At 52.1% G+C, this 122,576-nt stretch overlaps 2 protein-coding genes and 1 pseudogene across 2 annotated transcripts; all 3 read right to left on the bottom strand.

The window, feature by feature from the left end:
* Positions 1-6,219: 6,219 nt before the first annotated feature.
* Positions 6,220-9,694, bottom strand: LOC140384786 (uncharacterized). Its single transcript, XM_072466778.1, has 3 exons — positions 9,659-9,694; positions 7,684-8,259; positions 6,220-7,587 (listed from the first exon to the last, which is right to left on the bottom strand). The coding sequence occupies exons 1-3, from the start codon at positions 9,692-9,694 to the stop codon at positions 6,658-6,660; spliced, it is 1,542 nt and encodes a 513-aa protein (XP_072322879.1). The 3' UTR covers positions 6,220-6,657.
* gpatch1 (G patch domain containing 1) lies at positions 9,044-98,669 on the bottom strand. The gene is made up of 21 exons (XM_072517753.1): positions 98,585-98,669; positions 85,654-85,788; positions 80,594-80,679; positions 73,002-73,162; positions 68,794-68,891; positions 65,604-65,662; positions 64,401-64,646; positions 60,529-60,679; positions 60,189-60,268; positions 57,471-57,675; positions 56,018-56,284; positions 50,912-51,090; positions 46,386-46,513; positions 45,030-45,154; positions 41,997-42,166; positions 37,178-37,469; positions 35,256-35,357; positions 22,838-22,989; positions 21,799-21,800; positions 20,950-21,109; positions 9,044-9,777 (listed from the first exon to the last, which is right to left on the bottom strand). The coding sequence occupies exons 1-21, from the start codon at positions 98,646-98,648 to the stop codon at positions 9,748-9,750; spliced, it is 2,892 nt and encodes a 963-aa protein (XP_072373854.1). The 5' UTR covers positions 98,649-98,669; the 3' UTR covers positions 9,044-9,747.
* On the bottom strand, positions 78,433-79,145 carry LOC140430312 (malignant T-cell-amplified sequence 1 pseudogene; annotated as a pseudogene).
* Positions 98,670-122,576: the final 23,907 nt, after the last annotated feature.

Below are 122,576 nucleotides of genomic sequence, written 5' to 3'. Positions count from 1 at the left end.
GTAGGTACACCCAGTGTGCGGTTAGATAGTGCCAGGAGTTTCCCCCAGCGACAGTGAAGGAACGGCGACATATTTCCAAGTCAGGGTGGTGAGTGACTCGGTGGGGAACCTCCAGGTGGTGGGGTTCCTAGGTATCTGCTGCTCTTGTCCTTCCAGATGGTAGTGGCCGTGGGTTTGGAAGGTGCTGGCAAAAGACTCAAAACTCTGACTAAATTTGCTGAAATTATGTTGGGACTCCAAAGGTGAAATTACGAGGAGTGATTACACTAACTAGGGCTGTATTCCCTGGAATGTCGATGGTTAAGGACCAATTTGATCAAAGATTTCAAGATTTAAGGTGGACAGGATTTGCAGATAGAAGCTACCCCCTGACTGGGATGCCGAGGACTAATGGGGGCATGTACCAAAAATTAGAGTCAGACCTTTCAAGAATGAAATTAATAATTATTATTTTTAATATCATAGAATTTTCAGTGCAGAAGGAGGCCATTCGGCCCATCGAGTCTGCACCGGCTCTTGGAAAGAGCACCCTACCCAAGGTCAACACCGCCACCCTATCCCCACAACCCAGTAACCCCACCCAACACTAAGGGCAATTTTGGACACTAAGGGCAATTTAGCATGGCCAATCCACCTAACCTGCACATCTTTGGACTATGGGAGGAAACCGGAGCACCCGGAGGAAACCCACGCACACACGGGGAGGACGTGCAGACTCCGCACAGACAGTGAGCCAAGCCGGAATCGAACCTGGGACCCTGGAGCTGTGAAGCAATTGTGCTATCCACATGGCTACCGTGCTGCCCCTATACTATATTGTCACAAGTAGGCTTACATTAGCACTGCAATGAAGTTACTGTGAAAATCCCCTAGTCGCCACATTCCGGCGCCTGTACGGGTACACTGAGGGAGAATTCAGAATGTCCAATTCACCTAACAGCACGTCTTTCGAGACTTGTGGGAGGAAACCGGAGCACCCGGAGGAAACTCACGCAGACACGGGGAGAACGTGCAGACTCTGCACAGACAGCGACCCAAGACGGGAATCGAACCTGGGACACTGGCGCTATGACGCAACAGTGCTAACCACTGTGCGACCGTGCTGCCCATTACGAGACACTCCTTCATACAAAGGCTGGTAGAAGTTTGAAACCCTCATTCACAAAGAGCAAAATGCTCATTTTAATTTTAAGATTGGTGCATCTTTCTTAACCAAAGGTATTACGGGATATGAATGAAGGTGAATACATACTGCAGAGTTAGGTCACAGATCAGCCATAATTTCACTGAATGGGGTTATGAGGTTAGATGGCCTCCCCCTGCTCCATTGCATTGGCGGCACAGTGGCACAGTGGTTAGCACTGCTGCCTCACAGCACCAGAGACTCGGGTTCGATTCCCGGCTTGGGTCACTGTCTGTGCGGAGTCTGCACGTTCTCCCCGTGTCTGCGTGGGTTTCCTCCGGATGCTCCGGTTTCCTCCCACAGTCCAAAGATGTGCAGGTTAGGTGGATTGATAAATTACCCCTTTAGTGTCCAGGGATGTGGTTAGGGGGTTGCAGGGGATAGGGCGGGGAAGTGAGCCTGGGTAGGGTGCTCCTTCATAGGGTCGATGGGCCAAATGGCCTCCTTCTGCACTGCAGGGATTCTGTTATCTTGAAGATGGTTGAAGAAGGAGTGAATGTTTAAACAGGTGAATTGAGTTGTCGATCAATCCGGCTGCTTTGTCTTGGATAGAACAAAGTACAGCACAGGAACAGGCCCTTCGGCCCTCCAAGCCCGTGCCGACCATGCTGCCCGACTAAACTACAATCTTCTACACTTCCTGGGTCCGTATCCCTCTATTCCCATCCTATTCATATATTTGTCAAGATGCCCCTTAAATGTCACTATCGTCCCTGCTTCCACCACCTCCTCCGGTAGTGAGTTCCAGGCACCCACTACCCTCTGTGTAAAAAACTTGCCTCGTACATCTCCTCCAAACCTTGCCCGTCTCACCTTAAACCTATGCCCCCTAGTAATTGACCCCTCTGCCCTGGGGAAAAGCCTGGGATAGTGTTGAGCTTGAGTGTTGTTGGAGTTGTGCTCATCCAGGCAAGTGAAGAGTATTCCATCGCACTCCTGACTTGTGACTTATCGATTGTGGACAGGCTTTGAGGAGTCAGGTTTGTAACTCACCACAGAACCCCCAGCCCCTCAATGCTCCTGGTGCCACAATGTGGCTGGGTCCGGTTCAGTTTCTGATCAATGGTAAAAGGATTAAGGGTTATGGTGTTCGGGCCGGAAAGTGGAGCTGAGTCCACAAAAGATCAGCCATGATCTCATTGAATGGTGGAGCAGGCTCGAGGGGCCAGATGGCCGACTCCTGCTCCTAGTTCTTATGTTCTTATGTAAACCCCAGGATGTTGATTTCATAGAATTTACAGTGCAGAAGGAGGCCATTCAGCCCATCAAGTCTGCACCGGCTCTTGGAAAGAGTACCCTACCCAAGGTCCACACCTCCACCCTATCCCCATAACCCAGTAACCCCACCCAACACTAAGGGCAATTTTGGACACTAAGGGCAATTTATCATGGCCAATCCACCTACCCTGCACATCTTTGGACTGTGGGAGGAAACCGGAGCACCCGGAGGAAACCCACACACACACGGGGAGAACATGCAGACTCCGCACAGACAGTGACCCAAGCCGGAATCGAACCTGGGACCCTGGAGCTGTGAAGCAATTGTGCTATCCACAATGCTACCGTGCTGCCCTCGTGTGGAGGATTCAGCGATGGTAATGCCATTGAATGTCAAGGGGCGGTGGTTAGATTATTTCTGGTTGGAGATGATCATTGCCAGGCGCCTGTGTGGTGTGAATGTTATTTGTCGCTTATCAGTCCAAACCTGAATGTCTCCTGTAGGTGTTGCTGAATACAGGCATCATCGGAGAATTTGCCAATGTTGATCAGCACATCAGCAAACATCCCCTCTTTTGACCTTCTGATGAACAGTAAGTATATAGCACTTTTAACACTGGAAAAAAATCCAAGGATGCTTCACAGTGGCATAATCAGTCAAAATGTTTACACCACATTACATAGAAATAATAAGAGCAAGAGTGAAAATATCACTGCTCTGGAGCTGGAGATGGTTCAACAACGGGGCATCGATCTGGAGGTTCGAAAGCATGAGAATTTTAAAATTGAGATGTCAGACTGGCTGTTAAAGCTGGTGAGCATGGGGGTGATGGGTGAGAGGTACTTGGTCAGAGTTAGGGCAAGGGCACCGGTTACAACTGCCATGTTTGTTGAACATGGGAACAGGAGATAGGTTTTTAGCTGCTTGAGCCTCTGATCAGTCTCCTCGCTGAAGACCGAGAATCTGGAACACGCTCTGTGCAGATGGAACTCTAGTCACAGCTGCCTGGTATATTTCTCTCAAATCCTTTTCACAGTCCAGAATAGGAACAGGATCGGGCCTTTTGGCCCCTGGAGCTTGCTCTGCCATTCAATAGGATCACGGCTGATCCGACATTCCTCACTTACTCCTGCCCTTTTCCTGTAATTCTCTCAGCATTTACCCTTTTAAGCCCCTTAAGAATCCTATAACCACTGTTTACAGGCCGTCAGCCTGAAAGAGAACCCCTTTACCCCATCCACGTTTCCTGCCCATTTCCAATTCTCTATCCATGCCAAACTTCCAACATCTTATGACTTAACCTTTTGTGAGGTACCTTGTCAAACGCGTTCTGGAAGTCCAAATATAACACATCTACTGGTTCCCCTCTATCCACTCTGGTTGAGACGTCCTCAAAAAACTCTAATAAATTAGTCAGACGCGATTTCCCTTTCACGAACCCACGCTGACTCTGCTCGATTAGATTATGATTTTCCAAATGTGCTATTACTTCCTTAATAATTGATTCCAACATTTTCCAACAACAGACGTTAGGCTAATCGGGCAATAGTTACCCGCTTTTTGTCTCCCTCGCTTTTTGAACAGGGTGTCACATTGGCAGTTTTCCAATTCTCCGGCACTTTTCCAGAGTCCAAGGATTTTTGGAAAATTGCAACCAATGCATCCACTACCTCTGCAGCTACTTCTTTTAGAATCCTAGGATGCAAACCATCAGGGCCAGGGACGTATCTGCCTTTAGCCCCATTAATGTTTCTAATCCTGGTATTTAATTACTCCCCAGTATTCTATAATAATATAATCTTTATTGTCACAAGTAGACACTGCAATGAAGTTACTGTGAAAAGCCCCTAGTCGCCACATTTTGGCGCCTGTTCGGGTACACAGAGGGAGAATTCAGAATGTCCAATCCACCTAACCTGCACGTCTTTGGACTGTGGGAGGAAACCGGAGCACCCGGAGGAAACCCACGCAGACACGGGGAGAACGTGCAGGCAGACAGTGACCCAAGCCGGGAATCAAACCTGGGTCCCTGGCGCTGTGAAGTAACCGTACTAACCACTGTGCTACCGTGCTGCCCATATTCTTCAGCATTAATGGGATGTTTGAAGTATCTTCCACCATAAAGACTGATGCAAAGTATCTGTTTAACTCCTCTGCCATTTCCTCGTTCCCCAGAACTATCTGCCCAGGGTCACTTTCTAAGGGGCTTCTGTTCACTCGGACCTCACTTTTCCTTTTTATATATTTAAAGAAACTCAGTTATTATATTCCTCACTAGTTTATTTTCTCTCTCTTTATTATCTTTTTAGTCCTCCTTTGCTGGATTTTGAATTTATCCCATTCATCAGGGCTATCACTAACTTTTGCCTCCTTATTTGCTTTTTCTTTCAGCTTAATACTTTCCTTAACTTCCCTGGTTAGCCATAGTTGGTTTGTCCTCTCAAAATCTTTCCTCCTTACTAGGAGTCATTAATTACCTCCTTCAATGTCTGCCACTGCTTGTTTACTGTCTTTTCTGCTAATCTATCCGCCCAGTTAACTCTATCCTCATTTAATTATAATTCCCTTTATTAACATTAAAGTTATTTCCGATCCAAGTTTCTCACTCTCAAACTGAATATTAAATTCTCTTATGTTATGATCACTACTTCCCAGGGGATCTTTTACTCTGAGGTCATTATTTAAACCTGCCTCATTACCCATTGCCAGATCCAAGATAGCGTGTTCCCTGGTTAACTCCATTAGGGATAGTTTACCAGTGCTCTATGAATTCAGTTAATGAAAAACAACATCGGTTTAATTAAAGACTTTATTTGAGGCAGTAAGAAAACTGTACAAAGTTCAAGTATTTATATCCAAATTAATTCAAGTATTGATTTACTGTACATGAGACAAACTGTCCCTGCTAGACCTTAACAACGGAATATTTATCGAGAACAGTATGGCAGATTCTCAGCATCCATCCAAAAGGAACCTCACCCCAGGAGAAAATTCATTCCTTTTGCACTTAAAAAAAATCTTTCAGAATTATATCTCAAGTTTATATTGTCTTCAATAGTTTAAACATCTTCAATTGTAGTGACATTTTTTTTAGTGACAATTACAGAAAGACTTCCATTTCTCCCCGACATTTCACAACCTCACAATATCAGAAAGTGCTCCACATCAATGAAGTCATTTTTGAAGTGATATAGAAAAGGCAGCAGCAAGCTCCACAGGCTCACCAGCATGTTCTCCTCTCTGAACCCCCATTCTAGCACCCTCTCCTCTCCGAACCCCCACTCCAGCACGTTTTCCTCTCTGAACCCCCATTCTAGCACCCTCTCCTCTCCGAACCCCCACTCCAGCACGTTCTCCTCTCTGAACCCCCATTCTAGCACCCTCTCCTCTCCGAACCCCCACTCCAGCACGTTCTCCTCTCCGACCCCCACTCCGAACCCCCACTCCAGCACGTTCTCCTCTCAGACCCCCATTCTAGCACCCTCTCCTCTCCGAACCCCCACTCTAGCACGTTCTCCTCTCTGAACCCCCATTCTAGCACCCTCTCCTCTCCGAACCCCCACTCCAGCACGTTCTCCTCTCCGACCCCCACTCCGAACCCCCACTCCAGCACGTTCTCCTCTCAGACCCCCACTCCAGCACGTTCTCCTCTCAGACCCCCACTCCGAACCCCCCCTCCAGCACGTTCTCTTCTCCGAACCCCCATTCTAGCACCCTCTCCTCTCCGAACCCCCACTCCAGCACGTTCTCCTCTCCGACCCCCACTCCGAACCCCCACTCCAGCACGTTCTCCTCTCAGACCCCCACTCCGAACCCCCACTCCAACACGTTCTCTTCTCCGAACCCCCATTCCAGCACCCTCTCCTCTCCGAACCCCCACTCCACGTTCTCCTCTCCGACCCCCACTACTGCACGTTCACTTCTCCGAACCCGACTCTAGCAAAAGAGTGGAACTGTTCTGCCAGTTGTTCTGAGGTTGTTTCCTGGGAGTTGGGAATGAGTGCAACTCGGGGCAATAACCACATCGGGCAGTACCCAAGTCTCTTCTCAGGAACCGGGAGCTAAGTCTGTGGGACAATGCGCTGTCACTCCATCCCATTGCAGTACCAATACGTTTACTTTGGGGCAGATGTCCACAAATGCAGCATCACACAGTGAGTTACCTGTACTGGCCGGGATCCACACAGTGAGTTACCTGTACTGGCCGAGATCCACGCAGTGAGGTACCTGTACTGGCCAGGATCCACGCAGTGAGTTACCTGTACTGGCCAGGATCCACGCAGTGAGGTACCTGTACTGGCCGGGATCCACACAGTGAGATACCTGTACTGGCCGGGATCCACACAGTGAGATACCTGTACTGGCCGGGATCCACGCAGTGAGGTACCTGTACTGGCCAGGATCCACACAGTGAGGTACCTGTACTGGCCGGGATCCACACAGTGAGATACCTGTACTGGCCGGGATCCACACAGTGAGATACCTGTACGGGCCAGGATCCACACAGTGAGGTACCTGTACTGGCCAGGATCCACACAGTGAGGTACCTGTACTGGCCGGGATCCACACAGTGAGATACCTGTACTGGCCGGGATCCACGCAGTGAGTTACCTGTACTGGCCAGGATCCACGCAGTGAGGTACCTGTACTGGCCGGGATCCACGCAGTGAGATACCTGTACTGGCCGGGATCCACACAGTGAGGTACCTGTACTGGCCAGGATCCACACAGTGAGATACCTGTACTGGCCGGGATCCACACAGTGAGGTACCTGTACTGGCCGGGATCCACACAGTGAGATACCTGTACTGGCCGGGATCCACACAGTGAGGTACCTGTACTGGCCGGGATCCACGCAGTGAGATACCTGTACTGGCCGGGATCCACACAGTGAGGTACCTGTACTGGCCAGGATCCACAGTGAGGTACCTGTACTGGCCAGGATCCACACAGTGAGATACCTGTACTGGCCGGGATCCACACAGTGAGGTACCTGTACTGGCCGGGATCCACGCAGTGAGATACCTGTACGGGCCAGGATCCACACAGTGAGGTACCTGTACTGGCCGGGATCCACACAGTGAGTTACCTGTACTGGCCGGGATCCACACAGTGAGGTACCTGTACTGGCCGGGATCCACACAGTGAGGTACCTGTACTGGCCGGGATCCACACAGTGAGGTACCTGTACTGGCCAGGATCCACACAGTGAGATACCTGTACTGGCCGGGATCCACACAGTGAGTTACCTGTACTGGCCGGGATCCACACAGTGAGTTACCTGTACGGGCCGGGATCCACACAGTGAGATACCTGTACTGGCCGGGATCCACACAGTGAGGTACCTGTACTGGCCGGGATCCACACAGTGAGGTACCTGTACTGGCCAGGATCCACACAGTGAGATACCTGTACTGGCCGGGATCCACACAGTGAGGTACCTGTACTGGCCGGGATCCACGCAGTGAGATACCTGTACGGGCCAGGATCCACACAGTGAGGTACCTGTACGGGCCGGGATCCACACAGTGAGGTACCTGAACTGGCCGAGATCCACACAGTGAGGTACCTGTACTGGCCAGGATCCACACAGTGAGATACCTGTACTGGCCGGGATCCACACAGTGAGGTACCTGTACTGGCCGGGATCCACGCAGTGAGATACCTGTACGGGCCAGGATCCACACAGTGAGGTACCTGTACGGGCCGGGATCCACACAGTGAGGTACCTGAACTGGCCGAGATCCACACAGTGAGGTACCTGTACTGGCCAGGATCCACGCAGTGAGTTACCTGTACTGGCCAGGATCCACGCAGTGAGGTACCTGTACCGGCCAGGATCCACGCAGTGAGATACCTGTACTGGCCGGGATCCACACAGTGAGTTACCTGTACTGGCCGGGATCCACACAGTGAGATACCTGTACTGGCCGGGATCCACACAGTGAGTTACCTGTACTGGCCGGGATCCACACAGTGAGGTACCTGTACTGGCCGGGATCCACGCAGTGAGGTACCTGTACTGGCCGGGATCCACGCAGTGAGGTACCTGTACTGGCCGGGATCCACACAGTGAGATACCTGTACTGGCCAGGATCCACGCAGTGAGATACCTGTACTGGCCAGGATCCACACAGTGAGGTACCTGTACTGGCCGGGATCCACGCAGTGAGATACCTGTACCGGCCAGGATCCACACAGTGAGATACCTGTACCGGCCGGGATCCACACAGTGAGGTACCTGTACTGGCCGGGATCCACACAGTGAGATACCTGTACTGGCCAGGATCCACGCAGTGAGATACCTGTACTGGCTGGGATCCACACAGTGAGTTACCTGTACTGGCCGGGATCCACACAGTGAGGTACCTGTACTGGCCGGGATCCACACAGTGAGATACCTGTACCGGCCAGGATCCACGCAGTGAGATACCTGTACTGGCCAGGATCCACACAGTGAGATACCTGTACTGGCCAGGATCCACGCAGTGAGGTACCTGTACCGGCCAGGATCCACAGTGAGGTACCTGTACTGGCCAGGATCCACACAGTGAGATACCTGTACTGGCCAGGATCCACAGTGAGTTACCTGTACTGGCCAGGATCCACAGTGAGTTACCTGTACTGGCCAGGATCCACGCAGTGAGGTACCTGTACTGGCCGGGATCCACAGTGAGTTACCTGTACTGACCAGGACCTCTAGGCAACTCTGACTTTGATCACATTTAAGGGGAATTAATTTTGACAAATAAAATATGCACAGCAGTTCCAGCAGCCTCAGTAAACCTGTACAGAATTATCTGTGAGGGAATAATTACATTGGGGGGGGATCAATGAGGGACGTGAGAGGAGAATTTCTTCCTCTAATTCATCGTGATCCTTACAGTTGTGCTGGCAAAGGTACCGAGCGCCACAATGGTGGCCAGCGATGCAGAATTAACACTGACTGCCTGTCACACGGGCAATGCTGCAGCAAAAATAATACAATTCCAGTAATACTTGACTGGAAGGTATGTTAAAACAGACGCTCAGAACAATCCCAGGTGCTTTGAGCAAATTGGCTCATGACATTCTCACAGTTGGTTATTAACAAATCAAATAAAAATGTACGGTGTCTTTTGCAGAAGCGATGTGGTAGTGACAGGTCACAGGTCAGTGCGCTGAGATTTCCCCCATCAGTCAGACAGCATTAGTGTTTCCAGCCTGGCTGGCTGCCTTTGGGAGGTTACTGACAATTTACAATTTCCAGCCAATACGTCAGGCCAGGACCCAGCGAGGAGAACGCAGGTCATTGGTGACTTGGTTACTCAGCTGCCCACCTCACCGTCTCTTTCGCTGCCGTGTCTCACCGCCTCACAAGGGAACTCTTTTCAATCTGTCAACAAATAAAACAAGCACCATCAGACACCCACTTTGACAAGGGATTGAGCCTCGTATCAAATGGTGAGCTGGGGGTCACGCCTCAAGGTGACTAAGATCATGAGGGGTGTTGACAGGGTGAATGTGGAGAGGATGTTTCCTCTTGTGGGAGTATCTAGAACGAGGGGGTCATTGTTTAAAAATAAGGTCATCACTTATTTAAGATGGAGATGAGAATTTCTCTCCGAGGTGGGTGGGTTCTCTGGAACTCTTGTCCTCGAAAGGCAGTAGAAGTAGAATTTTTGAATGTTTTGACAGCAGAACAAGATAGATTCTTGATTAACACGAGGGTGAAAGGTTATCAGGGGTCGGCGGAAATGTGGGGTTGAGGTTACAATTAGATCAGCCGATGATCTTATTGATGGCGGAGCAGATACCAGGGGCCGAGTATGTTCTTATAATAATAACAATAATAATCTTTATTGTCACAAGTAGGCTTACATTAACACTGCAATGAAGTTACTGTGAAAAGCCCCTAGTCGCCACATTCCGGCGCCTGTTCGGGTACACAGAGGGAGAATTCAGAATGTCCAATTCACCCAACAAGCACGTCTTTCAGGACTTGTGGGAGGAAACCGGAGCACCCGGAGGAAACCCACGCAGACACAGGGAGAACGTGCAGACTCCACACAGACAGTGACACAAGCCGGGAATCGAACCCGGGATCCTGGCGCTGTGAAGCCACAGTGCTAACCACTGTGCTACCGTGCGGCCTGACTAAGAGTATCAAGATGTTGACTGGGGATCTAATGGAAGTTATGAGAAGGATCGATAGATTTTTGAGCTCCAGGGATAGGGAGGGAAAGTAGAGTCGAGATAGAAAATAAAGTATGATTGTATTGGGACTGGGAGTCACGTGGAGGCCTGACCAGGGAGAGGTGGGACTGGGAGTCACGTGGAGGCCTGACCAGGGAGGGGTGGGACTGGGAGTCACGTGCAGGCCTGACCAGGGAGGGGTGGGAGTCACGTGGAGGCCTGACCAGGGAGGGGTGGGACTAGGAGTCACGTGGAGGCCTGACCAGGGAGGGGTGGGAGTCAAGTGGAGGCCTGACCAGGGAGGGGTGGGACTGGGAGTCACGTGGAGGCCTGACCAGGGAGGGGTGGGACTGGGAGTCACGCGGAGGCCTGACCAGGGAGGGGTGGGACTGGGAGTCACGTGGAGGCCTGACCAGGGAGAGGTGGGACTGGGAGTCACGTGGAGGCCTGACCAGGGAGGGGTGGGACTGGGAGTCACGTGCAGGCCTGACCAGGGAGGGGTGGGACTGGAGTCACGTGGAGGCCTGACCAGGGAGGGGTGGGACTGGGAGTCACGTGGAGGCCTGACCAGGGAGGGGTGGGACTGGGAGTCAGGCGGAGGCCTGACCAGGGAGGGGTGGGACTGGGAGTCACGTGGAGCCCTGACCAGGGAGAGGTGGGACTGGGAGTCACGTGGAGGCCTGACCAGGGAGGGGTGGGACTGGGAGTCACGTGCAGGCCTGACCAGGGAGGGGTGGGACTGGGAGTCACGTGGAGGCCTGACCAGGGAGGGGTGGGACTGGGAGTCACGTGCAGGCCTGACCAGGGAGGGGTGGGACTGGAGTCACGTGGAGGCCTGACCAGGGAGGGGTGGGACTGGGAGTCACGTGGAGGCCTGACCAGGGAGGGGTGGGACTGGGAGTCAGGCGGAGGCCTGACCAGGGAGGGGTGGGACTGGGAGTCACGTGGAGCCCTGACCAGGGAGAGGTGGGACTGGGAGTCACGTGGAGGCCTGACCAGGGAGGGGTGGGACTGGGAGTCACGTGCAGGCCTGACCAGGGAGGGGTGGGACTGGAGTCACGTGGAGGCCTGACCAGGGAGGGGTGGGACTGGGAGTCACGTGGAGGCCTGACCAGGGAGGGGTGGGACTGGGAGTCAGGCGGAGGCCTGACCAGGGAGGGGTGGGACTGGGAGTCAAGTGGGGGCCTGACCAGGGAGGGGTGGGACTGGGAGTCACGTGGAGGCCTGACCAGGGAGGGGTGGGAGTCACGTGGAGGCCTGACCAGGGAGGGGTGGGACTGGGAGTCACGTGGAGGCCTGACCAGGGAGGGGTGGGACTGGGAGTCACGTGGAGGCCTGACCAGGGAGGGGTGGGACTGGAGTCAAGTGGAGGCCTGACCAGGGAGGGGTGGGACTGGAGTCAAGTGGAGGACTGACCAGGGAGGGGTGGGACTGGGAGTCACGTGGAGGTCTGACCAGGGAGGGGTGGGAGTCACGTGGAGGCCTGACCAGGGAGGGGTGGGACTGGGAGTCACGTGGAGGCCTGACCAGGGAGGGGCGGGACTGGGAGTCACGTGGAGGCCTGACCAGGGAGGGGTGGGACTGGAGTCACGTGGAGGCCTGACCAGGGAGGGGTGGGACTGGAGTCACGTGGAGGCCTGACCAGGGAGGGGTGGGACTGGGAGTCAGGCGGAGGCCTGACCAGGGAGGGGTGGGACTGGGAGTCAAGTGGGGGCCTGACCAGGGAGGGGTGGGACTGGGAGTCACGTGGAGGCCTGACCAGGGAGGGGTGGGAGTCACGTGGAGGCCTGACCAGGGAGGGGTGGGACAGGAGTCAAGTGGAGGCCTGACCAGGGAGGGGTGGGACTGGGAGTCACGTGGAGGTCTGACCAGGGAGGGGTGGGAGTCACGTGGAGGCCTGACCAGGGAGGGGTGGGACTGGGAGTCACGTGGAGGCCTGACCAGGGAGGGGCGGGACTGGGAGTCACGTGGAGGCCTGACCAGGGAGGGGTGGGACTGGAGTCACGTGGAGGCCTGACCAGGGAGGGGTGGGACTGGAGTCACGTGGAGGCCTGACCAGGGAGGGGTGGGACTGGGAGTCAGGCGGAGGCCTGACCAGGGAGGGGTGGGACTGGGAGTCAAGTGGGGGCCTGACCAGGGAGGGGTGGGACTGGGAGTCACGTGGAGGCCTGACCAGGGAGGGGTGGGAGTCACGTGGAGGCCTGACCAGGGAGGGGTGGGACTGGGAGTCACGTGGAGGCCTGACCAGGGAGGGGTGGGACTGGGAGTCACGTGGAGGCCTGACCAGGGAGGGGTGGGACTGGAGTCAAGTGGAGGCCTGACCAGGGAGGGGTGGGACTGGAGTCAAGTGGAGGCCTGACCAGGGAGGGGTGGGACTGGGAGTCACGTGGAGGTCTGACCAGGGAGGGGTGGGAGTCACGTGGAGGCCTGACCAGGGAGGGGTGGGACTGGGAGTCACGTGGAGGCCTGACCAGGGAGGGGCGGGACTGGGAGTCACGTGGAGGCCTGACCAGGGAGGGGTGGGACTGGAGTCACGTGGAGGCCTGACCAGGGAGGGGTGGGACTGGAGTCACGTGGAGACCTGACCAGGGAGGGGTGGGACTGGAGTCACGTGGAGGCCTGACCAGGGAGGGGTGGGACTGGGAGTCACGTGGAGGCCTGACCAGGGAGGGGTGGGACTCGGAGTCATGTGGAGGCCTGACCAGGGAGGGGTGGGAGTCACGTGGAGGCCTGACCAGGGAGGGGTGGGAGTCACGTGGAGGCCTGACCAGGGAGGGGTGGGAGTCACGTGGAGGCCTGACCAGGGAGGGGTGGGAGTCACGTGGAGGCCTGACCAGGGAGGGTGGGACTGGGAGTCACGTGGAGGCCTGACGGGAGGGGTGGGACTGGAGTCACGTGGAGGCCTGACCAGGGAGAGGTGGGACTGGAGTCACGTGGAGGTTTGACCAGAGAGGGGTGGGACTGGAGTCACGTGGAGGCCTGACCAGGGAGGGGTGGGACTGGGAGTCACATGGAGCCCTGACCAGGGAGGGGTGGGACTGGGAGTCACGTGGAGCCCTGACCAGGGAGGGGTGGGACTGGGAGTCACGTGGAGCCCTGACCAGGGAGGGGTGGGACTGGGAGTCACGTGGAGCCCTGACCAGGGAGGGGTGGGACTGGAGTCACGTGGAGGCCTGACCAGGGAGAGGTGGGACTGGGAGTCAAGTGGAGGCCTGACCAGGGAGGGGTGGGACTGGGAGTCACGTGGAGGCCTGACCAGGGAGGGGTGGGACTGGGAGTCACGTGGAGCCCTGACCAGGGAGGGGTGGGACTGGGAGTCACGTGGAGCCCTGACCAGGGAGGGGTGGGACTGGGAGTCACGTGGAGGCCTGACCAGGGAGGGGTGGGACTGGAGTCATGTGGAGGCCTGACTAGGGCGGGGTGGGACTGGAGTCACGTGGAGGCCTGACCAGGGAGGGGTGGGACTGGAGTCACGTGGAGGCCTGACCAGGGAGAGGTGGGACTGGGAGTCACGTGGAGGCCTGACCAGGGAGGGGTGGGACTGGGAGTCACGTGGAGGCCTGACCAGGGAGGGGTGGGACTGGAGTCACGTGGAGGCCTGACCAGGGAGGGGTGGGACTGGGAGTCACGTGGAGGCCTGACCAGGGAGGGGTGGGACTGGGTGTCAAGTGGAGGCCTGACCAGGGAGAGGTGGGACTGGGAGTCAAGTGGAGGCCTGACCAGGGAGGGGTGGGACTGGGAGTCACGTGGAGCCCTGACCAGGGAGGGGTGGGACTGGGAGTCACGTGCAGGCCTGACCAGGGAGGGGTGGGACTGGAGTCACGTGGAGGCCTGACCAGGGAGGGGTGGGACTGGGAGTCACGTGGAGGCCTGACCAGGGAGGGGTGGGACTGGAGTCACGTGGAGGCCTGACCAGGGAGAGGTGGGACTGGAGTCACGTGGAGGTTTGACCAGAGAGGGGTGGGACTGGAGTCACGTGGAGGCCTGACCAGGGATGGGTGGGACTGGGAGTCACGTGGAGGCCTGACCAGGGAGGGGTGGGACTGGGAGTCACGTGGAGGCCTGACCAGGGAGGGGTGGGACTGGGAGTCACGTGGAGGCCTGACCAGGGAGGGGTGGGACTGGGAGTCACGTGGAGCCCTGATCAGGGAGGGGTGGGACTGGAGTCAAGTGGAGGCCTGACCAGGGAGGGGTGGGACTGGAGTCACGTGGAGGCCTGACCAGGGAGGGGTGGGAGTCACGTGGTGGCCTGACCAGGGAGGGGTGGGAGTCACGTGGAGGCCTGACCTGGGAGGGGTGGGAGTCACGTGGAGGCCTGACCAGGGAGGGGTGGGACTGGAGTCACGTGGAGGTCTGACCAGGGAGAGGTGGGACTGGAGTCACGTGGAGGCCTGACCAGGGTGGGGTGGGACTGGGAGTCACGTGGAGGCCTGACCAGGGAGGGGTGGGACTGGGAGTCACGTGGAGCCCTGACCAGGGAGGGGTGGGACTGGGAGTCACGTGGAGGCCTGACCAGGGAGGGGTGGGACTGGGAGTCACGTGGAGCCCTGATCAGGGAGGGGTGGGACTGGAGTCAGGTGGAGGCCTGACCAGGGAGGGGTGGGACTGGGAGTCACGTGGAGGCCTGACCAGGGAGGGGTGGGACTGGGAGTCATGTGGAGGCCTGACCAGGGAGGGGTGAGACTGGAGTCAAGTGGAGGCCTGACCAGGGAGGGGTGGGACTGGAGTCACGTGGAGGCCTGACCAGGGAGGGGTGGGACTGGAGTCACGTGGAGGCCTGACCAGGGAGGGATGGGACTGGGAGTCAAGTGGAGCCCTGACCAGGGAGGGGTGGGACTGGCAGGTTCCCTGCTGAAGGTTGCTGCTTTTGATCTTTAGGGAGTTTAGGTTCACAATAATGAGCAGCAAACCTCAGTGAGACGTCCTGAACTTGGAACCTGGATTCCAGGAAGCATCCAGGAAGCATAAAGTATCTGCTGGACTTCCTGTCACTGCTCCAGCCCTCAGTGTACTGCTTCAGAGTTCCATTGGAGCCAAAAGAACCCTCCCTCCCTCCCCCAACCATCCTCCCGTCCACCAGTCTCTCATCCCCTGTCTCAGCCTCCCAGAACGAAAACCACCCACCCCTCCCAAAGTATCTCCACCCCCCCAAAGTATCTCCACCTCATCCCCCTCCCCCCAAACCTACACCCCCAGATGTTATTGAAAATGAAATGAAATGAAAAGAAAATCGCTTATTGTCACAAGTTGGCTTCAATGAAGTTACTGTGAAAAGCCCCTAGTCGCCACATTCCGGCACCTGTTCGGGGAGGCTGTTACGGGAATCGAACCGTGCTGCTGGCCTGCCTTGGTCTGCTTTCAAAGCCAGCGATTTAGCCCAGTGTGCTAAACCAGCCCCTATTGATAGCATAGCTGGCTACCCAATCAACAACATGCATTTATAAAACGTTGTAAGACAACTCAGAATGTCATCAAACACAATCTAACACCGAGTCACAGAGAGATAGAGACAGGTGACCAAACACTAGCAAAAAAGTATTAAGGAGCCTGTTAAAGGAGTAAAGAGACAGATTTATGGAGGGTATTCCAGAGTTTAGGGCTTTAGCAACTGAAGATGTGGCCATCAATGGAGGAGTCATTAGAATTGAGGAAGCTCAAGAGGCCTGAATTAGGAGAGTGCCGACATCATGGAGAAGATTGAATTGGTTAGGATTGTATTCGCCAGGGCGGCACGGTGTCACAGTGGTTAGCACTGCTGCCTCACGGTGCCGAGGTCTCTGGTTCGATCCCAGCCGCAGGTCACTGTCCGTGTGGAGTTTGCACATTCTCCCTGTGTCTACGTGGGGCCCACCCCCACAACCCAAAGATGTGCTGGGTAGGTGGATTGGCCGCGTTAAATTGCCACTTAATTGAAAAAAAAAGATTTGGGTACTTTAAAGAAAGGATTGTATTCGCTGGAGATCAAAAGATTGAGGGGGGATCTCACAGAAGCCTATAAAATTCTAACAGGACTGGACAGGGTAGATGCAGGAAGGATGTTCTCGATGGTGGGTGTGTCCAGAACCAGGGGTCACAGTCTGAGGGTACGGGGTAGAACATTTCGGACAGAGATGAGGAGAAATGTCTTCACCTGGAGAGTGGTCGGCCTGTGGAATCCGTTACCACAGGAAGTAGTTGAGGCCAAAACATTCAATGTTTTCAAGAAGCCGTTAGGTATAGCACTTGGGGCGAAGGGATCAAAGGCTATGGGGGGAAAGCAGGATTAGGCTATTGAGTTGGATGATCAGCCATGATCGTGATGAACGGCGGAGCAGGCTCGAAGGGCCGAATGGCCTCCTGCTCCTATTTTCTATGTGTCACATTTACTAGTTTAAAGTCTTTGTGACCTTTCTGCTAAGATGCGGTTCCCAGCCTGGTTCAGGTGATGCCCATCCCAATGGTCCCCTTCCTGTCCCAGTGTTGGCTCAGCATGTCATGAAATGGAATCTCTCTTTTCCATATCATTCCTTTAGTCTGCATTCACCTCCTTAATCTGCTCCTTATTATTCCAATTTGCATGTGGCTTGGATAATGATCCATAGATTTTTTTTTTTTTTAAATTTAGAGTACCCAATAATTCTTTTCCAATTAAGGGGCAATTTAGCGTGGCCAATCCACCTACCCTGCACATCTTTGGGTTGTGGGGGTGAGACCCACCCAGACATGGAATGTGCAAACTCCACACGGACAGTGACCCAGAGCCAGGATCGAACCTGGGACCTCAGCACCGTGAGGCCACAGTGCTAACCCACTGCGCCACCATCTTGCCCTATGATCCATAGATTATAACCGGTCAGATCCGGTTCTGGAATTCAATTCCCGCTTCCTGGTCCCTCTCGCCCACTCTTCCCAATGTTGTTTGTGTCAACACGGACCACAATCTCCCCCTCCCTCCCCAATATCCTTTCAAGCCGGTTTGAGCTGTCCTGCACCCTGGCACAAACCACGTGCGACTCTCAATCCTACCCCCTGCGCTATCCATCCCCTAACATTGCATTTCAATTCCACCAACCACCCCCTCCCCAACATCTCCCCTTCCTGCTCCCTCTTTGCACAGCCTCCTGCTCCATGCTCCACACTCTGCCTGTCCTTCGGACACCCTTTATCCTGAATGTTATCCCTCACAAGTACATTTCATTTCATTTTCACATGGGATCAGTTTCTGCGGATCTTTGTTCATCTCACCTGGGCTCCCTTACTCTGTACACAATCGATTATACCAACCCCGTTCTGAACCTGTCCCTCATTGAGGTGCGAATTAAACGGTCTCAATACTGTCCCCTCTCCTCTGCGTGTCGCACGGTCCCTGCGTGTCGCGCGGTCCCTGCGTGTCGCGCGGTCCCTGCGTGTCGCGCGGTCCCTGCGTGTCGCGCGGTCCCTGCGTGTCGCGCGGTCCCTGCGTGTCGCGCGGTCCCTGCGTGTCGCGCGGTCCCTGCGTGTCGCGCGGTCCCTGCGTGTCGCGCGGTCCCTGCGTGTCGCGCGGTCCCTGCGTGTCGCGCGGTCCCTGCGTGTCGCGCGGTCCCTGCGTGTCGCGCGGTCCCTGCGTGTCGCGCGGTCCCTGCGTGTCGCGCGGTCTCTACCTCACTCCAGCTCAATGATTCCGAGCAGGAGAGATTCACACCACCTCCTGGTGGTGACACTGCTGCCAAATTCCGACACATTCCGGTCCAGACCTGCTCTCATTAATGAACGGACATCGCGCGACAATCACCAGGCAGGAATGTTCCCTTCCAGTCGGGGAACACTTCAGCAGTCAAGGGCATTCAGCCTCTGATCTCCGGGTAAGCATTATCCAAGGCGGCCTTCAGGACGCGCGACAACGCAGAATCGCCGAGCAGAAACTTATAGCCAAGTTCCGCACACATGAGTGCGGCCTCAACCGGGACCTGGGATTCATGTCGCATTACATTCACCCCCCACCATCTGGCCTGCGAAATCCTACCAACTGTCCTGGCTTGACACAATTCACACCTCTTTAACCTGGGGTTACCCCATCTCTGGATCTGTAAAGATTTAATCACCTGCTAATGCTCGCATTCCAAGCATTGTCTGGCATCCTTGAATCTGTCTATATATATGTTTCTGGAACATACCTCTTCATTCACCTGAGGAAGGAGCAGCGCTCCGAAAGCTAGTGACATCGAAACAAACCTGTTGGACTTTAACCTGGTGTTGTAAGACTTCTTACTGTGCTTACCCCAGTCCAACGCCAGCATCTCCACATCATTAATCTTTGGCTAGATTGTTTATATATTCCTTTTAGTTTGTTTTCAAGCTTTTTTCCCACAAATTAACTTAAATTGGAGAAATATTTTAAATGCTTCTTGCCTCCTGCTTATACAAAAAGTATTTTTTTTTAAAATGGAGGCAAAACGCCCCCAAATGTCCTTGTGAATTGTGAGCGTGAGCTGGGGGTTTCCGTGTTCCCAGTGACAGACTGAAACTACGGTGGTTAGGTGAGGAGGTGCATGCTTGTGTTGTGCATCCCTGTAAATAAATTTTCCCCATCCGCCGTGACCCCCCCTCCGCCCTGAGAACCCCCCCCTCCCCCCGCCGTGAGAACCCCCACTCCGCCCTGAGAACCCCCCCTCTGCCCTGAGAACCCCCCCCTCTGCCGTGAGAACCCCCCCTCCCCCCCTCCCACCGCCCTGAGACACCCCCTCCCCTGAGAACCCCCCCCCCTCTGCCCTGAGAACTCCCCCTCCCCCCACCCTGAGAACCCCCCCTCCGCCCCGAGAACCCCCCCTCCGCCCCGAGAACCCCCCCTCCGCCCCGAGAACCCCCCCTCCGCCCCGAGAACCCCCCCTCCGCCCCGAGAACCCCCCCTCCGCCCCGAGAACCCCCCCCTCCGCCCCGAGAACCCCCCCTCCGCCCCGAGAACCCCCCCTCCGCCCCGAGAACCCCCCCTCCGCCCCGAGAACCCCCCCTCCGCCCCGAGAACCCCCCCTCCGCCCCGAGAACCCCCCCTCCGCCCCGAGAACCCCCCCTCCGCCCCGAGAACCCCCCCCTCCGCCCCGAGAACCCCCCCTCCGCCCCGAGAACCCCCCCTCCGCCCCGAGAACCCCCCCTCCGCCCCGAGAACCCCCCCTCCGCCCCGAGAACCCCCCCTCCGCCCCGAGAACCCCCCCTCCGCCCCGAGAACCCCCCCTCCGCCCCGAGAACCCCCCCTCCGCCCCGAGAACCCCCCCTCCGCCCCGAGAACCCCCCCTCCGCCCCGAGAACCCCCCCTCCGCCCCGAGAACCCCCCCTCCGCCCCGAGAACCCCCCCCTCCGCCCCGAGAACCCCCCCTCCGCCCCGAGAACCCCCCCTCCGCCCCGAGAACCCCCCCTCCGCCCCGAGAACCCCCCCTCCGCCCCGAGAACCCCCCCTCCGCCCCGAGAACCCCCCCCCTCCGCCCCGAGAACCCCCCCTCCGCCCCGAGAACCCCCCCTCCGCCCCGAGAACCCCCCCCTCCGCCCCGAGAACCCCCCCTCCGCCCCGAGAACCCCCCCTCCGCCCCGAGAACCCCCCCTCCGCCCCGAGAACCCCCCCTCCGCCCCGAGAACCCCCCCTCCGCCCCGAGAACCCCCCCTCCGCCCCGAGAACCCCCCCTCCGCCCCGAGAACCCCCCCTCCGCCCCGAGAACCCCCCCTCCGCCCCGAGAACCCCCCCTCCGCCCCGAGAACCCCCCTCCGCCCCGAGAACCCCCCCTCCGCCCCGAGAACCCCCCCTCCGCCCGAGAACCCCCCCTCCGCCCCGAGAACCCCCCTCCGCCCCGAGAACCCCCCCTCCGCCCCGAGAACCCCCCCTCCGCCCCGAGAACCCCCCCTCCGCCCCGAGAACCCCCCCTCCGCCCCGAGAACCCCCCCTCCGCCCCGAGAACCCCCCCTCCGCCCCGAGAACCCCCCCTCCGCCCCGAGAACCCCCCCTCCGCCCCGAGAACCCCCCCTCCGCCCCGAGAACCCCCCCTCCGCCCCGAGAACCCCCCCTCCGCCCCGAGAACCCCCCCTCCGCCCCGAGAACCCCCCCTCCGCCCCGAGAACCCCCCCTCCGCCCCGAGAACCCCCCCTCCGCCCCGAGAACCCCCCCTCCGCCCCGAGAACCCCCCCTCCGCCCCGAGAACCCCCCCTCCGCCCGAGAACCCCCCCTCCGCCCCGAGAACCCCCCTCCGCCCCGAGAACCCCCCCTCCGCCCCGAGAACCCCCCCTCCGCCCCGAGAACCCCCCCTCCGCCCGAGAACCGGCCCCCTCCGCCCTCTCTCCGCCCTGAGAACCCCCCTCCCTCCGCCGTGACACACTCCCCCATCAGCGATTCCTGCAGAGAAGACTCTTGGCTGTAACTGGGAATATTCACCATTTGAGCAGGTCTGCCTGGGACACAGAGTGGGGGGTCCTTGCCACAGTCAATCCTGCCTCTGCTCTCCAGCGCCTCGGACTCCCCGGAGCTGCTGTCACTGTCCTTTGGGTTCCTGCTCTTCGGTTTCGATCTGTGTTTGTGCTTTTGTGTTTCTTTTCTGCCGATCAAAGAAATACATTTCTATCACATCCTCAACCATCTTGGGACGTCCCATAGAGGTTTACAACCAATGAATCACTGTTAAAAGTGTACTCACTGTAGGAAACACAGTGTTAATCTCCACAGTGCGGCACATAGAACATAGAAAAATACAGCACAGAACAGGCCCTTCGGCCCACGATGTTGTGCCGAACCTTTGTCCTAGATTAATCATAGATTATCATTGAATTTACAGTGCAGAAGGAGGCCATTCGGCCCTTTGAGTCTGCACCAGCTCTTGGAAAGAGCACCCTACCCAAACTCAACACTTCCACCCAACACCAAGGGCAATTTGGACATTAAGGGCAATTCATCATTGGCCAATTCACCTAACCCGCACATCTTTGGACTGTGGGAGGAAACCGGAGTACCCGGAGGAAACCCACGCAGACACGGGGAGGACGTGCAGACTCCGCACAGACAGTGACCCAAGCCGGAATCGAACCTGGGACCCTGGAGCTGTGAAGCAATTGTGCTATCCACAATGCTACCGTGCTGCCCTTGAGAACAAATAAATCTACACTATCATTTTACTGTAATCCATGTACCTATCCAATAGCTGCTTGAAGGTCCCTAATGTTTCCGACTCAACTACTTCCACAGGCAGTGCATTCCATGCCCCCACTACTCTCTGGGTAAAGAACCTACCTCTGAGGGCACAGTGGGAGACTCAAAAACAGCTTCTTCCCCACAGTCACCAGACTCCTAAATGACCCTCTTATGGACTGACCTCATTAACACTACACCCTGTATGCTTCATCCAATGCCAGTGTTTATGTAGTTACATTGTATATGTTGTGTTGCCCTATTATGTATTTTCTTTTATTCCCTTTTCTTCCCATGTACTTAATGATCTGTCCCTCAGTACTGACCCTGACCGTGCAGCACTCCCTCAGTGCTGACCCTCTGACAGTGCAGCACTCCCTCGGTACTGACCCTCTGACAGTGCGGAACTCCCTCAGTACTGACCCTCTGACAGTGCGGCACTCCCTCGGTACTGACCCTCTGACAGTGCAGCACTCCCTCAGTACTGACCCTGACAGTGCGGCACTCCCTCTGTACAGACCCTCTGACAGTGCAGCACTCCCTCTGTACTGACCCTCTGACAGTGCGGCACTCCCTCAGTACTGACCCTCTGACAGTGCAGCACTCCCTCAGTACTGACCCTCTGACAGTGCAGCACTCCCTCAGTACTGACCCTCTGACAGTGCAGCACTCCCTCAGTACTGACCCTCTGACAGTGCGGCACTCCCTTAGTACTGACCCTCTGACAGTGCAGCACTCCCTCAGTACTGACCCTGACAGTGCAGCGCTCCCTTAGTACTGACCCTTTCTCAGTGGGGAGGGTGTGGGTCAGTCAGTCTCTCTGTGGGAGGGACTGGGCCGGTCCCCCCAATGCCGTGGATCTGAAGTGGATCACCATGTTGGAGGTTTATTGTCCAAGTTCACTGACAGAAAGTGAAATGAATCAGAGGTATTCTGGGACAACAAAGTCACTGGAGACTGCGGTGTATGATCCCGGGGGCAGTGTAGGGAGCAGCTGTCTGTCATTTCAGTACCCAGTGTGGGGGTATCCCTGACTGTAACACACAACATTCCGAGCACAAGGCAGGCTCAGCTCAGAGAAGTTCTATCAGCGTTTCAGGGCCTTTTCCATCCAGCACAGTCGCCGCGACTCTCAACTCACCTTCTCTTTTTTTGCTTTCTTTCCTTTCTGCCTTCCTTTGTGTTTCTTTTTCAGCCTGTCCTTTTGCTGAGATGTGCTGCGGCATTGCTCTGACCTCTGGCATTCCGATACTGGAGAACGGGTGGTGTAATCAGCCGATGTCTTTGAGTTACCTTCAGTTTAACAAGAATCACAACCCATATTATATCAATGCTGTGAACTGGACAGATACCAAGTATAATCTGTTACCAAGTGCAACACTGCTTTACATAATCTATCTCACATCGAATCACGACTACCCTCCTCTCTGTATAATCTATGTTGTTAGAGAATACTTCTGTTTAATCCAAAAAACTGGAAAATACTGGACAATCTCAGCAGGTCTGACACAGGGCAGCATGGTGGCACAGAGGGTGGCACAGAGGGCGGCACAGAGGTTAGCATTGCTGCCTCACAGCACCAGGGTCCCAGGTTCGATTCCCCGCTCGGGTCACTGTCTGCGGACTCTGCACATCCTCCCCGTGTCTGCGTGGGTTTCCTCCGGGTGCTCCGGTTTCCTCCCACAATCCAGAGATATGCAGGTTAGGTGGATTGGCCCTGATAAATTGCCCTTGGTGTCCAAAAGGTTAGGTCCGGTTACTGGGTTACAGGGATAGGGTGGAGGTGTGGGCTTGGGTAGGGTGCTCTTTCCAAGGGCTGGTGCAGACTCGATGGGCCGAATGGCCTCCTTCTGCACTGTAAATTCTATGGTTTCATACAATTTACAGTGCAGAAGGAGGCCATTCGGCCCATCGAGTCTGCACCGGCTCTTGGAAAGAGCACCCTACCCAAGCTCACACCTCCACCCTATCCCCATAACCCAGTAACCCCACCCAACACTAAGGGCAATTTTAACATTCTAACATTCCAAGTCTGGATGACTCTTTGTCAAAGCTGGGGGATTCCATTTAATGGATACACTTGTATACATCATAGAATCGTACAGGACAGAAGATTACAAAAGCAAGGAAGTCATGTTGGAGTTGTACAGAACACTGTTGAGTACTGTGTGCAATTCTGGTCGCCACATTATAGGAAGGATGTGATTGCACTGGAGGGGGTGCAGAGGAGATTCACCAGGATGGTGCCTGGGATGGAACATTTACGTTGTGAAGAGGTTGGATAGGCTTGGGCTGTTTTCTCTGGAGCAGAGAAGACTGAGGGGCGACCTGATCGAGGTGCACAAGATTATGAGGGACATGGACAGGGTGGATAGGGAGCAGCTGTTCCCCTTAGTTGAAGGGTCAGTTACGAGGGGGACACAGGTTCAAGGTGAGGAACGGGAGGTTTATGGGAGATTAGAGGAAAAACCTTTTTACCCAGAGGTGGTGAGGATCTGGAACGCACTGCCTAGGAGGGTGGTGAGGGTCTGGAACGCACGGCCTAGGAGGGTGGTGAGGGTCTGGAACGCACGGCCTGGGAGGGTGGTGAGGGTCTGGAATGCGCTGCCTGGGAGGGTGGTGAGGGTCTGGAATGTGCTGCCTAGGAGGGTGGTGAGGGTCTGGAACGCACCGCCTGGGAGGGTGGTGAGGGTCTGGAACGCGCTGCCTGGGAGGGTGGTGAGGGTCTGGAACGCACGGCCTGGGAGGGTGGTGAGGGTCTGGAACGCACTGCCTGGGAGGGTGGTGAGGGTCTGGAATGCGCTGCCTGGGAGGGTGGTGAGGGTCTGGAACGCGCTGCCTGGGAGGGTGGTGAGGGTCTGGAACACACTGCCTAGGAGGGGGGTGAGGGTCTGGAACGCACGGCCTGGGAGGGTGGTGAGGGTCTGGAACGCGCTGCCTGGGAGGGTGGTGAGGGTCTGGAACGCACTGCCTGGGAGGGTGGTGAGGGTCTGGAACGCACTGTCTGGGAGGGTGGTGAGGGTCTGGAACGCACGGCCTGGGAGGGGGGTGAGGGTCTGGAACGCGCTGTCTAGGAGGGTGGTGACGGTCTGGAACGCACGGCCTGGGAGGGTGGTGAGGGTCTGGAACGCACTGTCTAGGAGGGTGGTGAGGGTCTGGAACGCACTGTCTGGGAGGGTGGTGACGGTCTGGAACGCACTGTCTGGGAGGGTGGTGATGGTCTGGAACGCACGGCCTGGGAGGGTGGTGACGGTCTGGAACACGCTGTCTGGGAGGGTGGTGAGGGTCTGGAACGCGCTGTCTGGGAGGGTGGTGACGGTCTGGAACGTGCTGCCTGGGAGGGTGGTGAGGGTCTGGAACGCGCTGTCTGGGAGGGTGGTGACGGTCTGGAACGCACGGCCTGGGAGGGTGGTGAGGGTCTGGAACGCACGGCCTGGGAGGGGGGTGACGGTCTGGAACGCACGGCCTGGGAGGGTGGTGAGGGTCTGGAACGCACTGTCTGGGAGGGTGGGAGAGGCAGGTTGCCTCACATCCTTTAAAATGTACCTGGATGAGCACTTGGCACTTCTTAAGATTCGAGGCTGTGGGTCTAGTGCTAACAAATGGGATTAGGATTGGCAGCTCAGGGCCTTTCATGCGGCAGTGCAGACTCGATGGGCAGAATGGCCTTTTCTGTACTGTATTTTTCTGTGATTCCGACAAGGCCATTCAGCCTATTGTGTCTGTGTCAGCTCTTTGAAAGAGCTAACCAATTAGTCCTATGCCTTGCTCTTAGCCCATAGCCCTGCTAAGTATTTGTCCAGTTCCTTTAAAAGTTCCGATTGAATTTTCTTCCACTTCCATTTCAAGCAGTCTCCAGACCACAACAACTTGTGGCAGAGTAAAAAATAATTGCCTCAAAAGCCTCTCCTGGTTCTGTGAAATCCATGTCCTGGGATTACTGACCCTCCCACGAGTGGGAAGTTTCGCCAAATTTATCCTCTCAATGCTGCATCATTCTAAACACCTCAATTCAAACCCCTCTTAGCCTTCCCAGATTCCACAGTTTCTCCATGTAACTCCAAAGTCCTTCATTCTTGGGGTCATTGTAGTAAATCTCGTCCACACCCTGTCCAAAACCTTGATATTCTCCCAGCAGTATACTGCCCTAAAATGCACATAAGAACATAAGAACTAGGAGCAGGAGTCGGCCATCTGGCCCCTCGAGCCTGCTCCACCATTCAATGAGATCATGGCTGATCTTTTGTGGACTCAGCTCCACTTTCCGGCCCGAACACCATAACCCTTAATCCCTTTATTGTTCAAAAAACTATCTATCGTTATCTTAAAAACATTTAATGAAGGAGCCTCAACTGCTTCACTGGGCAAGGAATTCCATAGATTCACAACCCTTTGGGTGAAGAAGTTCCTCCTAAACTCAGTCCTAAATCTACTTCCCCTTATTTTGAGGCTATGCCCCCTAGTTCTGCTTTCACCCGCCAGTGGAAACAACCTGCCCGCATCTATCCTATCTATTCCCTTCATAATCTTATATGTTTCTATAAGATCCCCCCTCATCCTTCTAAATTCCAACGAGTACAGTCCCAGTCTACTCAACCTCTCCTCGTAATCCAACCCCTTCAGCTCTGGGATTAACCTAGTGAATCTCCTCTGCACACCCTCCAGTGCCAGTACGTCCTTTCTCAAGTAAGGAGACCAAAACTGAACACAATACTCCAGGTGTGGCCTCACTAACACCTTATACAATTGCAGCAGAACCTCCCTAGTCTTAAACTCCATCCCTCTAGCAATGAAGGACAAAATTCCATTTGCCTTCTTAATCACCTGTTGCACCTGCAAACCAACTTTTTGCGACTCATGCACTAGCACACCCAGGTCTCTCTGCACAGCAGCATGTTTTAATTTTTTATCATTTAAATAATAATCCCTTTTGCCGTTATTCTTACCAAAATGGATAACTTCACATTTGTCAACATTGTATTCCATCTGCCAGACCCTAGCCCATTCACTTAGCCTGTCCAAATCCCTCTGCAGATTTCCAGTATCCTCTGCACTTTTTGCTTTACCACTTATCTTAGTGTCGTCTGCAAACTTAGACACATTGCCCTTGGTCCCCAACTCCAAATCATCTATGTAAATTGTGAACAGTTGTGGGCCCAACACTGATCCCTGAGGGACACCACTAGCTACTGATTGCCAACCAGAGAAACACCCATTAATCCCCACTCTTTGCTTTCTCTTAATTAACCAATCCTCTATCCATGCTCCTACTTTCCTCTTAATGCCATGCATCTTTATCTTATGCAACAACCTTTTGTGTGGCACCTTGTCAAAGGCTTTCTGGAAATCCAGATATACCACATCCATTGGCTCCCCGTTATCTACCGCACTGATAATGTCCTCAAAAAATTCCACTAAATTAGTTAGGCACGACCTGCCCTTTATGAACCCATGCTGCGTCTGTCCAATGGGACAATTTCCATCCAGATGCCTTGCTATTTCTTCCTTGATGATAGATTCCAGCATCTTCCCTACTACCGAAGTTAAGCTCACTGGCCTATAATTACCCACTTTCTGCCTACCTCCTTTTTTAAACAGTGGTGTCACGTTTGCTAATTTCCAATCCGCCGGGACCACCCCAGAGTCTAGTGAATTTTGGTAAATTATCACTAGTGCATTTGCAATTTCCCTAGCCATCTCTTTTAGCACTCTGGGATGCATTCCATCAGGGCCAGGAGACTTGTCTACCTTTAGCCCCATTAGCTTGTCCATCACTACCTCCTTGGTGATATCAATCCTCTCAAGGTCCTCACCTGTCATAGCCTCATTTCCATCAGTCACTGGCATGTTATTTGTGTCTTCCACTGTGAAGACCGACCCAAAAAACCTGTTCAGTTCCTCAGCCATTTCCTCATCTCCCATTATTAAATCTCCCTTCTCATCCTCTAAAGGACCAATATTTACCTTAGCCACTCTTTTTTGTTTTATATATTTGTAGAAACCTTTACTATCTGTTTTTATATTCTGAGCACGTTTACTCTCATAATCTATCTTACTCTTCTTTATAGCATTTTTAGTAGCTTTCTGTTGCCCCCTAAAGATTTCCCAGTCCTCTAGTCTCCCACTGATCTTTGCTACTTTGTATGTTTTTTCCTTCAATTTGATACTCTCCCTTATTTCCTTAGATATCCACGGTCGATTTTCCCTCTTTTTACCGTCCTTCCTTTTTGTTGGTATAAACCTTTGCTGGGCACTGTGAAAAATCACTTGGAAGGTTCTCCACTGTTCCTCAACTGTTTCACCATAAAGTCTTTGCTCCCAGTCTACCTTAGCTAGTTCTTCTCTCATCCCATTGTAATCTCCTTTGTTTAAGCACAAATCACTAGTGCTTGATTTTACCTTCTCACCCTCCATCTGTATTTTAAATTCCACCATATTGTGATCGCTCCTTCCGAGAGGATCCCTAACTATGAGATCCTGAATCAATCCTGTCTCATTACACAGGACCAGATCTAGGACCGCTTGTTCCCTCGTAGGTTCCATTACATACTGTTCGAGGAAACTATCGCGGATACATTCTATAAACTCCTCCTCAAGGCTGCCTTGACCGACCTGGTTAAACCAATCAACATGTAGATTAAAATCCCCCATGATAACTGCTGTACCATTTCTACATGCATCTGTTATTTCTTTGTTTATTGCCTGCCCCACCATAATGTTACTATTTGGTGGCCTATAGATTACTCCTATCAGTGACTTTTTCGCCTTACTATTCCTGATTTCCACCCAAATGGATTCAACCTTATCCTCCATAGCACCGATGTCATCCCTTACTGTTGCCCGGATGTCATCCTTAAATAACAGAGCTACACCACCTCCCTTACCATCCACTCTGTCCTTCTGAAAAGTTTGATACCCTCGGATATTTAACTCCCAGTCGTGACCATCCTTTAACCATGTTTCAGTAATGGCCACTAAATCATAGTCATTCACGATGATTTGCGCCATCAACTCATTTACCTTATTCCGAATACTACGAGCATTCAGGTAAAGTACACTTATGTTGGCTTTTTTACCTCTGTTCTGAATCTTAACACCTCGATCAGTAACGTCTCCGAAGTTATATTTCCTCTTAACCTTTCTCAGGTTTGCACTGAGTGCTGAATTTGGTGCTTTTTGAGTGCGATAGTGAGAGTTTGGTGACCGAGGGAGTATAAGGCTTCATTTTTATCTAAAGTTTAGTCTTTCTTTTATTTAGTTAATTAACTTAAAAGTTGCTGTTTGGTTTAGAAGAAGGTGAATTTTCAATCGGCTTTGAACAGGCTTCTACTTCTAGGCACTTGCAGCTGGAGCTTGTTAATTAGTTAATTGGATCAGGCCAGTTTTTCAGAGGCTAGATTCACAGTATAAAAGTGATCCCCTACAGTGCAGACTTTGTTTGCACTGAGTGCTGAATTTGGTGCTTTTTGAGTGCGATAGTGAGAGTTTGGTGACCGAGGGAGTTAGGTGAGGAGGGAGTAAGGTGCTCCTTTCATTTTGTTTCCGACATTTCCGCAAAGAGTGAGAAGAGAGCCAGGAGTTTACAGGAAGTGTAGCTGACTGGGAGCAGAGTCGGAGGGCGGAGATCTAGTTAGTCCACACAGCAGCTATATTCTGTAAGGTAAGAGGGGATGGAGGCTAGGCCAGTTACATGCTCCTCCTGTAGGATGTGGGTGGTGAGGGATACCACCGGTGTCCCCACTGACTATACCTGCGGGAAGTGCACCCAACTTCAGCTCCTCAAAGACCGTGTTAGGGAACTGGAGCTGAAGCTGGATGAACTTCGGATCATCCGGGAGGCAGAGGGGGTGATTGAGAAGAGTTACAGGGAGGTAACCACACCCAAGGTACAGGACAAGAATAGCTGGGTTACAGTCAGGGGGAAAAAAACAAACAGGCAGACAGTGCAGGGATCCCTCGTGGCCGTTCCCCTTCAAAACAAGTATACCGTTTTGGATGCTGTTGGGGGGGATGACCTACCGGGGGAAGGCCCTAGCGGCCAGGTCTCTGGCACTGAGTCTGGCTCTGGGGCTCAGAAGGGAAGGGGGGAGAATAGAAAAGCAATAGTTGTAGGAGATTCAATGGTTAGGGGAATAGATAGGAGATTCTGTGGTCGCGAGCGAGACTCCCGGAAGGTATGTTGCCTCCCGGGTGCCAGGGCCAGGGATGTCTCGGATCGTGTCTTCAGGATCCTTAAGGGGGAGGGGGAGCAGCCAGAAGTCGTGGTGCACATTGGTACCAACGACATAGGTAGGAAAAGGGGTGTGGAGGTAATAAACAAGTTTAGGGAGTTAGGCTGGAAGTTGAAAGCCAGGACAGACAGAGTTGTCATCTCTGGTTTGTTGCCGGTGCCACGTGATAGCGAGGCTAGGAATAGGGAGAGAGTGCAGTTGAACACGTGGCTGCAGGAATGGTGTAGGAGGGAGGGCTTCAGGTATTTGGATAATTGGAGCGCATTCTGGGGAAGGTGGGACCTGTACAAGCAGGACGGGTTGCATCTGAACCAGAGGGGCACCAATATCCTGGGAGGGAGGTTTGCTAATACTCTTCGGGAGGGTTTAAACTAATTTGGCAGGGGAATGGGAACCGGATTTGTAGTCCAGCAACTAAGGTAGCCGATATTCAGGACGCCAAAGCATGTAATGAGGCAGTGGGGAAGGGAACACTGACAAAGGAGAGTATTTGCAGGCACGGAGATGGGTTGAAGTGTGTATACTTCAACGCAAGAAGCATCAGGAATAAGGTGGGTGAACTTAAGGCATGGATCGGTACTTGGGACTACGATGTGGTGGCCATCACGGAAACTTGGATAGAAGAGGGGCAGAAATGGTTGTTGGAGGTCCCTGGTTATAGATGTTTCAATAAGATTAGGGAGGGTGGTAAAAGAGGTGGGGGGGGGGGTGGCGTTATTAATTAGAGATAGTATAACAGCTGCAGAAAGGCAGTTCGAGGAGTATCACCCTAATGAGGTAGTATGGGTTGAAGTCAGAAATAGGAAAGGAGCAGTCACCTTGTTAGGAGTTTTCTATAGGCCCCCCAATAGTAGCAGAGATGTGGAGGAACAGATTGGAAAACAGATTTTGGAAAGGTGCAGAAGTCATAGGGTAGTAGTCATGGGCGACTTTAACTTCCCAAATATTGAGTGGAAACTCTTTAGATCAAATAGTTTGGATGGGGTGGTGTTTGTGCAGTGTGTCCAGGAAGCTTTTCTAACACAGTATGTAGATTGTCCGACCAGAGGAGGGGCAATATTGGATTTAGTACTGGGTAATGAACCAGGGCAAGTGATAGATTTGTTAGTGGGGGAGCATTTTGGAGATAGTGACCACAATTCTGTGACTTTCACTTTAATAATGGAGAGGGATAGGTACGTGCAACAGGGCAAGGTTTACAATTGGGGACAGGGTAAATACGATGTTGTCAGACAAGAATTGAAGTTGGGAACATAGGCTGGCAGGGAAGGACACAAGTGAAATGTGGAACTTGTTCAAGGAACAGGTGCTACGTGTCCTTGATATGTATGTCCCTGTCAGGCAGGGAAGAGATGGTCGAGTGAGGGAACCATGGTTGACAAGAGAGGTTAAATGTCTTGTTAAGAGAAAAAAGGTGACTTATGTAAGGCTGAAGAAACAAGGTTCAGACAGGGCATTGGAGGGATACAAGATAGCCAGGAGGGAACTGAAGAAAGGGATTAGGAGAGCTAAGAGAGGGCATGAACAATCTTTGGCGGGTAGGATCAAGGAAAACCCCAAGGCCTTTTACACATATGTGAGAAATATGAGAATGACTAGAGCGAGGGTAGGTCCGATCAAGGATAGTAGCGGGAGATTGTGTATTGAGTCTGAAGAGATAGGAGAGGTCTTGAATGAGTACTTTTCTTCTGTATTTACAAATGAGAGGGGCGATATTGTTGGAGAGGACAGTGTGAAACAGATTGGTAAGCTCGAGGAAATACTTGTTAGGAAGGAAGATGTGTTGGGCATTTTGAAAAACTTGAGGATAGACAAGTCCCCCGGGCCTGACGGGATATATCCAAGGATTCTATGGGAAGCAAGAGATGAAATTGCAGAGCCGTTGGCAATTATCTTTTCGTCCTCACTGTCAACAGGGGTGGTACCAGGGGATTGGAGAGTGGCGAATGTCGTGCCCCTGTTCAAAAAAGGAACTAGGGATAACCCTGGGAATTACAGGCCAGTTAGTCTTACTTCGGTGGTAGGCAAAGTAATGGAAAGGGTACTGAAGGATAGGATTTCTGAGCATCTGGAAAGACACTGCTTGATTCGGGATAGTCAGCACGGATTTGTGAGGGGTAGGTCTTGCCTTACAAATCTTATTGAATTCTTTGAGGAGGTGACCAAGCATGTGGATGAAGGTAAAGCAGTGGATGTAGTGTACATGGATTTTAGTAAGGCATTTGATAAAGTTCCCCATGGTAGGCTTCTGCACAAAGTAAGGAGGCATGGGATAGTGGGAAATTTGGCCAGTTGGATAACGAACTGGCTAACCGATAGAAGTCAGAGAGTGGTGGTGGATGGCAAATATTCAGCCTGGATCCCCGTTACCAGTGGTGTACCGCAGGGATCAGTTCTGGGTCCTCTGCTGTTTGTGATTTTCATTAATGACTTGGATGAGGGAGTTGAAGGGTGGGTCAGTAAATTTGCAGACGATACGAAGATTGGTGGAGTTGTGGATAGTAAGGAGGGCTGTTGTCGGCTGCAAAGAGACATAGATAGGATGCAGAGCTGGGCTGAGAAGTGGCAGATGGAGTTTAACCCTGAAAAGTGTGAGGTTGTCCATTTTGGAAGGACAAATATGAATGCGGAATACAGGGTTAACGGTAGAGTTCTTGGCATTGTGGAGGAGCAGAGAGACCTTGGGGTCTATGTTCATACATCTTTGAAAGTTGCCACTCAAGTGGATAGAGCTGTGAAGAAGGCCTATTGTGTGCTCGCGTTCATTAACAGAGGGATTGAATTTAAGAGCCGTGAGGTGATGATGCAGCGGTACAAAACTTTGGTAAGGCCACATTTGGAGTACTGTGTACAGTTCTGGTCGCCTCATTTTAGGAAGGATGTGGAAGCTCTGGAAAAGGTGCAAAGAAGATTTACCAGGATGTTGCCTGGAATGGAGAGTAGGTCTTACGAGGAAAGGTTGAGGGTGCTAGGCCTTTTCTCATTAGAGCGGAGAAGGATGAGGGGCGACTTGATAGAGGTTTATAAGATGATCAGGGGAATAGATAGAGTAGACAGTCAGAGACTTTTTCCCCAGGTGGAACACACCATTACAAGGGGACATAAATTTAAGGTGAAAGGTGGAAGATATAGGAGGGATATCAGAGGTAGGTTCTTTACCCAGAGAGTAGTGGGGGCATGGAATGCACTGCCTGTGGAAGTAGTTGAGTCGGAAACATTAGGGACCTTCAAGCAGCTGTTGGATAGGTACATGGATTACGGGAAAATGATATAGTGTAGATTTATTTGTTCTTAAGGGCAGCACGGTAGCATTGTGGATAGCACAATTGCTTCACAGATCCATGGTCCCAGGTTCGATTCCGGCTTGGGTCATTGTCTGTGCGGAGACTGCACGTCCTCCCCGTGTCTGCGTGGGTTTCCTCCGGGTGCTCCGGTTTCCTCCCACAGTCCAAAGATGTGCGGGTTAGGTGAATTGGCCAATGATAAATTGCCCTTAATGTCCAAATTGCCCTTGGTGTTGGGTGGAGGTGTTGAGTTTGGGTAGGGTGCTCTTTCCAAGAGCTGGTGCAGACTCAAAGGGCCGAATGGCCTCCTTCTGCACTGTAAATTCAGTGATAATCTATGATTAATCTAGGACAAAGGTTCGGCACAACATCGTGGGCCGAAGGGCCTGTTCTGTGCTGTATTTTCTATGTTCTATGTTCTCCTAATTTTCCTTGTCGTCGAACCCACATCTTCCTGTAACAACCTGCCGCATCGCTTACCATTAATGTTTTCACTTCCCTTTTTATTTCTTTTAGTATTCCTGGTCCTATTCACTGAGCTCCCCTCAGTCACTGTACCTTGTACTGTCGCCCTTTTTGATTTTTGACTATGGCTTCTCTGCCTTACACTTTCCCCCTTACTGCCTTTTGTTTCGGTCCCTGTTTTACTACCTTCCAACTTCCTGCATCGGTTCCCATCCCCCTGCCACATTAGTTTAAACTCTCCCCAACAGCTCTAGCAAACACTAGCTCTAGGACATCGGTTCCAGTCCTGCCCAGGTGCAGACCGTCCGGTTTGTACTGGTCCCACCTCCCCCAGAATCGGTTCCAATTTCCCAGGAATTTGAATCCCTCCCTCTTGCACCATCTCTGGAGCCACGTATTCATCCTCTCTATCCTGACATTCCTACTCTGACTAGCTCGTGGCACTGGTAGCAATCCTGAGATTACTACCTTTGAGGTCCTACTTTTTAGTTTAACTCCTAGCTCCCTAAATTCAGCTTGTAGGACCTCGTCCCGTTTTTTACCTATATCGTTGGTGCCTATGTGCACCACGACAGCTGGCTGTTCACCCTCCCCCCCCCCAGAATGTCCTGCAGCCGCTCCGAGACATCCTTGACCCTTGCACCAGGGAGGCAACATACCATCCTGGAGTCTCGATTTCGTCCGCAGAACCGCCTGTCTATTCCCCTTACAATTGAGTCCCCTATCACTATAGCCCTGCCATTCTTCTTCCTGCCCAGCTGCGCAGCAGAGCCAGCCACGGTGTCATGAACCTGGCTGCTGCCGCCTTCCCCTGGTGAGCCATCTCCCTCAACAGTATCCAAAGCGGTATATCTGTTTTGCAGGGAGATGACCGCAGAGGACACCTGCACTGCCTTCCTACTCTTGCTCTGTCTTTTGGTCCCCCATTTACTATCTCCCTCAGTACCTTTCACCTGCGGTGTGACCAACTCGCTAAACGTGCTATCCACGACGTCCTCAGCATCGCGGACGCTCCAAAGTGAGTCCATCCGCAGCTCCAGAGCCGTCAAGCGGTCTAACAGGAGCTGCAACTGGACACAGTTCTTGCACGTGAAGGAGCCAGGGACAGTGGACGTGTCCCTGAGCTCCCACATCGCACACGAGGAGCATGACACGGGTCTGAGATCTCCTGTCATGTCTGAAACCTTCGGTTAACTTCAACAATTTCAATTTCCCCCCCAAAAAATTTAAATAAACAAATAAACAACGAAGAAAAAAATAAATAAATATACCAATGAAAAGAAACAGAAAAACAGAAACACTACTTACCAGTCACAAAAAGCACTTCCTCCCCACCCAGCTTTGAATTCCCACCTCGATTCAAATTCCCAAACTCACTCTTAGCTGTGTCTCACTCCTGGCTCTGTCTTCTCTCTGGCTCACTGGGAGAACTCACGTGGTTCCCCAAGGCTGAGGCATTAGCAGTGATTTAACAAGGGTTCAGTATAACTACTTTGGTTTTTATTGCAGTCCATATTGGTGATGTCCACACACTGATTGTTTTCGAGCTACACAATTTCCACAGGAATTAGTATCTCACCAAACAGGAGAGCTGGTGGCAGCCTGGGCCCGAATTCCTCCGTGTCTGTGGGTTTCTGTGCGCTGCACTGCGCTATTTCCGGATTTCGATCAGACTCTTTCACTAAAAGTAAAAAGAACAAACCGTTTTCAATCAAATACAGACAACAGCAAATACCAAGTCCACAGGTAGGTCCGGTGGTGAGGACACATCTCTGCATTTGTATTGGTGAAACATTAGATACAATCCTGGGAAACTGGTTACTGGATTCAAAAAGAGCACATGAAATGTACTAATTAAAGCTCCGTCGTCACTGTCCCCATCAAACACTCCCAGGACAGGTACAGCACGGGGTTAGATACAGAGTGAAGCTCCCTCTACACTGTCCCCATTAAACACTCCCAGGACAGGTACAGCACGGGGTTAGATACAGAGTAATGCTCCCTCTACACTGTCCCCATCAAACACTCCCAGGACAGGTACAGCACGGGGTTAGATACAGAGTAAAGCTCCCTCTACACTGTCCCCATCAAACACTCCCAGGACAGGTACAGCACGGGGTTAGAAACAGAGTAAAGCTCTCCCTACACTGTACCCAGCAAACACTCCCAGGACAGGTACAGCACGCGGTTAGATACAGAGTAAAGCTCCCTCCACGCTGTCCCCATCAAACACTCCCAGGACAGGTACAGCAAGGGGTTAGATACAGAGTAAAGCTCCCTCTACACTGTCCCCATCAAACACTCCCAGGACAGGTACAGCACGCGGTTAGATACAGAGTAAAGCTCTCCTACACTGTACCCAGCAAACACTCCCAGGACAGGTACAGCACGCGGTTAGATACAGAGTAAAGCTCAGTCTACACTGTCCCCATCAAACACTCCCAGGACAGGTACAGCACGGGGTTAGATACAGAGTAATGTTCCCTCTACACTGTCCCCATCAAACACTTCCAGGACTGGTACAGCACGGGGTTAGATACAGAGTAAAGCTCCCTCTACACTGTCCCCATCAAACACTCCCAGGACAGGTACAGCACGGGGTTAGATACAGAGTAAAACTCCCTCTACACTGTCCCCATCAAACACTCCCAGGACAGGTATAGCACGGGGTTAGAGACAGAGTAAAGCTCCCTCTACACTGTCCCCATCAAACACTCCCAGGACAGGTACAGCACGGGGTTAGATACAGAGTAAAGCTCCCTCTACACTGCCCCCATCAAACACTCCCAGGACAGGTACAGCACGGGGTTAGATACAGAGTAAAGCTCCCTCTACACTGTCCCCATCAAACACTCACAGGATAGGTACAGCAGCGGGTTAGATACAGAGTAAAGCTCTCTCTACACTGTGAAACTATAGATGACTGCAGGAAAGATTTGGGAATGCCGGTGTTGGATAGGGTGAGCACAGTAAGAAGTCTTACAACACCAGGTTAAAGTCCAACAGGTTTGTTTCGAATCACTAGCTTTTGGAGCACTGCTCCTTCCTCAGTTGAATGAAGAGGTGGGTTCCAGAAACATATATGTCGACAAAGTCAATGATGGAAGATGATACTTTGAATGAGAGTCTTTGAAGGTAATTAAGTCTTTACAAGTCCAGACGGAGCAACTGGAGAGAGTGATAATCCCAGGTTAAAGAGGTGTGAATAGTCTCAAGCCAGGAAGTTGGTAGGATTTTGCAAGCCCAGGCCACCTCTTCACTGTGGAACCCACTTCTTCACTCACCTGAGGAAGGTGCAGTGCTCCGAAAGCTAGTGACTCCAAACAAACCTGTTGGACTTTAACCTGGTGTTGTAAGACTTCTTACTGTGCAGGAAAGAGGTACGGAATGCTAGTCAAGTTGTTGTGCTTATTCTCTGGAGATGTTACATTGGAGAAAGGATAAATTAATGTAACCAAAGGATTGAATGTAGCCAATCACAAAGTGGCTCCGTAAACTAACCTGGCTGACAGACTGCGGGGGATATACCAGGCTGACAAACTGAGGGGGGTATCTGCGGTACAGACGTTCCTGCACCTTGCCCTCCAGGCTGACAGACTGACGGGGGTATCTGCAGTACAGACGTCCCTGCACCTTGCCCTCCAGGAAGGGGGTCCATTTCACTGGGTTCCTCATCTTCACCCTCCTCTGCCTCATCGGAGGAGGAAGACGACGAATTTTCCTCAGATGAACTGGCGAAGATAGCTTTGAATATGTCCATGGACGGCCGGCTTGCTTCCTCCTCAGCAGCCACCTACAAGGAAGAAAGAAAATTACCTTTAATATAGCAAAAAAAAATCAAAGCCACAACTGGAACAATTGTTGCTAAACCTATCCAATGCAATTACTCTGGTTTGGTCACACCTAGGGTATTGTGTCCAGTTCTGGTCAGCTCAGGTGTGAGGGACATTGAGAGGGTGCAGGGGAGGATTTACCAGAATGGTCCAGGGATGAAGGATTTTAGGTTGGAGAAGCTGGAGTTGTTCTCCTTGGAGCAAAGGAGATTGAGGGATAGGTGTACAAGATTAATGGATGAGGGAGACAGAGTGATACTGTCCCCATTAGTTGATTGTAAGACGAAGGGACACAGATTTAAGCTTTTGAGTAAAATAACTTTTATGTAGTGAGTGGCAATGACCTGGTGCCTACAAGGGTGGTGGAAGCTGAGTTGATCAATGATTTCAAACGGAAATTGAATGAGACTTGAAGGAAATACATTTTGAGGGCTACAGGAATCGAGTGAGTAATGGGATTGATGAAGTTGCTCCGTAGAGAGCCGGCAGGAACGGCATGGACCAAATGGCCGCCTTTGTGACAAAGTCCATTAACAGACAGCTGGAGTAGAGGTCAATATACTCTTAACCCCTGCCCTCATTCTCTGGATTACATTAAATTACAAATTATTTCCTGCAGGCCATTCGGCCCAACTCGTCCATGCCAGCATTTATGCTCCATACTAGTCTGCTCTCACTGTACCGTCATATTCTTTACTTCCTTTCTCCCTCAGATGGGTATCCAACTTTCACTTAAATGTATCTGTGCCATTTCCTTCAACCCCTCCAGATAGAGTACTCTCACCACTCTCTAGGCAAAGACGTTCCTCCAGAATTCTCACTGAGTGAACATAAGAAGCATCTTAACAACATTCTGGAAACAGCCAAGAGGTTTTGACAAGAGAAGAAAGGAAATGGTGATGTACAAAAATGACATTTGAACTGTGTTAAATCAAATATGGATTTACCACAAGTAAATTTGGAAAGTGAACTTGAGAATGGAACTACGCCGACAAGTGACGAAAAGGACAATTGTACTGTAGGCTTAAATTAAACATTCTTTTTTCAATTGAAAAGTGGAAAACCAGAAGCAAAAGAAAGGCAAAGTTATGATAATGTCACCCTGTACAGATTCTGATGATGCTGTTAAAGCTATTGTCTTCCTTTTGGGTTAAATCATTGTAATTATATATTACAAATGTGTAATTGTGAAGTAAGAAAAGTTTATTTGTATGATGCAATAAGTTATGGGGTTAGATATTTGTGATGTTAGTTTGTGCAAAGTGGATGTAACACCAGTGTGAAGAAATCTTCCCGGTTATGAAGATTTATGAAGATTTATTTCTTTTAAAAGTGGGCGGTCCCAGGAAAAGAGGCCATTTTAATGGATTTATATTTGCATTGTTGAATATTAAAAATAAGGTATGGATCTAAGTGGGTTTAACTTGGTGGTTCTATGTAAGAAAAATTAAACTTCCATGATTCATTTTTAAGATAACAATAGGTAGTTTTTTGAAGAATAAAGGGATTAAGGGTTATGGTGTTCGGGCCGGAAAGTGGAGCTGAGTCCACAAAAGATCAGCCATGATCTCATTGAATGGCGGAGCAGGCTCGAGGGTCCAGATGGCCCACTCCTAGTTCTTATGATTCCTGCTAGACAAAGGTGTTTGCATGTATGGGTGTTTTGGGTCTGTTCAAACGGTGCTTTTATTGCTGAAAAGAGGTAACATCAGTGGGCGGCACAGTGGTTAGCACTGCTGCCTCACGGCACTGAGGATCCGGGTTCGAACCCGGCCCCGGGTCGCTGTCCGTGTGGAGTTTGCACATTCTCCCCGTGTCTGTGTGGGTCTCACCCCCACACAACCCAAAGATGTGCAGGATAGGTGGATTGGCCGCGCTAAATTGCTGCTTAATTGAAAAAAAAGAATTGGGTACTCTAAAAAAAAGTAAATAAAAGCTTGGAGAAGGGAAAAGTCATTGTTTAGCAACTAGGGGCACCTTTAGTGAAGGAATATTTTTGTGACTGTGTTTTAACTGAATTCATAGCCGTGGTTTGTCAGCTTTGCTAGAAGAAATGCCATACCAGAGTAATGGTTAAGAAACAAATGCAGAAATCTAAAGGACAGCAAGTTAAGGAAGTTAGAGAAATGAAGAGAAGTTTCTACGGAAAGTTAAAGGAACAGTGGAAACGAGGACTAGAACAGGATACTGTCCAGTAAAGTCCGAGAGATGAAAAGGACTTGGATCACAAGAGGTCAAAAAGATATCTGAAATAGTTCCAGAGATTGTGGTATCTTATTACAGTTTCAGTCACGTCATTTGAAATTATTGTGTAAATTGGTGGCTGGATCTCAGAGTTTGTGCAAAAGCATTTAAGACAAAGGAAGCCTGAAAGTAGAGGTGGAAAACCTGGAGCTGGATTCCTTTTTAAAACAGTGGAGCATAAGCTTTATGAAAGGATAGTTGGAAAACCCAGAGCTGGAAAACTGCTGATGAAAAGCATTGCTTGAAAGAAGATTTTAAAGCGTGTTTTGTTGGGAGTGGAGTTTGGAAACACTTGTGACAATCATCTGGAGGGAATTTGAGAAGAAATTCATGGAGGTTCGGTTGAGTGGCATCGGTCCTTTGGTTTCAAAGTGGGGTGTTATTTTTGAAAACTGTACACATTTGTGACGCTAAGCGGAGATTAAAGAAGTATCGTATTATAATCAAAATTTTCATGGTTAATATATGTTTTTTTTCTTGTTGTTAAAAACTAGTTAGCAGTCATGTGACTCTGTTCCTCCACGTTTTCTAAAAAAAAAACACGTTATGGTCTTTTGAACCAGACCATTCTGGAGTCACATGTAGCCAGATCGAGTAAGGACGGCAGATTTCCTTCCCTAAAGGACATTAGTGAATCAGATCACCTTCACTGAGAGTAGCTTCATGTTTCATATTTATTAATGGAATTTAAATTCCACCAGCTGCTGTGGTGGGATTTGAACCCATGTTCCCAGAGCGTTAGCTTGGTTCTCTGGATGACTAACCCAGTGACAACACCATCAGGCCAGGCCAGCTGGATTGGCCATGCTAAATTGCCCCTTAATTGGAAAAAAAATAATTGGATACTCGAAATTTATTTAAAAAAGGATTAGAACTCAACCTCTGGGTTGACAGTTTCATATCAGAACCACTGCCATCACCCTGGGAATGCTCTGAATAGGAGTAAAGAAACTGCACTTTGTCCTGGTCTGTTAAAACTTCTTACAGATTAAACAGTTATTTTATATGGAGCCAAGTCACTTATTTCATAGAGAATTACCAAAAATATGTTTCTTTTGTACTCAATTCATCTCAATACAAACACTACAATCATAGATACATAGAAGATAGGAGCAGGAGGAGGCCTTTTGGCCCTTCGAGCCTGCTCCGCCATTCATCACCATCATGGCTGATCATCCAACTCAATAGCCTAATCCTGCTTTCTCCGCATAGCCTTTGATCCCATTCTCCCCAAGTGCTATATCCAGCCGCCTCTTGAATATATTCAACGTTTTAGCATCAACTACTTCCTGTGGTAATGAATTCCACAGGCTCACCACTCTCTGGGTGAAGAAATGTCTCCTCATCTCTGTCCGAAATGGTTTACCCTGAATCCTCAGACTGTGACCTCTGGTTCTGGACACACCCATCATTGGGAACATCTTCCCTGCATCTACCCTGTCTAGTCCCGTTAGAATTTTATAAGTCTCTATGAGATCCCCCTCATTCTTCTGAACTCCAGCAAGAACAATCCCAGCCTAGCCAATCCCCCCTCCCCTCAGCTTTGGCTGTGCTTTTACAGAGTGGAGAGAAAAATAAAAATAAAAAAGTGGGGAGTAGCCCCCCCCCCCCATCCCTTGTGGTTTCCCCACCTTCCCTCCGCCCCCCCGGGTTGCTGCACCTGCATGCTTACCTTCAGCGACTGGTGCACAAGGACACCCAGGTCCCGCTGCACACTCCCCTCTCCCAATTTACACCCACTCAGGTAGTAATCTGCCTTCCTGTTTTTGTTTCCAAAGCGAATAGCCTCACACTTATCCAAATTATACTGCATCTGCCATTGATTTGCCCACTCGCCCAACCTGTCCAGATCCTGCTGTAGGATCCCTGCATCTTCGTCGCAGTTCACCCTCCCACCCAACTTAGTATCGTCTGCAAACTTTGAGATGTTACATTTTGTTCCCTCATCCAAATCATTAATAGAGATTATGCCTGAAATCCAGTTCACTTGCTAATACCGATGGCTGGCCTCTTACCCCTAATCTGACCGACATCCAGGTACTCAAGCCCCACACTGCCTTCCCACCATAGTTTCCTCTTTCATACATCAGGCTCGACTTTTCCGAATAATTCTTTATGCGGCACTTTACAAACAATGCCTGGGAATCTGTATGAACTCCATCTATCACACACCCAAGTCTATAATTCCCATTTGCTCCCAGGAAATTCTGTGAGACTACACAAATGTCAACCACCCCAGGTACCTTCTCTGAAGGGCTGTTTTCTCTGTCCTGTTCGACCACTTTCTCTGGATGTCGTATTGAACTTGTTTCTGCTGCAGTATTAGCAGCATGATCAACAATATCTTTCTCCTTGTCCTCTGCTGACATGTCCCACCTCGACCGTCTTCTGGATTCAGGGGATTTCAGAGCTCCTAATTGAAATAGAGCGTTTATTAAATTTGAAATGAGATTCACGCTTCTGAATATCACACCAACAAAATTCCAGAATTGTCTGTAACATTCACAAAGCATTGCATTCTGTCCGCTTTGGGAACCAGGTCTCTCAGATACTCCACAGGGATTTTGATCTGTTAGTTGCTCAATTCCTCGTGTTTCATTTCCTCTGCTGAAGACGCTTGATTTTGTTGCAGTAATAATCTGTGGTGTTGATTATTGGCTGGTACCTTACAGACATCACGATGGTGCAAAAGCAAACCCTTCACATCAGGTGACTGACTGGAGGAGGAGGCAGCACAACTGATTGCTCAGTGTCATACGCGGTGGCAAGGGGGCGGGCGGGGTCGTAATCCACTAACGCATTCACTGGCTTTGGGAGTGGGAGGGGTAATCCAGGGACAAGGTCACTGGCTGGGGGTGGGGTGGGAGGGGGAATAATCCAGTGACAAGTACAAAGAAAAGTTCAGCACAGGAACAGGCCCTTCGGCCCTCCAAGCCTGCGCCAACCATGATTGTGGGAGGGGGGGGGGGATGATCCAGTGAAACACTCACTAGCTCGGGGGAGGTGTGGTGGCAGGGGATAATCCAGTGCCGTGCTCACTCACTGGGGGGGGGGGGGGGGGGGGGGGAAGAGATAGGAGATAATGCAGTAACACACTCACTGACCTGAGGGAGGAGCGGGGGGAAGGGGGGGTTCCAGTGACATGCCCACTGGCTGGGGAATAATCCAGTCACTTGCTGACTGGCTGGGGGGTCCAGTGATGTGCTCAATAGCTGTTGCATTCACCGGTTAGAGATTAATCCACTCACGGGCTGTGGGGACAATCCAGTGACGCATTCACTGGTTTGGGAGTTAATCCAGCGACGTATTCAGAGGCTTGGTGGGGATCCAGTGAGGAGCTCTCTGGCTATGGGGGATAATTCAGTGATGTGCACATTGGTTGTCATCTAATCCTATGATGCACTCACTGGCTGTGGGGTTAATCCATTCATTGGCTGTGAGGATAATCCAGTGACGCATCCACTGGTCAGGAGATAATCCAGTGACGCGCTCACTGGTTGGGGGATAATCCAGTGACGCACTCACTGGTTGGGAGGTAATCCAGTGACGCGCACACTGGTTGGGGGATAATCCAGTGACGCGCTCACTGGTTGGGGGATAATCCAGTGACGCACTCACTGGTTGGGAGGTAATCCAGTGACGCGCACACTGGTTGGGGGATAATCCAGTGACGCGGTCACTGGGTGGGAGATAATCCAGTGACGCATCCACTGGTTGGGGAATAATCCAGTGACACGCTCACTGGTTGGGAGATAATCCAGTGACACGCTAACTGGTCAGGAGATAATCCAGTGACACGCTCACTGGTTGGGAGATAATCCAGCAACACGCTCACTGGTTGGGAGATAATCCAGTGACACGCTCACTGGTTGGGAGATAATCCAGTGACGCGGTCACTGGTTGGGAGATAATCCAGCAACACGCTCACTGGTTGGGAGATAATCCAGTGACACGCTCACTGGTTGGGAGATAATCCAGTGACGCGGTCACTGGTTGGGAGATAATCCAGTGACGCGGTCACTGGTTGGGAGATAATCCAGTGACACGCTCACTGGTCAGGAGATAATCGAGTGACACGCTCACTGGTTGGGGGATAAGCCAGTGACACGGTCACTGGTTGGGGGATAATCCAGTGACACGGTCACTGGTTGGGAGATCATCCAGTGACACGCTCACTGGTTGGGAGATAATCCAGTGACACGCTCGCTGGTTGGGGGATAATCCAGTGACACGGTCACTGGTTGGGAGATCATCCAGTGACACACTCACTGGTTGGGAGATAATCCAGTGACGCGGTCACTGGTTGGGAGATAATCCAGTGACACGCTCACTGGTCAGGAGATAATTGAGTGACACGCTCACTGGTTGGGGGATAAGCCAGTGACACGCTCGCTGGTTGGGGGATAATCCAGTGACACGCTCGCTGGTTGGGAGATAATCCAGTGACACGCTCGCTGGTTGGGGGATAATCCAGTGACACCCTCATTGGTTGGGAGATAATCCAGTGACACACTCGCTGGTTGGGGGATAATCCAGTGACACGCTCGCTGGTTGGGGGATAATCCAGTGACACCCTCACTGGTTGGGAGATAATCCAGTGACACGCTCGCTGGTTGGGGGATAATCCAGTGACACCCTCACTGGTTGGGAGATAATCCAGTGACACGCTCGCTGGTTGGGGGATAATCCAGTGACACGCTCACTGGTTGGGGGATAATCCAGTGATACGCTCACTGGTTGGGGGATAATCCAGTGACACCCTCACTGGTTGGGAGATAATCCAGTGACACGCTCGCTGGTTTGGGGACAATCCAGTGACACGCTCACTGGTTGGGGGATAATCCAGTGACACCCTCACTGGTTGGGGGATAATCCAGTGACACGCTCACTGGTTGGGGGATAATCCAGTGACACGCTCACTGGTTGGGGGATAATCCAGTGACACGCTCACTGGTTGGGAGATAATCCAGTGACACGCTCACTGGCCGGGAGATAAAATATATTTAAAGTACCCAATTAATTATTTCCAACTAAGGGGCAATTTAGCGTGGCCAATCCACCTACCCTGCACATCTTTGGGTTGTGGGGGTGAAACCCACCCAAACACGGGGAGAATGTGCAAACTCCACACGGACAGTGACCCAGGGCCAGGATCGAACCTGGGACCTCGGCGCTGTGAGGCAGCAGTGCTAACCACTCTGCCACCGTGTTGCCTAACTGGCTAGTAGGTTAATCCACTCACAGGCTGGGGTTTATTTTATAACAGTTGTACTCACTATCGTGTTGTGCACTTTCTCTTTTTGTTTCCATTCCACTTGGTGCGGGAGCCGTGGGGACGGTCAGAAAGTTAAACACTGAATATTTGTCCCGTTTCACTTTGAGGAGTCCAGACTTTGTTGACCTGGAGAATTAGAAATATAACAAATTATAAAACTTGGGAGCAGGTCAAAGCTGACAGAACAGAGAGAGATATCATAAGCAGCAGCTCACCTAGGTCTTTACCAGTTCCAACACCAAGACCCAACATGTAACCCCACTCTTCACAGACACAGCTTTATTTCCACTTTCACCACTCTTGTATTTGTTAAATTTAGACTACCCACTTCCTTTCTTTCAAATTAAGGGGCAATTCAGCGTGGCCAATCCAATATACCCAGAGAGACTGAATGCTGTACACAGTGTATACCCAGAGAGACTGAATCCTGTACAGTGTATACCCAGAGATAGAGACTGAATCCTGTACACAGTGTATACCCAGAGAGACTGAATCCTGTACACAGTGTATACCCAGAGAGACTGAATCCTGTACACAGTGTATACCCAGAGAGACTGAATCCTGTACAGTGTATACCCAGAGAGACTGAATCCTGTACAGTGTATACCCAGAGAGTGAATCCTGTACACAGTGTATACCCAGAGAGAGACTGAATCCTGTACACAGTGTATACCCAGAGAGAGAGAGAGAGAGAGGGAGAGAGTGATTCCTGTACAGTGTATACCCAGAGAGAGAGTGAATCCTGTACACAGTGTATACCCAGAGAGAGAGAGAGAGTGAATCCTGTTCACAGTGTATACCCAGAGAGACTGAATCCTGTACAGTTATACCCAGAGAGAGAGTGAATCCTGTACACAGTGTATACCCAGAGAGAGAGACTGAATCCTCTACACAGTGTATACCCAGAGTGAGAGACTGAATCCTGTACACAGTGTATACCCAGAGAGAGAGAGAGAGAGAAAGAGAGTGAATCGTGTACACAGTGTATACCCAGAGAGAGAGAGAGAGAGAGTGAATCCTGTTCACAGTGTATACCCAGAGAGACTGAATCCTGTACAGTTATACCCAGAGAGAGAGTGAATCCTGTACACAGTGTATACCCAGAGAGAGAGTGAATCCTGTACAGTGTATACCCAGAGAGAGACTGAATCCTGTACACAGTGTATACCCAGAGAGAGAGACTGAATCCTGTACACAGTGTCTACCCAGAGAGAGACTGAATCCTGTACACAGTGTATACCCAGAGTGAGAGACTGAATCCTGTACACAGTGTATACCCAGAGAGAGAGAGAGACTGAATCCTGTACACAGTGTATACCCAGAGTGAGAGAGATTGTATCCTGCAGTTTGCACATACCCTGGGTAGGGATCAGGAACATTGAATCGTTTGCAAAGTAGTTTCTCGGGATGCCACTCGAACTTGTCTCTGGTGAGACTCCCGAACATCTTCATTTTCACCGCAGACTCTTTATCGTTGATGTCAGCCTGTACAGAGTGGAGGGAAAAGGAAAGCAGTCACCATCCAGATCGCTGAGTGGATCAGGATCACCCCAGGGGGACAAGATCACTCTGTACTTGGAGGGGGGCAATGGTTTGAGTGAGTGAGTGGGACAGCGCTGCTGAGTATAACACCAAACAGTGAGCCTGATAGGCTGGTTTTTGGAGCCTATTTTATTGCTGGGCTAATTGTGATCAGGTGACTCTGCAAACATCAAAGGCAAAACTTGTTACTTCCCAGCTTCAGTCTGATACACGGCGATCCCGATCATTCCCAGTCTGATACACGGCGATCCCGATCATTCCCAGTCTGATACTCAGTGATCCCGATCATTCCCAGTCCGATACACGGCGATCCCGATCATTCCCAGTCTGCTATACGGTGATCCCGATCATTCCCAGTCCAATACACGGTGATCCCGATCATTCCCAGTCCGACACACGGTGATCCCGATCATTCCCACTCCGATACACGGTGATCCCGATCATTCCCAGACTGATACACAGTGGTCCCGATCATTCCCAGTCTGATACATGGTGATCCCGATCATTCCCAGTCTGCTACACGGTGATCCCGATCATTCCCAGTCTGATACACAGTGATCCCGATCATTCCCAGTCTGCTACACGGTGATCCCGATCATTCCCAGTCCGATACACGGTGATCCCGATCATTCCCGGTCTGATACATGGTGATATTGGCCATTCCCGGTCTCCATGTCTCAGTGTGGTGGATTTAGTCACATGCACCTGGTAGACTTTGTAGTAAGTTATGCACTTAGGAATAAAATAACATTTGTGAAAGTACAGTTACTACCCCTCAGGAACGAAGGCTTCGTTCGTCATAGGATCATACCGGCATCGACTTTTACAGCAAGAGCCCTTCGCCCCAGTGTGTCTGCACCGGCCATCATCACCTATTTACTCTACTCCTATTTCCATAAGACCATAAGACATAGGAGCGGAAGTAAGGCCATTCGGCCCATCGAGTCCACTACGCCATTCAATCATGGCTGATTTCAACTCCATTTACCCGCTCTCTCTCCATAGCCCTTAATTCCTCGAGAAATCAAGAATTTATCAACTTCTGTCTTAAAGACACTCAACGTCCCGGCCTCCACCGCCCTCTGTGGCAATGAATTCCACAGACCCACCACTCTCTGGCTGAAGAAATTTCTCCTCATCTCTGTTCTAAAGTGACTCCCTTTTATTCTAAGGCTGTGCCCCCGGGTCCTAGTCTCCCCTGCTAATGGAAACAACTTCCCTACATCCACCCTATCTAAGCCATTCATTATCTTGTAAGTTTCTATTAGATCTCCCCTCAACCTCCTAAACTCCAATGAATATAATCCCAGGATCCTCAGACGCTCATCGTATGTGAGGCCTACCATTCCTGGGATCATCCGTGTGAATCTCCGCTGGACCCGCTCCAGTGCCAGTATGTCCTTCCTGAGGTGTGGGGCCCAAAATTGCTCACAGTATTCTAAATGGGGCCTAACTAATGCTTTATAAAGCTTCAGAAGTACATCCCTGCTTTTATATTCCAGGCCTCTTGAGATGAATGACAACATTGCATTTGCTTTCTTAATTACGGACTCAACCTGCAAGTTTACCTTTAGAGAATCCTGGACTAGGACTCCCAAGTCCCTTTGCACTTCAGCATTATGAATTTTGTCACCGTTTAGAAAATAGTCCATGCCTCTATTCTTTTTTCCAAAGTGCAAGACCTCGCACTTGCCCACGTTGAATTTCATCAGCCATTTCTTGGACCACTCTCCTAAACTGTCTAAATCTTTCTGCAGCCTCCCCACCTCCTCCATACTACCTGCCCCGCCAGCTATCTTTGTATCATCGGCAAACTTAGCCAGAATGCCCCCAGTCCCGTCATCTAGATCGTTAATATATAAAGAGAACAGCTGTGGCCCCAACACTGAACCCTGCGGGACACCACTCGTCACCGGTTGCCATTCCGAAAAAGAACCTAACCCTAGCCCAACCCTAACCCTAATTTCCCAGCATTTGGTCCGTAGCCTTGTACGCTGTGGCGTTTCAACTGCTCACCTAAATGCTTCTTCAATGTAGTGAGGGTTCCCGCCTCGACCGCCCTTTCAGGCAGCGAGTTCCAGACTCCCACCCCCCTCTGGGTGAGAAAAGGGTTTCTTCTAAATTTCCAACCCCTTAAATCTGTGCCCCCCCAGTTATGGACCCCCTCCACTGAGGGGGGGGAAGCTTTTCTCAACTACCCTATCTATGTCCCTCATAACCGTACACCCCTCAATCAGGTTCCCCCTCAGCCTTCACTGCTCGAAGGAAAACAACCCCAGCCTCTCTTCATAGCTGAAACTCTCCAGCCCAGGCAACATCCTGGTGAATCTCCTCTGCACCCTGTCCAGTGCCATCACATCCTTCCTATAGTGTGGTGAACTGCACACAGTACTCTAGCTGTGGCCTAACAAGTGTTTTTAACAGCATAGCCTTCCTGTTCTTACATTCTGTGCCTCGGCTAATAAAGTAAGAAGTCTTACAACACCAGGTTAAAGTCATGGATACCACTATTACACGTGAGAACACCACCCACCAGGTACGCGGTACATACTCGTGCGACTCGGCCAACGTTGTCTACCTCATACGCTGCAGGAAAGGATGTCCCGAAGCGTGGTACATTGGCGAGACCATGCAGACGCTGCGACAACGAATGAACGGACATCGCGCAACAATCACCAGGCAGGAATGTTCCCTTCCAGTCGGGGAACACTTCAGCAGTCAAGGGCATTCAGCCTCTGATCTCCGGGTAAGCGTTCTCCAAGGCGGCCTTCAGGAACCGCGACAACGCAGAATCGCCGAGCAGAAACTTATAGCCAAGTTCCGCACACATGAGTGCGGCCTCAACCGGGACCTGGGATTCATGTCGCATTACATTCATCCCCCACCATCTGGCCTGCGAAATCCTACCAACTGTCCTGGCTTGGTACAATTCACATCTCTTTAACCTGGGGTTACCCCATCTCTGGATCTGTAAAGATTTAATCACCTGCTAATGCTCGCATTCCAAGCATTGTTTGGCATCTTTGAATTTGTCTATATATGTATTTCTGGAACAGACCTCTTCATTCACCTGAGGAAGGAGCAGCGCTCCGAAAGCTAGTGACATCGAAACAAACCTGTTGGACTTTAACCTGGTGTTGTAAGACTTCTTACTGTGCTCACCCCAGTTCAACGCCGGCATCTCCGCATCATCGGCTAATAAAGGCAAGCATCCCATATGCCTTTAAAAAAAAAAAATTTAGAGTACCCAATTGATTTTTTCCAATTAAAGGGTAGTTTAGCGTGGCCAATCGACCAAGCCTGCACATCTTTGGGTTGTGGGGGTGAAACCCATGCAAACACTGGGAGAATGTGCAAACTCCACACAGACAGTGACCCGGGGCCGGGATTGAACCTAGGACCTCGACAACACGAGGCAGCAACGCTAACCACCACGCCACCCACCCATATGCCTTCTTAACCACCTGTCCTGCTGCCTTCAGGAATCTTTGGGCATTCACCCCAATGTCCCTCGGGTCCTCTGTACCTCCTAGAGTCCCATCATTCTTCGCGTATACCCTTGCCTTGTTAGTCTCCCCAAAATACATCACCTCTCACTTTTCAGGGTTGAATTCCATTTGCCGCTGTTCTGCCCGTCTGACCAGCCTGTCTATGTCGTCCTGTTATCGAAGGCTTTCCTCCTCGCTATGGGCAGCACGGTAGCCTTGTGGATAGCACAATTGCTTCACAGCTCCAGGGTCCCAGGTTCGATTCCGGCTTGGGTCACTGTCTGTGCGGAGTCTGCACATCCTCCCCGTGTGTGCGTGGGTTTCCTCCGGGTGCTCCGGTTTCCTCCCACAGTCCAAAGACGTGCAGGTTAGGTGGATTGGCCATGATAAATTGCCCTTAGTGTCCAGAATTGCCCTTAGTGTTGGGTGGGGTTATGGGAATGGGGTGGCAGTGTTGACCTTGGGTAGGTGCTCAATCTAAGAGCCGGTGCAGACTCGATGGGCCGAATGGCCTCCTTCTGCACTGTAAATTCTATGATAATCTAATCTATTTACACCACCAATTTCCGTGTCATCTGCAAACTTACTGATCATACCCCCTACATTCACATCTAGATCATTAATGTACACTACAAACAAGGGACCCGGCACTGATCCCTGCGGAACACCACTGGGCACAGGTTTCCAGTCACAAAAACAACCTTGGACCATCACCCTCTGCCTCCTGTCACTCAGCCAGTCACAACATAACGCTTTCTGTAAACTGTTCGCAGTGAACTGTGCAATGGGGCACTTTCTGTTGCAGCCTCTGACCGATGTCCTTCTGGCCAACACTCGATCAGGACAGTCATACCTCCTGCTGCTCAGGCACTTCCACCTTGTCCGTGTCCTCGGAAAACTTGGGGCTTGTAAAACGAGATGCTAGTGAGGCGCTGGTGGGACGATACAGCACAGCTGCACGGCCAAACTCGTACTGCTCCCGGTCTCGCTCCCATTCGGTCATATTGGAGTCCAGGCTACTGGCCAAGGCATCTAGCAGGTTCAGACAATAAAAAAAAGCAAAGTATGAGGACAGGTTGTTTCAACGAGGCTTGTATTCCCTCAAGTAGGAGATTAAAGGATGATCCATGGCTTTGACAGAGGGAGGTCATGCCTAACAAACTTGATTGAATTTTTTGAGGAAGTGTAGATGAGGGTGATGCTGTTGATGTTGTTTATATGGATTTCAGCAAAGGCTTTGACATAAGAACTGGGAGGTGGAGTCGGCAATTCAGCCCCTTGAACCGCTCCAGCTGATCTCCTCTTGGTCTCAACCTCATTCTCCTGCCCGTTCTCCACAACCCTACGACCCCCATTACGAATTAAAAATCTGCCCGTCTCCTCCTTAAATTTACTCAATGTCCCGGCATCCACCGCTCTCTGGGGTAGTGAATTCCACAGATTCACAACCCTTGGAGAGAGGTAATTTCTCCTCAACTCTGTTTTCAATCTGCTAAAATCCCACAGAATACAGTGCAACAGGAAGCCAGTTAGCCCACCGAGTCTGCACCAACCTAGGCCCAATCCCTCGCCCTATCCCCCTAATAGTTGGACACGAAGGGGCAATTTAACATTGGCCAAACCTTCAACCTGCACATCTTAGGACTGTGGGAGGAAACCGGAGCTCCTGGAAGAAACCCACACAGACACGGGGAGAAAGTGCAAACTCCATACAGGCAGTGACCCAAGGGCGGGATCGAACCCGGGTCCCTGGCACTGTGAGGCCTCTCAATCTAGAAATTAAAAATGAAGGGAAAATTGCTTATTGTCACAAGTAGGCTTCAATAAAGTTACTGTGAAAAGCCCCTAGTCGCCACATTCCGGCACCTGTTCGGGGAGGCCCCACACGAGGAAGCATCCGCTCTACGTCTACTTTGTCCATACCTTGAATCATCTTATATATGTATCAATTAGATCTTCTCTCATTCTTCTAAACTCCAGAGAGTATCGGCCTAAACTGCACAATCTCTCTCTATAAGACAAAGCCCTCATCTCTGGAATCAATCTAGTGAACCTCCTCTGAACTGCCTCTAATGCAACTATATCCCCCCTCAAATAACGGGACCCAAACTCCAGGTGCGGTCTCACCAATACCTTGTACAGTTGCAGCAACACTTCCCTATTTTTAGACTCTATCCCTTTAGCTATAAATGCCAAAATTCCATTTGCCTTCCTTATTACCTGCTTTTTAAAAAGTCATTTTACGGGATGTGGGTGTTGCTGTTTAGGCCCAGCATTTATTGCCCATCCCTAGTTACCCTTCAGAAGGTGGTGGGGAGTTGTCTTCTTGAACCGCTGCAGTCCCTGAGGTGTAGGTACACCCACATTGCTGTTAGGGATAGAGTTCCAGGATGTTGCCCCAGTGACAGTGAAGGAACAGCAAATATATTTCCAAGTCGGGATGGTGACTGACTCGGAGGGGAACCTCCAGGTGGTGGGGTTCCCAGGTATCTGCTGCTCTTGTCCTTCTAGATGGTATTGGTTGTGGGTTGGAAGGTGCTGTCTAAGAAACCTTGGTGCAGTGCATCTGGTAGAAAGTACACACGGCTGCTACTGTTCGTCGGTGGTGGAGAATTTGTGTGTTTGTGGAAGGGGGAGCAATCAAATAGGCTGCTTTGTCGCGGATGGTGTTGAGTTTATTGAGTGTTGTTGGAGCTGCACTCGTCCAGGCAAGTGGAGGGTATTCCATTACACTCCTGACTTGTGCCTCGTAGATGGCGGACAGGCTTAGGGGGGGTCAGGAGGTGAGTTACTCGCTGTAGGATTCTGAGCCTCTGACCTGCTCTGCTGGCACAGGGGGTGATTCTCCCAAAACATTTCTAAGTTAACTTGTGGCGGGTTTTTCAGGGAGACTCCCGCCGGTGAGTTCCCAACTGCCATTCAATGACACTTACATAGATACATAGAAGATAGGAGCAGGAGGAGGCCTTTTGGCCCTTCGATCATCCAACTCAATCGCCTAATCCTGCTTTCTCCCCATAGCCTTTGATCCCATTCTCCCCAAGTGCTATATGCAGCCGCCTCTTGAATATATTCAACGTTTTAGCATCAACTACTTCCTGTGGTAATAAATTCCACAGGCTCACCACTCTTTGTGTGAAGAAATGTCTCCTTATCTCTGTCTGAAATGGTTTACCCTGAATCCTCAGGCTGTGACCCCTGGTTCTGGACACACCCATCATTGGTAACATCTTCCCTGCATCTCCCCTGTCTAGTCCTGTTAGAATTTTATAAGTCTCTATGAGATCCCCCCTCATTCTTCTGAACTCCAGCGAGAACAATCCCAGCCTAGTCAATCTCTCCTCATATGACAGTCCCGCCATCCCTGGAATCAGTCTGGTAAACCTTCGCTGCACTCCCTCGAGAGCAAGAACATCCTTCCTCAGAGGTGACCAAAACTGCCCACAATACTCCAGGTGTGGCCTCACCAAGGCCCTGTACAATTGCAGCAACACATCCCTGCTTCTATACTCGAAACCTCTCGCAGTGAAGGCCAACATACCATTAGCCTTCTTTACCGCCTGCTGCACCTGCATGCTTACCTTCAGCGAATGGTGCACAAGGACACCAGGTCCCGCTGCACACTCCCCTCTCCTAACTTACAACCGTTCAGGTAGTAATCTGCCTTTCTGTTTTTGCTTCCAAAGTGAATAACCTCACACTTATCCAAATTATACTGCATCTGCCATTGATTTGCCCACTCGCCCAACCTGTCCAGATCTTGCTGTAGGATCCCTACATCCTTATCACAATTCACCCTCCCACCTAACTTGCTATCATCTACAAACTTTGAGGTGTTACATTTTGTTCCCTCATCCAAATCATTAATATATATTGTGAATAGCTGAGGTCCCAACACCGATCCCTGTGGTACCCCACTGGTTTGCAAAGGACCCGGGCAGCACGGTAGCACAGTGGTTAGCACAGTTGCTTCACAGCTCCAGGGTCCCAGGTTCGATTCCGGCTTGGGTCACTGTCTGTGCGGAGTCTGCACATCCTCCCCGTGTGTGCGTGGGTTTCCTCCGGGTGCTCCGGTATCAGGGGTTATAGGGAGAAGGCAGGAGAATGGGGATGAGAAAATATCAGCCATGATTGAGTGGCAGAGCAGACTCGATGGGTCGAGTGGCCTGATTCTGCTCCTATGTCTAATGGTTAACCTTAAGAGAATTGTGAACACGGACTCTTAAGTTCCTTTGTGATTCAGATTTCTAAAGCCTTTCCCCATTCTTCCTACCAAAGTGCATAACCTCACACTTTTCTACATGGTATTCTATCTGCCACTTCTTTGCCCACTCTCCTAGGCTGTCCAAGTCCTTCTGCAGCCTTGTGCAGGGGACATGAGGAAGAATTTTTTAAGCAGAGGGTGGTGGGTGTTTGGAATTTGCTGCCCGAGTTGGTGGTGGAGGCAGAAACCCTAAACTATTTTAAAAAGAACCTGGATCTGTACCAGCAGGGCTGTGGGCTGGGTGCAGGAAGGTGGGATTAGAAAGGGCACTTGGGTGTCCTCGGGCTGGCATGGACAAGATGGGCCAAATGGATTCTATCTGTGCTGTAACTCTTCGATGATTCTATATCTATTCTTATGGAGGTTATAGTGGAGCACTTAGAAAATCTCAACGCAATCAGGCAGAGTCAACATGGTTTTGTGAAAGGGAAATCATATTTGACTAATTACTTGGAGTTCTTGGAGGAAGTAACAAGCACCGTGGATACAGGAGAACCTTAGGGATTCATAAGACAATTGACAAGGTGCAAAATAAGAGCTCCCAGGGTCGCGGGTACTATATTAGCATCGATAGAGGGTTATTTAACTAACAGTAAATAGAGTAGGTATCAATTGGTCATTTTTGGGTTGGCACGATGTGTGAGGAGTGGAGTGTTGCAGGGACCAGTGCTGGGGCCTCAATTATTTCCAATTTATATTAATGACTTAGATGAAAGGACCAAATGTGTGGTTGCTAAATTTGCAGATGATACAAAGTTAGGTAGGATAGTAGGTTTTGAAGGGTTTATCATAACGACTCTGATAGGCTAAGAGTGGGGGGAAAATTGGCAAATGTGGGAAAATGTTAACTCATCCACTTTGGCGGAAAGAATAGAAAAACAGCAAATTATTTAAATACAGAGAGATTATCCCATGAGGAAAGGTTGGGCAGGCTCGGCCTGTATCCATTGGAGTTTAGAAGAATGAGAGGTGATTTTATGGAAATGTACAAGATCCCCCAGAGGGTTTGACAAGGTGGATGCTACGAGGTTGTTTCCCATGTGGGAGAGACTGAAACCAGGGGACACAGTTTAAAAATAATCTATTTAAGATTGATGGGAAAAGATGTTTACTTGCGAGGGTCATGAATCTTCAGAAGTCTATTCCCCAGAGAGCAGTGGAGACAGGGTCAATGAATATTGGTAAGATTCTTGACTAACAAGGGGGGGGTGAAAGGTTTTCGGGGGTTAGGCAGGAATGTGGGGTTGAGGTTACAATCAGATCAGACATGATTGTGTTGCATGTCGGAGCAGGCTCGAGGGGCGCAGGGGTCTCCTCCCGCTCCTGATTCCTGTTTAAACTATTTCCTCTGGTGGGAATGTGGCGGCATAACAAAGTCGGAGCCAGGCTGTTCCAGGGTAATGGAAATCTGGAGCTCTCTCCCACAAAGAAGCTGTTTGACTGAAGCTGGAGGTCAACTGGAAATTTCTAAACTAAAGACGTACAAAAGCAAAATACCGTGCAAGCTGGAAATCTGAAACAGAAACAGAAAATGCTAGAAATACTCAGCATGTCTGGCAGCATCTGTGGAGAGAAATAATGTCCCAGGTCGGTAACCTGCCATCTGATTTCTGTAGGATGAGGATGTCAGGGTTTCAGAAGCCAACTGCAACAGACAATACAGGAAAGAAAAGACCCTGATCTTGGGTAACTTACTGCTCTGTCCCGACTGGAGCTTTGCCACATATTCCTCATATCTTTTCTGCTTCTCAGGATTCTTCAGGAAGGGTTTAAATTCACTCGAACCTGTGGACCTTCTTCCACTCACTGCTGCAAGCTGTGAAGCCCTGGGTCCCTCAGAGGCCAGGGCCTGGGATTGGCTGGATAGATCCCAGGGAGCAGGAGTTGCAGCCTGCTGCTGCTGCACATCCTTCAGTCTCTCTTTGTCTTTTCCACTCACAAGCTCAAATACTGAGCGGGGACCTGTTGATGCAGAAGGTCACAGTTACTGATCACCTTCAACTCACAGGAAACATCCAGGACATAAAATGACAGAATTACATCAATATCATTTCATCAAGGACAAAAACAACAAAACATTGCATTTATGTGGCACCTTTAATGGTGTAAATCCCCCCCCCCCGCCCAAGGCGGACAATTCTCACCAAAAGTTGACACTGATCCAAATTTGCTGTCCCTTTAAATAAACCAAGAGCTTGCGCAAAGAGAGAGATTTTAATGAATGAGTTAAAGAGGGAGAAAGATTCAGAGAGGTTAAGGGAGGGAATTCCAGAGTTTAGGGTCAAGGCAGCCGAAGACACAGGTGGCAATATAGTGCAATTAAAATTAGGGATGCACAAGAGGCCAGAATTAGAGGAGCCCAGAGATCTGGAAACATCGTGGGCTATAGAAGGTTACAGAGATAGGGATAGGTGAGGGCATGGAGGGTGAGAATTTTAAAGTCAAGGCATTGCCAGAACAGAAGTAGATCAGCGAACATTGCAGCGATAGGGAAGCTGGACTGGATGCGAGTTAGTCAATCAAATTGCTCAACACGTCAACAACTCTGCCACCCTTACAAACTGGCAGAAAATAATACTGTCAACCTGCGATGTAGAGGGATTCACACTCTATACTGAGCATTATCCCTCTGCAGCACAACATTACACTGTTCCCTAAACCCATGTCCAGCCTCCGTGTGTCAGAATGGCAATGCCAGCAGGTTCTATCGCCACAAGCACAAAATGCAGGCTGACGTGCCCAGGACAGCACTGACGGAGCGTCGCACTGTCGAAGGAGATAACACATTAAAAACCCCATCTGCTCCCTCAGGTTAATGTAAATGATCACATGGCCATTCTGTGAAGGAGCGGCGAGTTCTCTCCCATGTACTGGAAAATATTCACCCCTCAATTATCATTAAAACTGGTCACTTGGTCATTAACACGTTGCAGTTTGTGGAATCTTACTGAGCAGAAACTGACCGTTAAGTTTTCCACATCACAGCAGTGACTGTACTTCGAAAATACAGCATTGGCTGTAAAGCACTTTGGGAAATCCTACTGTGGTGAATGGTTCTATAGAAATACAAGCTCATTATTTTGTTAGACTGGAGAGGTCTGGTGCATTTCAGATAAACTTTGCTGCTTTTTGCTGAGAATCCCTGTACCTTGCAGAGCATCCTCTCCGAGCAGCTCTCGTCTCTGTGTTGCATTCAGCTGGTGCCGGCCCTTTGGTCCCACCTCGGTGCGGAGTTGGCCCTCTGATGCCCCGAGTGCCTGTGCCATTGCGGTGCTGACTGTCCCTGGTGCCACGACCGGTCGGAAGTAGTGAACAGGCCTGTAGTCCCTTGGCAGTTCAGGAGGGCCGTAAACCTGACACAATGGGAAAGGTGTTAGACTGAGAGTTTGTGATAAACCTCCTCCCGGGTGACCACACAGGCTCCTTGCTCTGTTGTAGCTCTGGGAGCACAGCGTTCATTTTTAAAAATTCATTAACGGGATGTGGGCGTCGCTGGTAGGACCAGCAGTTATTGCCCATCCTTAATTGCCCTTCAGGAGGTGGTGGTGGGCTGCCTTCTTGAACCGCTGCAGTCCCTGACGTGTAGGTACACCCACAGTGCTGTTAGGAAGGGAGTTCCAGGCTGTTGCCCCAGTGACAGTGAAGTAAGGCCGATATATTTCCAAGTCAGGGTGGGGAACCTCCAGGTGGTGGGGTTCCCAGGTATCTGCTGCTCTTGTCCTTCTAGATGATACTGGTCGTGGTTTGGAAGGTGCTGTCTAAGGAACCTTGGTGAGTTTCTGCAGGGCATCTTGTAGATGGTGCACACAGCTGCTGCTGTGCGTCCGTGGTGGAGAGTTTGAATGTTTGTGGAAGAGGTGCCAATACAATGCACAGAAAGCCAATGCTTTACTGGGAATTCAGTCCACAACACAGTTAATGTTCTGAAACATTAACGTAGATGCAATCAGCAACCACACTAATCATAGAATTACAGAATCAGAGAATTATACAGAAAGATGCCATTCACTCCACTCGTGTCAGTGCTGACTCTGAGGGAATTATTGAACTATTCCCACTCCCACAGCACTTTCCCAGAAAATGTCTCTTTGTCAAGTATTTCTCCAATTTCCTTTTGAAAGTTACTGTTGAATCTGCTTCCATCACTCTTTCAGGCAGTGAACCCCATATCACAACAACTCACTGTGTAAAAACATTTCTCCTCATCTCCCCTGGTCAATTACTTTAAATTTGTGCCTCCCAGGGCAGCACGGTGGCGCAGTGGTTAGCACTGCAGCCTCACGGCGCCGAGGTCCCAGGTTCGATCCCGGCTCTGGGTCACTGTCCGTGTGGAGTTTGCACATTCTCCCCGTGTTTGCGTGGGTTTCGCCCCCACAACCCAAAGATGTGCAGGGGAGGTGGATTGGCCACGCTAAATTGCCCCTTAATTGGAAGAAATGAATTGGGCACTCTAAATTTAAAAAAATAAAATTTGCGCCTTCTGGTCATGAATGGATCTTCAATCCTAGCCCGACCCAACACAATGGGGGAAGGGGAGAACAAGCCTGGGTAGCTTCTTGTGGGTCTATCGACAGGTCCAGAATGAGAAATACAGGTGGAGTGGGGACCTTATTCTGTATACCTGCCTCTGCTCGGTGGGTTTTTGTTTGTGTTTGTGTGGGTCCTGGAGAGGAAACATGGGTGCCGCCAATCCGGCAGCAACCTCAGAGAGGATATATGGCCTTGGGTGAGGGTAGAACTGCCTTGGTATTCCCCCAGTGCAGAAGATCGAGGGGTGATCAAATCAAGGTGTTTACAATGATGCAAGGATTTGATACAGTAGATAGACAGAAACTATTCACATGCTCAGGGTATCAGGACATGTGGAGCAAAGGTGGGCAGGTGGACTGGGCCAATCAGCCATGGTCCAACTGAACGGGTGAGCAGCTCGAGGGGCTGAATGGTCAATCCTGTAGCACCAGCAGCCTAAACAATTCGCCTTTAAACTGTGCCACACTTCAGGAAGCTGTGCCAGATTGATGTCAGCAACTGCTCTTTACCTTACTGTCTACATTTAGAGAAAATGCTGCTGGTGTCTCTATTACTTAATGCAACAAAGGGATTAATACATATTTGACTCGGTTATATTATTTACTCTTCACTCGCCTATCTTATATAACTAAAATAGAGTTCCTTTTGAGGAGGATGGCCCAATATTGAAGAGCTATAACAGCATTTAATACCCCAGGAACTGAAAAACATCCAACAAATAAAGAGATTTGCAGAATAGAGGGGTGGGACATTTGATCTGCTTTTCTCAGAGGGTGAATCACAAAAGAGGACATGGTGTAGTCACAGTTCACCATTACAATCCCTGGCTCCCAGAACCCTTTCCCTAAATATTTGACAGAAACTGGTACTTCTCAGATCACAGAGGAAAACATCCTGAAAACATGCTCAGAATTGACCCCAAGCTAATGTCAGTGTCGGCAGAAATGACACAAGAAAAGCAAGGGCGAGAGTCATGGCCTGTTAGCGCCAAGTTAATGAGTTACATGTAGCACAGGAACAGGCCATTCAACCCAACTGGTCCATGCTGTGGTTTATGCTTCACCGAGCCTCTTCCCATTCTTAGTAGATGCTTCTTTATCTTTCCCCTTTTGTGCTCATTTACATATACACCAATGCTTATTCACTTCAGCCACTCCCTGTGGGAGTCAGTTCCAATATCTCATCACTCTCTGGGTTTCTCCTGAATTCCCAATTAGATTTATTAGTGACGATCTTACACATTGTTCCCTAGTTCAGGCCTTGTCCATTTCCCTTGTCTGGTTTGTTACAGCAAACACAAGCACACTGAAAGCAGACCAAGCAATAAAGTAACTACCTTTTTGGGTTTAGTCGACTTGGATCTTAAAGAGAAGCCCTCCAACACTTTTCCGATATATCCCATCTGAGGCTCCAAACCTGTAACATGCAAAGTCGAGTTTACATTAACTCCTCAGGGTCTCCATGTGCCCCAGAGCATCCTGCAGCAAGTCTCCCTTCCCCACGCTGCATGCTCCATGTGCCCCAGAGCATCCTGCAGCAAGTCTCCCTTCCCCACGCTGCATGCTCCATGTGCCCCAGAGCATCCTGCAGCAAGTCTCCCTTCCCCACGCTGCATGCTCCATGTGCCCCAGAGCATCCTGCAGCAAGTCTCCCTTCCCCACGCTGCATGCAGTCACCTTTTGCTTTCTTCTTGTACTGCTGTGGCGCTGTCCAGCCATACAGCCCATCATCTGGCTCTTCCTCTCTCAGCACCGTGTCATACTGTGACAATGTATCCCTGGTATAAATATCATCATCCTCCTCCTCAAGAGCACCCACACCGAATGCCTTTCAAATAAATAAAAATAACATGACTTCAGTGTAGCATTCCAAAGCCTGATCTGCCTGTGGCTTTGCCAGGATTTCAGACAGTTACAAATAGGTGGAAATGAATTTAAAGTACCTTACCCAGCTCCGGGAAAATTAGTCACTGTGAATCTATCTGGACCCCTGTAAGTGATCAAACCTGAGAGATTCTACGCCGCTTAGAACATACGAACATAAGATCTAGGAGCAGGAATTGGCAATTCAGCCCCTCGAGCCTGCTCCACTATTCAATACAATCATGGCTGCTCACCTCTCGGCCTCATCGCCACCTTCCTGTCCACTGCCCGTGACCCTTCATCCCACTACTAACTAAAAACTTATCTATCTCCTCTCTAAATGTGGTCCACTCTGGGGTAGTGAATTCCACAGATTCACGGCCCTCTGAATGAAGTTATTTCTCCTCCTTTCTGCTTTAATTCTGCCACCCCTTAGCCTAAAACTATGGCCTCTCGCTCCTGAATGTCCAACAAGGGAAAACATTCCCTCTCTGTCTACCCTGTCAATCCCCTTTAGCATCTTTTATACCTCAACCAGATCGCGTCTCATTCTTCAAAACTCCAGCGAGTATCGGCCTAAACTGCTCGATCTCTCTTCATAAGACAAGTCCCTCATCACTGGAATCAACTTGGCGAACCTCCTCTGAACTGCCTCTAATGCAACTACATCCCTCCTCAAATAAGGGGATCCAAACTCTGCACATTACTCCAGGTGCGGTCTCACCAACACCTTGTACAGTTGCAGCAACACTTCCCTACTTTTATACTCTATCCCTTTAGCTATAAAGGCCAAAATTCAATTTGCCTTCCTTATTACCTGCTGTACCTGCACACTAGTTTTCTGATATTCATGCACAAGGACAACCAGATCCCTCTGCACTGAAGCATTTTGATGTTTCGCTCCATTTAGATAATAAGTTGCCTTTTCATCCTTCCAACCAAAATGCACGTATCCACATTAAACACCATCAGCCACATTTGACCCACCCATCAATATCCATTTGCAAATTTCTTATTTCCTCACTGCAACTTACTGCCCCATCTCAACTGCAAATCTGGCTCTAGAAACTTCTATCCCTGTATCCAAGTCATTAATATAGATTGTAAATAGGTTGGGCCCCCGGGGACTGAACCCTGTGGTACCCCAGTAGTTACACCTTGCCAACCAGAAAAAGACCCATTTATCCCCACTCTCTGCTTTCTGTTAGTTAGCCAATCCTCTATCCAAACTAATATATTAGCCCCAACTCCATCGGATCTTACCTTGTGTATTAATCGTTTGTGCGGCACCTTATCAAAGGCCTTCTGGAAGTCCAGATATACAACATCTACAGAACCTCCATTATCCACCTCGCTTGTTCCATCTTCGAAGAACTCCAGCAAATTAGTCAAACATGATTTACTCTTCATAAAACATTGCGTTCTGACTTTCCAAATGTCCTGTTATTACTTCCTTAATAAGGTATTCCAACAGTTTCACAATGACAGATGTTAAACAAACATGTCTTTAGTTCCCTACTTTCTGCCTTTCTCCCTTTCTGAACAGGGGCGTTGCATTAGCATGTTTCCAATAATTTGGAAGATTATAACAAATGCCTCCAGTGTCTCTGCTGCCACTTCCTTCAAGATCCTACTATGTAGGCCATCAGGCCTGGGGGCTTGTCTGCCTTCAATCCCAATAGCTTGCTCAGTAGTTTTTCCTTAGTCCCCTTTTTTCAACAACCTCCACAATACCGGTTACTATTGGGATGGTTCTAGTGTCCTCCACGGTGATAACCGAGGCAAAATATTAGTTTAGTGTTTCTGCCTTTATTAACTCCCCAGTCTCGTTCTCGAAGAGGCCAACATTGACTTTAGCATTTCTTTCATAGTTTACCTTTGCTCTTTTTATTATATTTTAGTAACCCTTTGTTGGTCTTGAAAAGTTTCCAAATTTTCCAGCCTGTCACTGACCTTTGCAATATGATTTGCCTTAGTTTGTATCTTTAAGTTACTTTAACTTCCTTACTCAGCCACGGCTGCATTTTCCCCTCTTACAATCTTTCTACCTCACTGCAATATATTTGAATTGGAAGGAATTGAATATCTGAAGTATCTGCCACTGTTCATCACTGTCTGAGCTTTTAGCCTTTCTGCCCAGTCCATTGGGGCAAAATCTGCCCTCATGAAAATCGCATATTGTCACAAGTAGGCTTCAAATGAAGTTACTGTGAAAAGGCCCTAGTCACCACATTCCGGCGCCTGTTCGGGGAGGCTGGTACGGGAATGCCGATGTAATAACCTTGGTTTAACTCCAGAAGACAAGTTTATTGTCCTCAAACTGAATTTGAAATTCAAGCATGCAATCACCACTCGCCCTTTAAGGATTCTGTACTGCAAGATCATTCATTAATTCCATTTTATTACACAATACCAAATCCAGAATAGTCTGCTTCTTGGTTGGAACCACAACATATTGAAACAGTCTCTAATGAACTCTCCCTCGAGGATACCCTTGCCAATTTGATTAATCCAGTTTATATGCCTATTAAAATCACCCACGATTGTTGTACTTTTCTTCCAAGCTCCCAGCATTTCCTGGTTTATACTGTGTCCGACTGCGGAACTCCACTCCCACCAGGGACTTCTTTCCTTTGCTATTTCTTATTTCTACCAAGACTGATTCCACGTCTTCTTGAGTGTCTTATCATTTCTCACTACAGCACTGGTCCCTTCCTTTTCTAACAAAGCTACACCACCTTCTCTTCCTTTTTGGCTATCCTTCCAAAACAATGAGCACCCTTGGATATTAAACTCCTAGACCTGGTCTCCTTTGAACAAAATGATCAGGGGGTTGGATAGGGTGGACAGTGAGAGCCTTCTCCCGCGGATGGAAATGGCTGGCACGAGGGGACATAACTTTAAACTGAGGGGTAATAGATATAGGACAGAGGTCAGAGGTAGGTTCTTTACGCAAAGAGTAGTGAGGCCGTGGAATGCCCTACCTGCTACAGTAGTGAACTCGCCAACATTGAGGGCATTTAAAAGTTTATTGGATAAACATATGGATGATAATGGCATAGTGTAGGTTAGATGGCTTTTGTTTCGATGCAACATCGTGGGCCGAAGGGCCTGTACTGCGCTGTATTGTTCTATGTTCTATGTTCTATGAACCTGGATTCCTTATTTGACCCGGAGCTGAGGATCCAAATCTAGATCCTCTCCTTCATCAAGGCTGCTTACTTCCACCTCCCTCCCCAACATTGTCCATTTCCACAGAGCCTTATCCCATTTCCTGAAACCCGCACTCGTGCTTCTGTCATCAACAAATTTGTCTCAGCCAATGCTCTACTACCAGCTTCCCATTCTTTATTAACCTGACCTCATCCAAAACTCTGCTTTCGTGTCCTAACTCACACCGTGTCTTGCTTACCCATCATCCCAGCGCTCACTGACCTCCACAGGCTCCCAGTTCACCAATACCTCAAGTTTAAAATTCTCATTCTTGTCTTCAGATCCCTCTGTAGCCTGACCCCTTCTTAACTCTGTGACCCCCTCCAACCCCAACTCTCTGCGGTTTCTGCACTCGTCCGACTCTGCTCCCTTGTGCATCCCCATTTCTTTCGGTCCACCACAGGTGGTTATGCGTTCACTCTTTAGGAGCTTCTTTCACTTCTCTTAAAAGCCGGCTGTGTTCATAGGTTCACCTGCCCAGTGATGCCAAGTTTTCTCCCCTTGCCAGATTGCACATCGCCCAGTAGGCTGCTGGACCTGTCGGAGTCTGTGTTGAACATGGTAATGGAGTCCTCTCTTGCCACTCCGTACAAAGCCCTGCTGGGATCAATTCCACTGTACCCAAGTCCGTGCCTGTCATCCTTTGGTGTGAAGTCCATCATCATCACGTCTTTTGGTGCAAAGGTGACATTTTCAGGCTGATACTCATCCTCTTCCTCCTGGAAGGGAAATCAGAGTCAACACTTGTGTTTCCCTTTGAATTACATTGAGGTCTTGACATTATGACATGATGTTAAAGATCAGGAGAATTTTGGTACAAAATGCTTCTGAATGTTTAAGAACAGAGGAACAGGAGGAGGCCATTCAGCCCCTCGAACATATTCCATCTTTCAATCAGATCATGGCTAAACTGCATCTTAATTGTATTTAACACCCTTGGTTTGCTGGCCTCAATACCCTTGCATGTTAGTTTTGAAATTTTCAATGAACATCAGCTTTATCCGCTCTCTGGGAGGGATTCCCATTCCCCTTTGTCTGACAAAGTGCTTCCAGACATCAGCTCTGAATGACCCAGCTCTGAATATTAACGGTTCTGCCCCTTATTCTAGAATCTCCAGCAGAGAAAATAAGTTTCTCTCCATCTACACTTTCAAATCATGCAATAATTTTAAACAACTCAATTGGGCCAGCCCATTACCTTGCACACTCAAGTGTCTGCACCCTTCCTGAGAATCTGATCCTTTTTGGTTACAGCACCATCCAGGTGACTCTGCATTGCACCCCCTCCAGGACCGATATATTGATCCTCAGCTGCGATGCCCAGAACAGAATTCCAGGTGGGCCCTAACCACAGCTTTGTAGAACTGCAACTTCACTTCCGCCCCTTTTTATTCCAGTCTCCCAAGATAAGGCCAACATCCCGTTAACCCCAAATTATTCTTTGTACCTTTCCTCTAGCTTTTAGTGATTTCTGCACTTGGGCCTCTCAACATCTCGGCTCCCCCACAGTTCTTAACCTCTCACCATTTAGATAATAATCTGATTGATCTTTCGCAGGTCAAAAGTGGATGAATTTACACTTCTCCACATTGAACATACATTAAGATGACACAGCGGAAGAAGGAATGAAATGTGAAACTATTAAAAACGGGGAGCCATGAAGTTTAGACACATACCTCCGATCCATCCAAACCTTCATCAGGCAAGGAACACCCATACACCTTCACACCTGTACCTGAGTGCAAACAAAACAGAAACAGCAAGTGAGGATGTGTCCTACCTCAGTTCTGGCTATGTTCTATGTATTACATGGGAAGATGCTTGCATGTTCAGTCAGTAACTGGACAACAGATGACTGGGGACCCAGGGTGTTCACTGGGCCTGTGCCAAGCTACATAGTTCAGCCCAGGCTGCAGTGCTACAATAAGACCATAAGAAATAGGAACAGGATCAGGCCATTCAGCCCCTCGAACCTGCTCTGCTATCCAATAGGATCATGGCTGATCCGACATTCCTCACATCCACTTTCCTTCCCTTTCCCGGTAATCCTCGATTCCCTGACTGATCAAGAATCTATCTCAGCCTTAAATATACGCATGGACTCTGCCCCCACAGCTCTATGTAGCAAAGAGCTCCAAACACTCTCAATCCTCTGGGAAAAGAAATTCCTCCTCGTCTCAGTCTGAAACTGGCACCGCTTCATTCTGAGACTCTGCCCTTGGGTCCTAGACTCTCCCACGAGGGGAAACATCCTCTCAGCATTTACCCTGTCAGCCCCTTCAGAATCCGACATGTTTCAATGAGATCACCTCTCATTCTTCTAAATTCCATTGGGTCGAGTCTCAGCCTGTTTAACCTTTGCTCATAAGACAATCCCTCCATTCGGGGATCATCCCAGTGAACCCTCTCTGAACCGACTCCAATGAAATAATGGGCGTGATTTAACGGTCACGCTGCACTGGAAAAGCAGGAAGACCCGCTCCCGGGATCTACCCGGCTCGCAACACCTCGTGAGATCTAACGCAAACTCACGTGACGCTGCGATGTAAATCTCAACCATTGTGACATGGCCAAGGTGCCCAGGTGGCACTGCTAGCTGGCAAGGGGCACTGCCAAGGTGCCATGTTGGCACTGCCAAGGTGCCCAGGTGGCACTGCTAGCTGGCAAGGGGCACTGCCAATGTGCCATGTTGGCACTGCCAAGGTGCCCGGGTGGCACTGCTAGCTGGCAAGGGGCACTGCCAAGGTGCCATGTTGGAACTGCCAAGGTGCCAAGCTGGCATTTTGTACACCGATGCGATCGGACTGGAGGTGCCCTGCATGGGTGTTGGGAGGTTGCAGGGGAGAGGGGAGCGGGAATCCCCCCATAGTGCGTTGGGGCTTGAGGGGGGTGGTCTCATCGAGGGCCTCAGAGATCGGGACGCCATTTTCAAGCGGAGCTCCTCTTATCAAACCCAAGTGGCGTTTTATAGCTTTAAGTTCCTCGGCACTGCGAGCGCCGGGAAACACACGGCTAAACACACTCACTCTGGGACTTTGTTCCCATCTAGTGGCCACATTTGGAGTACTGTGTACAGTTCTGGTTGCCTCATTTTAGGAAGGATGTGGAAGCTTTGGAAAAGGTGCAAAGAAGATTTACCAGGATGTTGCCTGGAATGGAGAGTAGGTCTTACGAGGAAAGGTTGAGGGTGCTAGGCCTTTTCTCATTAGAGCGGAGAAGGATGAGGGGCGACTTGATAGAGGTTTATAAGATGATCAGGGGAATAGATAGAGTAGACAGTCAGATACTTTTTCCCCGGGTGGAACACACCATTACAAGGGGACATAAATTTAAGGTGGAAGATATAGGAGGGATATCAGAGGTAGGTTCTTTACCCAGAGAGTAGTGGGGGCATGGAATGCACTGCCTGTGGAAGTAGTTGAGTCGGAAACATTAGGGACCTTCAAGCAGCTATTGGATAGGTACATGGATTACGGTAAAATGATATAGTGTAGATTTATTTGTTCTTAAGGGCAGCACGGTAGCATTGTGGATAGCACAATTGCTTCACAGCTCCATGGTCCCAGGTTCGATTCCGGCTTGGGTCATTGTCTGTGCGGAGTCTGCACGTCCTCCCCGTGTCTGCGTGGGTTTCCTCCGGGTGCTCCGGTTTCCTCCCACAGTCCAAAGATGTGCGGGTTAGGTGAATTGGCCAATGATAAATTGCCCTTAATGTCCAAATTGCCCTTGGTGTTGGGTGGAGGTGTTGAGTTTGGGTAGGGTGCTCTTTCCAAGAGCCGGTGCAGACTCAAAGGGCCGAATGGCCTCCTTCTGCACTGTAAATTCAATGATAATCTATGATTAATCTCGGACAAAGGTTTGGCACAACATCGTGGGCCGAAGGGCCGGTTCTGTGCTGTATTTCTATGTTCTAGTAAAATCGTGCCCAAGATCTTTCCTGAAATAAGGGGACCAAAACTGCTCACAGTACTCCAGGTGTGGTCTCACCAGTATCTTGTACAGTTGCCGTGAGAAACATTAATGGGGCTAAAGGCAGATACGTCCCTGGCCCTGAGGGTTTGCATCCTAGGATTCTAAAAGAAGTAGCTGCAGAGGTAGTGGATGCATTGGTTGCAATTTTCCAAAAATCCTTGGACTCTGGAAAAGTGCCGGAGAATTGGAAAACTGCCAATGTGACACCCTGTTCAAAAAGCGAGGGAGACAAAAAGCGGGTAACTATTGCCCGATTAGCCTAACGTCTGTTGTTGGAAAATGTTGGAATCAATTATTAAGGAATAGCACATTTGGAAAATCATAATCTAATCGAGCAGAGTCAGCGTGGGTTCGTGAAAGGGAAATCGCGTCTGACTAATTTATTAGAGTTTTTTGAGGACGTCTCAACCAGAGTGGATAGAGGGGAACCAGTAGATGTGTCCCACTTCACAGACTTCAACACGGAATCTAGGCTGACACTCCCAGTGCAGCAAGAGGAAATGTTGCACTCTTGCAGGAACTGCCTTTGGATGAGACATTAAAAGGCGGCCCCAATTGAACTGAACTTAAAACTCCCATGGCAGCATACTGCAGAACAGGAGACGTCCCCCTGTATCCTGGTCAATATTTATCCCTCAATCAACATTGCTAAAACAGATAATCTGGTGAATGTCACATTGCTATTTATTGGATCTTGCTGTGCATAAAATGGGTGCCACATTTACAACAATTGAACAGTGCTTATACTTCGAAGAGTACTTGTTTTGGCTGTAAAGCTCAAGAACATTCAGAGGTTGTGAAAAGTGCTACGGAAATGCAACTTCTTTTTCATTTTTTTACTTTGAGTTCTGGAACCAGACTGAAAACGAGCAGTGATATTGGGATATTTCTCACCACATTGTTGTCTCCGAGGCCTCCTCTTCACACGTGGTCCAAGACCTTGTCCTTCTTTCCAGCCCATTTTCCGCAGTAACTGCACACCGATTGTTATCCTGGGTGAGAGGTTAGACATATAATTCAATCATTTGGTAACCATTAGCCAGGTGATGGCAGTGTCAGCGAGACTGAACCGTTGATCACTGCAGACCAGAGGTTAGTCAGTCTGCGAGCAGGAGGAGGACATCACTCCCCTGCTGGCTCTCCAGCTCTCTGCCCTGCTGCAATGGACCATCCTCCAGTGCTGTTCCAGCTCGAGAACTTTCAAACATAAATCACTCAGACCTCAGCTGCAGAGGAACATGCCGAATGTCAGTGATGTGGGCTTTTCTGATCAAGCTTTACAGTCACCCCTTGGGGGACACATTGAGTGACCAAGAGACATCCTGCACCCCCCACCCCCACAATAAACACAAATGATCCCCACAGACACATCGGGAAGGTCAGGGAGACTTCACAGGAACACAAGAAACAGAAGCAGGAGTCGGCCACCAGCCCTTCCCGCCTGCCCTGCCATTCAATACGATTCTGGCTGCTCAGTGGTGGCCTCGCCCCCTGACCTGCGCCGGCCTCGCCCCCTGACCTGGGCCGGCCTCGCCCCCTGACCTGGGCCGGCCTCGCCCCCTGACCTGGGCCGGCCTCGCCCCCTGACCTGGGCCGGCCTCGCCCCCTGACCAGGGCCGGCCTCGCCCCCTGACCAGGGCCGGCCTCGCCCCCTGACCAGGGCCGGCCTCGCCCCCTGACCAGGGCCGGCCTCGCCCCCTGACCTGGGCCGGCCTCGCCCCCTGACCTGGGCCGGCCTCGCCCCCTGACCAGGGCCGGCCTCGCCCCCTGACCAGGGCCGGCCTCGCCCCCTGACCAGGGCCGGCCTCGCCCCCTGACCAGGGCCGGCCTCGCCCCCTGACCTGGGCCGGCCTCGCCCCCTGACCTGGGCCGGCCTCGCCCCCTGACCTGGGCCGGCCTCGCCCCCTGACCTGGGCCGGCCTCGCCCCCTGACCAGGGCCGGCCTCGCCCCCTGACCAGGGCCGGCCTCGCCCCCTGACCAGGGCCGGCCTCGCCCCCTGACCAGGGCCGGCCTCGCCCCCTGACCAGGGCCGGCCTCGCCCCCTGACCAGAACCGGCCACACCCCCTGCTCTGGACCCCCTGCTCTGGGCCATTTCGCCCGAGCCCTCTATTCCTCGATCTATCAAATATTTATCCACCTCCACTTTAAACACTTCTAATGATCCAGCCTCCACCTCCCTCCGGGACAGAGAATTCCAGAGATTCCCCTCCCTCCGGGACAGAGAATTCCAGAGATTGGATTGGATTTGTTTATTGTCACGTGTACCGAGGTACAGTGAAAAGTATTTTTCTGCGAGCAGCTCAACAGATCATTAAGTACGTGAAAAGAAAAGGGAATAAAAGAAAATACATAATAGGGCAACACAACATATACAATGTAACTACATAAGCACCGGCATCGGATGAAGCATACAGGGTGTAGTGTTAATGAGGTCAGTCCATAAGAGGGTCATTTAGGAGTCTGGTGACAGTGGGGAAGAAGCTGTTTTTGAGTCTGTTCGTGCGTGTTCTCAGACTTCTGTATCTCCTGCCCGATGGAAGAAGTGGGAAGAGTGAATAAACCGGGTGGGAGGGATCTTTGATTATGATTCCCCACCCTCCGGGACAGAGAATTCCAGAGAGTCCCCACCCTCCGGGACAGAGAATTCCAGAGATTCCCCTCCCTCCGGGACAGAGAATTCCAGAGATTCCCCACCCTCCGGGGCAGAGAATTCCAGAGATTCCCCACCCTCCGGGACAGAGAATTCCAGAGATTCCCCACCCTCCGGGATAGAGAATTCCAGAGATTCCCCACCCTCCGGGGCAGAGAATTCCAGAGATTCACCTCCCTCCGGGACAGAGAATTCCAGAGATTCCCCACCCTCCGGGATAGAGAATTCCAGAGATTCCCCACCCTCCGGGACAGAGAATTACAGAGATTCCCCACACTCCGGGACAGAGAATTCCAGAGATTCCCCTCCCTCCGGGGCAGAGAATTCCAGAGATTCCCCACCCTCCGGGACAGAGAATTCCAGAGATTCCCCATGCTCCGGGGATGAGAATTCCTGAGGTTCCTCACCCTCCGGGATAGAGAATTCCAGAGATTCCCCTCCCTCCGGGACAGAGAATTCCAGAGATTCCCCTCCCTCCGCGGATGGGAATTCCAGAGATTCCCCACCCTCTGTGAGAACAAATCTTTACGCACCTCAGTTTTAAGTGACCGGTCCTTCATCTTGTAACTATGTCCCTTGTTCGAGACTCTCCCACTGGTGAAAACATCTCATCATCTATCTGTCAGCCCCCTCAGGATCTTATGTTTGAATAAGGTCACCCCTCACTCTTCGAAACGGCAAGGAATACAGACCCAGACTATTTAGTCTCTCGTTAGGACAACCTGCTCATCCCAGGAATTAGCCTGGTGAATCTCCTTTGAACTGTCTCCTTTTTTAGGTACGGGAACCAAACTGTACGCAGTATTCCAGGTGATGCCCCACCTGTACAATTGTAACAAAACCTCCCTATTTTTAAACTCCAACTCCTTTGCAATAAAGGCCAAAATGCCGTTTGCTGCCTTGACTACTTGTGGACCTGCCTGCTAGCTTTTTGTGATTCATGCACTAGAACACCTCGATCCCTCTGCACTTCACTCACCTGCAGTCTCTCCATCAAGACAATAACTGCCTTTTGATTCCTCCTACCAAAGTGCATGGCCTCACACTTAACCCTAACCCTCCATTTAAGGGATATGGAGTATGTGAAGTTAGGTCACAGATCAGCTTTGGTTTCATTGAACAGTGGTACAGGTTTTAGAGTTTAAATGGTCTCATTCTGTTCCTATTTCTTCCTTTCGATGTCCTCTGCTGCCAGATAGGGAAAGGGGAAATCAAACATGGTTCCTGCTCCTGATCACTGTTTGGTAATGTCTGCTGCAAAGTTAGCCCATGTGGGTGTTGGGAGACAAAAGTATCCTCTCCAAAATAACCCTCAATTTCACCCATCTCATGGGTGCGCACAGAAAACAGAATAACCTTACAATTCAGCCAGCAGAGAGCAGCAGTCACTTCATGGAACCAGGGGCAAAAGCTGAAACATAGAATTTACAGTGCAGAAGGAGGCCATTCGGCCCATCGAGTATGCACCAGCCCTTGGAAAGAGCACCCTACCCAAGCCCACACCTCTACCCTAGCCCCGTAACCCCACCGAACCTTTTTAATCATCAAGGGCAATTTATCATGGCCAATCCACCTAACCTGCACATCTTTGGACTGTGGGAGGAAGCCGGAGCACCCGGAGGAAACCCACGCAGACACGGGGAGAAAGTGACCCAAGACAGGAATCGAACCTGGGACCCTGGAGCTGTGAAGCAACTTGTGCTAACCACTGTGCTACCGTGCAGCCCACTAAACCCAATGAAGGGAACAAACCGAAGAGCAAAGTAACAAATATCTGACCATTGGTGTCTTAAATTATTCACTCTTTTTATGCTCTCAATACTCATCCTTCCTGCTCACCTTTTTTGAATCAGCACTTTGTCACTGTCAATGTGTAAGCTCACGATAACTAACTGTAATGATCTGTGTCTAACGTGAGGATTCAGCTTTCCGGCATTTACATCATGACCTGTGTATCTCTCTCTCTCTCTCTCTCTCTCTGCCTCGGGGAGCAAATGCTTACACTCTCCCCACCCCACACAAATGTATAACAACAATCCATTTGTACCGATGTATTTGAATCTTACAATTGTCATAAAGGCTGTGGTTATTTGTATTGTACGTGAATTGTATAGAAATAAACAGATAAATAAAAGAAAGAAAGTTCTCTCCCTCATGATGAAATGTTTAGTTTGGGCAGGTGCTTTAATCATGTGGCTGTCACCCAGACAGGAAACTTAGTTTTATATCTACTCCAGCGTCCCCACACACCCCAGGCCTCCGAACCTCCCCATTGCCACACACAACTGGACTGTCTGCAGTTTGACCGTTTATCTAACCGCAGTGACCTCTTCACCAGACAGACAGAGCCTCTGCTGTATGGACAGTTAATTCAGTGTGGCAGCATGCTCAAGGCTAGTACAGTCTGGCATTCAACAGTAACGCCCTCCCCTAATCACTCCCTCTCTCACTTTGCTGGAGAAATCATGTCATCCAAGATAGTGGCCCCAGGAATGGGAGCAGCCACGCTTGCCAAAGCTCGTGACTTCTCCCGGATCTTGTCTTTAGCCTTTGAGGCAAAGTCATCTGTTGTTGTTATTCCTTTTGGCGCAATTCCATGCTCCTTCAGATCCTGAAAAAAAATTAATAAAAATCATAGAATCTTGCACCACACAAAAAGGTCAATCAGCCCCATCATTCCTGCGTCAGCTCTCTGAAAGATCTATCCAACCAGCCCCATCATTCCTGCATCAGCTCTGAAAGATCTATCCAACCAGCCCCATCATTCCAGTGTCAGCTCTCTGAAAGATCTATCCAACCAGCCCCATCATTCCTGCGTCAGCTCTGAAAGATCTATCCAATCAGCCCCATCATTCCTGCGTCAGCTCTGAAAGATCTATCCAACCAGCCCCATCATTCCTGCGTCAGCTCTCTGAAAGATCTATCCAACCAGCCCCATCATTCCAGTGTCAGCTCTCTGAAAGATCTATCCAACCAGCCCCATCATTCCTGCGTCAGCTCTGAAAGATCTATCCAACCAGCCCCATCATTCCTGCGTCAGCTCTGAAAGATCTATCCAATCAGCCCCATCATTCCAGCGTCAGCTCTGAAAGATCTATCCAACCAGCCCCATCATTCCTGCGTCAGCTCTCTGAAAGATCTATCCAATCAGCCCCATCATTCCAGCGTCAGCTCTCTGAAAGATCTATCCAATCAGCCCCATCATTCCTGCGTCAGCTCTGAAAGATCTATCCAATCAGCCCCATCATTCCTGCGTCAGCTCTGAAAGATCTATCCAATCAGCCCCATCATTCCTGCGTCAGCTCTCTGAAAGATCTATCCAACCAGCCCCATCATTCCTGCGTCAGCTCTGAAAGATCTATCCAACCAGCCCCATCATTCCTGCGTCAGCTCTGAAAGATCTATCCAACCAGCCCCATCATTCCTGCGTCAGCTCTGAAAGATCTATCCAACCAGCCCCATCATTCCAGCGTCAGCTCTCTGAAAGATCTATCCAACCAGCCCCATCATTCCTGCGTCAGCTCTGAAAGATCTATCCAACCAGCCCCATCATTCCTGCGTCAGCTCTGAAAGATCTATCCAACCAGCCCCATCATTCCAGTGTCAGCTCTGAAATATCTATCCAACCAGCCCCATCATTCCTGCGTCAGCTCTCTGAAAGATCTATCCAATCAGCCCCATCATTCCTGCGTCAGCTCTCTGAAAGATCTATCCAACCAGCCCCATCATTCCTGCGTCAGCTCTCTGAAAGATCTATCCAACCAGCCCCATCATTCCAGTGTCAGCTCTGAAAGATCTATCCAACCAGCCCCATCATTCCTGCGTCAGCTCTCTGAAAGATCTATCCAACCAGCCCCATCATTCCTGCGTCAGCTCTCTGAAAGATCTATCCAACCAGCCCCATCATTCCTGCGTCAGCTCTCTGAAAGATCTATCCAATCAGCCCCATCATTCCAGTGTCAGCTCTCTGAAAGATCTATCCAACCAGCCCCATCATTCCTGCGTCAGCTCTCTGAAAGATCTATCCAATCAGCCCCATCATTCCAGTGTCAGCTCTCTGAAAGATCTATCCAACCAGCCCCATCATTCCTGCGTCAGCTCTGAAAGATCTATCCAACCAGCCCCATCATTCCTGCGTCAGCTCTGAAAGATCTATCCAACCAGCCCCATCATTCCTGCGTCAGCTCTGAAAGATCTATCCAATCAGCCCCATCATTCCTGCGTCAGCTCTGAAAGATCTATCCAATCAGCCCCATCATTCCTGCGTCAGCTCTGAAAGATCTATCCAACCAGCCCCATCATTCCTGCGTCAGCTCTGAAAGATCTATCCAATCAGCCCCATCATTCCTGCGTCAGCTCTCTGAAAGATCTATCCAACCAGCCCCATCATTCCTGCGTCAGCTCTCTGAAAGATCTATCCAACCAGCCCCATCATTCCTGCGTCAGCTCTGAAAGATCTATCCAACCAGCCCCATCATTCCTGCGTCAGCTCTCTGAAAGATCTATCCAACCAGCCCCATCATTCCAGCGTCAGCTCTGAAAGATCTATCCAACCAGCCCCATCATTCCTGCGTCAGCTCTGAAAGATCTATCCAACCAGCCCCATCATTCCAGTGTCAGCTCTCTGAAAGATCTATCCAACCAGCCCCATCATTCCTGCGTCAGCTCTGAAAGATCTATCCAACCAGCCCCATCATTCCTGCGTCAGCTCTCTGAAAGATCTATCCAACCAGCCCCATCATTCCAGCGTCAGCTCTGAAAGATCTATCCAACCAGCCCCATCATTCCTGCGTCAGCTCTGAAAGATCTATCCAACCAGCCCCATCATTCCAGTGCCAGCTCTCTGAAAGATCTATCCAACCAGCCCCATCATTCCTGCGTCAGCTCTGAAAGATCTATCCAACCAGCCCCATCATTCCAGTGTCAGCTCTGAAAGATCTATCCAACCAGCCCCATCATTCCAGCGTCAGCTCTGAAAGATCTATCCAACCAGCCCCATCATTCCTGCGTCAGCTCTCTGAAAGATCTATCCAACCAGCCCCATCATTCCTGCGTCAGCTCTGAAAGATCTATCCAACCAGCCCCATCATTCCAGTGTCAGCTCTCTGAAAGATCTATCCAACCAGCCCCATCATTCCTGCGTCAGCTCTGAAAGATCTATCCAACCAGCCCCATCATTCCAGTGTCAGCTCTGAAAGATCTATCCAACCAGCCCCATCATTCCTGCGTCAGCTCTGAAAGATCTATCCAACCAGCCGCATCATTCCTGCATCAGCTCTCTGAAAGATCTATCCAACCAGCCCCATCATTCCAGCGTCAGCTCTCTGAAAGATCTATCCAATCAGCCCCATCATTCCTGCGTCAGCTCTCTGAAAGATCTATCCAATTAGACCCATCATTCCTGCGTCAGCTCTGAAAGATCTATCCAACCAGCCCCATCATTCCTGCGTCAGCTCTCTGAAAGATCTATCCAACCAGCCCCATCATTCCTGCGTCAGCTCTCTGAAAGATCTATCCAACCAGCCCCATCATTCCTGCGTCAGCTCTGAAAGATCTATCCAACCAGCCCCATCATTCCTGCGTCAGCTCTGAAAGATCTATCCAACCAGCCCCATCATTCCTGCGTCAGCTCTCTGAAAGATCTATCCAACCAGCCCCATCATTCCTGCGTCAGCTCTCTGAAAGATCTATCCAACCAGCCCCATCATTCCTGCGTCAGCTCTCTGAAAGATCTATCCAATTAGACCCATCATTCCTGCGTCAGCTCTGAAAGATCTATCCAACCAGCCCCATCATTCCAGCGTCAGCTCTCTGAAAGATCTATCCAACCAGCCCCATCATTCCTGCGTCAGCTCTGAAAGATCTATCCAACCAGCCCCATCATTCCTGCGTCAGCTCTGAAAGATCTATCCAACCAGCCCCATCATTCCAGTGTCAGCTCTCTGAAAGATCTATCCAACCAGCCCCATCATTCCTGCGTCAGCTCTCTGAAAGATCTATCCAACCAGCCCCATCATTCCAGTGTCAGCTCTGAAAGATCTATCCAATCAGCCCCATCATTCCTGCGTCAGCTCTCTGAAAGATCTATCCAACCAGCCCCATCATTCCAGCGTCAGCTCTCTGAAAGATCTATCCAATCAGCCCCATCATTCCTGCGTCAGCTCTGAAAGATCTATCCAACCAGCCCCATCATTCCTGCGTCAGCTCTGAAAGATCTATCCAACCAGCCCCATCATTCCTGCGTCAGCTCTCTGAAAGATCTATCCAACCAGCCCCATCATTCCTGCGTCAGCTCTCTGAAAGATCTATCCAACCAGCCCCATCATTCCTGCGTCAGCTCTCTGAAAGATCTATCCAATTAGACCCATCATTCCTGCGTCAGCTCTGAAAGATCTATCCAACCAGCCCCATCATTCCAGCGTCAGCTCTCTGAAAGATCTATCCAACCAGCCCCATCATTCCTGCGTCAGCTCTGAAAGATCTATCCAACCAGCCCCATCATTCCTGCGTCAGCTCTCTGAAAGATCTATCCAACCAGCCCCATCATTCCTGCGTCAGCTCTGAAAGATCTATCCAATCAGCCCCATCATTCCTGCGTCAGCTCTGAAAGATCTATCCAACCAGCCCCATCATTCCTGCGTCAGCTCTGAAAGATCTATCCAACCAGCCCCATCATTCCTGCGTCAGCTCTCTGAAAGATCTATCCAACCAGCCCCATCATTCCTGCGTCAGCTCTGAAAGATCTATCCAATCAGCCCCATCATTCCTGCGTCAGCTCTGAAAGATCTATCCAACCAGCCCCATCATTCCAGCGTCAGCTCTGAAAGATCTATCCAACCAGCCCCATCATTCCTGCGTCAGCTCTCTGAAAGATCTATCCAACCAGCCCCATCATTCCTGCGTCAGCTCTCTGAAAGATCTATCCAACCAGCCCCATCATTCCTGCGTCAGCTCTGAAAGATCTATCCAACCAGCCCCATCATTCCTGCGTCAGCTCTCTGAAAGATCTATCCAATCAGCCCCATCATTCCTGCGTCAGCTCTGAAAGATCTATCCAACCAGCCCCATCATTCCTGCGTCAGCTCTCTGAAAGATCTATCCAATTAGACCCATTCCCCTGCTTTTCAAGCCTTCATTCAATTACTTTTTGGAAGTTATGATTGAATCATCTTCCACTGTTTTTTCATGCGATGGATTCCAGATTGTAGCAACTTGTTTTTATTCATGCCTGGGATGTGTTACCTCTGGCTGGGCCAGTATTTATTGCCCTTGAGGAGACAATTGGGAATGGACAATAAATGCTGGCCTAGCCAGAGATGCCCACATTCCATGAATGATTAATAAAAAGTAGCTGCTACAGTAATTTTACTCACTGAATAAATAAAGTTCTCACTCATGTTGCCTCTGATTCTTTTGCTAATCACCTTGAATCTGTGTCCTCTGCTTATTGACCTGCCTTCCAGTTTCTCTTTGATAACCCTTGATGATTTTCAACCCATTAAATATTTCTTTGACCCTCTCTGCTCTAAGAACTGTCAGTCTACAGGTAAAACATAGATGTTGATTAAAGGAAAATGCGAGGGCCCTGAAGATCAAACTCTATCCCTCCCTCCATGCGGATAGCCATTCTCTTTTTGAAATGTTTTTTATCTTGGGTATTAATTTAATGAATATATTTTGAAATTAACTATGCGCCATGCTTGTACAAACCCACTGCACAAGGTAAATACATCTACATTGTGATACTTGATTTTAAGTCAAGTTGTTGCCAATTGTTTTTGCTGCATATTTTGATGTGATTACAATCCTTCTGTAATTTGGACAGGGTTAAATAGGGCGAGATAAATCCAGGACAGATGCAACACAAAATAATTTTCTTCCCCCCCACCTCGAAGTGTTGGGTTTTACGCAAAGCAAAATAAAAAATACAACTCTTAAATTCCAACACTGCCAACGTCTGCGTGTCTTGCAGCTGGGTCTGTCCATTTTCCCCTTCTCACAGATCTCTCAAATTGCTGCTATTTGTGTTACTTGGATGTCTTCATGGGCCAAAGACCATCATTTAAGTAATGCATGTTCTCAATTCCAATACCTTCGTTGACCTGTTCAATTTTATCTGCTGGCATCTTCATAACTCCCACAGAGAGGGCATGTTGCTTGCCTTCTGCCATTATAGCAACTATAGTGTCAGTGTCAGCTGGGTGAAGCTTAGCTCCAGGGGAAGCTAGACCAGGGCACATGATATTGGCCCCACTGAGCACAAACTTGATGGCCCCTTTATCAACCTGTTGATGTGGCAAGATAGTGGGATATTTGTGAAGTAATCGTAAGGTGGGGTAGAAAGGTCCCTCCCTCTGTCTGAAGAACAACAATTCTCCATTAAGTCAGGATTTCTATATGTTCATGGCATTTTACTATTTTTACAGGGTCCTTCTTTGGCATGATTTGGTTTAACCATGGCTCAATTACTGGAAACTGATCCACCAACTGATTCTTAATGCCTTTAATAACCGATGTTTTCAGCTGGATGCAGTTTGAAACATTTTCCTTTTCATCAAATTTTTTAAACATTGTGCAGCCTCAGAAACTCCAACTACACCGTGGATAGCCATTCTCCAGTACTGCCTGTTGACAGGGAGACCACAAAAGCGACGTTACGGATCACCGACACAAGACGCTGCACTCTAGGCACTGAATGGAACTGAATGCTGTCCTACTCTCTCCAAAATATAACATGAACCACCCCTTTCCAGAACTCCTGAGCATACTGTGCACATTACTTCAACATCACATATCTGTGCACTGTGTTGCTCTGGTACCAGATGGCTCTGGTCCATCCACCCACCTGCAATACATAGAAACATACCTAGAAAATAGAAGCAGCAGGCCATTCGGCCCTTCGAGCCTGCTCTGCCATTCCCCCCCCATATCCCTTGATCTCTTTAGTCCCAAGAGCTATATCAAATTCCTTCTTGAAATGACACAACATTTTGGCCTCAACTACTTTCTGTGGGAGTGAATTCCACAGATTCCCCGCTCTCTGGGTGAAGACATTTCTCCTCACCTCAGTCCTAAAAGGTTCACCCCTTATCCTCAAACTATGACCCCTAGTTCTGGACACCCCACCATCAGGAACATTCTTTCTGAATCTACCCTGTCTAATCAGCACGGTAGCACAAGTGGATAGCACTGTGGCTTCACAGCGCCAGGGTCCCAGGTTCGATTCCCCGCTGGGTCACTGTCTGTGCGGAGTTTGCACGTTCTCCCCGTGTCCGCGTGGGTTTCCTCCGGGTGCTCCGGTTTCCTCCCACAGTCCAAAGACGTGCAGGTTAGGTGGATTGGCCATGCTAAATTACCCGTAGTGTCCATAAGGGTTGGGAGGGGTTATTGGGTTGCGGGGATGAGGTGGAAGTGAGGGATTAATGTGGGTCGGTGCAGACTCGATGGGCCGAATGGCCTCCTTCTGCACTGTATGTTCTATGTAATTCTATGTAATAATCATGTTCGAATTTTATAAGTTTCAATGAGATCCCCTCTCACTTTTTTTAAACTCCTATGAATTTAAACCAAACCGACTTACTCGCTCCTCATATGACAGTCCCGCCATCCCAGGAATCAGTCTGGTAAACCTTCGCTGCGCTCCCTCGAGAGCAAGAACATCCTTCCTCAGATAAGGACACTAAAACTGCCCACAATACTCCAGGTGTGGCCTCACCAATGCCCTATACAAATGCAAAAAACATCTCTGTTCGTATCTTTAAATCCTCTCGCTAAGAAGGCCGACATACCATTTGCCTTCTTTACTGCCTGCTGTACCTGCGCGCTTACTTTCAGCGACTGATGCACGAGGACACCAAGGTCTCGCTGAGTATCCGCCTCTCTCAATTTACACCCATTCAAATAATAACCTGCCTTCGTATTTGTTCCCCGTTATGAATTTCCCCGTTTCTGACTGTAAGGGGCCGACATTAATGATCAATATTTTTATATTTACATACCTATAGAAGTTTTTACAGTCAGATCAACAAAACTCTTAACGTACCTCTTCATCCATGAATTGCTCTGGACTGAAGAGCTGTTTGTCTGCCTTTTGCTGCCGTGAAGATATGAATGTTGAAGGCGCCCATCCTGCAGACACAGCAACAGGGTCAAACCTTCAATCCAACTTTCATCACACACAGGCTAAAACACATTTCTAAATTTATTCTGGCAGCATTTGTTTCCCATCACCAACTGCCCTTGAACGGAGGGCCTTGTTCAGCCATTCCAGAGGGCATTCCAGATCAGCCACATTGCTGTGGTTTAAAGGGGCACTGCCTGAAACAAAATCAAATGAAACTAAAACATGACCAAGATGTTCAAAAATGGTCTTAGTCTCCGTGGTATCCACTGGGCCTCAAGGGTGTCAGGAAACTCTGCGTGGTCCCTCTCCAGGGACACCCGGCCACAAATGTAAAAGTGTAGGTACCTTGGGAGTCCGTGAACCGATGCAATTCATGATTGTATGGGACTGCTGCATGCAACACCCTCCCCGTCCCAGGTCCCCGATTTTAAAGGGGAGGACTCCTCCGTAGAGGGACCTCCACTGGGGACCTCCTCACAAGGGGTGCGCTTAGGTGGTAGTCCACCGGATACTTGGCATCCTCTAGTCCTCGTGTGCCATCAGGGCCGAGCACGGCCACTTTGAGGTCACAGGTGGCTTTGGCGGCAAGCTGGCACCCGGCTAATTTGTGGGGTGTCATCCAGCCCACTCCTCCACCACCCAACACATCCCGATCCAGGTCACCCTGGCAGCCACAGCACATCCCTCTGCCAGCCACCTGAAGTGGTATTGATGGTGGTCCAGATTCCTGAGCACTGGCTCCTGCCATTACTCCAGGGGGGGTTATCTCCGGCGCGAGGCAACCTGTTCCAGACTTTGAATAGGTCCTGGTAAAAGATGGGCAGTGCCTATAGGGAGTTCCAAAAACTCCTCAGGTCTATGAACTGGAGCTGCACGTCATAGTTCAGGCTGGTGGATAAAATACGCCGCCAGGGCACACCTTCGATGTAGAGGTAGCACTGCAGGGTCTGAAGGTGGAAGGTTGCCACCTGTATGTAGAGGCACACAAGCGCCTGACCGTCCTCCCTAGGCAGGAGACTCAGAACCTCAGCAGCGACCCAGAGCAGTCTTTTGTCCCAGTACAATTGTACGAACATTCTTGACGTTTTTGCGCAAACTCAGGGGGACGAGTCAAAGTGGCCAGCCAGTACCACAACATGGAGACAATTAGCTGGTTTAATGACTAGAACGTAACCCCTGTAAGACAGCACTCTGAGCAGTCCTGCCCAGTGTCTCAGGAGGGCAGTGGCATAGTGGTATTATCTCTGAACTAGTAATCTAGAGACTCAGAGAAATGCTCTGGGGACCTTGTAGGACTGGCCAGGGTGGGTCATGCAGTCCAGCACAGTGCCAAGACATTGCCTTGGTGAAAGTTTTATAGTCAGTGCTGAGGCGAGACCGAGCGCCAGTTTTCAACAGACGGAGATCCCCCTTCTTGGGCAGATGGCTCTGCGGCACAAAAGGGACATCTCCACGATCTCAATACCCTCCCCCAGGACCCTCATGTAGTCAGTCCCCAGGAAGTCCCAGAATTCCCCGAAAACTCCACAGTCAGCATGCACAGCCCCAGGGCCTTGCCCCTTGGGAGGGGGTCGGGCGGCGGTCAGCTTCCCCAGGCTGATGGGGGCATCAAGCATTCCGGCGCCTTCCCACGGAACGGAGTATCCGCGCTGGTCGGTCCAGAGAGAAAAGGGCAGTGTAGAAGTTTAGGGAATGGATCCCGTTGCCCTCGGGATCCGAGACGAGGGTTCCATCGTCGGCCAGCAGCAAGGAAGCCACTCAGCTGGCGTTTTCGTTCCGCTCCACGTCCCGTGCGCCACTGTCATAGGTGCAGGCAGAGCCGCCAAGCAGCGCCAGGTCAAACCATCGGCGAGGGCAACCTGGGACATTACATCAGCGACCCTTGTTCGCATACAGGGGGGCGGGGGGAATGAGGGGCAACTAGGTGGGGGGCACGAGGGAGAGCACCACCTCGCTACCGATGGACTCCAAATCATCCTCAGTGCCCGCCACCGTGGCACCACCATCCAGGTGAGAGTCTCCTGCCAGTGAGGTGGTGGGTGGCACGGACCCACCTGCCGGCTCCGATTTCACCTCCAGAATGGGAAGCAGAGGGGTCCTCTCTGGGCTATTTGATGAGCTCAGGGCCAGAGGGTACCAACAGCTGAGACCCCCGCTCTGCCCCAGGCACCGAGACGTTTAGGGTGTCCGGAAAAAGCTCTGGTCCCAGAACAGTAGCGCCTGGGACAACGCCCAGGTACAATCAGGTCTGCCGTGACCGGCGCCGTCCCCCAGACCTACGGCAGCCAGGCGGGAAGCATGCCACCAGGCTGATTCCTGGGATAACGAGACTGATGTATGAGGAGAGATTGAGTCGGTTAGGATTGTATTCGCTGGAGTTCAGAAGAACGAGGGGGGATCTCACAGAAACCTATAAAATTCTAACAGGACTGGACAGGGTAAATGCAGGAAGGATGTTCCCGATTTTTGCGGGGGGGGGGGGGGTCCAGAACTAGGGGTCACAGTCTGAGGATACAGGGGAGACCATTTAGGACAGAGATGAGGAGAAATTGCTTCACCCAGAGAGTGGTCAGTCTGTGGAATTCATGACCACAGGAAGTAGTTGAGGCCAAAACTTGTCTTTCCTATGTTTAGAACATAGAACAATACAGCGCAGTACAGGCCCTTCGGCCCACGATGTTGCACCGAAACAAAAGCCATCTAACCTACACTATGCCATTATCATCCATATGTTTATCCAATAAACTTTTAAATGCCCTCAATGTTGGCGAGTTCACTACTGTAGCAGGTAGGGCATTCCACGGCCTCACTACTCTTTGCGTAAAGAACCTACCTCTGACCTCTGTCCTATATCTATTACCCCTCAGTTTAAAGTTATGTCCCCTCGTGCCAGCCATATCCATCCGCGGGAGAAGGCTCTCACTGTCCACCCTATCCAACCCCCTGATCATTTTGTATGCCTCTATTAAGTCTCCTCTTAACCTTCTTCTCTCCAACGAAAACAACCTCAAGTCCATCAGCCTTTCCTCATAAGATTTTCCCTCCATACCAGGCAACATCCTGGTAAATCTCCTCTGCACCCGCTCCAAAGCCTCCACGTCCTTCCTATAATGCGGTGACCAGAACTGTACGCAATACTCCAAATGCGGCCGTACCAGAGGTCTGTACAGCTGCAACATGACCTCCTGACTCCGGAACTCAATCCCTCTACCAATAAAGGCCAACACTCCATAGGCCTTCTTCACAACCCTATCAACCTGGGTGGCAACTTTCAGGGATCTATGTACATGGACACCTAGATCCCTCTGCTCATCCACACTTTCAAGAACTTTACCATTAGCCAAATATTCCGCATTCCTGTTATTCCTTCCAAAGTGAATCACCTCACACTTCTCTACATTAAACTCCATTTGCCACCTCTCAGCCCAGCTCTGCAGCTTATCTATATCCCTCTGTAACCTGCTACATCCTTCCACACTATCGACAACACCACCGACTTTAGTATCGTCTGCAAATTTACTCACCCACCCTTCTGCGCCTTCCTCTAGGTCATTGATAAAAATGACAAACAGCAACGGCCCCAGAACAGATCCTTGTGGTACTCCACTTGTGACTGTACTCCATTCTGAACATTTCCCATCAACCACCACCCTCTGTCTTCTTTCAGCTAGCCAATTTCTGATCCACATCTCTAAATCACCCTCAATCCCCAGCCTCCGTATTTTTTGCAATAGCCTACCGTGGGGAACCTTATCAAACGCTTTGCTGAAATCCATATACACCACATCAACTGCTCTACCCTCGTCTACCTGTTCAGTCACCTTCTCAAAGAACTCAATAAGGTTTGTGAGGCATGACCTACCCTTCACAAAGCCATGCTGACTATCCCTGATCATATTATTCCTATCTAGATGATTATAAATCTTGTCTCTTATAATCCCCTCCAAGACTTTACCCACTACAGACGTGAGGCTCACCGGTCTATAGTTGCCGGGGTTGTCTCTGCTCCCCTTTTTGAACAAAGGGACCACATTTGCTGTCCTCCAGTCCTCTGGCACTATTCCTGTAGCCAATGATGACATAAAAATCAAAGCCAAAGGTCCAGCAATCTCTTCCCTGGCCTCCCAGAGAATCCTAGGATAAATCCCATCAGGTCCCGGGGACTTATCTATTTTCAGCCTGTCCAGAATTGCCAACACCTCTTCCCTACGTACCTCAATGCCATCTATTCTATTAGCCTGGGGCTCAGCATTCTCCTCCACAACATTATCTTTTTCCTGAGTGAATACTGACGAAAAATATTCATTTAGTATTTCGCCTATCTCTTCAGACTCCACGCACAATTTCCCATCCCTGTCCTTGACTGGTCCTACTCTTTCCCTAGTCATTCGCTTATTCCTGACATACCTATAGAAAGCTTTTGGGTTTTCCTTGATCCTTCCTGCCAAATACTTCTCATGTCCCCTCCTTGCTCGTCTTAGCTCTCTCTTTAGATCCTTCCTCGCTACCTTGTAACTATCCATCGCCCCAACCGAAACTTCACACTTCATCTTCACATAGGCCTCCTTCTTCCTCTTAACAAGAGATTCCACTTCCTTGGTAAACCACGGTTCCCTCGCTCGACGCCTTCCTCCCTGTCTGACCGGTACATACTTATCAAGAACACGCAGTAGCTGATCCTTGAACAAGCCCCTATGGATCCTTGAACAAGCCCCTAAGGTTCTATGGAACCTTAAGATTAGGCTTTTTGAAAAGCTGTGCGTCATCACACAATGCGTAGGAAGAGAATTCCTTTCACTTTAAATGAATGGAGCAATTAATTTGTTTGCTGTTATTGGCTTAGTGCCTCTGTTAAAAGAATGGCAACAGTAGCCCAGAAAACAGTTGTAGCTTAAAGCCACAGAGTTTCACGAATTCCAGATTATCCACTTGTTCCCACCTCCAGCCCCTCCAAAGAACCATGTCAGAGATTCTCTTACCTTCTTTTGATCCCACGGAGTTAAAGAAACCAGCAGAAAAGCCGCCAGTGAACGCCCCGTGAAAGCGTGTGTACCTCCCTTTCTCATCCTTGACGGTCTGCTCCTGCAGAGGAACAGCTTTCTTGGTTGATTCATCTTAGAAGCAAATAAAGAGTTGACATTGAAGCAACACAAATCTAAATTCAATTGTTTCCCTCCCACTGCTCTGGTCCAGATGATATGAAATCTCAGTGAGGGACAGCAGCTCCAGTACCTCCCCAAAATCACCAACACTTACATCTGCTTGATTGACTCGACCTATTGGTGAGTCTCAAGCTCTCAGTCTCAACCTGTGTCTTCTCCAAGCTTATCTCATTAATGAGAAACAGCTCCTACTACAATGACCCACTGAATTCCAGATTATCCACTTGTCCCCACCTCTAGCCCCTCCGTTAGCTAGTAATTAATATAATTCCTCCTCTTGTTCACACTGCTTTTATAATTTATAGTAACGGGAATTGAATACAAAAGTGGGGAGGTTATGCTTCAGCTGTACAGGGCACTAATAAGAACATAAGAACTAGGAGCAGGAGTAGGCCATCTGGCCCCTCGAGCCTGCTCCGCCATTCAATGAGATCATGGCTGATCTTTTGTGGACACAATCTTGAGACCACATCTTGGGAATACTATGCAGTATTGGTGACCTTATTTAGAGAATGATGTAAAAGCATTGGAAGCAGTTCAGAGAAGGTTTATTAGGCTAATACCTGGAATGGATGGGTTATTTTATGAAGAAATGTTGGACCTGTTGGACTTCAGAAGAGTCAGAGGCAACTTGATTGAACATTAAGATCATGAGGGGTATTGACAGGGTGGATGTGGAGAGGATGTTTCCTCTGTGGGAAACTAGGGGCCACTGTTTTAAAAATAAAGGGTCACTCATTTCAAACAGAGAGGAGGTGAAATATTTTCTCTCCGAGGGCTGGTAGTCTTTGGAACTCTCTTCCTCAAAAGCTGGTGGAAGCACAGTTTAAGGTAGGGGTGGATGGAATTTCGGTAAGCGAGGGGGTGAAAGGTCATTGGGGATAGACGGGATGCAAACAGGCAGAGGTCGTTGTACATATTGGTACTAACGACATAGGCAGGAAGGGGGATGAGGTTCTGCAGCAGGAGTTCAGGGAGCTAGGCAGAAAGTTAAAAGACAGTACCTCAAGGGTTGTAATCTCGGGATTACTCCCTGTGCCACGTGCCAGTGAGGCTAGAAATAGGAAAATAGAGCAGCTAAACACGTGGCTAAACGGCTGGTGTAGGAGGGAGGGTTTCCGTTATCTGGACCACTGGGGCAGGTGTGACCTGTATAAGATGGACGGGTTGCATCTAAACAGGAGAGGCATAAATATCCTGGCCACGAGGTTTGCTAGTGTCACACGGGAGGGTTTAAACTAATATGGGAGGGGGGTGGGCACGGGAGCAATAGGTCAGAAGGTGAAAGAATTGAGGGAGAACTAGGGAATAGGGCCAGTATGGCTCCGAGGAAGAGCAGACAGGGAGATGTTGCTGAAAACAGCGGCCTAAAGTGCATTTGCTTTAATGCAAGAAATATAACGCGCAAGGCAGATGAACTTAAGAGTTTGGATTAGTACTTGGAACTATGATGTTGTTGTCTTTACAGAGACCTGGTTGAGGCAAGGACAGGATTGGCAGCGAAACATTCCAGGATTTAGATGTTTCAGGCGGGATAAAGGGGGAGGTAAAAGGGGTGGAGGAGTTGCGCTACTGGTTAGGGAGAATATCACAGCTGTACTGTGGGAGGACTCCTCAGAGGGCAGTGAGGCTATATGGGTAGAGATCAGGAATAAGAAGGGTGCAGTCACAATGTTGGGGGTTTACTACAGGCCTCCCAACAGCCAGCGGGAGATAGAGGAGCAGTAGACAGATTTTGGAAAGGAGGAAAAGCAACAGGGTTGTTGTGATGGGAGACTTTAACTTCCCCAATATTGACTGGGACTCACTTAGTGCTAGGGGTTTGGATGGGGCAGAGTTTGTAAGGAGCATCCAGGAGGGCTTCTTAAAACAATATGTAGACAGTCCAACTAGGGAAGGGGCTGTACTGGACCTGGTATTGGGGAATGAGCCCAACCAGGTGGTAGAAGTTTCAGTAGGGGAGCATTTAGGGAACAGTGACCACAATTCAGTAAGTTTTAAAGTGTTGGTGGACAAGGATAAGAGTGGTCCTAGGGTGAATGTGCTCAATTGGGGGAAGGCAAATTATAACAATATTAGGCGGGAACTGAAGAACATAGATTGGGGGCGGGTGTTTGAGGGTAAATCAACATCTGACATGTGGGAGGCTTTGAAATGTCAGTTGAAAGGAATTCAGGACCGGCATGTTCCTGTGAGGAAGAAGGATAAATATGGCAAATTTCGCGATCCTTGGATAACGAGAGATATTGTAGGCCTCATCAAAAAGAAAAAGGAGGCATTTGTCAGGGCTAGAAGGCTGAGAACAGACGAAGCCTATGTGAAATATAAGGAAAGTAGGAAGGAACTTAAGCAAGGAGTTAGGAGGGTTAAAAGGGCTCACGAAAAGTCATTGGCAAATAGGGTTAAGGAAAATCCCAAGGCTTTTTACACGTACATAAAAAGCAAGAGGGTAGCCAGGGAAAGGGTTGGCCCACTGAAGGATAGGCAAGGGAATCTATGCGTGGAGCCAGAGGAAATGGGCGAGGTACTAAATGAATACTTCGCATCAGTATTCACCAAAGAGAAGAAATTGGTAGATGTTGAGTCTGGAGAAGGGGGTGTAGATAGCCTGGGTCACATTGAGATCCAAAAAGATGAGGTGTTCATAGATTATCATAGAATTTACAGTACAGAAGGAGGCCATTCGGCCCATCGAGTCCGCACCGGCTCTTGGAAAGAGCACCCTACCCAAGGTCAACACCTCCACCCTATCCCCATAACCCAGCAACCCCACCCAACACTAAGGGCAATTTTGGACACTAAGAACAATTTATCATGGCCAATCCACCTAACCTGCACATCTTTGGACTGTGGGAGGAAACCGGAGCACCCGGAGAAAACCCACGCACACACGGGGAGGATGTGCAGACTCCGCACAGACAGTGATCCAAGCCGGAATCGAACCTGGGACCCTGGAGCTGTGAAGCAATTGTGCTATCCACAGTGCTACCCTGCTGCCCCCATGTTGGGCGTCTTGAAAAAATATTACGGTGGATAAAGTCCCCAGGGCCTGATGGGATCTACCCCAGAATACTGAAGGAGGCTGGAGAGGAAATTGCTGAGGCCCTGACAGAAATCTTTGGATCCTCACTGTCTTCAGGTGATGTCCCAGAGGACTGGAGAATAGCTAATGTTGTTCCTTTGTTTACGAATAATCCAGGGAACTACAGGCCGGTGAACCTTACGTCAGTGGTAGGGAAATTACTGGAGAGAATTCTTTGAGCTAGGATCTACTCCCATTTGTAAGCAAGGGGACGTATTAGCGAGAGGCAGCACGGTTTTGTGAAGGGGAGGTCGTGTCTCTAACTTGATAAGAGTTTTTCGAGGAGGTCACAAAGATTATTGATGCAGGTAGGGCAGTGGATGCTGTCTATATGGACTTCAGTAAGGCCTTTGACAAGGTCCCTCATGGCAGACTGGTACAAAAGGTGAAGTCACACGGAATCAGGGGTGAGCTGGCAAGGTGGATACAGAACTGGCTAGGTCATAGAAGGCAGAGAGTAGCAATGGAAGGGTGCTTTTCTGATTGGAGGGCTGTGACCAGTGGTGTCCCACAGGGATCAGTGCTGGGACCTTTGCTGTTCGTAGTATATATAAATGATTTGGAGGAAAATGTAATTGCTCTGATTAGTAAGTTTGCAGACGACACAAAGGTTGGTGGAATTGCGGATAGCGATGAGGACTGTCAGAGGATACAGCAGGATTTAGATTGTTTGGAGACTTCTGATGATGCTGTTAAAGCTATTGTCTTCCTTTTGGGTTAAATCATTGTAATTATATATTACAAATGTGTAATTGTGAAGTAAGAAAAGTTTATTTGTATGATGCAATAAGTTATGGGGTTAGATATTTGTGATGTTAGTTTGTGCAAAGTGGATGTAACACCAGTGTGAAGAAATCTTCCCGGTTATGAAGATTTATGAAGATTTATTTCTTTTAAAAGTGGGCGGTCCCAGGAAAAGAGGCCATTTTAATGGATTTCTATTTGCATTGTTGAATATTAAAAATAAGGTATGGATCTAAGTGGGTTTAACTTTGTGGTTCTATGTAAGAAAAATTAAACTTCCATGATTCATTTTTAAGATAACGATAGATAGTTTTTTGAAGAATAAAGGGATTAAGGGTTATGGTGTTCGGGTCGGAAAGTGGAGCTGAGTCCACAAAAGATCAGCCCTGATCTCATTAAATGGCGGAGCAGGCTCGAGGGGCCAGATGGCCTACTCCTGCTCCTAGTTCTTATGTTCTTATGATGGGGGTGTTACCAGGGTGATGGGGAGGTGTTGCCAGGGTGATGGGCGGCGGGGGTGGGGTCCGGGCGGCGGGGGTGGGGTCCGGGCGGCGGGGGTGGGGTCCGGGCGGCGGGGGCGGGGTCCGGGCGGCGGGGGCGGGGTCCGGGCGGCGGGGGCGGGGTCCGGGCGGCGGGGGCGGGGTCCGGGCGGCGGGGGCGGGGTCCGGGCGGCGGGGGCGGGGTCAGGGCGGCGGGGGCGGGGTCAGGGCGGCGGGGGAGGGGTCAGGGCGGCGGGGGAGGGGTCAGGGCGGCGGGGGCGGGGTCAGGGCGGCGGGGGCGGGGTCAGGGCGGCGGGGGCGGGGTCCGGGCGGCGGGGGCGGGGTCCGGGCGGCGGGGGCGGGGTCCGGGCGGCGGGGGCGGGGTCCGGGCGGCGGGGGCGGGGTCCGGGCGGCGGGGGCGGGGTCCGGGCGGCGGGGGCGGGGTCCGGGCGGCGGGGGCGGGGTCCGGGCGGCGGGGGCGGGGTCCGGGCGGCGGGGGCGGGGTCCGGGCGGCGGGGGCGGGGTCCGGGCGGCGGGGGCGGGGTCCGGGCGGCGGGGGCGGGGTCCGGGCGGCGGGGGCGGGGTCCGGGCGGCGGGGGCGGGGTCCGGGCGGCGGGGGCGGGGTCCGGGCGGCGGGGGCGGGGTCCGGGCGGCGGGGGCGGGGTCCGGGCGGCGGGGGCGGGGTCCGGGCGGCGGGGGCGGGGTCCGGGCGGCGGGGGCGGGGTCCGGGCGGCGGGGGCGGGGTCAGGGCGGCGGGGGCGGGGTCAGGGCGGCGGGGGCGGGGTCAGGGCGGCGGGGGCGGGGTCAGGGCGGCGGGGGCGGGGTCAGGGCGGCGGGGGTGTGGTCAGGGCGGCGGGGGTGTGGTCAGGGCGACGGGGGTGTGGTCAGGGCGACGGGGGTGTGGTCAGGGCGACGGGGGTGTGGTCAGGGCGACGGGGGTGTGGTCAGGGCGACGGGGGTGTGGTCAGGGCGACGGGGGTGTGGTCAGGGCGACGGGGGTGTGGTCAGGGCGACGGGGGTGTGGTCAGGGCGACGGGGGTGTGGTCAGGCGACGGGGGTGTGGTCAGGCGACGGGGGTGTGGTCAGGGCGACGGGTGTGGTCAGGGCGACGGGGGTGGGGTCAGGGCGACGGGGGTGGGGTCAGGGCGACGGGGGTGGGGTCAGGGCGACGGGGGTGGGGTCAGGGCGACGGGGGTGGGGTCAGGGCGACGGGGGTGGGGTCAGGGCGACGGGGGTGGGGTCAGGGCGACGGGGGTGGGGTCAGGGCGACGGGGTGGGGTCAGGGCGACGGGGGTGGGGTCAGGGCGACGGGGGTGGGGTCAGGGCGACGGGGGTGGGGTCAGGGCGACGGGGGTGTGGTCAGGGCGACGGGGGTGTGGTCAGGGCGACGGGGGTGTGGTCAGGGCGACGGGGGTGGGGTCAGGGCGACGGGGGTGGGGTCAGGGCGACAGGGGTGAGGTCAGGGCGACGGGGGTGGGGTCAGGGCGACGGGGGTGTGGTCAGGGTGATGGGGGGTGTGGTCAGGGTGGTTTGGGGGGGGTGTTGTCAGGGTATTGTGGGGGGTGTTGTCAGGGTGATGGGGGGTGTTGTCAGGGTGGTTGGGGGGGGTGTTGTCAGGGTATTGGGGGGGTGTCAGGGTGATGGGGGGTGTTGTCAGGGTGATGGGGGGTGTTGTCAGGGTGATGGGGGGGGTGTTGTCAGGGTGATGGGGGGGTGTTGACAGGGTGGTGGTGGGGGTGTTGTCAGGGTGATGGGGGGTGTTGTCAGGGTGATGGGGGTGTTGTCAGGGTGATGGGGGGATGGGGGGGTGCTGTCAGGGTGATGGGGGGTGTTGTCAGGGTGATCGGGGGGTTGTCAGGGTGATGGGGGGTGTTGTCAGGGTGATGGGGGGTGTTGTCAGGGTGGTTGGGGGGGGTGTTGTCAGGGTATTGGGGGGGGTGTCAGGGTGATGGGGGGTGTGGTCAGGGTGATGGGGGGTGTTGTCAGGGTGATGGGGGGGGTGTTGTCAGGGTGCTGGGGGGGGTGTTGTCAGGGTGATGGGGGGGTGTTGACAGGGTGGTGGTGGGGGTGTTGTCAGGGTGATGGGGGGTGTTGTCAGGGTGATGGGGGGTGTTGTCAGGGTGATGGGGGGTGTTGTCTGGGTGATGGGGGGTGTTGTCAGGGTGATGGGGGGGTGCTGTCAGGGTGATGGGGGGTGTTGGCAGGGTGATGGGGGGTTGTCAGGGTGATGGGGGGGTTGTCAGGGTGATGGGGGTGTTGTCAGGGTGAGCGGGGGTGTTGTCAGGGTGATGGGGGGGGTGTTGTCAGGGTGATGGGGGGGGTGTTGTCAGGGTATTGGGGGGGGTGTCAGGGTGATGGGGGGGTGTCAGGGTGATGGGGGGTGTTGACAGGGTGGTGGTGGGGGTGTTGTCAGGGTGATGGGGGATGTTGTCAGGGTGATGGGGGATGTTGTCAGGGTGATGGGGGGTGTTGTCAGGGTGATGGGGGGTGTTGTCAGGGTGATGGGGGGTGTTGTCAGGGTGATGGGGGTGCTGTCAGGGTGATGGGGGGGTGTTGTCAGGGTGATGGGGGGGTTGTCAGGGTGATGGAGGGTGTTGTCAGGGTGATGGGGTGTGTTGTCAGGGTGATGGGGGTGTTGTCAGGGTGATGGGGGTGTTGTCAGGGTGATGGGGGGGTGTTGTCAGGGTGATGGAGGGGTGTTGTCAGGGTGATGGGGGGGGTGTTGTCAGGGTGTTGGGGGGGTGTAGTCAGGGTGATGGGGGTGTAGTCAGGGTGATGGGGGGTGTTGTCAGGGTGAGCGGGGTGTTGTCAGGGTGAGCGGGGTGTTGTCAGGGTGATGGGGGGGTGTTGTCAGGGTGATGGGGGTGTTGTCAGGGTGGTTGGGGGGGTGTTGTCAGGGTATTGGGGGGGGTGTTGTCAGGGTGATGGGGGGGTGTTGTCAGGGTGATGGGGGGGGTGTTGTCAGGGTGATGGGGGGGGGGGTTGTCAGGGTGATGGGGGGGGGGTGTTGTCAGGGTGATGGGGGGGTGTTAGGGTGATGGGGGGGTGTTGTCAGGGTGATGGGGGTGTTGTCAGGGTGGTTGGGGGGGGTGTTGTCAGGGTGGTTGGGGGGGGGGTGTTGTCAGGGTGATGGGGGGGTTGTCAGGGTGATGGGGGATGTTGTCTTGTGGTTGGGGGGATGTTGTCAGGGTGATGGGGGTGTTGTCAGGGTGATGGGGGTGTTGTCAGGGTGATGGGGGGTGTTGTCAGGGTGATGGGGGGGTGTTGTCAGGGTGATGGGGGGGTGTTGTCAGGGTGATGGGGGGGGGGTGTTGTCAGGGTGATGGGGGGGTGTTGTCAGGGTGATGGGGGGTTGTCAGGGTGATGGGGGGGTTGTCAGGGTGATGGGGGGGTGTTGTTAGGGTGATGGGCGGTGTTGTCAGGGTGATGGGCGGTGTTGTCAGGGTGATGGGAGGGGGGGTTGTCAGGGTGATGGGGGGATTGTTGTCAGGGTGATGGGGGGGTGTTGTCAGGGTGATGGGGGGGTGTTGTCAGGGTGATGGGGGGTTGTCAGGGTGATGGGGGGGTTGTCAGGGTGATGGGGGGGTTGTCAGGGTGATGGGGGGTTGTCAGGGTGATGGGGGGGTTGTCAGGGTGATGGGGGGGTTGTCAGGCTGATGGGGGGGTGTTGACAGGGTGGTGGTGGGGGTGTTGTCAGGGTGATGGGGGATGTTGTCAGGGTGATGGGGGGTGTTGTCAGGGTGATGGGGGGTGTTGTCAGGGTGATGGGGGGTGTTGTCAGGGTGATGGGGGGTGTTGTCAGGGTGATGGGGGGATGGGGGGGTGCTGTCAGGGTGATGGGGGGGGTGTTGTCAGGGTGATGGGGGGTGTTGTCATGGTGATGGGGGGGTTGTCACGGTAATGGGGGGTTGTTGTCAGGTTGATGGGGGGTTGTTGTCAGGTTGATGGGGGGGTGTTGTCAGGGTGATGGGGGGGGGTGTTGTCAGGGTGATGGGGGGGGTGTTGTCAGGGTGATGGGGGGGTGTTGTCAGGGTGATGGGGGTTGTTGTCAGGGTGATGGGGGGGTGTTGTCAGGTTGATGGGGGGGGTGTTGTCAGGGTGATGGGGGGTGTTGTCAGGGTGATGGGGGGGTGTTGTCAGGGTGATGGGGGGGTGCTGTCAGGGTGATGGGGGTGTTGTTGTCAGGGTGATGGGGGTGTTGTCAGGGTGATGGGGGTGTTGTCAGGGTGATGGGGGTTTGTTGTCAGGGTGATGGGGGTTTGTTGTCAGGGTGATGGGGGTTTGTTGTCAGGGTGATGGGGGGGTGTTGTCAAGGTGATGGGGGGGTGTTGTCAAGGTGATGGGGGGTGTTGTCAGGGTGATGGGCGTTTGTTGTCAGGGTGATGGGGGGGGTTGTCAGGGTGATGGGGGTTTGTTGTCAGGGTGATGGGGGTTTGTTGTCAGGGTGATGGGGGTTTGTTGTCAGGGTGATGGGGGGGTGTTGTCAAGGTGATGGGGGGGTGTTGTCAGGGTGATGGGGGGGTGTTGTCAGGGTGATGGGAGTGTTGTCAGGGTGATGGGGGTGTTGTCAGGGTGATGGGGGGGTGTTGTCAGGGTGATGGGGGGGGTGTTGTCAGGGTGATGGGGGGGTGTTGTCAGGGTGATGGGGGGTGTTGTCAGGGTGATGGGGGTTTGTTGTCAGGGTGGTTGGGGGTGTGTTGTCAGGGTGATGGGGGTTTGTTGTCAGGGTGATGGGGGTGTTGTCAGGGTGATGGGGGGTGTTGTCAGGGTGATTGGGGGGTGTTGTCAGGGTGATTGGGGGGGTATTGTCAGGGTGATTGGGGTGTTGTCAGGGTGATGGGGGGTGTTGTCAGGGTGATGGGGGGTGTTGTCAGGGTGATGGGGGTGTTGTCAGGGTGATGGGGGTGTTGTCAGGGTGACGGGGGTGTTGTCAGGGTGACGGGGGTGTTGTCAGGGTGATGGGGGATGTTGTCAGGGTGATGCGGGGTGTTGTCAGGGTGATGGGGGGTGTTGTCAGGGTGATGGGGGGTGTTGTCAGGGTGATGGGGGGTGTTGTCAGGGTGATGGGGGTGTTGTCAGGGTGATGGGGGTGTTGTCAGGGTGATGGGGGGGTGTTGTCAGGGTGATGGGGGTGTTGTCAGGGTGATGGGGGTGTTGTCAGGGTGATGGGGGTGTTGTCAGGGTGATGGGGGGGGTGTTGTCAGGGTGATGGGGGGGGTGTTGTCAGGGTGATGGGGGGGGTGTTGTCAGGGTGATGGGGGGGGTGTTGTCAGGGTGATGGGGGGGGGGTGTTGTCAGGGTGATGGGGGGTGTTGTCAGGGTGATGGGGGGGTGTTGTCAGGGTGATGGGGGGGTGTTGTCAGGGTGATGGGGGGGTGTTGTCAGGGTGATGGGGGGTGTTGTCAGGGTGATGGGGGTGTTGTCAGGGTGATGGGGGTGTTGTCAGGGTGATGGGGGGGTGTTGTCAGGGTGATGGGGGTGTTGTCAGGGTGATGGGGGTGTTGTCAGGGTGATGGGGGTGTTGTCAGGGTGATGGGGGTGTTGTCAGGGTGATGGGGGTGTTGTCAGGGTGATGGGGGTGTTGTCAGAGTGATGGGGGTGTTGTCAGGGTGATGGGGGTGTTGTCAGGGTGATGGGGGTGTTGTCAGGGTGATGGGGGTGTTGTCAGGGTGATGGGGGTGTTGTCAGGGTGATGGGGGTGTTGTCAGGGTGATGGGGGTGTTGTCAGGGTGATGGGGGTGTTGTCAGGGTGATGGGGGTGTTGTCAGGGTGATGGGGGGATGTTGTCAGGGTGATGTTGTCAGGGTGATGGGGGTGTTGTCAGGGTGATGGGGGGATGTTGTCAAGGTGATGGGGGTTTGTTATCAGCGTGATGGGGGTTTGTTATCAGGGTGATGGGGGTGTTGTCAGGGTGATGGGGGGTGTTGTCAGGGTGATTGGGGGGGTGTTGTCAGGGTGATGGGGGTGTTGTCAGGGTGATGGGGGTGTTGTCAGGGTGATGGGGGTGTTGTCAGGGTGATGGGGGGTGTTGTCAGGGTGATGGGGGGTGTTGTCAGGGTGATGGGGGTGTTGTCAGGGTGATGGGGGTGTTGTCAGGGTGATGGGGGTGTTGTCAGGGTGATGGGGTGTTGTCAGGGTGATGGGGTGTTGTCAGGGTGATGGGGGTGTTGTCAGGGTGATGGGGGTGTTGTCAGGGTGATGGGGGTGTTGTCAGAGTGATGGGGGTGTTGTCAGGGTGATGGGGGTGTTGTCAGGGTGATGGGGGTGTTGTCAGGGTGATGGGGGTGTTGTCAGGGTGATGGGGGTGTTGTCAGGGTGATGGGGTGTTGTCAGGGTGATGGGGGTGTTGTCAGGGTGATGGGGGTGTTGTCAGGGTGATGGGGGTGTTGTCAGGGTGATGGGGGGATGTTGTCAGGGTGATGTTGTCAGGGTGATGGGGGTGTTGTCAGGGTGATGGGGGGATGTTGTCAGGGTGATGGGGGTTTGTTGTCAGGGTGATGGGGGTTTGTTGTCAGGGTGATGGGGGGGTGTTGTCAGGGTGATGGGGGGGGGGGTGTTGTCAGGGTGATGGGGGGGTGTTGTCAGGGTGATGGGGGTGTTGTCAGGGTGATGGGGGTGTTGTCAGGGTGATGGGGGGGGTGTTGCAGGGTGATGGGGGGGTGTTGTCAGGGTGATGGGGGGGTGTTGTCAGGGTGATGGGGGGGTGTTGTCAGGGTGATGGGGGGTGTTGTCAGGGTGATGGGGGGGTGTTGTCAGGGTGATGGAGGTTTGTTGTCAGGGTGATGGGGGGGGTGTTGTCAGGGTGATGGGGGTTTGTTGTCAGGGTGATGGGGGTTTGTTGTCAGGGTGATGGGGGGGTGTTGTCAGGGTGATGGGGGTTTGTTGTCAGGGTGATGGGGGTTTGTTGTCAGGGTGATGGGGGGGTGTGTTGTCAGGGTGATGGGGGGGTGTTGTCAGGGTGATGGGGGGGGTGTTGTCAGGGTAATGGGGGTTTGTTGTCATGGTGATGGGGGTTTGTTGTCAGGGTGATGGGGGGGGTGTTGTCAGGGTGATGGGGGTTTGTTGTCAGGGTGATGGGGGTTTGTTGTCAGGGTGATGGGGGGGGGGTGTTGTCAGGGTGATGGAGGTTTGTTGTCAGGGTGATGGGGGGGGTGTTGTCAGGGTGATGGGGGTTTGTTGTCAGGGTGATGGAGGTTTGTTGTCAGGGTGATGGGGGGGGTGTTGTCAGGGTGATGGGGGTTTGTTGTCAGGGTGATGGAGGTTTGTTGTCAGGGTGATGGGGGTTTGTTGTCAGGGTGATGGAGGTTTGTTGTCAGGGTGATGGGGGTTTGTTGTCAGGGTGATGGAGGTTTGTTGTCAGGGTGATGGGGGTTTGTTGTCAGGGTGATGGGGGGTGTTGTCAGGGTGATGGGGGGGTGTTGTCAGGGTGATGGGGGTTTGTTGTCAGGGTGATGGGGGGGGTTGTCAGGGTGATGGGGGGGTGTTGTCAGGGTGATGGAGGTTTGTTGTCAGCGTGATGGGGGGGGGGGTGTTGTCAGGGTGATGGGGGTTTGTTGTCAGGGTGATGGGGGTTTGTTGTCAGGGTGATGGGGGGGGTGTTGTCAGGGTGATGGGGGTTTGTTGTCAGGGTGATGGGGGTTTGTTGTCAGGGTGATGGGGGGGTGTTGTCAGGGTGATGGGGGGGTGTTGTCAGGGTGATGGGGGGGTGTTGTCAGGGTGATGGGGGGTGTTGTCAGGGTGATGGGGGTTTGTTGTCAGGGTGATGGGGGTTTGTTGTCAGGGTGATGGGGGGGGTGTTGTCAGGGTGATGGGGGTTTGTTGTCAGGGTGATGGGGGGGGGTGTTGTCAGGGTGATGGAGGTTTGTTGTCAGGGTGATGGGGGGGTGTTGTCAGGGTGATGGGGGTTTGTTGTCAGGGTGATGGAGGTTTGTTGTCAGGGTGATGGGGGGGTGTTGTCAGGGTGATGGGGGTTTGTTGTCAGGGTGATGGAGGTTTGTTGTCAGGGTGATGGGGGTGTGGTCAGGGTGATGGGGGGGTGTTGTCAGGGTGATGGGGGTGTGGTCAGGGTGATGGGGGTTTGTTGTCAGGGTGATGGGGGTTTGTTGTCAGGGTGATGGGGGGGGTGTTGTCAGGGTGATGGGGGTTTGTTGTCAGGGTGATGGGGGTTTGTTGTCAGGGTGATGGGGGGGGGGGTGTTGTCAGGGTGATGGGGGTTTGTTGTCAGGGTGATGGGGGTTTGTTGTCAGGGTGATGGGGGGGGGGGTGTTGTCAGGGTGATGGGGGTTTGTTGTCAGGGTGATGGGGGGGGGGGGGAGTTGCCGCGCGGGTGGAGAAACCGGCCCGGGCTCGAGTAGTGCTCCCCCCCCCCCTCACCCCCTCCCCCTCCCCCTCCCCCTCCCCCCCCCACCCCCCCTCCCCCTCCCCCCCCACCCCCCCGCCTCACCCTCCAGCGGTTCCAGCGCCGACCCGAAAGAAACAAAATCCTCCTCATCGTCCTCGGCGGCCATTTTGAAATGAGTGTCACAGGTCGGAGTTCACCGGAGGTCAACGTCAACCAATGACAGCAGGGAGTAATAATAGAGGATTAATCACAGGGAGTAATAATAGGGAGATCATTGGGGTAATAATACGGGTTCACAGGGAGTAATAACGGGATTCCTTAGTGGGGGTTCACAGAGAGTAATAATGGGGGTTCACTGGGGTAATAATCGGGGATGAATATGGTAATAATAGGGGGTTCATTAGGATTAATAAATGGGGGCACAGGGTTTATAATAGGGGCACTACTGGGAGTAATAATAGGGGAACACTAGGAGTAACAATAGGGGGACAACAGGGTAACAATCGGGGGAATCACTGGGGTAATAATAGGGGATTACAGGTTGTAATAATAGTTGTAATAGGAGATCACACGGTAATAGTAGGGGATCACCGAGTACAGGAGGACACGGGGTAATAATAGGAGGATCACAGGTAATAATAGGGGATCACTGGGGTAATAATAGGGGATCACTGCGAGTGTAGAAAGACACTGGAGGTAATAATAGGGGATCATTGGGAGTAATCATAGGGGGATCTTTGGTATCTTTTCTTTGTACTTAGATCCAAGACGGCGCTGGAACGTGGAGACTCTCTGCGAACTCTCCCCCACATCTCTTATAACCGTACTAACCTTCTAAAACTTAATTCTAACACTAATATTACCTCTAACCTTTCTCTTTTATCTTTACTTCCGTATGCTTCACCTGATGTCTGTGTCTATTTACCTTGTGTATTTATGGATGTTCTATGTTTTTCATGTATGGGACAATCTGCCTGGACTGTACGCAGAACAATACTTTTCACTGTTCCTCGGTACACGTGACAAATCTAAATCCAAATCACTGGGAGTAATAATAAGGACATCACTGGGGTTAATAATAAGGGGACTAGAGGGAGTAATAATAGGGGGAATCATTGGTAGTAATAATAGGGGGATCACTGGGGTAAACGTAGGGGATCACTGGGAGTAAGAGGGGGATCACTGGATAATAAGAGGGGATTACTGGGAATAATAAGGGAGGATCACTGGGAGTAATGGAGGACACGGTAATAATAGAGGGTCATGGGGATAATAATAAGGGGAACCACAAGTGGTAATAATAGGTAATAAATGGGATTAAAGTGGGGGGAATGACAGGAGGCAATGATGATGGATCACAGGGGTATTGATAGGTGGAATCACAGGAATAATTTGATTCCCTCCACGTGATATGAAGAAGCGGCTGAAGGCACTGGTTACTGCAAAGGCTATGGGTCCTGTTATGACATACTGGGCTAGTGCGCAGTCAATTCCAGCCCCACACACCCCCGAGTCCCAACACAAATTAATTCATATAAAATTTGCAGAATCCTTTGGTCCCTTGACTGCTCAATAAGTTATAGCCACCAGGTTTGTAAGTTGAACACAATAAATGTTTATTTATAACAGGAACAAAGTTGAAATAAGCAATATTTATAACAAAATAACGGCCAGTTAATCTACTATGCAGAACAATGCCAGCAGCACGGTTCAATTCCCCTACTGGCCTCCCTGAACAGGCGCCGGAATGTGGCGACTAGGGGCTTTTCACAGTAACTTAATTGAAGCCTACTCGTGACAATAAGTGATTATTATTATTACTATTCTCCCCTTTTACTGTCCCACAGGACCATAAGCTATAGAAGCAGAATTAGGCCACTCGGCCCATCGAGTCTGCTCCGCCATTCAATCATGGCTGATATTTTCTCATCCCCATTCTCCTGCCTTCTCCCTGATCCCCTTTTTTTTAAATTCAGAGTGCCCAATTCATTTTTTCCAATTAAGTGGCAATTTAGCATGTTCATTCCACCCACCCTGCACATCTTTGGGTTGTGGGGGTGAAACCCACGTAAACACGAGGAGAATGTGCAAACTCCACACGGACAGTGACCCAGGGCCGGGATCGAACCTGGGACCTCGGCACCGTGAGACTGCAGTGCTACCCACTGTGCCACCGTGCTGCCCTCCTGATCCCCTTATTAATCAAGAACACCAGATTTGAGCTTGAGGTGCTGTTATTACAGGCCAAGAGCTGGAAGGTGGAATTAGACAGAATAGTTATTTCTTAGAACATAAGAACTAAGAGCAGGAGTCGGCAATTTAGCCTCTCGAGCCCACTTCACCTTTCAATATGATCCTGGCTGACCTATGTGATCAACTCCACCGTCTTGCCTGTTCTCCGTAACCCATCAACCCATTATCAGTTAAAAACCTGTCTAACTCCTCAAATTTACTCACTGTCCCAATACCCACCGCACTCTGGGATAGCAAATTCCACAGATTCATGACCCTTTGGGAGAAATAGTTTCTCCTAATCGCTGCTTTAAATTTGCATTAGTTACATTGTCATAAAACCCAATTGGTTTACGGATGGGCGGCAGGGTAGCGCAGTGGTTAGCACTGTTACTTCACAGCTCCAGGGTCCCAGGTTCGATTCCCCACTGGGTCACTGTCTGTGCGGAGTCTGCACGTTCTCCCCGTGTGTGCGTGGGTTTCCTCCGGGTGCTCCGGTTTCCTCCCACAAGTCCCGAAAGACGTGCAGTTAGGTGGATTGGACATTCTGAATTCTCCCTCTGTGTACCCGAACAGGCGCCGGAATGTGGCGACTAGGGGCTTTTCACAGTAACTTCATTGCAGTGTTAATGTCAGCCTACTTGTGACAATAAACATTATTATTATTATGATGTCCGTTTTACCCAGTCTCTAACTGTATATGCAACAGTCACTCACTTCTGTCAAATCCTTTCTCAGGGCAACGAGAGAGAGGCAATGAATGTCTGGACACATCATGGTGCCCACACACCAAGAATTAGTTGCTATCTTCGAATCTTCCACACAGTGGCGCCAGTCATCATCAGCAAACGGTCGAACACTCCCACAGGTTCGTGTATATTAGTCCCTTTTCAAAAACAGTCATCTCGCCTTACTGACTCTCACTGGGGGACACTTTGTGAAGGTTCTGACTCTCACTGGGGGACAGTTCCTGAAGGTGCTGAATCTCACTGGGACACAGTTCCTGAAGGTGCTGACTGTCACTGGGACACAGGTTCCTGTAGGTGCTGACTCTCACCAGGACACAGTTGCTGAAGGTGCTGAATCTCACTGGGACAGAGTTCCTGAAGGTGCTGACTCTCACTGGGGGACAGTTCCTGAAGGTGCTGACTCTCACTGGGGGACAGTTCCTGAAGGTGCTGACTCTCACTGGGGGACAGTTCCTGAAGGTGCTGACTCTCACTGGGGGACAGTTCCTGAAGGTGCTGACTCTCACCGGGACACAGTTCCTGAAGGTGCTGAATCTCACTGGGACACAGTTCTAGTAGGTGCTGACTCTCACCGGGACACAGTTCCTGAAGGTGCTGAATCTCACTGGGACACAGTTCCTGAAGGTGCTGACTCTCACTGGGGGACAGTTCCTGAAGGTGCTGACTCTCACTGGGGGACAGTTCCTGAAGGTGCTGAATCTCACTGGGACACAGTTCCTGAAGGTGCTGACTGTCACTGGGACACAGGTTCCTGTAGGTGCTGACTCTCACCAGGACACAGTTGCTGAAGGTGCTGAATCTCACTGGGACAGAGTTCCTGAAGGTGCTGACTCTCACTGGGGGACAGTTCCTGAAGGTGCTGACTCTCACTGGGGGACAGTTCCTGAAGGTGCTGACTCTCACTGGGGGACAGTTCCTGAAGGTGCTGACTCTCACTGGGGGACAGTTCTTGTAGGTGCTGACTCTCACCGGGACACAGTTCCTGAAGGTGCTGAATCTCACTGGGACACAGTTCCTGAAGGTGCTGACTCTCACTGGGGGACAGTTCCTGAAGGTGCTGACTCTCACTGGGGGACAGTTCTTGTAGGTGCTGACTCTCACCGGGACACAGTTCCTGAAGGTGCTGAATCTCACTGGGACACAGTTCCTGAAGGTGCTGACTGTCACTGGGACACAGGTTCCTGAAGGTGCTGACTCTCACTGGGGGACAGTTCCTGTAGGTGCTGACTCTCACTGGGGGACAGTTCCTGAAGGTGCTGAATCTCACTGGGACACAGTTCCTGTAGGTGCTGACTCTCACTGGGACACAGTTCCTGAAGGTGCTGACTCTCACTGGGACACAGTTCCTGTAGGTGCTGACTCTCACTGGGACACATGTTCCTGAAGGTGCTGTCTCTCACTGGGACACAGTTCCTGTAGGTGCTGACTCTCACTGGGACACAGTTCCTGAAGGTGCTGACTCTCACTGGGGGACAGTTCCTGAAGGTGCTGAATCTCACTGGGACACATGTTCCTGAAGGTGCTGACTCTCACTGGGACACAGTTCCTGAAGGTGCTGACTCTCACTGGGACACAGTTCCTGTTGGTGCTGACTCTCACCGGGTCATAGTTCCTGAAGGTACTGACTCTCACTGTTGGAAAGTTTGTGAAGGTTCTGACTCTCACTGGTGAACAGTTCCTGAAGGTGCTGAATCTCACCGGGTCACAGTTCCTGAAGGTGCTGACTCTCAGTGGGGTACAGTTCCTGAAGGTGCTGACTCTCACTGTGACACAGTTCCTGAAGGGCCTGACTCTCACTGGGACACAGTTCCTAAAGGTACTGACTCTCACTGGGACACAGTTCCTAAAGGTACTGACTCTCACTGGGACACAGTTCCTGAAGGTGTTGACTCTCAAAAGGGACACAGTTCCTGAAGGTGCTGGCTCTCACTGGGAGACAGTTCCAGAAGGTGCTGACTCTCACTGGGACACAGTTCCTGAAGGTGCTGACTCTCACTGGGACACAGTTCCTGAAGGTGCTGACTCTCACTGGGACACAGTTCCTGTAGGTGCTGACTCTCACTGGGACACAGTTCCTGAAGGTGCTGACTCTCACTGGGACACAGTTCCTGTAGGTGCTGACTCTCACTGGGACACAGTTCCTGAAGGTGCTGTCTCTCACTGGGACACAGTTCCTGTAGGTGCTGACTCTCACTGGGACACAGTTCCTGAAGGTGCTGACTCTCACTGGGGGACAGTTCCTGAAGGTGCTGAATCTCACTGGGACACATGTTCCTGAAGGTGCTGACTCTCACTGGGACACAGTTCCTGAAGGTGCTGACTCTCACTGGGACACAGTTCCTGTTGGTGCTGACTCTCACCGGGACATAGTTCCTGAAGGTGCTGACTCTCACTGTGGGACAGTTTGTGAAGGTTCTGACTCTCACCGGGTCACAGTTCCTGAAGGTGCTGACTCTCACTGGGGGACAGTTCCTGAAGGTGCTGACTCTCACTGTGACACAGTTCCTGAAGGGCCTGACTCTCACTGGGACACAGTTCCTAAAGGTACTGACTCTCACTGGGGGACAGTTCCTGAAGGTACTGACTCTCACTGGGACACAGTTCCTGAAGGTGTTGACTCTCACTGGGACACAGTTCCTGAAGGTGCTGGCTCTCACTGGGAGACAGTTCCAGAAGGTGCTGACTCTCACTGGGACACAGTTCCTGAAGGTGCTGACTCTTACTGGGACACAGTTCCTGAAGGTGCTGACTCTCACTGGGGGACAGTTCCTGATGGTGCTGACTCTCCCTGGGACACAGTTCCTGAAGGTGCTGGCTCTCACTGGGACACAGTTCCTGAAGGTGCTGACTCTCACTGGGAGACAGTTCCTGATGGTGCTGAGTCTCCCTGGGGCACAGTTCCTGAAGGTGTTGACTCTCCCTGGGATACAGTCCCAGCACTAGCATAAAAGGCTGGCAGCTGTAGAGCCAACTAATAAGGAACGAAGACCCAGTGAAAGGTAACTGGGCCCTGTGCATGTCTGATGCTGTTGCTGAAATAAAGGACTATTAAAAAGCTTGTTGGATTCCCCTGGCTTTATCACATCCAGTAACCCCCATAATTTAACACAGTAACCCCCATAAATTACCCCAATATCCCCCTATATTTCCCATGTGTATTAGACCTACCAAAATACAATACCTCACATTTGGCCGGATTAAACTCCATCTGCCATCTCTCCGCCCAAGTCTCCAAACGATCTAAATCCTGCTGTATCCTCCGACAGTCCTCATCGCTATCCGCAATTCCACTAACCTTTGTGTCGTCTGCAAACTTACTAATCAGACCAGTTACATTTTCCTCCAAATCATTTATATAGACTACAAACAGCAAAGTTCCCAACACTGATCCCTGCGGAACCACTAGACACAGCCCTCTATTCAGAAACCCACCCTTCCACTGCTACCCTCTGTCTTCTATGACCGAGCCAGTTCTGCATCCAGCTCACGCCTCACAGGAGTCACCAAGTCCTACAAGGCGTCAGAGTCAGTAACTCGCCCACAAGGGGCGGGATCAAACAGCGCAAACTCACCCAGAATCCAGTGGCCTCCCTCGATTCTCCGGCCTCCCCAGGGAGGCTGCAGCTGGGTGTCGATCAGTGCTGATCCACACAAACGTGGACCAGGCGGAACGGCACCCGGGGGATCTCCAGGGCCATCGGAGACCCCTGGGTGGTCAGGGTCAGTGCAGGGTGGGCCCCTGGCTCTTTCCCTGGAATGTGGGCACCTTGGCACTACCACCCTACCAAGCCAGCAGGAGCACTGCCTGGATGCCTGGGTGGCAGTGCAAGGGTGCCAGGTGCCAGGGTGGGGGCATGCCCTTGAAAAGAGGGTGGAAGGGGTTTTGAAGGGTGTGGGTGTGCAGGGCAGGTAAGTAGGGGACTCCGGGAAGTTGGGAGTCCTGGAAGGTGTCACAATATCCACTCATGTATATAATGAGATGCAGACAGGCAGTGATTGACACACAGGATGACCAGTAAGCACACAACACAGTGCAGCCAATCACCAGACAGGACACTGCCACTATAAAGCCAGAGGGCACTAGGTATCCCGCTCTCTCGGGACCCAGCTACTGAGACAGTCAGAGTCCACGAGCTAGCAAGCACAAACACCATTCGGTAGCTAGTAAGTCTGGTCAGGCTATTACAAGGTCACTAGTCAGATCAGTATAGTGTCGACCCACAGCTGAATATGTACAGCAGTTCATCTAGTTGAATAAAACAGTGTTGGATCTTCTCCTGTGTTAGACGTCTGTTTCTAACTTCCCTGCATCGAGTGCGGTCCACATCAAACCTACCTGCCCAACACATCAGAAGGGAGGGGGTGCTGATAGGAGACTTGGGAGGGGGGCTGAAGAGGGGGGCCCTCGAGGGACCCCATAGCAGGGTATCCTCCCTTAGGGGTGTGCCCATGGGTGAGCACAAGCTCACTTAAGAGATCAGGGAACCCTTTCAAAATGGCGGGCCTGTCTCTGAGTTCAACCCCCCAGTGATGAAAAAAATTCTAAGTGTGGCTTAAACCAGTGAGAAACTCCCCCAGGCCCCAGAAAAGTGACTATGTGTCATTGAATAATGGTGGGGAACTCGCCGGCTCCCCCTGAAAACCCGCCACTCGTCCCCGGAATCGCGGCCATTGTTTCGAGAAACCTTCTTGGATGCTCCTTACAAACTCTGCCCCATCCAAGCCCCCAGCACTAAGTGAGTCCCAGTCAATATAGGGGAAGTTAAAGTCTCCCATCACCACAACCCTGTTACTTTGACACCTTTCCAAAATCTGCCTACAGACCTGCCCCTCTATCTCCCGCTGGCTGTTGGGAGGCCTGTAGTAAACCCCCAACATTGTGACTGCACCCTTCCTGTTCCTGAGCTCGGCCCATATTGCCTCGCTGAATGAGCCCTCCGAGGTGTCCTCCCACAGTACGGCTATAATATTCTCCTTAACCAATAATGCTACTCTCCCACCCCTTTTACATCCCCCTCTATCCCGCCTGAAACATCTGTATCCTGGAACGTTTAGCTGTCAATCCTGTTCCTCCCTCGACTCTGCAATGGCAACAACTTCCTTAAATCAGGATCATGCTCACAACAAGAATTCATGTCGCTTGCTGCAAAGTGTATTGGTGTGGCCTCTGTGTGAGGAAAGAATCGGGTTTGGCTGTGATGTCTCTTGCAGTCAAATAGCACCCTGCAATGGTCTTGTCAAGCTTAGATGTAGAGGCAAAGCGAGACAGGAACAAGCAGTGGCACGGTAGCACAGTGGTTAGCACTGTTGCTTCACAGCTCCAGGGTCCCAGGTTCGATTCTTGGCTTGGGTCACTGTCTGTGCGGAGTCTGCACGTCCTCCCCGTGTCTGCGTGGGTTTCCTCCGGGTGCTCCGGTTTCCACCCACAAGTCCCGAAAGAATTGCTATTTAGGTGAATTGGTCATTCTGAATTCTCCCTCTGTGTACCCAAACAGGTGCCAGAATGTGGCGACTAGGGGCTTTTCACAGTAACTTCATTGCAGTGTTAATGTCAGCCTACTTGTGACAATAAAGATTATTCTTATTCTGTGAATTAATAAGAACATAAGAACTAGGAGCAGGAGTAGGCCATCTGGCCCCTCGAGCCTGCTCCACCATTCAATGAGATCATGGCTGATCTTTTGTGGACTCAGCTCCACTTTCCGGCCCGAACACCATAACCCTTAATCCCTTTATTCTTCAAAAAACTATCGATCTTTATCTTAAAAACATTTAATGAAGGAGCCTCAACTGCTTCACTGGGCAAGGAATTCCGTAGATTCACAACCCTTTGGGTGAAGAAGTTCTTCCTAAACTCAGTCCTAAATCTACTTCCCCTTATTTTGAGGCTATGCCCCCTAGGTCTGCTTTCCCCGACCAGTGGAAACAACCTGCCCGCTTCTATCCTATCTATTCCCTTCATAATTTTATACGTTTCTATAAGATCCCCCCCCGCATCCTTCTAAATTCCAACAAGTACAGTCCCAGTCTACTCAACCTCTCCTCGTAATCCAACCCCTTCAGCTCTGGGATTAACCTAGTGAATCTCCTCTGCACACCCTCCAGCGCCAGTATGTCCTTTCTCAGGTAAGGAGACCAAAACTGAACATAATACTCCAGGTGTGGCCTCACTAACACCGTATACAATTGCAGCAGAACCTCCCTAGTCTTAAACTCCATCTCTCCAGCAACGAAGGACAAAATTTAATTTGCCTTCTTAATCACCTGTTGCACCTGTAAACCTGTGTGCCTTCAACTCCAAGACAGGAAGAAACAGCAACCTTGGATAAAAAGAATGGTGCTGAATGTTCTGGGGCCAGATATAATCACAGGGTGCGCAGAACACACTGGTTCTAATACTGACAGCAGAATGGAAATACAAACTGTGCAATGTAGCCTAACCAGTTCCAACAATGTGGATTAAGATGTCACACTGATAGTTTGGAATTCTGCCGGAATACCTGAGCCTCGTTACCAAGAAATGTTCCAACATTTCACAGTCCTTCCAGCTCCGCCCACAGGTTCTGCTGAAGTTTCAGCACCAATTCTGGGCACAGACAGTGAGAACGTGAACATTGCAAACCAGTCCTGTCCTGACTAATAGTGACACCCTGCACACAGCAACCCCCATCCCCACCCCATGGCCCCCGATTAAAATGGGACTGTCCATGCAGATTTTCTTGAAGAGATTAAATAAACTGGGATGATTCAATATGGCAGAGACCAGGAGCCATGACTTATTTGAATGATGATCCAGGTGGAAGGGCAGGAATCGTCTCCTCCTGTCCCTTTGGTTAGAGTGTGACAGGCAGGGTGCCGCAGGGCACAAGTGCAGATTCTGAAAATGTGAACGCAACAGAGGCTGCAGAGGAGAACAGCAGAACAAACACACAAGTCAGGAATGTAACAGAATACACTTCACTTCCCTCGATGAGTGCAGCACCAACAACACTCGCTAACATCTAGGATAAAACAGATTGGCATCTCCACCAGCGACATCCAACATTCACGCCCTCCACCAACGACCCTCTGACAGTGTGGCACTCCCTCAGTACTGACCCTCTGACAGTGTGGCACTCCCTCAGTACTGACCCTCTGACAGTGCAGCACTCCCTCAGTACTGACCCTCTGACAGTGCGGCGCTCCCTCAGTACTGACCCTCTGACAGTGCGGAGCTCCCTCAGTGCTGACCCTCTGACAGTGCGGAGCTCCCTCAGTGCTGACCCTCTGACAGTGCGGCACTCCCTCAGTACTGACCCTCTGACAGTGTGGCACTCCCTCAGTACTGACCCTCTGACAGTGCAGCACTCCCTCAGTACTGACCCTCTGACAGTGTGGCACTCCCTCAGTACTGACCCTCTGACAGTGCAGCACTCCCTCAGTACTGACCCTCTGACAGTGCAGCACTCCCTCAGTACTGACCCTCTGACAGTGCGGAGCTCCCTCAGTGCTGACCCTCTGACAGTGCGGAGCTCCCTCAGTGCTGACCCTCTGACAGTGCGGCACTCCCTCAGTACTGAACCTCTGACTGTGGCACTCCCTCAGTACTGACCCTCTGACAGTGCAGCACTCCCTCAGTACTGACCCTCTGACAGTGCAGCACTCCCTCAATACTGACCCTCTGACAGTGCAGCACTCCCTCAGTACTGACCCTCTGACAGTGCAGCACTCCCTCAGTACTGACCCTCTGACAGTGCGGAGCTCCCTCAGTGCTGACCCTCTGACAGTGCGGCACTCCCTCAGTACTGACCCTCTGACAGTGCGGCACTCCCTCAATACTGACCCTCCGACAGTGCGGCACTCCCTCAGTACTGACCCACTGACAGTGCAGCACTCCCTCAGTACTGACCCTCTGACAGTGCAGCACTCCCTCAGTACTGACCCTCTGACAGTGCGGCACTCCCTCAGTACTGACCCTCTGACAATGCAGCACTCCATCAGTACTGACCCTCTGACAGTGCAGCACTCCCTCAATACTGACCCTCTGACAGTGCTGCACTCCCTCAGTACTGACCCTTGACAGTGCGGCACTCTCTCAGTACTGACCCTCTGACAGTGCGGCACTCCCTCAGTACTGACCCTCTGACAGTGCTGCACTCCCTCAGTACTGACCCTCTGACAGTGCGGCACTCCCTCAGTACTGACCCTCTGACAGTGCGGCACTCCCTCAGTACTGACCCTCTGACAGTGCGACACTCCCTCAGTACTGATCCTCTGACAGAGCAGCACTCCCTCAGTACTGACCCTCTGACAATGCAGCACTCCATCAGTACTGACCCTCTGACAGTGCGGCACTCCCTCAGTACTGACCCTCTGACAGTGCGGCACTCCCTCAGTACTGACCCTCTGACTGTGCGGCACTCCCTCAGTACTGACCCTCTGACAGTGCGGCACTCCCTCAGTACTGACCCTCTGACAGTGCGGCACTCCCTCAGTGCTGACCCTCTGACAGTGCGGCACTCCCTCAGTACTGACCCTCTGACAGTGCAGCACTCTCTCAGTACTGACTCTCTGACAGTGCGGCACTCCCTCAGTACTAACCCTCTGACAGTGCAGCACTCCCTCAGTACTGACCCTCTGACAGTGCAGCACTCCCTCAGTACTGACCCTCTGACAGTGTGGCACTCCCTCAGTACTGACCCTCCGATAGTGCGGCACTCCCTCAGTGCATTACCCTCCGACAGTGTGGCACTCCCTCAGTACTGACCCTCTGACAGTGTAGCACTCCCTCAGTACTGACCCTCTGACAGTGTGGCACTCCCTCAGTACTGACCCTCTGACAGTGCAGCACTCCCTCAGTACTGACCCTCTGACAGTGTGGCACTCCCTCAGTACTGACCCTCTGACAGTGCAGCACTCCCTCAATACTGACCCTCCGACAGTGCGGCACTCCCTCAGTACTGACCCACTGACAGTGCAGCACTCCCTCAGTACTGACCCTCTGACAGTGCAGCACTCCCTCAGTACTGACCCTCTGACAGTGCGGCACTCCCTCAGTACTGACCCTCTGACAATGCAGCACTCCATCAGTACTGACCCTCTGACAGTGCAGCACTCCCTCAATACTGACCCTCTGACAGTGCTGCACTCCCTCAGTACTGACCCTTGACAGTGCGGCACTCTCTCAGTACTGACCCTCTGACAGTGCGGCACTCCCTCAGTACTGACCCTCTGACAGTGCTGCACTCCCTCAGTACTGACCCTCTGACAGTGCGGCACTCCCTCAGTACTGACCCTCTGACAGTGCGGCACTCCCTCAGTACTGACCCTCTGACAGTGCGACACTCCCTCAGTACTGATCCTCTGACAGAGCAGCACTCCCTCAGTACTGACCCTCTGACAATGCAGCACTCCATCAGTACTGACCCTCTGACAGTGCGGCACTCCCTCAGTACTGACCCTCTGACAGTGCAGCACTCCCTCAGTACTGACCCTCTGACAGTGTGGCACTCCCTCAGTACTGACCCTCTGACAGTGCGGCACTCCCTCAGTGCTGACCCTCTGACAGTGCGGCACTCCCTCAGTACTGACCCTCTGACAGTGCAGCACTCTCTCAGTACTGACTCTCTGACAGTGCGGCACTCCCTCAGTACTAACCCTCTGACAGTGCAGCACTCCCTCAATACTGACCCTCTGACAGTGCAGCACTCCCTCAGTACTGACCCTCTGACAGTGCAGCACTCCCTCAGTACTGACCCTCTGACAGTGCGGAGCTCCCTCAGTGCTGACCCTCTGACAGTGCGGCACTCCCTCAGTACTGACCCTCTGACAGTGCGGCAATCCCTCAATACTGACCCTCCGACAGTGCGGCACTCCCTCAGTACTGACCCACTGACAGTGCAGCACTCCCTCAGTACTGACCCTCTGACAGTGCAGCACTCCCTCAGTACTGACCCTCTGACAGTGCGGCACTCCCTCAGTACTGACCCTCTGACAATGCAGCACTCCATCAGTACTGACCCTCTGACAGTGCAGCACTCCCTCAATACTGACCCTCTGACAGTGCTGCACTCCCTCAGTACTGACCCTTGACAGTGCGGCACTCTCTCAGTACTGACCCTCTGACAGTGCGGCACTCCCTCAGTACTGACCCTCTGACAGTGCTGCACTCCCTCAGTACTGACCCTCTGACAGTGCGGCACTCCCTCAGTACTGACCCTCTGACAGTGCGGCACTCCCTCAGTACTGACCCTCTGACAGTGCGACACTCCCTCAGTACTGATCCTCTGACAGAGCAGCACTCCCTCAGTACTGACCCTCTGACAATGCAGCACTCCATCAGTACTGACCCTCTGACAGTGCGGCACTCCCTCAGTACTGACCCTCTGACAGTGCGGCACTCCCTCAGTACTGACCCTCTGACTGTGCGGCACTCCCTCAGTACTGACCCTCTGACAGTGCGGCACTCCCTCAGTACTGACCCTCTGACAGTGCGGCACTCCCTCAGTGCTGACCCTCTGACAGTGCGGCACTCCCTCAGTACTGACCCTCTGACAGTGCAGCACTCTCTCAGTACTGACTCTCTGACAGTGCGGCACTCCCTCAGTACTAACCCTCTGACAGTGCAGCACTCCCTCAGTACTGACCCTCTGACAGTGCAGCACTCCCTCAGTACTGACCCTCCGATAGTGCGGCACTCCCTCAGTGCATTACCCTCCGACAGTGTGGCACTCCCTCAGTACTGACCCTCTGACAGTGCAGCACTCCCTCAGTACTGACCCTCTGACAGTGCGGCACTCCCTCAGTACTGACCCTCTGACTGTGCGGCACTCCCTCAGTACTGACCCTCTGACAGTGCGGCACTCCCTCAGTACTGACCCTCTGACAGTGCTGCACTCCCTCAGTACTGACCCTTGACAGTGCGGCACTCTCTCAGTACTGACCCTCTGACAGTGCGGCACTCCCTCAGTACTGACTCTCTGACAGTGCTGCACTCCCTCAGTACTGACCCTCTGACAGTGCGGCACTCCCTCAGTACTGACCCTCTGACAGTGCGGCACTCCCTCAGTACTGACCCTCTGACAGTGCGACACTCCCTCAGTACTGACCCTCTGACAGAGCAGCACTCCCTCAGTACTGACCCTCTGACAATGCAGCACTCCATCAGTACTGACCCTCTGACAGTGCGGCACTCCCTCAGTACTGACCCTCTGACAGTGCGGCACTCCCTCAGTACTGACCCTCTGACTGTGCGGCACTCCCTCAGTACTGACCCTCTGACAGTGCGGCACTCCCTCAGTACTGACCCTCTGACAGTGCGGCACTCCCTCAGTGCTGACCCTCTGACAGTGCGGCACTCCCTCAGTACTGACCCTCTGACAGTGCAGCACTCTCTCAGTACTGACTCTCTGACAGTGCGGCACTCCCTCAGTACTAACCCTCTGACAGTGCAGCACTCCCTCAGTACTGACCCTCTGACAGTGCAGCACTCCCTCAGTACTGACCCTCTGACAGTGTGGCACTCCCTCAGTACTGACCCTCCGATAGTGCGGCACTCCCTCAGTACATTACCCTCCGACAGTGTGGCACTCCCTCAGTACTGACCCTCTGACAGTGCAGCACTCCCTCAGTACTGACCCTCTGACAGTGCGGCACTCCCTCAGTACTGACCCTCTGACTGTGCGGCACTCCCTCAGTACTGACCCTCTGACAGTGCGGCACTCCCTCAGTACTGACCCTCTGACAGTGCGGCACTCCCTCAGTGCTGACCCTCTGACAGTGCGGCACCCTCAGTACTGACCCTCTGACAGTGCAGCACTCTCTCAGTACTGACCCTCTGACAGTGCGGCACTCACTCAGTACTGACCCTCTGACAGTGCAGCACTCCCTCAGTACTGACCCTCTGACAGTGCTGCACTCCCTCAGTACTGACCCTCTGACAGTGTGGCACTCCTTCAGTACTGACCCTCCGATAGTGCGGCACTCCCTCAGTACTGACCCTCCGACAGTGTGGCACTCCCTCAGTACTGACCCTCTGACAGTGCAGCACTCCCTCAGTACTGACCCTCTGACAGTGCGGCACTCCCTCAGTACTGACCCTCTGACAGTGCAGCACTCCCTCAGCACTGACCCTCTGACAGTGTGGCACTCCCTCAGTACTGACCCTCTGACAGTGCGGCACTCCCTCAGTACTGACCCTCTGACAGTGCGACACTCCCTCAGTACTGACCCTCTGACAGAGCAGCACTCCCTCAGTACTGACCCTCTGACAATGCAGCACTCCCTCAGTACTGACCCTCTGACAGTGCAGCACTCCCTCAGTACTGACCCTCTGACAGTGCGGCACTCCCTCAGTACTGACCCTCTGACAGTGCGGCACTCCCTCAATACTGACCCTCTGACAGTGCGGAACTCCCTCAGTACTGACCCTCTGACAGTGCAGCACTCCCTCAGTACTGACCCTCTGACAGTGCGGCACTCCCTCAGTACTGACCTTCTGACAGTGCAGCACTCCCTCAGTACTGACCCTCTGACAGTGCAGCACTCCCTCAGTACTGACCCTCTGACAGTGCGGCGCTCCCTCAGTACTGACCCTCTGACAGTGCGGCACTCCCTCAGTACTGACCCTCTGACAGTGCAGCACCCCCTCAGTACTGACCCTTCGACAGTGCGGCACTCCCTCAGTACTGACCCTCTGACAGTGCACCACTCCCTCAGTACTGACCCTCTGACAGTGCGGCACTCCCTCAGTACTGACCCTCTGACAGTGCGGCACTCCCTCAGTACTGACCCTCCGATAGTGCGGCACTCCCTCAGTGCTGACCCTCCGACAGTGTGGCACTCACTCAGTACTGACCCTCTGACAGTGCAGCACTCCCACAGTAATGACCCATGACAGTGCGGCACTCCCTCAGTACTGACCCTCTGACAGTGCAGCACTCCCTCAGCACTGACCCTCTGACTGTGCGGCACTCCCTCAGTACTGACCCTCTGACAGTGCGGCACTCCCTCAGTACTGACCCTCTGACAGTGCGACACTCCCTCAATACTGACCCTCTGACAGAGCAGCACTCCCTCAGTACTGACCCTCTGACAATGCAGCACTCCCTCAGTACTGACCCTCTGACAGTGCGGCACTCCCTCAGTACTGACCCTCTGACAGTGCAGCACTCCCTCAGTACTGACCCTCTGACAGTGCGGCACTCCCTCAGTACTGACCTTCTGACAGTGCGGCACTCCCTCAGTACTGACCCTCTGACAGTGCGGCACTCCCTCAGTACTGACCCTCTGACAGTGCAGCACTCCCTCAGTACTGACCCTCTGACAGTGCAGCACTCCCTCAGTACTGACCCTCTGACAGTGCAGCTCTCCCTCAGTACTGACCCTCTGACAGTGCAGCACCCCCTCAGTTCTGACCCTCTGACAGTGTGGCACTCCCTCAGTACTGACCCTCTGACAGTGCGGCACTCCCTCAGTACTGACCCTCTGACAGTGTGGCACTCCCTCAGTACTGACCCTCTGACAGTGCAGCACCCCCTCAGTACTGACCCTCTGACAGTGTGGCACTCCCTCAGTACTGACCCTCTGACAGTGCGGCACTCCCTCAGTACTGACCCTCTGACGTGCGGAGCTCCCTCAGTACTGACCCTCTGACAGTCCGGCACTCCCTCAGTACTGACCCTCTGACAGTGTGGCACTCCCTCAGTACTGACCCTCTGACAGTGCGGCACTCCCTCAGTACTGACCCTCTGACAGTGTGGCACTCCCTCAGTACTGACCCTCTGACAGTGCAGCACCCCCTCAGTACTGACCCTCTGACAGTGCGGCACTCCCTCAGTACTGACCCTCTGACGTGCGGAGCTCCCTCAGTACTGACCCTCTGACAGTCCGGCACTCCCTCAGTACTGACCCTCAAACAGTGCGGCACTCCCTCAGTACTGACCCTCTGACGTGCGGAGCTCCCTCAGTACTGACCCTCTGACAATGCAGCACTCCCTCAGTACTGACCCTCTGACAATGCAGCACTCCCTCAGCACTGACCCTCTGACAGTGCGGGACTCCCTCAGTACTGACCCTCTGACGTACGGAGCTCCCTCAGTACTGACCCTCTGACAGTGCGGCACTCCCTCAGTACTGACCCTCTGACAGTGCAGCACTCCCTCAGTACTGACCCTCTGACAGTGCGGCGCTCCCTCAGTACTGACCCTCTGACAGTGCAGCACTCCCTCAGTACTGACCCTCTGACAGTGCTGCACTCCCTCAGTACTGACCCTCTGACAGTGTGGCACTCCTTCAGTACTGACCCTCCGATAGTGCGGCACTCCCTCAGTACTGACCCTCCGACAGTGTGGCACTCCCTCAGTACTGACCCTCTGACAGTGCAGCACTCCCTCAGTACTGACCCTCTGACAGTGCGGCACTCCCTCAGTACTGACCCTCTGACAGTGCAGCACTCCCTCAGCACTGACCCTCTGACAGTGTGGCACTCCCTCAGTACTGACCCTCTGACAGTGCAGCACTCCCTCAGTACTGACCCTCTGACAGTGCGGCACTCCCTCAGTACTGACCCTCTGACAGTGCGGCACTCCCTCAGTACTGACCCTCTGACAGTGCGGAACTCCCTCAGTACTGACCCTCTGACAGTGCAGCACTCCCTCAGTACTGACCCTCTGACAGTGCGGCACTCCCTCAGTACTGACCTTCTGACAGTGCAGCACTCCCTCAGTACTGACCCTCTGGCAGTGCAGCACTCCCTCAGTACTGACCCTCTGACAGTGCGGCGCTCCCTCAGTACTGACCCTCTGACAGTGCGGCACTCCCTCAGTACTGACCCTCTGACAGTGCAGCACTCTCTCAGTACTGACTCTCTGACAGTGCGGCACTCCCTCAGTACTAACCCTCTGACAGTGCAGCACTCCCTCAGTACTGACCCTCTGACAGTGCAGCACTCCCTCAGTACTGACCCTCTGACAGTGTGGCACTCCCTCAGTACTGACCCTCCGATAGTGCGGAGCTCCCTCAGTGCTGACCCTCTGACAGTGCGGAGCTCCCTCAGTGCTGACCCTCTGACAGTGCGGCACTCCCTCAGTACTGACCCTCTGACTGTGGCACTCCCTCAGTACTGACCCTCTGACAGTGCAGCACTCCCTCAGTACTGACCCTCTGACAGTGCAGCACTCCCTCAATACTGACCCTCTGACAGTGCAGCACTCCCTCAGTACTGACCCTCTGACAGTGCAGCACTCCCTCAGTACTGACCCTCTGACAGTGCGGAGCTCCCTCAGTGCTGACCCTCTGACAGTGCGGCACTCCCTCAGTACTGACCCTCTGACAGTGCGGCACTCCCTCAATACTGACCCTCCGACAGTGCGGCACTCCCTCAGTACTGACCCACTGACAGTGCAGCACTCCCTCAGTACTGACCCTCTGACAGTGCAGCACTCCCTCAGTACTGACCCTCTGACAGTGCGGCACTCCCTCAGTACTGACCCTCTGACAATGCAGCACTCCATCAGTACTGACCCTCTGACAGTGCAGCACTCCCTCAATACTGACCCTCTGACAGTGCTGCACTCCCTCAGTACTGACCCTTGACAGTGCGGCACTCCCTCAGTACTGACCCTCTGACAGTGCTGCACTCCCTCAGTACTGACCCTCTGACAGTGCGGCACTCCCTCAGTACTGACCCTCTGACAGTGCGGCACTCCCTCAGTACTGACCCTCTGACAGTGCGACACTCCCTCAGTACTGATCCTCTGACAGAGCAGCACTCCCTCAGTACTGACCCTCTGACAATGCAGCACTCCATCAGTACTGACCCTCTGACAGTGCGGCACTCCCTCAGTACTGACCCTCTGACAGTGCGGCACTCCCTCAGTACTGACCCTCTGACTGTGCGGCACTCCCTCAGTACTGACCCTCTGACAGTGCGGCACTCCCTCAGTACTGACCCTCTGACAGTGCGGCACTCCCTCAGTGCTGACCCTCTGACAGTGCGGCACTCCCTCAGTACTGACCCTCTGACAGTGCAGCACTCTCTCAGTACTGACTCTCTGACAGTGCGGCACTCCCTCAGTACTAACCCTCTGACAGTGCAGCACTCCCTCAGTACTGACCCTCTGACAGTGCAGCACTCCCTCAGTACTGACCCTCCGATACTGCGGCACTCCCTCAGTGCATTACCCTCCGACAGTGTGGCACTCCCTCAGTACTGACCCTCTGACAGTGCAGCACTCCCTCAGTACTGACCCTCTGACAGTGCGGCACTCCCTCAGTACTGACCCTCTGACTGTGCGGCACTCCCTCAGTACTGACCCTCTGACAGTGCGGCACTCCCTCAGTACTGACCCTCTGACAGTGCTGCACTCCCTCAGTACTGACCCTTGACAGTGCGGCACTCTCTCAGTACTGACCCTCTGACAGTGCGGCACTCCCTCAGTACTGACTCTCTGACAGTGCTGCACTCCCTCAGTACTGACCCTCTGACAGTGCGGCACTCCCTCAGTACTGACCCTCTGACAGTGCGGCACTCCCTCAGTACTGACCCTCTGACAGTGCGACACTCCCTCAGTACTGACCCTCTGACAGAGCAGCACTCCCTCAGTACTGACCCTCTGACAATGCAGCACTCCATCAGTACTGACCCTCTGACAGTGCGGCACTCCCTCAGTACTGACCCTCTGACAGTGCGGCACTCCCTCAGTACTGACCCTCTGACTGTGCGGCACTCCCTCAGTACTGACCCTCTGACAGTGCGGCACTCCCTCAGTACTGACCCTCTGACAGTGCGGCACTCCCTCAGTGCTGACCCTCTGACAGTGCGGCACTCCCTCAGTACTGACCCTCTGACAGTGCAGCACTCTCTCAGTACTGACTCTCTGACAGTGCGGCACTCCCTCAGTACTAACCCTCTGACAGTGCAGCACTCCCTCAGTAGTGACCCTCTGACAGTGCAGCACTCCCTCAGTACTGACCCTCTGACAGTGTGGCACTCCCTCAGTACTGACCCTCCGATAGTGCGGCACTCCCTCAGTACATTACCCTCCGACAGTGTGGCACTCCCTCAGTACTGACCCTCTGACAGTGCAGCACTCCCTCAGTACTGACCCTCTGACAGTGCGGCACTCCCTCAGTACTGACCCTCTGACTGTGCGGCACTCCCTCAGTACTGACCCTCTGACAGTGCGGCACTCCCTCAGTACTGACCCTCTGACAGTGCGGCACTCCCTCAGTGCTGACCCTCTGACAGTGCGGCACCCTCAGTACTGACCCTCTGACAGTGCAGCACTCTCTCAGTACTGACCCTCTGACAGTGCGGCACTCACTCAGTACTGACCCTCTGACAGTGCAGCACTCCCTCAGTACTGACCCTCTGACAGTGCTGCACTCCCTCAGTACTGACCCTCTGACAGTGTGGCACTCCGTCAGTACTGACCCTCCGATAGTGCGGCACTCCCTCAGTACTGACCCTCTGTCAGTGCAGCACTCCCTCAGCACTGACCCTCTGACAGTGTGGCACTCCCTCAGTACTGACCCTCTGACAGTGCGGCACTCCCTCAGTACTGACCCTCTGACAGTGCGACACTCCCTCAGTACTGACCCTCTGACAGAGCAGCACTCCCTCAGTACTGACCCTCTGACAATGCAGCACTCCCTCAGTACTGACCCTCTGACAGTGCAGCACTCCCTCAGTACTGACCCTCTGACAGTGCGGCACTCCCTCAGTACTGACCCTCTGACAGTGCGGCACTCCCTCAGTACTGACCCTCTGACAGTGCGGAACTCCCTCAGTACTGACCCTCTGACAGTGCAGCACTCCCTCAGTACTGACCCTCTGACAGTGCGGCACTCCCTCAGTACTGACCTTCTGACAGTGCAGCACTCCCTCAGTACTGACCCTCTGACAGTGCAGCACTCCCTCAGTACTGACCCTCTGACAGTGCGGCGCTCCCTCAGTACTGACCCTCTGACAGTGCGGCACTCCCTCAGTACTGACCCTCTGACAGTGCAGCACCCCCTCAGTACTGACCCTTCGACAGTGCGGCACTCCCTCAGTACTGACCCTCTGACAGTGCACCACTCCCTCAGTACTGACCCTCTGACAGTGCGTCACTCCCTCAGTACTGACCCTCTGACAGTGCGGCACTCCCTCAGTACTGACCCTCCGATAGTGTGGCACTCCCTCAGTGCTGACCCTCCGACAGTGTGGCACTCACTCAGTACTGACCCTCTGACAGTGCAGCACTCCCACAGTAATGACCCATGACAGTGCGGCACTCCCTCAGTACTGACCCTCTGACAGTGCAGCACTCCCTCAGCACTGACCCTCTGACTGTGCGGCACTCCCTCAGTACTGACCCTCTGACAGTGCGGCACTCCCTCAGTACTGACCCTCTGACAGTGCGACACTCCCTCAATACTGACCCTCTGACAGAGCAGCACTCCCTCAGTACTGACCCTCTGACAATGCAGCACTCCCTCAGTACTGACCCTCTGACAGTGCGGCACTCCCTCAGTACTGACCCTCTGACAGTGCAGCACTCCCTCAGTACTGACCCTCTGACAGTGCGGCACTCCCTCAGTACTGACCTTCTGACAGTGCGGCACTCCCTCAGTACTGACCCTCTGACAGTGCGGCACTCCCTCAGTACTGACCCTCTGACAGTGCAGCACTCCCTCAGTACTGACCCTCTGACAGTGCAGCACTCCCTCAGTACTGACCCTCTGACAGTGCAGCTCTCCCTCAGTACTGACCCTCTGACAGTGCAGCACCCCCTCAGTTCTGACCCTCTGACAGTGTGGCACTCCCTCAGTACTGACCCTCTGACAGTGCGGCACTCCCTCAGTACTGACCCTCTGACAGTGTGGCACTCCCTCAGTACTGACCCTCTGACAGTGCAGCACCCCCTCAGTACTGACCCTCTGACAGTGCGGCACTCCCTCAGTACTGACCCTCTGACAGTGCGGCACTCCCTCAGTACTGACCCTCTGACGTGCGGAGCTCCCTCAGTACTGACCCTCTGACAGTCCGGCACTCCCTCAGTACTGACCCTCTGACAGTGTGGCACTCCCTCAGTACTGACCCTCTGACAGTGCGGCACTCCCTCAGTACTGACCCTCTGACAGTGTGGCACTCCCTCAGTACTGACCCTCTGACAGTGCAGCACCCCCTCAGTACTGACCCTCTGACAGTGCGGCACTCCCTCAGTACTGACCCTCTGACGTGCGGCACTCCCTCAGTACTGACCCTCTGACAGTCCGGCACTCCCTCAGTACTGACCCTCAAACAGTGCGGCACTCCCTCAGTACTGACCCTCTGACGTGCGGAGCTCCCTCAGTACTGACCCTCTGACAATGCAGCACTCCCTCAGTACTGACCCTCTGACAATGCAGCACTCCCTCAGCACTGACCCTCTGACAGTGCGGGACTCCCTCAGTACTGACCCTCTGACGTGCGGAGCTCCCTCAGTACTGACCCTCTGACAGTGCGGCACTCCCTCAGTACTGACCCTCTGACAGTGCAGCACTCCCTCAGTACTGACCCTCTGACAGTGCGGCGCTCCCTCAGTACTGACCCTCTGACAGTGCAGCACTCCCTCAGTACTGACCCTCTGACAGTGCTGCACTCCCTCAGTACTGACCCTCTGACAGTGTGGCACTCCTTCAGTACTGACCCTCCGATAGTGCGGCACTCCCTCAGTACTGACCCTCCGACAGTGTGGCACTCCCTCAGTACTGACCCTCTGACAGTGCAGCACTCCCTCAGTACTGACCCTCTGACAGTGCGGCACTCCCTCAGTACTGACCCTCTGACAGTGCAGCACTCCCTCAGCACTGACCCTCTGACAGTGTGGCACTCCCTCAGTACTGACCCTCTGACAGTGCGGCACTCCCTCAGTACTGACCCTCTGACAGTGCGACACTCCCTCAGTACTGACCCTCTGACAGAGCAGCACTCCCTCAGTACTGACCCTCTGACAATGCAGCACTCCCTCAGTACTGACCCTCTGACAGTGCAGCACTCCCTCAGTACTGACCCTCTGACAGTGCGGCACTCCCTCAGTACTGACCCTCTGACAGTGCGGCACTCCCTCAGTACTGACCCTCTGACAGTGCGGAACTCCCTCAGTACTGACCCTCTGACAGTGCAGCACTCCCTCAGTACTGACCCTCTGACAGTGCGGCACTCCCTCAGTACTGACCTTCTGACAGTGCAGCACTCCCTCAGTACTGACCCTCTGACAGTGCAGCACTCCCTCAGTACTGACCCTCTGACAGTGCGGCGCTCCCTCAGTACTGACCCTCTGACAGTGCGGCACTCCCTCAGTACTGACCCTCTGACAGTGCAGCACCCCCTCAGTACTGACCCTTCGACAGTGCGGCACTCCCTCAGTACTGACCCTCTGACAGTGCACCACTCCCTCAGTACTGACCCTCTGACAGTGCGGCACTCCCTCAGTACTGACCCTCTGACAGTGCGGCACTCCCTCAGTACTGACCCTCCGATAGTGCGGCACTCCCTCAGTGCTGACCCTCCGACAGTGTGGCACTCACTCAGTACTGACCCTCTGACAGAGCAGCACTCCCTCAGTACTGACCCTCTGACAGTGCAGCACTCCCTCAGTACTGACCCTCTGACAGTGCGGCGCTCCCTCAGTGCTGCAGAGAGAGCCTCAACTGGGTTTAGGAGTGTGCGTTGAACTGATGACCCCGTCATTTAGCAGTGACAGTCTAACAAATCTGACCAGCTGCTGCGACGGCCAGATGGGAATTACTGAAGATGAATGAATTGAAAACTAAAATGATTTTATGTGATGGAGAATGAACTTGCCATTCCGGAGTGACCTTTAATGACCTCAAGTAATCCCAAAACAATTCGGAGCCAATGAAGGAACTGTTGTGATGGCAGAATTTGTAATAACCCTCACGAGACCCACAGGCTGCCCCAATTGGTCTGTCCTTGGCGATGGTGGAATATGAGCGCCCCCGCTGAGGAGCAGAGGCCCAGTAGCTGGGGCTTGTGAATTTAGAGCTTATAGGCCGGTCCGGATTGGGACCGGAATGATCGGTAGTCCCAGTCCGGATTGGGACCGGAATGATCGGTAGTCCCGGTCCAGATTGGGACCGGAATGATC

The sequence above is a fragment of the Scyliorhinus torazame genome, chromosome 10 (genome assembly GCF_047496885.1).
Source record: "Scyliorhinus torazame isolate Kashiwa2021f chromosome 10, sScyTor2.1, whole genome shotgun sequence".
Taxonomy (NCBI): domain Eukaryota; kingdom Metazoa; phylum Chordata; class Chondrichthyes; order Carcharhiniformes; family Scyliorhinidae; genus Scyliorhinus; species Scyliorhinus torazame.
This window is presented reverse-complemented; position numbering and strand designations above follow the sequence as displayed.

Excerpts from the sequence above, each read along its gene's own strand:
- LOC140384786 (XM_072466778.1), bottom strand. The coding sequence starts at position 9,694 with ATGACCTGCGTTCTCCTCGCTGGGTCCTGGCCTGAC. Across the intron at positions 8,260-9,658 it reads TCGCTGGGTCCTGGCCTGAC|GTATCTCACTGCGTGGATCC; the intron begins GTATTGGCTGGA and ends CGGCCAGTACAG. Across the intron at positions 7,588-7,683 it reads GTGGATCCCGGCCCGTACAG|GTACCTCACTGTGTGGATCC; the intron begins GTAACTCACTGT and ends TGGCCAGTACAG.
- gpatch1 (XM_072517753.1), bottom strand. The coding sequence starts at position 98,648 with ATGGCCGCCGAGGACGATGAGGAGGATTTTGTTTCTTTCGGGTCGGCG. Across the intron at positions 85,789-98,584 it reads GGCGCTGGAACCGCTGGAGG|ATGAATCAACCAAGAAAGCT; the intron begins GTGAGGCGGGGG and ends TTTGCTTCTAAG. Across the intron at positions 64,647-65,603 it reads AAGGTTTGGATGGATCGGAG|GAGGAAGAGGATGAGTATCA; the intron begins GTATGTGTCTAA and ends TTTCCCTTCCAG.